The sequence below is a fragment of the Schistocerca piceifrons genome, chromosome 4 (assembly GCF_021461385.2).
Source record: "Schistocerca piceifrons isolate TAMUIC-IGC-003096 chromosome 4, iqSchPice1.1, whole genome shotgun sequence".
Taxonomy (NCBI): Eukaryota; Metazoa; Arthropoda; class Insecta; order Orthoptera; family Acrididae; genus Schistocerca; species Schistocerca piceifrons.
In genome coordinates this window covers 801,239,508-801,383,686 of record NC_060141.1, presented here as the reverse complement: position 1 = coordinate 801,383,686, position 144,179 = coordinate 801,239,508, and positions in this window count along the sequence as shown.

Here is a 144,179-nt window from a genome sequence, read left to right as displayed (position 1 = left end):
AAGATTCCTGCGAAATACGTATAAATAATTATGATTTTTAAATTAAATTCACATAATACAAGGATACTAGCATTACACATAAAATTAAAAAACGTATTCAAAAAATGTCAACTATGCAACAAAATGGTGGCCCGACTATAAACAGTTAATTAATTAAACCTGCGGCGTCACTCTGTCCCTGCAACTAGATCACAACTGGACTTGAACATGACTTCAACAAATATTAAGTAAAAAACATTACAATTCATACATTTCCGCAAGTTATTCTGCTGTCATATAGACGAGATACGGTGAAGCTGTACAAAGGCTTCCCACATGTAAAACCGAAGCAACAGTAGTACTTTACTGATTAGTCACAATCACAAGCCTGTTCCATATAAATCATGTTTAGAAAATTGGGAAATTTGTGTAAGGTCTTACGGGACCAAACTGCTGAGGTCATCGGTCCCTAAGCCTACTTAATCTAACTACTTAATCTAACTTAAATTAACGTACGCTACTGGAGAACACACACACCTATGCCCGACGGAGGACTCGAACCTCCGACGGGGGGATCCGCATGGACCATGACAAGGCGCCCAAGACCGCGCGGCTATCCCGCGTGGCAGTCACGTTAAGACTTAAATAAACTACCGGGCCCCTAAAACATAATTATAATGATAATGAAAAACCCTTAATTGATTTAAGAAAACAAGAAACTCAGAGCTCAGTTTGCCCAAAGCCTTAATCGCACACCCACAAGGGCCTTAAATAACAAAAAATTGAGTCAGTTACTTCCCAGTCCGGCGACACCCCCGCCGTGACACTAAGAATTACAACAACGAACTACTCAACTTGAGGCTGGAGCTGAAGAACCGCAGAACCGCGTGTGACCTGCAAACGCTTAGGCCTCGTGCGATGGCGGGAAAGCCGCCGAAACAGAAGGAAAATTCGTCACTGCTCAGGATCAGCAGAACAGGAACGCGTCAACCGCTGCCGGTAAAAAACTAATAACATATATCAAAGAGCAAACAGCAAAGAAGTTTGATAGAAATTAACGTACTCAGCTATACTTAAACGGGAAATTTAAAATTTAGCTATTAAACTTCAGTGTGGGAAAACCCATTGGTAACATTGGAAGTTCACCTTGCTAGCAATAATACGAAGGAGTGTACGAGGTCATTTAAAACAATGCTTATGTAATAATTCAAATAAGACTTAAAAAATTAAGGTGTATCTTTACTGGGTAAACCATATACCTATAACCCGAAGGGCTACTCAACACGGAGTAAGAGAGTGCGCAAATACAAGCACACACACACAGACACATGACCCACACGTGCATACCTTTAGGCTGAGGAGGGCCGTGAGGTCCACAACAAACAGAAATTACAAACAGTACTATCAAATACTCAACAATAACAAACTATGATTTCAAGTACCAAATTGACATTGCAAAATACTAGCTTTGCGCATATGGAAACCTGGAGATTGAGACACACTGCACCAAAGGGGTCAACGACAGGCACAAATAAAATTCAATTCGTGCCCAGCTCACACCGGCAAGAATTACCATTCTTTGAATGCGGTAGTTGCTGAACTGTGTTCATAGATAGTTTCAAACAAACGCCAAGGACAGCAGTCGCTTCGGGACTCAGGTAGGCACTGGATTATGCTGTCCTGCTGCTCGTGGCTGTTAACAAGTTGTTCCGTGTATTTCGGCGTATTTAGCACACCACGATTGCCTGATGCACGCCGTAACCAGGTCGCATGCGACGAGAACCGCTCCTTGCCCACTAAATTCGCCGGTAGCAATGGTCAACGCTGCAGGAAAACGCGGGCCCCTACAGCACAACGGTCAACGGTGTTAACTCTCTGAAATCGCCAGGAGGCCGAATACGCAAGCAGACCGGTGTACCTCAGTGTCCGACACTACATTCGCTGCCACACATGACCAAGCAAAGACGATACGAGGAGGGCTAGAGTCAATGGAATGCGCTAACAGAACCATCGATAGGATCACGCGCACGCTCTCGAGGAAGCCGCCACGGCTCAGTAATATTATGCAGACAGCCCTTAGGGACTATGGAGAAGTGATCGCCCTTGCGTCGGATTGCAGGTTACGCCGTGCTCTGACCACCGTGGGATTTGATGGCGCATTTGATAAAGTGAATCATTCTTTCGTCGCTGTCGTGACGGATGGCCTTTACATGTGCATTCTCGGCTGCCTCGTCAAGAGTGATGATTAATAATAGGGTGGGAGGTCACCCTCACCTCACGCTCGTTCCGAAAAGGCTGTCCTCTCTCAATTACGAAAGATAACAGCCATACAATGACGGTGAACTATAATCGCTTTATGCAATGGTTACAGAACCGCTTCCATGGGGGCTGAAACATCTTTTGGGGATTACACTGAGAGAACACAAATTTCAATGCCGCACGGCACTAGGATGGGTCCAGCGGTGTGGGAATGCGGCAGGTGGTAACAAGAAAATGTTCGAGTCATGTGCCACTGAAACCGGCAGAGGGCTCAGGGCAGGGAGTGTGGCCCCACTACGGACGACGTATATACTTTAGTGTTTGGATATCGCATTTACGAAAGATTACAGCTACACAATGGCGCTGACCTATGATCGATTTATACAAGCTTTACACATAGGCGTCCGATGCCACTCCTCTGAGTTTTAGATATGGTCCAAAGAGCCGTCTTTACTGAAACCCGTATGGCGTCATGGATACGTCATTTGACCTAGATCCTACCGATGACTCCAGTGAAGACACAGGGGATTCTCTTTTGCCACTTTGTTAGTAAAGGATTTCTCTTCATGATACTATACGATGCCCTCACTCTCTCTCACTCACACCGAAGATTGGTACATAAAGTTCGAGAGCTTGCGACGGCCCTTCAGATCGACACCCTGCTTAGGATGTAGACACAGTTTCACTGGTCTCCTCATTAATGAACTGGCGCCTCTGTCCTGTCAACGTCCTTCCTCAATTACCCCTATGTGCCCACCTTCCTCCCCCTTCCCCCACCCCCCTGTACCAGGGTACCTACGAAGCGTGATCTGTACTGCCAGATGGTCACGCATAACCCTCGGAATGTGGTTGAAAGACTCCAGCCAAGAGTAGCAGGTCCTGCGGTGTGGCGAGCAATCCACGAAAACAAATTTACTACGGAGATCCGCACCACTTGGTACATCGTCGTCAACGAAACGTTGCTCTAGCTGAATCCCCAATGTGCATTCAGTATCGCGCGATAGACACAGAGGACATCGCCTGCAACGTGGACGTCTGGCTTCTAATTCAGAAGATGCTTGCATTCTATCTGCGAGTGGCGCCCCACACGATCGAGCACGAACTGCTCCGTCGCTCGATTAAAGTGTACTTTCCCCAATCAAAGGAACATGAGATTAAGTGGACCAAAGGACTAGCTTTTCCGGGGTGCTCTGAAAGAGGTGCTCGACTTTTGGAGTTCTTTTTCAGACCAACACGATCAACTGCAGTACATTTCCAGACATCGTCAGACCTTCTCCAATTAGTTAAGGAATGTATTCAAGGATCCCCCGCCCCCCTCCTTCAGCCAGGTAGTGACAAGGATCTCCCCCCCCCCCCCAAATGGCTCTGAGCACTATGGGACTTAACATCTGAGGTCATCAGTCCCCTAGAACTTAGAACTACTTAAATCTAACCAACCTAATGACACCACACACATCCATGCCCGAGGCAAGATTCGAACCTGCGACCGTAGCGGTCGCCAATTTCCAGACTGAAGCGCCTAAAACCACTCGGCCACACCGGCTGGTAAGGATACCCCTGCCCCCCACCCCCCGCCACAGTTAGGTGGTACCGGTGAAGAGAAATTGATTCTGGATGATACTGATTTGAACCTCAGAATGGACGATTGAACAACACTGTATTCCGAGAAGACGTACCTGAGTCCCAGCTGTGGAGAGTTGCCACCAGACAATGTGGTCGTCCTCCTTATATTGTACTGCAGGAAGCGAATCCTCAGTTTGGTTGTATTCTGTTTTGTATTGTTTGCTAACAAAACGCAAAATTGTCACACAGATTTCATTTGGTATTGTAGTTTCCTTATGTACACTATTGGTGGGTCCATGTGAATCCACTAACAGAAAACGAAACAACAGAGAAAATCTCCGTAATCGGGGGCTCGCTAGATCGAGTCCTGTTCTTCTCTTTTTAATATATATATAAATACATCTGCCTAGTGCAGGAGATCACAAGTTCGAATTCTGATCCTGGACACGTTTTCATTTGGCATCGCTGACTCCTCATAAAGTCCCGATGCAGTTGATATCGTGTCCTTTTCCTTTTTCTTTCCTTCCTTTCCCCCACCTCCCCCACGTCACTTTCAACTTACACAGCCAGATATGTATCTAATCATTAGATTTTGTTACACATTGTTAACTATCGTTATTTTCATTTAACACACGAAGACCTTCGCCTCTGACGTTTAGAAATGTTCAAAATGAACTTATCATTCATTGCCCGTGACGATGGTCGACAAAAAATTGCATCAGTCTCGTAACCAATTCGCCGCCGATGGTCCTTCGTTGCTCTTCTTGGTCTTCCGTTAGGCGGCGTCGGAAACAGCGGGTACACATCTTCCAGTACCTCAACTGGTGGACGAGTATGTCAGCACTATCAACGGAGACGTCTAGTTGAGGTTTTGATTGCGATTCGTCTACCACCCCGAATGATACTGTACCCATGTTCCAACTCTGAAGGGACAGGGGATGGGACAGGCTTGCGCAGTCTTGTGCGATGATGACACCTCGCCAACGATTCTCCGTGCTTTTGTTCACTGTCTGGTCTGCGTAGACATTCTGCAAGCGCCTATGAATGTTCTAGTTTCCCGCCAGCTCTCTGCTTTGGTCGTACTTCCGTTGCAGATGCAGTTTTGAAGGCCACGTATAACGCCCCAATTGTGTGAACTTCATGGAATTATAAGAGCTGAAGTGGGAATATTCGACATGACCCCACAACAAATTCTGCATTGTATCAACTGAAATTGGTCGAGAAAAAATATGTGTTGCATTACTTATTCAACGACTTTTTATCATCTTAAGCTAACAACATCCACGTGATTTAAATTACGAAAATCAGGAGTAAGGGACAGAAAACCGCCTGTTTAGGAATTTGTCTGCCTTAACACATTTGGTCTTTGTTGAAAACTGTGCAGTTAGCTGTGTGAGCCCTCTCACAAAGTTTCACTCTACGAAAACATTCTATCAATCTGATCTTATTTTCAGGAAATAGTGGTGATGATTGGTTTAGATGAACACACGGTACAGGTACACCGCCGATCATTAAAATTACAACATCGGGAAGCACCGGACACAACTAAATTTAAGTTGTACGGGAAAAGTGTAATAAGAAGAATGCACGCTTAAATTTGTTGTCAGCATACAGTTTGCAAAATTTGGTACACATGGGGCTAACAACGGCTCTAATCTGGCTGGACATTGAGGGTAGCTGAGCTTGGATTACAGAGTATAGGTACCTCATCCGTGGTGATTCGAACCTATCTCTTTAATCAATCGTAGTGGCTAACAGGAGATGGAGTGCTAGTTTCTCGGCACCCTACGTCCATATGTTTTCAATGGGTGGGAGACCTGGAAAACTGTCTGAACAGAGCATAACTAAAACATCCTATGCGTCGAGATAGGTCAGTCAGGCAGCAGCAGCCGGCCGAGACACTAGCAGTAAACGATTTTGTGATATTTTACGAGTTTTTAACCAAGAGCGAATTGTATAGTTTCGTCTGTGTGCTTTGGCAATTAGTTTCCTGAATTTCTGCGTGTCAATTTGATATTTAATAGACACAGTTCTCGCGTATGCGTTTGTGTCGGTTTGTCTGACAAACACATTCGAGGTGCTGTCTGTGACTGACACTGTCCGTACTACAGATTGCAGTCGCTTGTCCTGCTTTACAGGAAACCTCTCAGCCAGCAAGATACGGGCAATCACAGAGGGATTACTGGTAGATGGGAACTCAGATGTTAGGCGCGTCATGAGGACCCTTAGGGACAGGGCTGCTAAAGCTGGGCGGGGGGGAGGGGAAGAAAGCCAATTTGCAGTTCTTGTGCATACCAGGTGGAGTCGTTCCAGATGTGGACCAAGTCCTTCTGGATGCAGTGAAGAGCAAAGGGTGCAGGCAACTGCTGGTGGTGGGTCATGTCGGTACCGCTGATGAGTGTCGCTTTCGGTCTGAAGGTATTCTCTCTGGTTTCGAGCGGCTATCAGAAGCGATAAATGCGGCACGTCTTGCTTGCAGGATGAAAGTAGAGCTCACCATTTACTGCATACTCGACCGATTGCGGACGGCTCAGATGGTTCTACGACCATGTAGGCTGCAGATTGCGTGGACGGGGCAATGTTTTAAGTTAGAGGGTATCGGGGAAATTAGGAGCTGAGTCTCGAAGGATGCAAGTCGAACACAGGAAGAATCGAGGTAGCATCGGTATAACAACTTTGTTGGGAAAGTACCAGAGCTCCAAGCGCTAGTAGTAATCACTGATGCTCAAATCGTTATACGCATTGAAACCTGGCTAAGTTCATCTGAAATTTTTTGGAAGGACTGAACGGTGTTTCAGAAAGGATAGGTTAAACACACTTGCCGGTGGTGTGTTTGTTGCTGTTAGAAGTAATTTATCTTGTAGCGAAATTGAAGCAGATAGTTCCTGTGAGTTAATATGGATAGGTGTCATTCTTGACAACCGGAATAAAATAATAACTGCATTCTTTTACTGAACTCCCAACTCATATGCTACAATTGGTGAAAGGTTCAAAGAAAACTCGAGACTCATTTCAAATGCGTACCTGACTCATACAATTACAGTTGATCCTGACTTCAATTTACCATCGATGTGTTAGCGAAAATATGTTTAAATCCGGAGGTACGCATAAAGCATCATCCGACATTGTGATGAACTACTCTTCTGAAGAGTATTTCGAGCCGTTAGTTTATGGGCGCACTCGAGTAGTAAACGCTTGCGAAAACACACTTGATCTCTTAGCAATAAATAATTCTGAGCTAATAACGAGCGTCAAAACGGATACAGGGATTAGTGAACACAGGGTTGTCGCCGCAAGACTGAATACCATAATTCCCAAATCCCCCAAAAGTAAATGATAAATATAAATATTCAAGAAAGCAGATAAAATTTCGCCTGAGAAACAATCTCCACTCCTCTGAAATTAGCAATATAGTTGTAGACCCGACGTGGTTTGTATTCAGAGAAGTAGTATCGACAGATATTTAGATATTTACACAAAATAAATTAACAAAAGACAGAATTGACACTCCTTGGTACGCAGAACGGGTCACAATACTGTTACGGAAACAACGATAAAAGCCTGCCAAATTTAAACGAAATCAAAATCTCCAAGATTGGCGATATTGAACAGAAGCTCGAAATTTAGCGCCGACTTAAATACGAAATACTTATAATAGTTTCCACAACGAAACTTTGTCTCGAAACCTGTCAGAAAATCCAAGAAGATCCTGATCGCATGTGAAGTATGCAAGCGGCAAGACGCAATACATGCCTTGTTGGGCGATAGTAATGGAAATTCTGTCGATAACAATGCTGTTAAAGCAGGCTTACTAAACATAGCGTTCCGACATTCTTTCACCAAAGAGACGAAGTAAAAATTCCAGAATTCGAATCAAGAACAGCTGCCAACAAGTGTAACTTAGAATTACATACCTTCGGAGTAGTCAAGCAACTTAAATGACCTAGTAACAGCAAATCTTCCTGTACAGGCTGTATATTAATTAGGTTCTTTTCAGAGTACGGTGATGCAAAATCTCCCTACGAAACACACAGCCGCTTGCTCGTGGAAAGATTTGTACCCAGGAACCGGCAATAGGAGTAGGCCACTAAATTACAATCCATATCTTTAACGTCGATATGCAGCAGGAATGCGGAACATATATTGTGTTCTAACATTGTGAACTACCTCGAAGAAGACGGTCTGTTGACGTATAGTGAACATGAATTTAGAAAACATCGTTATTGCGACACACAAGTAGCTCTTTACACACACGAAGTGTTGAGTCATACTGACAAGGTATTTCAAATTGATTTCGTGTTTCTAGATTTCTAGAAGGCTTTTGACACTGTACCACACGATCAGCCTGTAATGAAATTGCATGCTTTTGGTCTATCGTCTCAGTTATGCGACTGTCTTCGTGATTTGCTGTCAGACAGGACACAGTTTCTAGTAACTGATAGAAAGTCATGGAGAAATACAGAAGTGATTTCTGGTATTCCCCAAGGTACTGTTATAGGCCCACTGCTGTTCCTTATTTATATAAACGATTTAGGAGACAATCTGAGCAGTCGTCTTAGGTAGTTTGCAGATGACGCTGTTGTTTACCTTCTAGTAAAGTCTTCAGAAAACCAAAATAAATTGCAAAACGATTGATATAAGATATTTGTATATTGCGAAAATTGGCAATTGACGCTAAATAATGAAAAGTATGAAGTCATCCACATGTGCTAAAAGGAACGCGGAAAACTTGGATTACTCGCTATAGCAATCAGATCTGAAGGCGATGGATTTAACTAAATACCTAGGAATTACAATTAAGAACAACTTCCAGTTTGAACGAACACAGAAAATGTTTTGGGGAAGGCGAAACAAAGACTGCGATTCATTGGCAGAACACTTAGAAAACGCAAGAGATCTACTCTTAAGTAGACTACCTATACTAGGCTTGTCTGTCCTCTTTTTGAATACTGATGTGCGGTGTGGGTTCCCCTTACCAGATAGAATTAACGGAGTACAGCGAGAAAGTTCAACGACAAGCAGCACGTTTTGTGTTATCGAGAAATAGGGGGGGGGGGGGGGGAAGTGTCACGGATATGATACATTGATACATGATTTGGTGTGAACGTCTATAAAACAAAAGCATATGTCATTGCCCCGGGTTCTTCTCACGAAATTTCGACCACCAGCTTTCACCTCAGAATGTGAAAATATTTTGCTAACGCCTAGCTCCGTAGGGAGGACCGATCAACGTGATAATGGAAACCAGAGCTCGCACGGAAAGGTACAGGTGTTCGAGTTTTCTGAGCGCTGTTAGAGAGTGAAATAATAAAAAATGATTCAAGTGGCTCTGAGCACTATGGGACTGTGGTCATCAGTCCCCTAGAATTTTTTTGTTTTTGGTCATCAGTGTACTGACTGGTTTGATGCGGCCCGCCACGAATTCCTTTCCTGTGCTAACCTCTTCATCTCAGAGTAGCACTTGCAACCTACGTCCTCGATTATTTGCTTCAAGTATTCTAATCTCTGTCTTCCTCTACAGTTTTTGCCCTCTACAGCTCCCTCTAGTACCATGGAAGTCATTCCCTCATGTCTTAGCAGATGTCCTATCATCCTGTCTCTTCTCCTTATCAGTGTTTTCCACATATTCCTTTCCTCTCCGATTCTGCGTAGAACCTCCTCATTCCTTACCTTATCAGTCCACCTAATTTTCAACATTCGTCTGTAGCATCACATCTCAAATGCTTCGATTCTCTTCTGTTCCGGTTTTCTCACAGTCCATGTTTCACTACCACTCAACGCTGTACTCCAGACGTACATCCTCAGAAATTTCTTCTTCAAATTAAGGCCGGTATTTGATATTAGTAGACTTCTCTTGGCCAGAAATGCCTTTTTGCCATAGCGAGTCTGCTTTTGATGTCCTCGTTGCTCCGTCCGTCATTGGTTATTTTACTGTCTAGGTGGCAGAACTCAGAACTACCTAAACCTAACTAACCTAAGGACATCACACTCATCCATGCCCGAGGCAGGATTCGAACCTGCGACCGTAGCGGTCACGCGGTTCCAGACTGAAGCGCCAGAACCGCAGGGCCACACCGGCCGGCTAGTGAAATAATAGAAATGTATTGTAAAAGTGGGTCTGAGAACCCTATGCCAGACACTTAGGTGCTATTTGCAGAGTATCCATGTAGATATGGCCGATATCTTGCTGAACGATAACGAAGATTTAAAAAAATATGGCACAGCCCCCAGACTTATCACGTCAGAAATGTGATGGGTACCGTGCAGATTTGTCTGATATGGGAATTAATGGTGATTGTACTGTGCACTCAGTGGATGCCATGCCATAATTACGGGTGATGGGCCGTTAACATGATGACGAATGTAATGTTGCAAATTTCGTTCTTTTGTCGCTACCGGTTGGTGTAATTAAAGTGCAGCTACTCACGGAGATCCATGTGGGCTGTAATTAGCATATGGCAACGAAACTTTGTAGGTATGCTGATGCGTTAATGCGGAACCCAATTACTCTGGGACAAATTAGTCCCAGTTTCGGTCAACAGGTGCAAATCTCGCCCTGTACATCTTAATATGACGGTATGACGTTGGCGCTGTCATATACAAACAAACAAGTCGTGTAACTAGGGCCTCCCGTCGGGCAGACCGTTCACCTGGTGCAAGTCTTTCCATTTGACGCCGCTTCGGAGACTTGCGCGCCGATGGGGATGAAATGATGATGATTAGGACAACACAACACGCAGTCCCTGAGCGGAGAAAATCTCCAACCCAGCCGGGAATCGAACCCGGGCCCTGAGGATTGACATTCCGTCACGCTGACCACTCAGCTACCGGGGGCGGACGACGCTGTCATATGACAAGCCATAATGTGAGTGAACAGTTAGACTGTTTTATGTGAGCGGCAGCAATTACAAATGGTTCAAATGGCTCTGCGCACTATGGGACTCAACATCTGAGGTCATCAGTCCCATAGAACTTAGAACTCCTTAAACCTAACTAACCTAAGGACATCACACACATCCATGCCCGAAGCAGGATTCGAACTTGCGACCGTAGCGGTCACGCGGTTCCAGAATGTAGCGCCTAGAACCGCTCGGCCAAACCGGCCGGCGCAGCAATTTCTGTACTCCGCTGAAAGAGTATGGTTGACGGAAAGTTCTGAGGAGAGACCCGCTGTCTTTAAATGGTTTAAAGAAGATAATAATGAAATTCGAAAACACCAGTGAGCTTGGTGTCGCACCTGTAAGAGAAGGCTTCCTATCCCGGAGGAGTTATTGACGAGGTTGCTGTTACTGTAACTGACCATGAAGCACGTGTCCCGGACAGTGCTGTTGGTCGTGGAGTGTCACGGGATTTGTCCATCCCATGGTCAACATTACAGAAAGTTTGGGGGTGTGCGTTACAGTCATACTCGTACAAGATCCAGGTGGTGCAACAACAGAATCCGCATGATCCGCAGGAATGTTCTTAATTTGCTATTCGGTTTCTACTCGGGATCGAAGTTTCTGACAAGTAACCTAGTAATTTCCTATGAAGCGACGAGGCACATTTTACACTACAGGATACTTCGGATACATAGAACTGACGAATATGGATTACTGTAAACCGCGTATTGTGACCGAAGAGCCAATACAATCGCAGAATGCAAATCTGCAGTGTGGATTAACAGGCGCCTTTGTTCTCGATCCTTTTGTCTTTGAAGAGAATACCCTCAGATGGCCTATCAGGTGTACTGTTACGTCGGCGCATTATGGAGACCTCTCTATACAGCGTGTGATTCCCACTTTTGCAAGAGTGCAGCTGTGTCAAAATCACTGTTTCCATGCAACATGGAGCAAAATTTCAAGTCGCCCAGTGAAAGATCTGCTCATTGCAACATTCTACGAACATGCTGTTTCGAGAGGTTTCCCAGATGTATGGCCTGCAAGATCTCCCAATTGTAATACATGGCCGTGGGAATATCTAAATGCGCACGTTTATCATGGACACGTTTGGTTTCTACCTGATCTAAAGGCCTGTGTACAGGACCGCATTGCATATATTCCACTTGAACTGCTGCGAGTAAGTGTTGGTCACGTTCCTTTACAGATGTAGCAACTCATTGACGTCTCTGGTGCTCATCTTAAACAAACTGTGTAAGAGTCAGTTAGTAATAAAATTAATATTATGCCTCTATCACTTGTGTGATATTTTCTGCGTTACATATGGAAACAATTTTGTATGTGTTTCTTGCATCACAGCTCCAGATTTGCACTTGGCGGCCAAGCCTGGTACTAATTTTTTCAGTGTGAATATGTTCTCCATTAATGCATTAGCGTATCTACCAACTTACGCTGCTATACGATAATTACAGCCCATACTGAACCTGGTTAATGGTTGCACTTTAGTTACAACAAATCGTTATATCGAGAACCGAGACACGTCTGACAGTCTGATGTCAATGCGGGACCCAACATTGCCACCACCACCGCCCCCGCAAATTTTCACCATTGCAGGGTACAAGGACATGGCTGAGGTCAACAATCGTGGGGGATTGACTTAGTGGCTTAGCTCTGTTGAACACTCACCCTGACATTTTTTTCCTATTGACGATGTAATTAACAAATTTCCCAGAAAGAATAAGCCCATAGAATTCATCATTTAAGGAAGAAAACCACAATTGTACCTTTTTTTATATCGTAAGATGGTTTTTTTTTTGGATATGTGTATAGCCAATTGAAATAAGACTTTCTTAAACTTTGCATGTGACTTGATCATTAAGCCGTGCTCACTCCGAACTGTGCATTTCCTTGTTCTTGGCTGTCTATCTGTGATTGGTTTCCCGCCATTGTTACGGTTATGCCGTGGTTCTTCCTCCTTCTATGTGCGGCAGCAGTGATGTGTAACGATATTTGCACCGTGTACCATCTTTGGTGTTTTGCATATAGTTTCCAGCTAGGGTGTTTGCGGGCAGTAGGTCGGTTGGTGTGGACCAGGGAGGCTATCTCCATGCGGCACGGTCGGATGGGTCTGCTGGCGGTCCATGTGCAGTGTTGAAGCGTGTGTGTAGCTGTTCGATTGCTACGAGCTTCTCGGTTCACCGACCCAGGACGTCAAAGTTGAGTGGTGACGTAAGTACCCAAGCCACGTCGGTTCATGATGTGTCGTTCGTTTCGGTGGTTCGATGTTGGAGAGCTTCTCCCGTGAGCAGCAACGAGTGGTTGTAGTGGTGAAATCGAGCAGCCGTGCGGTGGAATTAACTATATTGGTTCACTACAATTCAAGTGCACCAGCGGAATTTTCTGCCGTTAGTGTTCTGGTTACCTGCCCTTGCCACTGACGTAAATTCAGGCAGTGTTCTTTTGGTGGAGTTAACTATATTCCGTTATTTCAAATTCAAGTGTACCAGATGAATTTTCTGCCTTGTGGCCGTTAGTGTTCCAGTTACCTGTGCTCACTGTGCAAGACGGTGTGTAGTTTTGACAACTTAATACATATGTCGTTGTGGATAATCATGTCCGTAATATTTTGGTCTTTGTGTTTTCCTGTACTGATTGGTGGTTAGCAAGTCGTTTGGTCGGTCGGTCTGTGACTGTCTCTTGGTTGGATTACCGACGGATCAAGTGTAGTAGGGCCCAACACCTGTCTCACCTAAGTGAACGTTAATGTTTTGACGGCAGGCGCACACCCCCTGGAGGAGTCTTAGTGCCGTTGTCTATATTCTCCTTTTCATGGTGTTTAATGGTCTGTTGCTAATTATTATAGCCAAAGCTTTCAAAATAATTTTTTATTGTGTTTCATGTAGATCAAGGGCCTTCAGCCCGTGTAAGTAACTTTCAATTCTAGCAAGTGGATATTTTGCTGAAAGTTACTGTTGTTGTGCTATCTTTTCATTTAGTGCGCTGTAAGCCACTTAAAGGTTGAAGGTATTTTGAATTTTTGGAGAATCAATTGTGGGCCCTCAGCCGCTTAAAACCTTATTCTTAAAATTTTCCCTTAAGCGAAAACATTGCGGCCTTCTGCCTTAAAAAATCATGGTAATATATTTTAAAATTTTGAAACTTAATTGTGGCATTTAGCCGTTTGTATTGCATGTTGTTTATGTTTGTTCTATCCACTTTTGCCTTGATGCTTCCAGCCTAGCTGTGATATAGTTATATATTTTACTCACTTTATTTGCAATTTTAACTGCCTGTTTTCAGTCACTTGAAATTCATCTTGTTGATTTTTAAGATTTCTTGTTTGGAGGCCTTCAGCTGTGAAAGAACTGGATTTTGAAATTCGTAGTTGTAAAGGTTGGGCTGTGTCCAGTTTTGGTCGAAATGTGTTATTAAACACCAATAACTTACGATTTCGAAGTGAAACTGACCGTCATCTTATTTGGCGCTTTCCACAATCCTAATCACCTGTTTGTTCTGCCCTGCGGGTTTAGCGGGCGTTTCAATCATTATTACGGTAAAAGTAAAGGTACCTCAAGATATCTTTGGCGCCCCCTCCTTGAGGTTTTTCTGTATCCGCCACAGATGACGTGGTGGTATCCCTACGGTCAGTGTTGTCGTTTGGCGCACCCTTGTCGCCGCTCCTCTCTTTGTTACCGTGTCAAGGAAATCTGCAACAATCATCGAGTGCTAGCAGTCCGTGGTGCTCCACACGCCATCGCAGTGTCCTCGTGGATAAGTGTCTTACTGCAAACGGTATCTTTTCCCGACCCAAGGTACATGATTTGGGTGTAAGATCTTGCTTGGCGTAGCAAAAAATACCGCGTGATCCATGAAGAAAGAAAAGATTTCAGTTGTTTATTACAAAGTAAGAAATAGAAACACACTGCGTGTCACGAGATAGAGGAAGCCTCGAAGTTTTCACGCAATTGACCTATTGTCTGTAGCAACATGGCGACTACATCACAAAAAGATATCATTTTGTATGTTGCAATTTGCACGAAGTCAGTCCGTTGTTTAAGTGTCACGTACGTTGCGCCGTCAATTCAGCAAGAAGTCGCCTCTGCACAAACGTATTTATGACCAGTATTCAAAATTCTTCAGAATTGGTCTGAAAAGCAAAAGCAAAGCACTTGGTGGCCACAAACTTCTGATGAAAATGTCGAGTGTATCGAAATGCTTTCAGACGGAGCCCTCGTAAGTCCACAAGGGGCTCGGGCCAGGAAATTCGACTTCTGCGAACAACGATATCTCGTCTTCTGAAGCGACACATGCATACTAAGCTTACAAATTGCAGTTCCTGCAGCAGTTGCGTCCCGGTGACCATGACGGAAGGTAAGAAATTTACATTTCTGTTCTCCAGTATATGGGAGAGAACACTTTTTCCCAACGACTCATCTTTTCGCACGAATCGACGCCTCATCTGTAAGGTAAAGTAAACCGTCGCTATGTAAGAATAGCGGGTCAACATGAAAATTACTCATCGAACCTGAATGTGTTTTGTGCTGTTTCTGTTCAATGTTTATCGACCTATTTGCAGAGGAGTCTGTGGTAGGAATATCACACCTCACCATATTGCAGAATTGGTTGTTTCCTCAACTTCACGAAGATCCCAGTGATTTCATTTTTACGCATGACGGCACCCCGCCTTTCTTTCACCTTGAGAAGCGGCGTTATCTTATCAACACAATCCTACAGCGTTCCATTGGAAGAGGAGCACAACAAGATGTTTTTCATTGCTTTCATCCTCCCGGGTCACAGGACCACACACATTGCGGTTTTTTCTATCGGGGTACATAAAACACACAGCCTTCGGCCCACTTGTGGCATGTAACTGTATCCAGTGACATGCACAAAGTATTCCTGTCTTTCACAGTTTGTCTCTAATAAACGACTGACGCACGGATTAAGACAGGTGATCTGGACGCTCAGGCTGTAGGGAAATGACGTCTGATAGTTCTAGAATTTCCGAAACGCTGTGCAACAGACATTTCACTGGCTGCGCAGTGTGCAGAGGAGCGCTGTCTCGAATAAAAACGATCGTACCCACTCATCCCCGGTCTTGACTTACGGGAATGACGATGGTGCACGAAAGGCTCTCACAGCGTTTACCAGTGACGGCACAGTTAACGGGACCCGCAGGACTCATCTCATCGAGAAAATACGGCCCTACGATAAAAGATGCCATCAACCCACACAACACAATCACGTTAGCAGAATGAAATTGAACCGTTCGATGTGCGTCCATATTTTTCGGTGCCCAGTCTCTGTAATTCTGCGTACTGACATGTACCTGAAGATGGAAATGGGCTTCATCTGCCCACAGAATTTTCCATGCCCATTCATAACCCCTTCCCTGCAAGCAAGAAATTCCAAAGCGAACGCTTGCCTAGCTGGCAGGTCAGTAGGAATCATGTCCTAAACATGGGTGATCTTGTATCGGTAGCACTGCAGGACGTTTCGTAGGATTTTATGGACTGTGCTCTCAGGCACTTCCAAAGTTCGGACGATTCCCTGCGTACTTCGTTGTTGCACACCACTGTTGACCCATCCTGCTATGTTGTTGACTCATCTTCGACATGTGTAGGATCAACAGCTTTCCTCCCTCTGCCACATCGCGGTTCAAAAGCACGTTTTCTTTTAATTTTGTAATCATTTTCTGTGATCATTTTCTCCAGACCCTTAGCAGACAGACATCGCACCAATGCCTTTTTCCGCGTCACTGAGTATTCGGAACTTCTGCACGGTTAATGGTGCACAGTCGCCATTCTTGCAAAAGAGCTCTACCAGCAGCATACTATCCGTCATGGAGACAGTTATGTTGGGCACCATTTCAGACACAAAATGAGGAAAAGCCAGGTGTCACGTGACCGTTCAAAAATGGTTCAAATAATGGCTCTGAGCACTATAGGACTTAACATCTGAGGTCATCAGTCCCCTAGAACTTAAACCTAACTAACCTAAGCACATCACACACATCCATGCCCTAGGCAGGATTAGAACCTGCGACCGTAGCGGTCGCGCGATTCCGGACTGAAGCGCCTAGAACCGCTCGGTCACACCGATCGTCGTGACTGTTCGTGTGCATATTATGACACTTACACCGCAATCTATTTGTCACACTTTCGTTAAATTTGTTTTGTTCCGTGACGTTTTCTCCAGCGTCAATAATGTGCTACGAAAATTTGACGTCATTTTGAGCACTGATTCCTTTTGTACAGCGTTTTGCAACTGGATCTTTAATCAGGGGCATCCTGTGGCTTTAATCCTACTTCAGACGCTAATCATTAGCATATAGAAGCACATTAATTAGCAGTTGGTTGTACTGCGCCGTTTTAATGGTGTTGCAACTTTAACTGACGAAGTGTAGTTCACCCGCGACTGGCTCTATCGCTTGTAGTCTAACGCCACGGTGGCTGGCGCAGGCAGTGGGTTGGCTCACTGTGTGGCGCGGCTGCGATAAGCCACCACGCGCGCGTTCTCACCTCTCCCAGCCGATAAATCACACTGCATCCGGCCAGCCTCCCGTTTTTTCGGCAGGCCCAGCTGGGTCTGGCCGTGGTCACTGGTAGCCAGACAGCCGCAGAGGTGATGCTCGCGGCAGCGCTCAGCACGCGAGGCCGTTGCGCTGGTGAAGGCCCCCATACACCGGCCTACTAGTCGGCCGACTCCTCTGTCGAGCGGATCTGATCGGACGAGCTCGCCGCTGTGTGGTGGAACTTACAGTGCTCGAACACGTAGTCCGTGTGCGTCGGTTTCCTGGCGGACCTCTACCTGCCCGTAGCGGCCGCCACCCGCCGTCCCACACGCCGTCACTGCAGACAGATGGGCTCATCCATGAAGTCGCAGTGTGCTCATACACATATGGTCGTGAATGGCACACTCTGTCGCGGTGACTCCCACGTATCCTGCTATCTCATTCAAGTTCCGATCCGTCGCGGAACTGTTTGCTCCTTACGAGGCTGATGGTGACAATATTTTGTCAAAAATCATCACAGCCGATGAAACGGGTTCATCACTTCGAAGTGGAAACAAAACGGCCATCTATGGAGAGGAGCCGCACTACCTCCCTTCGGAAGAAAAAGTTCCGAGGCGGTAAAGTCATCGTGTTAAAGTCATGGTGTCGATCTCCTGGGACTTTCATGCCCTCCCTCACAGTCCAACGATCAACTCTCAATGGTACTATGCTGTCCTCAGGAAACTGAAGAAACTACTTCAGCGTGTTCGTTGCCACAAAAATACAAACGAATTTCTCCTTCTCCATGACAACGCAAGGCCTCACACAAGTCTGCAAACCTCAGACGAGATCAGAAAACTTCATTGGATGCTTAAGGGGCTCCGGAACGCCCTATACTTGCAATGTTAAAATAACGCTTATAAATTACATCTTTCCTCACAAAGTATTTGAGGTAGGAAGTTGAACTTTTTACAGATTATTTATTGGAATATGGGCTACAACTTAACACAGGGATTTTACAAAATTTTAGTTCAGTTATTAAAGATGATTTTTTTTCAATTGTAATGAAAATTCACAACATATTTTTGCAATTTTTTATTTATATATTCAAAAATATAGAGTTTCTTGGAAAAAGGCTGTGTTAAATTATGCAGAAGGTACTGTGTAACATTTACTGAAAGTTTGAAACAAATATGTTTCGAAGATCCTTAGAAAACATGTAATTAGTATGAGAAAATAAAAGTTTTGGGAATCGAGCGACAAAGATTGGATTAACTTTTTAGTGCATTCCAGGTCCATAGGATGGATTATCTTCATCCTCTGCAAAACCCTCCTCCAGCTTCCTCTTGTTCCTCCTCCTGTTTACTCTTGCTTGTATTTCTAGACTCTTTACAGCCCTGTCTGCAGCCCGAAGGCGTTCCTTGTCTAAAGCAAGCATCGCTCGTACCATGTTAGAACCTATCTTCATTCCCATATTTCTAAATACCTTGCACCTTACAATGTTGCCATCATTGAAAGTCGCAACAGCATCATACACACCAAAGTGAAGTGTTTCTATTCCAACAAATACAGTCTTGGGGATTCTCGACCATATAACACTATTTACACTTTCATTGGGGTTTTGAGTTTTTCCGTGAATACACTTTTTCAACAGTTCAGGTGCTGCTAAGTCTCTGAAAATAGGTTTTATCACCTCCATTACTGCATGAGGCAGACTATGCTTATGAGTGTACACCTCATCAGTTAGCAATCCTTTGTTATATTTACACCAACTGTCTTCTTCTTTGGGACACAAGCTACGTTGGGGATTTTCATCGGTTGAAGAAGTATGAAAAAAAAGAGCCCAAACAGCCTTCTTCATTTCGTCGACACTTTGTGTATTTTGCCTAATAGCCATTCCATAATAGTTCTGTATTTTGTCAATTACACTGTCAGTTAACCTTCCCTTCCCATCCAACCCTTTACCATCACTAAGTTTTTGTTTTTTGTATGAAGCTTTCAGTCGCCGAAGTCTTGTTCCCATTCGCTTCTGTACGTGTCCAATACACTCAAATTTCTACACTACAACATCATCACCATAGGGCTTCAGTCCTTGAACATGTTTGAAACTTTTAGAATCACCGTCACCAAGGTAATTAACATATCGCACTTTATCACACGCCTCAGAACGCTGGAATATACTGGCAACACCAGCCACTTCCATTCCTCCACTACTGCCACTATAGTTAGCTTTGCAATTATTTTCATGTGTACCTATATATTTTTGTGGACATCTACAATACTTTGATATTACTGCTACATCTAAAACTTTCCCTGTATACATACTGGTGGCAGATACTACACCATGAAGAGATGTGTGTCCCCGTTTATGCCAGGTACCATCGAACGCTGCAGTCAAATCTCTGTTACAATTATTTTCCATTACTGCCTCTTCCACAGCGTTCTTCATAGATTCTATAGAGACATCTCTTACTTTAGACCCTATTAATTTATTATAGGTCGTAAACGTGGTTGGGGGATTTGGAAGATTCATGATGCCACAGAAAATTGCACCTGCAGTAGCACCCTTACCAACTGAACGCAAGGAATAAACAAATCTAATGTTGTGTTCGTAGATTTTGCTACCATCTTCTTTTGTTGCAGTTACTGCAACACTGTTCCAAAAGGTGGTCATGTATGAACACTTATCACATTTCAGTTGTATTTCACTAGCAAGTCTTACATGCTTTATTATGGAGAGTTCCAGACCGGCTTCACTACAATGAATACATCTTACACAGTTTGAAAAAATTCCTTTGAGAACCGACATATCAAATATTTCATTCACATCCGATTCGTCCATAAAACATTCATAGTTTTCACTCATTGAACCAAGCTTCTTCTGTGAAGTATTTTCTTTCCCACTTTGACTGCTATGGGCAGGTGTACTTGAGAGGTTAGGTTCACTCACTTGGTTATCGTCTTTATTGTTTACAGTAATAACACATACCTTTGGCTTTCCAACATTTCTCCTTTTCTTAAAAGCCTTCAGAGGATTTCTAATAACTTTACTTTTACTCATTATTATACTTCAACAAAACAGAAACTCAAGAAACAGAATTAATTACGAATATTTTCGAGATAACGACAGAGTAAATAAACATGAAACAATCGACAATCACACCAGCGATATATATTGAACCATCACAGGTTAGCCACAACACATACTTTATCTCACATCACTAAAATGTACCTGATGAACACGGACGTTAATAATAACACCATTTGACAGCAGTTTAACAGCGCCACAGTGGGTCACGCCCATGTAGAACACATTTCAAAAAAAATTTAAAAATAGTTGTAATCTTCGGAATTGAATAAATTATATATCTATTAAAATGTAATAGTCTGCAGATTCAGAAAACGCAAAAAAGTAAAAATTGAACTTTTCATGATTTTGAGCCTTTCCGGAGCCCCTTAAGGCCGGCACTACAGTGGTACCCACCTGAAGATGGCCAGAAGACTCTGCGCCGAAATATCGTGGCAGGACGTTACTGATGTCCGGCAGTTCTCCCGTGTTTTTATGGAACAATCAGTACGCCGGGAAAGATTTAAACATCACACACCATATTATTGGTTACTAAACCCAATTTTTTAACAAAATCGCCGTTAAATGTGGCGGTCTTAAGCTACCTTACTGGGGAGCCTGTGTGCCTGCATGGTACCACTCCACTGGTCGACTGTCTGAAAAAGAATCATTTGTAGACATCCAAAGTAAATTTAAATATTAGAAATTATTTTTCTTGGTTTATTTGGGATGTTACCTTGCACAGATGTGAAACGTGCACGCTAAACAGTTTATAGACAAGAAAAGAATATGAACTTTTTCAAATAAAGTAGGATACGGCTGAAGATTAAATGCGTTGATCGAGTACCTGATGATGAGATATTGAATTGAACTGGGAAAACAAGAGATATGTGTCACGTTTTTACTAAAAGATATCAGCTATTGAAGGGGCACATTCCGAATTATCAGGACATTGTCAAGTAATAGCGGGACTGGTAAAAATTGAAGTAGGAGATCAAGAATTGACAGTTGTTCGAACGGATGTACGTTTCAGTACTTATGTAGAGATTAAGACGTTCGTACTCGACAGACAAACGTGGAGAACTGCATCAAACCAGACTACGGACTGAAGGCCACAGCGGCAAAGTGTGTGTCATAGAGGACCCGATCTGGTGAGAGGATTGCATACTTCAACATTTCAGATTTCAAACCCCTGATTGCTCCCATTCCGAGAGTACCGGTACTTTAGCGATCGGATACGATAATTACACATGGCAACAGCCGCGCTGAGGTGATTACGTCGCATCCGTTAGATCACCGAGGTTACGCACCGTTGGGCTGGCCAGTACTTGGATGGGTGACAGCCTGAGGAACGCGGCGTACAGGCAGCAAATTATCCTTTGGTTTTTCGACACGGGGAACGGGAGACGAGGGGTCGTAAAGCTCTGATCCAGAGTCTTTGTGCCAATGTCCTGGATTCAGTTTCAAACCTCACCGCAGTACCTCAAGAAATGAGAGCATGCTACACTGTTGACGGTGGTCTGTCCACTGTATGGGGACGGTAAGCTCGGCTGTCCCAACGGCGCACTTCGAGAACAGTGAGCCAGGTTTCACCCTGTCGCTTCTGTCATCAACACAAACATGACACCACACACACACACACACACACACACACACACACACACACACACACACAGGCCCGCCCGCTGCGCACACACGCACACAGGCTACAGTCATCCACGCTTGACAGAAACACTTACACACACATCTCTCATACTTTATGAAGGAGAGGTGCCCGCGTGCTTGAACGTTAGGAAAACTTTTTTTCCAATTAGGCGGCTCAACCTGCCCTTTAGTATTTCTCCGCCGCTCATTCAGTACGTCTTACTGTGACAGAACTTGCCTCTTTTATCTTCCAATAAAGGCATCTTCTCTCGTATGTAAGTCGGCAGACTTTTCTGGTTGCTGTCAGTGAATGTAAAATCTACAGAATCGATAGGCCACACCATATTACTCCTGATACTTCTTCAATGCTCGACGTTTCGATCCTTATGCTGGAATCTTCTTCAGAAGTCCTCTGGTGACCCTTGATGCCTGAACTCTGTCGAAAGACAGGGTCCTTTTACTGATAAAGAGCAACTTTCCGTGAGTTTCGATAGAAGTGGAGTTATTGGGAAGCTTTCGGCTGCCGTTGGTGAGCCGTCGTCATTGGGTAATCCATACATTGGAAGAGGAGGTCACCTCGGTTCTTTTCTTGTACACTACTCGCCATTAAAATTGCTACACCAAGAAGACAAATTACTAGAACCGACATGTGATTACATTTTCACGCAATTTGGGTGCATAGATCCTGAGAAATCAGTACCCGGAACAACCAGCTCTGGCCGTAATAACGGCCTTGATACGCCTGGGCATTGAGTCAAACAGAGCTTGGATGGCGTGTACAGGTACATCTGCCCATGCAGCTTCAACACGATACCACCGTTCATCAAGAGTAATGACTGACGTATTGTGACGAGCCAGTTGCTCGGCCACCATTGACCACGCGTTTTCAATTGGTGAGAGATCTGGAGAATGTGTTGGCCAGGGCAGCAGTCGAACATTTTCTGTATCCAGAAAGATCCGTACAGGACCTGCAACACGCAGCCGTGCATTGTCCTGCTGAAGTGTATGGTTTCGCAGGGATCGAATGAATGGTAGAGCCACGGGTCGTAACTCATCTGAAATATAACGTCCACTGTTCAAAGTGCCATCAGTGCGAACTAGAGGTGACCGAGACGTGCAACCAATGGCACCCCATACCATCACGCCAGGTGATACGCCAGTATGGCGATGACGAATACACGCTTCCAATGTGCTTTCGCCGCGATGTCGCCAAACACGGATGCCGGCCGGCGTGACCGAGCGGTTCTAGACGCTACAGTCTGGAACCGCGTGACAGCTACGGTCGCAGGTTCGAATCCTGCCTCGGACATTGATGTGTGTGATGTCCCTAGGTTGGTTAGTTTTAAGTAGTTCTAAGTTCTAGGGGACTGATGACCTCAGAAGTTAGGTCCCATAGTGCTCAGAGCCATATGAACCATTTGAACCAAACACGGATACGACCATCATGATGCTTCGAACAGAACCTGGATTAATCCGAAAAAAATGACGTTTCGCCATTCGTGTACCCAGGTTCGTTGTTGAGTACACCATTACAGGCGCTCCTGTATGTGATGCAGCGTCAAGGGTAACCGCAGCCATGGTCTCCGAGCTGACAGTCCATGCTGCTGTAAACGTCATCGAACTCTTCGTGCAGATGGTTGTTGACTCAGGGATCGAGACGTGGCTGCACGATCCGTTACAGCCATGCGGATGAGATGCCTGTCATCTCGACTGCTAGTGATACGAGGCCGTTGGGATCCAGCACGGCGTTCCGTATTACCCTACTGAATCCACCGATTCCATATTCTGCTAACAGTCATTGGATCTCGACCAACGCGAGCAGCAATGTCGCGATACGATAAAATGCAATCGCGATAGGCCACAATCCCACCTTTATCAAAGTCGGAAAGGTGATGGTACGCATTTTTCCTCCTTACACGAGGCATCACAACAACGTTTCACCAGGCAACGCCAGTCAATTGCTGTTTGTGTATGAGAAATCGGTTGGAAAGTTTCCTCATGTCAGCACGTTGTACGTGTCACCACCGGCGCCAACCTTGTGTGAATGCTCTGAAAAGCTAATCATTTGCATATCACAGCATCTTCTTCCTGTCGTTTAAATGTCGCGTCTGTAGCACGTCATCTTCATGGTGTACCAATTATAATGGCCAGTAGTGTACTTGTGTTCGTCTATGTTTATGTTCCTCGCCCGCCATGTCGTCCTTGATGCCAGCTAGCCAGATTCATCTACAGAAAACTGACTATAATCTGTTACACAGAGTTTGTATTAAGGTTACCAACACGGACAGGTCTCGCCTCGCACCATCATACAGTAATGCGTTCTGAAACACTGTCGGCGTGGACATTCAGTATCACTGACTTATGATCACTGCTCTATATCCTGTCCGTGCTCTCCACAAGTACTGTGGCACATAGTGAGTTGCTTATTGTGTGGCCAGTACGTTCGTCTGATCCCTCACCCACCTGAAAGGTCTGGTCGTATGTTGCTAAGCGAATGGCGCACCACCACTTGCTATCCACCAGGATTAGCCAACACTATCATAGAGCTAAAGGAATATGGAAAGGTGAAGCCGTGTCTATCACCCAAGCTCAGTTTGGCTCCTTGTGCAGATGGCTTAGAGTCATGCCTGCTGCCAGGGATGGCAGATCACTGTTTTAAATTTCGTTTCCTTTTACAATGTATTCTCATTATTTGCTGGTATTATCCCGAGTCTTCACGGGTTCCATGTGGGTTTAGTAATGTATCGCAAACCTACACACACTGGTTTACACCTGCAATCTAGCAGCTGTCATCATCCAGCGCAGAAGAACGGAGTTCTGAAGGCAGTGATCCACAGTTCACAAATCTTGTCTGATTGATATACACTCCTGGAAATGGAAAAAAGAACACATTGACACCGGTGTGTCAGACCCACCATACTTGCTCCGGACACTGCGAGAGGGCTGTACAAGCAATGATCACACGCACGGCACAGCGGACACACCAGGAACCGCGGTGTTGGCCGTCGAATGGCGCTAGCTGCGCAGCATTTGTGCACCGCCGCCGTCAGTGTCAGCCAGTTTGCCGTGGCATACGGAGCTCCATCGTAGTCTTTAACACTGGTAGCATGCCGCGACAGCGTGGACGTGAACCGTATGTGCAGTTGACGGACTTTGAGCGAGGGCGTATAGTGGGCATGCGGGAGGCCGGGTGGACGTACCGCCGAATTGCTCAACACGTGGGGCGTGAGGTCTCCACAGTACATCGATGTTGTCGCCAGTGGTCGGCGGAAGGTGCACGTGCCCGTCGACCTGGGACCGGACCGCAGCGACGCACGGATGCACGCCAAGACCGTAGGATCTTACGCAGTGCCGTAGGGGACCGCACCGCCACTTCCCAGCAAATTAGGGACACTGTTGCTCCTGGGGTATCGGCGAGGACCATTCGCAACCGTCTCCATGAAGCTGGGCTACGGTCCCGCACACCGTTAGGCCGTCTTCCGCTCACGCCCCAACATCGTGCAGCCCGCCTCCAGTGGTGTCGCGACAGGCGTGAATGGAGGGACGAATGGAGACGTGCCGTCTTCAGCGATGAGAGTCGCTTCTGCCTTGGTGCCAATGATGGTCGTATGCGTGTTTGGCGCCGTGCAGGTGAGCGCCACAATCAGGACTGCATACGACCGAGGCACACAGGGCCAACACCCGGCATCATGGTGTGGGGAGCGATCTCCTACACTGGCCGTACACCACTGGTGATCGTCTAGGGGACATTGAATAGTGCACGGTACATCCAAACCGTCATCGAACCCATCGTTCTACCATTCCTAGACCGGCAAGGGAACTTGCTGTTCCAACAGGACAATGCACGTCTGCATGTATCCCGTGCCACCCAACGTGCTCTAGAAGGTGTAAGTCAACTACCCTGGCCAGCAAGATCTCCGGATCTGTCCCCCATTGAGCATGTTTGGGACTGGATGAAGCGTCGTCTCACGCGGTCTGCACGTCCAGCACGAACGCTGGTCCAACTGAGGCGCCAGGTGGAAATGGCATGGCAAGCCGTTCCGCAGGACTACATCCAGCATCTCTACGATCGTCTCCATGGGAGAATAGCAGCCTGCATTGCTGCGAAAGGTGGATATACACTGTACTAGTGCCGACATTGTGCATGCTCTGTTGCCTGTGTCTATGTGCCTGTGGTTTCGTCAGTGTGATCATGTGATGTATCTGACCCCAGGAATGTGTCAATAAAGTTTCCCCTTCCTGGGACAATGAATTCACGGTGTTCGTATTTAAATTTCCGGGAGTGTAGTTTGAAGATAGAAGTAATGCATCTACTATCAATGTCCTACAAGAACAGACACACAGTCAAATAGAGTCAAAAGGCCCATCACGCAGCTATTCCGGGCTAGAAGGAAAACAAGATGGAGAAGAGTCTGTTGCATTCCTGCTCTATGCTGGATCTATTTCTGCCAAAACCAGCAGGATTCTTACGAAGCACAACATCAGATATGTGTCCTATCCATATACCGAAATAAGAGAGATACTGAGAAAAGTGAAGGACGACTTGGGACTACGAATACCAGGAATAATATAAAACTTCCAGGAAAATTAAAACTGTGTTCCGGACGGACTCGAACTCGGGACCTTTGCTTTTTTCGGTCAAGTGTTCCACCATCGTCTCCTGCCTTCTACTGGGCTGCAGAGTAAATCTTCCGCTCTGGGAAAATCTCCTACACTGCGGCTAAGCCATGTCTCCAAAATATTCTTTCTTCTAGGAGTGCTAGTCTTTCGCAGGAAAGCTTCTGTGAAGGTAGGAGACGAGATTCTGGCAGAAGCAAATCTATGAGTCATGCTTGGGTAGCTCAGTCAGTAGAGCACTTGCTCGCTGAGGGCAAAGTTCCTGAGTTCGAGTCTCGTCTGGCACTCAGTTTTAATCTGCCACCTAGTTTCATATCAGCCCAGAGTGAAAATTTCATTCTGGTGGAATAATATAGCTTGCCAATGTGCCATGTCATACATTGCATAAACAACTGCGACAGTGGACATCAGATACAAAGCACATGAGAGGCTACACCGGACTAAGAGAGGCAATTATGCAGCCACTGCTGAGGACCGTTTGAAACTCAATCATTCCATGAACTATGGTGAAACGTTTGCCCAAGATACTGCGACAATGTTGGTAAACCTCAAATCGAGGCACTGTATACTAAACTGGAGAATGGAATTCTGCAGTGGAGTTGCTGAAAACTCAACGATGTGAGAGGCAGACATCCTCAAAAAGACGAACTGAGAGTGTAGACATCGGAAACGAACCACAGATAAAGCACAGGGCACACCGTACCTGAGATGGAAAGTCGCAGGGCGCTTGTAGCGGGAGCAGATCGCAAAGCGAACACTTACAACTGCGCCAGACCAGAAACGGAAGGCTAGCGCGGTCTCACCTTTTTTGGAAAGGAATGCCATAGTTCCAGTTTTTCGAAGTACTCGTATGAGCGCCTGTCACTTTTACTTCTGGATCGGCAGTGCTTTATATTTCTATTCGCTTTGGTAGTCATTTCGGTGTAGGAATTTTATTATTTGTTTCTAGCAGAGTTCACCATAGGTTGCTGTTTATAACAGCGTTATCGTGTGTCTTCAGGCTACTGTCGTCATTATTGTTGCCTCAGTACATCTGACCGCCTTATTCCTTGTCGCTAGCGAAGTCTTTATCCCGAAGTGCGAATGGTTTCGTTTTGGGACTGTGCACAATTCCCATAGAATGCCCTAACAGTATCACGGATGCGTTCCTGTAGGCGTTGTAGGTTGGCGAGGTCGTGGAGTTGCCAGGTCAGATAATCCGTTGGCAGATGTAGGGCTTACCGAAACATCCTGTTACATAGACGTTGTAGTGTGTTTATGCTGCTGTTGGCAGAATTTCCCCGGACCACTGCTGCGTATTCAAGTAGCGGACGAACGTGACATCTGTAGGTGATGATGCCTAGATGAGAAGGTAATGAGTTTGCGGTGAGGACTGGGTATAGTTCTCTTAACCTTCCTATGCCATTGCAGCGAATTTCGGCGTTGTGTTGCCACCATAGTAAACAGCTGTCAATTGTGACGCCAAAGTATGTGGCTGTTTGTCGCTATGGAACTGGGCTGTCACGCATTATAGTTGGTGGGAGCGCTTCAAGAACTCGTTAACTGGTGATAATGCTTGCCATTTCTTTACCGATTCAATCAAGGTGTTCGTTGCCGTCTGAAGTCGTCGCCACGTCAGATTTATTCACTTGGCAGACAGCCCCGTATCATCGGCATATAGCTCCATGTTCACCCGAGGGGCCCGTGGTAGGTCCAAAGTGTACAAGTTGTACAATATAGCGCCTAGATCACAGCCCTAAGGGACGCCAGCCCCTATTTGAGGTGCAAACATGGAATGAAAGGCTTGTAGATAGCTGTGTAACTGCTGTATATGCGATGGAAGGATTTCCAACGTGTGCAGTTTACGCAGTAGTCCATGCTGTACGGAGTCGAATGCTCGAGAAACGTCTAACAGGAGGGCTCCTAAATAATCCGTCCTGTCTTGAACTTCCATAGCTTCTTCTACTAGACGCAGAAGTTGATGAGTTTCGAGTGTCCTCGGCGGTTGCTCTTGAGGTAGAATGCCTTCACCGGTTTTATGTTGCAGCAGTCTTCTGAGGTAGAGACGCTCAGACACTTAAGACAATGCTGGGAGAAAGCTAACTGATCGATAATTTGTTACAGGTCGCTGTTCCTTGCCAGGCTTAGTAGCTTCCAGGCTGTAGGGCATTGACGGTGTCTAATATTCTTTCCAGATAACCTGCAGCTACGGGCGGCAGTAGTTTGAGCATGCTGTTTTGCACAAGGTCGGCTCCACTAGCTCTTAGAATATTTAGATGATGTTTTCTAACTTCGTGTCTTTGATAGGCTGGATGTGATCTTTGTCGTCTCTGGCAGCGAGAAAAGTTAGGGTTGGTCACTCGCCAGAGCGTGTGTTGGTCATCAACTGGATCACGGAGAGAGTTTTCAGAGATGTCAGCTAGTACGTCTGGTTTGCCATTTGGGTCACTGGCCACTATATATCCAACTTGTGGTGGTGGCATTCGCAGAGACTTCTTCAACAAGCGTTGGGTTGTATGTCACGCAGAATCATCTTCTGTTTTTGGAACTGTTTTCCCACAATTCTTTATGGTGAACTTCCAGAGCCTACATTCGATTTAGGAGTCGTTTTCTTCTCCGTTTGATTGGTTCTTTGCCTTTCGCGACGGATGTGATTCTTTCCTGTGATGGTGTCTTGGCGGTGTTGTGGTAGCTGACAAACTCACTTCCTCTGTCCGGTTTTGGCAGCTTCACGGATGGTGGACTTCATTTGTTGGAGCGCGTCTTTCGCTCCTGCCTCTTCGGAGTTTGGCAGGTGAAGTACTTCTTTTGTCGTCTGCGTCCTGTAGTTTTACCCGTCTGACCTCTTATTGGTGAGGCCTTGGAGCGGCGTTCATGCTGGGTTCATTTCGAGAAAGAACAAGGTGAGTACGTGATCAGACTCAGCGCGTACATGATGTGAAATCTGCTAATAGATTCATATGTCGATGGTGTCGGGTCGTCCACGGATTGGACAGAGTCCAAGCGCTATTGAGTGGTGATTTCAATGACACATACTAGGCGTTTCCTATTGACTTTGTTTAATCTAGAATTCCAGGCACTATGCTTTCCATTGAAGTCACCTTCCAGGAAACGTTGTCCAGGGTGGACAGCATTACTCTGAAGTCCTGTGCATGCAGTTGTCTTCCTGGAGGACTATATCCAGAGATAACTGTCGTACGCCATTGGGCACTGACAATAGCGATTGACCTGAGACACCCTTTCATTAAAAGTATTAATAATTCCCTCATCCAATAACCGACACCAACAAATATTTCATTTTGATGAAATTTTGTGTCCTTATTAGGATCCACAAGATTCAGCGCTGAAAGGTGCATCTGATGCGGTCTGATGGTGGATGGCAGTTCCTCCTCCAGCCCTTCGACGATGTGTCAGATAACTCAACTAGTTGGCTAGTTTGATGTTGACACAAGGTATTAGTTTGGTCTCCGATGCTAGTGTGTTCATCGGTGAGGAATTGATTGAATTCTTGTTTTGGATGTAGCCCATCAGCTTTACACGTATGTTCATTACTCTCTTCTGTGGCTGGCTGGCTGGCAGTTGTGCATTTCCGTGAACAGCTTGAATGCTTTTCTTCACTGCAGAGCTAATCATCCGCGGGAGGCGATGCATCATGGACATGAGCATTTCCATGAGCTGCTGCAGAGTACTCATTTCAAACAAAGTCGCTGCAAGAGTGGGTTCTGTGTCTGCATTTGGCACTGAGCTCCTAGCTGTTGTAGGTTGAGCGTGTAACACCACAACTCAGACCCTACCTAACTGTTTACTGATTTAATTTTTTTTGCTTTATGTTTATTTAATATTATATCGTTGAGTTTCTGGAAATGTTGTTGATTTGAATCGATAACACAAAACTATATACTTCTTTCTTTGTAAAAACTTTGATGTCTCTATAAAATACTGTGCATTGTATTGTCTTTATTTGTTAAAAACTTTTTCTCATTTGGAGGGAACAAAACTTGTATATAAGTGTAATTTTGTTTAAATAATTTCTTATAGAAATACCAATATGTGCAAACGATATATTTTGTTTAAAGTAAATACTTGCTGTTATGTAAAGACTGAACCTCACTAAGGGCTTTTAGTTGATGTATAATGTAAAACCTGGTGTGGTTCCCCTCCGGAACGGAACTTAGAAGCACGTGCAAATTGTGGTTGGCATAAGCAGAAGAGGTGGATTAAGAGTCAGTCGGAGACGAGCTACTGAACCGTTAACAGCTCATGTAAAGGTTGTGATTTGAGCTGATGCTGAGAGGGCTTTTAGTGCCTTTTTAATACACGTCAGAGCCTCGGATGAATGGAGTAATATGCTGGCAATACTCTGAAATTAATATCTATCTTCGCCACCAAGAAATGACAGAGTCCAGCTTGCCTATCTGCATCTCCATCCAACAATATGCACTCGCCACCACAATGCGCAGTCACTGAAAAGGGACCAGGAAACAGTAGAATTGTACAGTGATGGATCAGCTCATTGGATTTTTCAGTGTGTTCAAATATAAGGTAAACAAAAAGACTATCTACGAAAACTTACCTTGATTTATCCTCTGTCACTTAGTGTCCTTCCCATGTTAAAGTGCTTACCGAGTGTCCTTAATGAAAGAATATTAAAGCCCAGTGTTGTACTAATTAATGCCTCTTGAACACAGTAAAAAGAAAGTTAAAGTTAATGTGGCAAAAGCGTGTGCTAAAGTAAATAATGTTTGACAAAAGTAATTTTGCAACTGAAACTGCTTATTAAAAATTTGTGGGCTTGTTAAAAAACTAAAGTGAAAAATACAATTTAAAGTAGTTCAAACATGTATTAAAATAATTTGCCGTTACTTTGAAAAATTAAAAATTCTTGAAACTGAATCTCATAAAGTTTTGCTTGGTTAACGGTTATAGTGCTGCCTGTTGTAAAGTGCAAAAGGTGAGTCACTAACTCACAAATATGTCAACTTTGTGTCTCATTGCAGTAAAGGTTGAGAAAAATAACTGTGGGAAGTTATATACTCATGCTTGCTAAATGCTTCATCCTCTTATGTACTGAAAGTGCATATTAATAGTGTAACAGGATCCACAGTTTGTACATTGTGCTCATGACAGATAACAGTTAACAGAAAGACTACTTTCTATGAAAACACTCTAACTTCTATTATTCAGAGGACAGTGAGAAATAGTTTTCTAGTGAATTTTTTTTCCCATGTCAGTTAGGAAAGAAATTGGTAAAAGAAAGACTAAACCTATGCCCAGTTTATAATTTTGCAGTGAAATTTATTCACATCTCATGTCAGATAGGAAAGTGTTTGAAAAGTGCCATTAAATTTGTGCTTAATTGTATATTCCTAAAGTGCACCATTCAGTTTGATCAAGCCTTGAAGGCAAAAGTGTATGTCATTATCTGTTGTACTTATACAATTAGCCTTGTTCTCCTATAACTGTTAGCACTTTCTTTAACGTCAACATCTGCTAGTGACAGAGTTCATTGCACTCTCGTTTGATAAAGTGTCTGTCCATTAAAGTTACTCATATCTATTTTCTTGAACAAGAATGTTACTCATTCTTTTGCCTAATTAGGCTGGCGACCGCTTTTTATTGTTATTTTGACAGTGTGGATAGGTAAATTATTATTTGTTTTGTTTAAATATTTACGTAATTCTGACTTTCACTTCCGATAAGCCACCTCCGCTAGGTACATCACGGTCAACATAACAAAATTCCTTTCAGAGGGTAACACTGCACTGTTGCTTTATACTATAATTGATTTAACAAAATAGTTTCATTATACGATCTGCCTCCAACTTAAAGGTTATGGTATATCTGTAGCAGACAGGAGTGTTATAATCGGTATCTGGTTGCTGTTGATGCTGGTTGCCCGCTTGGTTTGTGCGCTAGCTGGTAGAGCCATCTTGCCAGGGAGTGCTTCAGTTCTAACATGTGGGACGTTATTTTTTTACTGCTGACTTCGCTGAGGTGGTATGCGACGATTCGTCGGCTCAGCAAATCTTCTTGTTGTTCATATCCATGCCGTGGTGCAGAATGCGAAGCACTGGCCTGTTCGATAACTGTGTCGAACTGCTTATGGCGCTTGTTAGTTTTGTTTGCCTGAGCATACGTTACTCCACGCCGGACATTCGGTGAGTGTCTGTTTTGCCTTCTAGAGATAGCCAGCAAGGTAGTATGAGCCGCAGTGTGTGCAGTTGGGCTTCTGTATGTGGGATTCGAAGGTGAGGTGACTGTCGTCATGCTTCGCACATTTTGGTGGCATTTCGCAGTGACGTGCGACGTGATCAACGTCTTGATACCTGAATTATTGCGTGTGACAGCAGCGTCGAGCTCCTAGGCATTCCACGGTGAATTTACACGCACACATGTGATCGTCTTGGCAGATTTTTCCTGTTTGATTCAGTATCTGGTACGCTGACTAAGACCAATGGTGTCTCACTGTGCGTTCTGTGTGGTTTAATTCTCGCACCGCGAAACCATTCTTAACGAGTTCATCTTTGACATAACAGAGTTAAAGCCGACATGGAAGTTTCCATATCGCCGCTTCTGAAGTTTTGCTGCGGGCACAGCGTAGTAGTAATGACCAGTAACACTGTTTTTAAGTGTTGCGATGTCAATGGCGTGTTCTTCGGCTGTTGAAGGAAAATTTTGTGTGTCTTCTCCTGCATATTTGACAGAAAAATGGTTTTTTCGATACTCTGGTTAACATGGCGGTAGATTGTCATGTAGTCCCGTCAATTTCTGCTGGTGGCGCATTTTTTCTCGGCTGCACGAAGCCCCGTTCGTCTGGGGTATTGTTTACCTTTTTTGAAACCCATTTTCGTCCCGGCACTTGAGAAGTGTTAAAGACAGTCGTCGAAGGCTTCATCCACAAGTCGTTGTTAACAACGGAAAACAGTCAGCGGACGTCGGTGCGTGTCCTCCCAGATCCAAAACGAGTGGAACGCCGTTCGCAGTTAATCCTGAGTTGCGTGTACGGGAAAGCCGCCCGACCGCAAGTCTGCACTTCTCGGTAACACAGCCAAGGGTCGACTAGGCAGATGAGTACATGCGACCGGACTGAAGAGGGAATGCCTAAGAAAGTGTCTAGTCGGTGTGGACGCACAGAGAAAACCTGGAACTCTAGCGGTCTGGAAACGGAATTCTGGCCCAAAGCTCCGGTCCTGAGGACTCTGCTAGCGGGAACGGAATACAACCGACGATGGAGCGGGAAGAGCATAGTTACAAATAATGCACAAGCGTAAAATGTGAGTAATATTAGCAACATGTTGGATATGATCTTTTAATTTAATTCCTCCCCCTATAAAATACCCAACGTGAAGCTAAATTAAAATTTTTACTTTATTTATATTGAAAAACTTGAACTTGTAAGTTTTGTAAAGCATGAGTAATTGAACTGCACTCATGAAAAGGTATGAAATAAATAAATAAAAACTTGTACACCAATCAGCTGGGCAGATCATATTGCACGCTTTAAAGCAGCCCGCTCCCAACCCTCAAGGAGGAAAGTAAAAAATGCAACAGAATAAAACTCTCGAAGATAATGAGTCACGTTTTCGAAATGTTGTGCAAGAACGACGGTGATATCCGTCAGAATACCCAGCATCTGAAGACGGATTTATTAATGTTAGTGATAAAGGGGGGGGGGGGGGAGTGGAAACCCTTCCTTTTGCCACACCTTCCCTCCGGGAAGGAGTTGGGGCATCCCACCTGAGCAGGTGTTCCCGAATTGCGTAACTGTGGCAGGTCGCGGTACCAGCTCGGTATGCATCTAGCCTAAAAACTACATCCAGCCTGGCCGGCACACACGACCTTGTCGATAATTCTTGGGACGGATTCGATCCCGGGCCGGAGCACCTCACGACATCCCGCAAGTGGCATGCTGATGCGGGTCGTTGTATTGTAAGTGTACAACAAGTAAAGTTTCATTTTTTTACTATTTTTCCTCGTTTCGCAATTTCAGTAACCTCCAGTGTAGATTCTCCTTTTGAGACAAATCAGGCGGAGCGGCATGAGATCTTGTGGCTTAGATGTTCCGTTCCCACACGCACACGTATGAGTATAGTGCGTGTGTGTGTGTGTGTGTGTGTGTGTGTGTGTGTGTGTGCGTGTCTATATACGTATATTGGGTGAGTCACCTGAAAACTTGCACCGCAAAAATGCAAATGGAAAGTGCCACTCATGGGCAGTTTTCACAGAAAGGACTGGTAGTCAGGGGATCAACAGACTGTAAAAATACTTAGAAAGTGTACCTTTTGTGCAAACACACACTTTTCTAGCTGGAACAAAACCGATCAACATTATCAAACTGCAAGTAGAGGAAATAAGATTGAAAATGGTTCAAATGACTCTGAGCACTATGGGACTTAACTTCAGGGGTCATCAGTCCCCTAGAACCTAGGACTACTTAAACCTAAACAACCTAAGGACAACACACACACATCCATGCCCGAGGCAGGATTCCAAGGTGCGACCGTAGCGGTCGCGCGGTTCCAGACTGTAGCGCCTAGAAACGCTCGGCCACTACGGCCGGCGAAATAACAATGTCAGTGGTGTTTTTTGCAGGGCTCTATTCCGAATCTTTTACGAGGTATCGTATTTTGAAACGTTCCCAAGCCGCCATTGGTACAGCACCTGTGGTAATTCACACTAAGCAACAACACAAGTGCATACCCTAGTTACGTGAATTCTGTGCTGTGAACACTTGCTTAGTACAGAAGAGGTGTTTCACAGTAGCGAAGATGGACGAGCTCCTAAGGAATGCATTTTAGAGCCCATGTTTAGTGGGCATTTTTATTTTCTTCTTTTGGTTTTTTCTATCACCAGTGAAAGTTGCGTGCCCTACAGTCTTAGCAACAACAGCACCAGTATGCGTATTCCACGGTCAGAGTTATCAGGACGGTTTTCGCTTGTAACTTGCGACTAGTTCATTTCAGGTATAGCGAGCCTTACCTCAAATTGATATGTTGATCCTTCTCCATCATTCTAGAAAGTTTGTAACATCATCACGGAATCACCCTGTACATACATAAATTTAGAGGCACCGGCACTTGAAGCGCCAAAGAGACTGGTATAGGCATGCATATTCAAATACAGAGATATGTAAACAGGTAGAATACGGCGCTGCGGTCGGCAACGACTATATAAGACGACAAGTGTCTGGCGCAGTTGTTAGATCAGTTACTGCTGCTACAATGGCCTTTTCTCGACTGCACCAGGAATATGAGGAATCTGGTAAAACATCAAATCTCTGACATCGCTGCTGCTGGAAGAGGATCCTGCAAGAACGGGACCAACGACAACTGAAGAGAATCGTTCAACGAGACAGAAGTGCAACCCTCCTGCACATTGCTGCAGATTTCAATGCTGGGCCATCAGCAAGTGTCAGCCTGCGAACTATTCAACGAAACATCATCGATTTGGGAGATCAGAGCAGAAGACCCACTCGTGTAGCCTTCATGACTACACGAGACAAAGTTTTACAGCCCGCCTGAGGTAATCAACACTGACATTTGACTGTTGATGACTGTGTGAGATTGTCCACAATTTGTATCTGTACAGTGTGTGGACTAATTAATGAAAACTTAGCTCACCACTTAGCAATCAAATGGACAAAACATATGAACTGTCTTCTCAAGCCCAGGGTGTTACACATAAATTCTATATGAATATGAACCTGGTCCTATAAGTCAGTTTATATCACTTGGGGATCGTAAAAAACATCATCAGAAATGCTGCTGTCACTTAACTAGAATGCATGAATTAATAAAAGTGAAAGTCTGGGGTCTATTCTAGAAAGACAAACCAGCTATTCCCTTTCTTATTCTATTTATAATTTATCAACTGTTGCTTTCAGAGATCAAGTGATACACAAAAATCATGTTCAATTACTTTCCACACTCCGTAAAAAAATATTTAACTCTTGGACATATGGAACTGAAGATTATTAAAATCGTTATCCCTACATATGAAAAAAATTTTATCACAGGAAAGAATGATTAGAATCTTCATTAACTCATTTACCACTACTATGTCGTAGCTGGTCAACGCACTGAGAATAAATTTACTTTTTGAACCAATGAAGAAACTCTCATGTACTCATGTACGTGTGATTGCTGAACGTGGGCAGCAGCTTTTTCAGTAGTTGCAGGGGCAACAGTCTGGTTTATTGACTGATTTGGCCTTGTAACATTAACCAAAACGGCCTCGTTGTGCTGGTACTGCGAACGGCTGAAAGCAAGGGGAAACTACAGCCGTAATTTTTACCGAGGGCATGCAGCTTTACTGTATGATTAAATGGTGATGGCGTCCTCCTGGGTAAAATATTCCGCAGGTAAAATAGTCCCTCATTCGGAACTTCAGGTGGGGACTACTTAGGAGATGTCGATATCAGGAGAAACAAAACTGGCGTTCGGCAAAACGGAGTGTGGAATGTCAGATCCCTTATTCGCGCAGGTAGTTTAGAAAATTTAAAAAGGGAAATGCACAGATTAGTTAGATGTAGTAGGAATTAGTGAAGTTCGATGGCCAGAGGAACAAGACTTCTAGTCAGGTGAATACAGGGTTATAAATACAAAATCAAAAAGGGTAATGCAGGAGTACGTTTAATAATGAATAACAAAATAGGAGCGCGAGTAAGCTACTATGAATAGCATAGTGAATGCATCATTGTAGTCAACACAGACACGAAGCCGACACCTACCACATTAGTAGAAGTATACATGGTGCTACAAAAAGCTACGGCCAAACTTTCAGGAAACATTCCTCACACACAAAGAAAGAAAATATGTTATGTGGACATGTGTCCGGAAACGCTTACTTTCCATGTTAGAGCTCATTTTATTACTTCTCTTCAAATCACATTAATCATGGAATGGAAATACACAGCAACAGAATGTACCAGCGTGACTTCAAACACATTGTTACAGGAAATGTTCAAAATGTCCTCCGTTCGCGAGGATACATGCATCCACCCTCCGTCGCATGGAATCCCTGAGGCGCTGATGCAGCCCTGGACAATGGCGTATTGTATCACAGCCGTCCACAATACGAGCACAGAGAGTCTCTACATTTGGTACCGGGGTAGCGTAGACAAGAGCTTTCAAATGCCTCCATAAATGAAAGTCAAGAGGGTTGAGGTCAGGAGAGCGTGGAGGCCATGGAATTGGTCCGCCTCTACCAATCCATCGGTCACCGAATCTGTTGTTGAGAAGCGTACGAACACGTCGACTGAAATTTGCAGGAGCTCCATCGTGCATGAACCACATGTTGTGTCGTACTTGTAAAGGCACATGTTCCAGTAGTACAGATAGCGTATCCCGTATGAAATCATGGCGGTGAATCGAGGAAGTACAGTACATACTGACGAAACTAAAATGAGCTCCAACATGGAAATTAAGCGTTTCCGGACACATGTCCACATAACATCTTTTCTTTATTTGTATGTGAGGAATGTATCCTGAAAGTTTGGCCGTACCTTTTTGTAACACCCTTATATGACAACTAGCTCCACAATGACGAAGAGACTGAAGAAAAGTATGATGAAACAAAAGAAATTATTCAGATAGGGAAGGGAGACGAAAATGTAATAGTCATGGGGAACTGAAAAAGGAAGAGAAGGAAAAGTAGTAGGTGAATATTGAATGGGGGTAAAGAATGAAAGAGGAAGCCGCCTGGTAGAATCTTGCACAGAGCATAACTTAATCATAGCTAACACTTGGTTTAAGAATCATGAAAGAAAGCTGTATACGAGTAAGAGGCCTGGAGACACTCGAAGGTCTCATTTAGACTGTGTAATGGTGAGACAGAAATTTAGGAACCAGATATTGTAAGACATTTCCAGGGGCAGATGTGGACTCTGACCACAGTCTATTGGTTATGAACTGTAGATTAAAACTGAAGAAACTGCAAAATGGGCGGGAATTTAAGACGATGGAACCTGGATAAATAGAATGAGCCAGAGGTTTTAGAGAGTTTCAGACAGAGCATTAGGGAACGATTGACAAGAACGGAGGAAAGAAATACAGTAGAAGAACAACGGGGAGCTTTGAGAGATGAAATAGTTAAGGCAGCAGAGGACCAAGTAGGTAAAAAGACGGGGCTAGTAGAAGTTCTTTGATAACAGAAGAGATCTGTATTTGATGAAAGTAGTATAAAAATTCAGTAAATGAAGCAGGCAAAGAGGAATACAAGCGTCTCAAAAATGATATCGACAGGAAGTACAAAATGGCTAAGCAGGGATGACCAGAGGACAAATGTAAGGATGTAGAGGCATATATCACTAGGGGTAAGATAGATACAGCCTCCAAGAAAATTAAAGAGACCTTTGGAGAAAAGAGAACCACTTGTATGAATATCAAGAACTCAGATGGAGAACCAGTACTAAGCAATGAAGGGAAAGCAGAAAGGTGGAAGGGGTATATAGAGGGTCTATACAAGGGCGATGTTCTTGAGGGCAATAATGTGGCGATGGAAGAAGACGTAGATGAAGATGAAATGTTAGATATGATACTGCTTGAAGAGTTTGACAGAGCACTGAAAGACCTAAGTCGAAAGAAGGCATTGAGAGTGGACATTTCATTAGAACTACCGATAGCCTTTGGAGAGACAGCCACGACAAAACTCTACCATATGGTGAGCAAGATGTATGAGACATGTGAAATACCCTCAGACTTCAAGAAGAATGTAATTACTCCAGTCGCAAAGAAAGCAGGTGTTGACAGGTGTGAAAATTACCGAACTATCAGTTTAATAAGTCCCGGGTGCAAAATACTAACACGAATTCTTTACAGACGAATGGAAAAAGTGCTATAATCCGATCTTGGGGAAGACCAGTTTGGATACGGTAGAAATGCTGGATCTCGTGAGGCAATACTGGCCCTACGACTTATCTTAGAAGAAAGATTAAGGAAAGGCAAACCTACGTTTCTAGCATTTGTAGACTTGGAGAAAGCTTTTGACAATGATGATTGGAATACTCTCTTTCAAATTCTGAAGGTGGCAGGGGTAAAATACAGGGACCGAAAGGCTACTTAGAATTTGTACAGAAACCAGATGGTGGTCATAAGAGCCGAGGGGCATGAAAGGGAAGCAGTGGTTGGGAAGGGCGTGAGACATGGTTGTAGTCTAACCGCGATGTTAAACAAGCGGTAAAGTGAACAAAAGAAAATGTTGGTGTAGGAATCAAAACCCATGGAGAAGAAATAAAAACTTTGAAGTTTGCGGATGAGATGGTAATTCTGTGAGAGACAGCGAAGGATTTGGAAGAGCAGTTGAACGGAATGGACAGTGTCTAGAAAGGAAGATATAAGATGAACATCAAGAAAAGCAAAATGAGGATAATGGAATGTAGTCGATTTAAATCGGGAGATGCTAAGGGAATTAGACTGAGAAATGAGACACTTAAAGTAGTAAATGAGTTTTGCTCTTTGTGGAGCAAAATAAATGATGGTCGAAGTAGAGAGTATATAAAATGGAGACTGGCAAATGGCAAGGAAAACGTTTCTGAAGAAGAGAAGTTAATGAACATCGAGTATAGATTTAAGTGTCAGGAACTGGTTTTTGAAAGTATTTGTATGGAGTGTAGCCATGTATGGAAGTGAAACATGGACGATATATAGTTACAAGACGAGAATAGAAGCTTTCGAAATGTGGTGCTACAGAAGAATGCTGGAGATTAGATGGGTAGATCACATAAATAATGAGCAGGTATTGAATAGAATTTGGGAGAAGAGGCACAACTTGGCTAGAAGAAGGGATCGGTTGGTAGGATATGTTCTGAGGCATCAAGGGATCACCAATTTAGTAATGGAGGGCATTGTGGAGGGTAAGAATCGTAGAGGGAGTCCAAGAGATGAATACACTGAGAAGATTTAAAAGGATGTAGGTTGCAGTGGGTACTTGGAGATAAAGAAGCTTGCACAGGATAGAGTAGCAAGGATAGCTGCATCAAACGAGTCTCTAGACTGAAGACCACAACAACAACAACAACAACCACTTTCTTCAGACATTCAGTGTAACTTTGCCTCTATGAAACGTGATCGACTGAGTCACATCTGCTACCGCTATAAAAGTGTAACATGAGTTGTTAAACGCCCTTGATATACGTATATAAGCTAATTAACAGGAGGCTGCACAGCCAAATAGCTGTGGAAATCTGTACACAATGGAAAATTAGTGTCGAGCAGAATGAAGCTTGCCAGCAGGGCGTGTACGGCACTGCATAATTCGTGGGAGTGGCGTAGCAGTGTAAGCGGAGCGTGCCGGCTATTACGGTGGGTCGGCCTCCCCCAGGCAAGCTGGACTGTGTGCCGCTATCGGCGCAGACGTCCTCCGGCCCCGCCTCATATTCTGCCCCGCGGGCCACTAATGCCGCCCGGCGCTTATCTCTCCGCTTGGCGCCCTCCCCTACCTGCTCCCTTACCCCTTCCAACCCTGTCCCGCCACCCTTTCATTATTTTAAACGAGGCGGCAGGCGGGCTGGTCGGCGGGCGCCGGTATCGTTTCGGCCGCCACCCCCTGCGCTGTCATCAGCGCGCTGTGGTCAGCTGCACGCCGCCACAGGTACGAAGCCGGTCCGCTATGGGGGAGGCAGGTCTCCGCATGCTACTGTTGTTCCATCACATGTCGCGCGCCCGCCACAACGGCTTTTGCTGATGGACGGGCGAAATAAAAGCGAACCGCAGCTGATTTTTTATGCTCTTCCGCCTTGTAAAAACGTACTTCTCCCGAAGCCGTGCATACGATTCGGTGTCACGGCGTGGCTTAGCACAGTTACACCACCACTAACATATCAATAGAAATATTCACCTATTTCTAAACCAGAGTGAAAAAGACCCTATCATAGCACAAAAAATGCTTCTATGTCCTGGGCAGAGGTAAGGTTGTGGACGAATTGAACTACCTTTTCGACTTATCTGCCAGCATCCAAGACATTTAAATCAAAATACCCTGAAATATTCACGCTTTTTTTAATTCGAGGTTTTAGTACCCATGTCATGCAACAAAATGCATAGCGTCAGGTAAACACGATACATAATGTTAAGTCGTATAACATGACACATGCCATTATATCATCCAGCATGGCATTTTTCATATCGTTCAATACGACACAATGTGGCATTAAAGTCGAAGATGCATGCATCCCCTTTCTGGTATACTTCCCTCACTCTCCTGTTGTAGAGGCATCCCACTTTCTGTTTGTTCTGACAACTCTCACCCTACCTGTAAACAGGGCTTGATTTGGGGGAGAAATGACCCCTTGGGGACGAAGTCAACCGCACCCCACCAGATACCAAAAAACGTATTTAGCTTCCCCCCAGGAACAAACTTATCACCAGGGATTCTACACCGCCGGAAAAAAACTTCTCTAGCTATAACACGTATGGTCTTCAGGCATGAGATATTAAGTACTGTTTACTGTGGCTGACTAATCTTCCGGATTTTGTGCACAGGATCACGGATATTAGCCTATAAACTGCAAAGTGGTATGCCAACACCTTGCAGCTAAGAGAGCTCCCTATGCTGGGGAAGCACGGTTAACTGGAAAAAAATCTTTAATATGTAAAGATATTTTGATTTAAATGTCTTCGCAGCTGCCATGTAAGTCGATAAGCGAGATCTCTTCTTTTAGATCATTAACTATGCCCAGGAGATATTCGCCTTTTTTGTACCTTGATGGGAGCATTTTTATTCTGGACCCCAACATTTAATCTACCATAATTTGGCATCAGAATGTCATAACTTGGCAACCAATGTAGATTTTTGTTGAACCGGAAGACGACTGATCCGGTATAGATTTATTTATTGTATTTCGTTGCATTTTCCTTATGATTGGCATCGTTAGTCTGGCTCATGTCCAGTATAGCCTACTGTGTCCCCAGACCACATGAAGCCCCACTTCCACGTCGAATTCACATGCCTGCGGGAGATTCTTTCTTTAATTTTCTCATATTTTTCACTTTTTATTTCCTTTATTGTTTTCTTAATTCATTTCACATTTTTATTTTATATATTTTGTGTAATTTCTGTATTTTTTTAAATATTTAGTTTTACAGATCCGAACGTTTTGCACGTAAATGTGTGACATTGTATACGCAAACATGTGAAAAATAACCATAATTACTTAGTACAGTGTACCAAATAACAGCGAACAGAAATATCATAAATATGACACCCAATGAAATGTCAAATACTGGGCCAATTTATGTAAATAGTTTATAATACGTTTATAAACTTATGAAACGACTATTTCCATAGATAAATTTATTTAAAAGCTTACTGTATTGCTAGCTGAACGATTCGCCTAACATTAAGGTTGACAAGCACACAACTGGTTATTATCTCTTATATTAAAATTCTTGTCATTATTTATTTTAAAAATTCAATATTATAAACTAAAAATATTAAACCGCCGCTAGAAAAACTGACGTGTAAAAGTTTGACCTAAAATGTTGCAAGAACGAGCCCGAATTAAGTATGACTATGATTAGCTGAAATAAGCAGAACTGTGAAGAAATGTATGCGCGACAAAATACTATCAACACCAACTCTTAATTTAAGAATATATTTTTATTATTGTCTGTATCGCTTTACACCGTCTCAACAATTGCGATTAGCATAAAACCGGATTTTACCTGCATTTTGTCTGTAACTATAGACCACTCTATCGTACCAACGAAAAAATCTACAACAGTACCATCGTTAATTACGTATATCTGTCTACCTTCTTACATAATTTTAACCGAATAGCATAAGCATGAAACAAAGGAGTGGCGCGCATAAAAAACACAAACGTTTTTTGCAAGTAATATCCTAATGAAGCTAGTGAGTTCTCAATTTTATCGTAAGAATAAATTTTTTTTAATTTTTTGATTCTATTTAAACCATTTCTGCGCATTCAACTCACGCAAGAACATATTCTATGTGCTACGTTTAGTTCCACTATACACCATCGTTTCTCAACAACGGACAATGATTACTAGATTAAAAAGAATACTTTTTGACTTTATCCGTTTGCCCACCATCGTGCTAAGTTTGAACCGATTAGTGCAAGTTTAAAGTATATAAGTGTCGCGCTTCGAAGACCTTCCAGAAAAACATGTTTTTACACGTAAAATGCAGACGAAGTAAGATTTTTTCAAAAGGTTAAGACTTTCTTAGACTAAGGTCCGAGTCTTCGGTGGACAAAATCTGAACCGCCAGTCTCGCTCCAATCTAGAGTTATTTACGGGAGCTAATTTTGTACGTAACATCCAGACGAGGGTGTGTGTTTCTGTTGAGCTTTAATTTCAGCCCAATTCAAATCTTTGGCAAAAGGAGTTAATCGATTCGGACAATTGGACTGAGCGCCAGATCCGATCCCTCATGAAAACCTGCTCATTATATTCTAACGTACCTCCTGTAAGAGGTCGGAACTAAATCATAGACTTTCCACCCGCCAAGTTCCTAGGTCAAACAGGAACTGAACACCAAGAAAACCTCCAAACGGTTATTCTACGCACGGCCTTGTTATTTATATCTCTTACACCGCTTCCACGTTGTGACGATAACGTCTTACCTATATTTATACCGACGCGTAGTTGGTACAGAATATTGTCATTTTTATATAAATGTTTTGTAAACTGTGAAGTATTATATAGTTTACTGCTCCATGCATCGGCCGACAGTTACACCAATAAAGATAGGATAGAAAAGGTTCTGTTTTAGGGAGACAAAAGAGCGCCAATGGAAAAGAGGGAAGGACGAGGAAAGCACGTCAGCAGAGCGCTACATTAGCCATCAGACTGTGCTCATCTTGGTGTGGAAACGAGGCTGAAGTATGTTCATTTCCACGAAATTTGAGCTTGGAACGGAGGTTGGTTCCGCATGTGAAACGTACAGTGTTAGTATTATGGTCCATGGAAAAAGAGCCACGTCTGAGTCATGTAAATGCGGCTATGCCAACGCAATATTCGGCCGAAACCTTTGCAGGACTTCACATCTCCGCCTCTACACAAATCACTGTTATTATTAGTACTGTAAGTACGCATGTGCCAGTGCTTATCGTCATTAGTGGGGAAATAACTTGATTTGACAGTATTACACAGACTTATGACATACGTTTAAATTTTGTTAAACTTTTCATTTCTTTTGAGTGGCAAGAATATATTCATCCACGTGTACTTGTGCCAATGGCGTATCTATGTAAAGGTTTATTTTCATGACAACTTTTGAAGTCAATTTATTTAGAAAAGTCAAAATTGGTTTAGTAACCTTAAGTGGGAAGAAGTGTTTTACTTTTTAATTAGTATCCAATAGTAAGCAGCAAAACTACGAATGCATGCTGAAAAGCAATGTCTCCGAATTTTGTATGTGGAAACTCTTCAAGTTTCTTAAGTAAAACGAATGTCATTAACATTCTAAATCTTTATTCGTAATGTCCACATATTTATTTCTCAGCATAGTCATCCTGGTGACAACCACATTTCCCTCACGAGAGACCACTTTGTTAATACAGTTACTGTAGAATGTTTGACTTTTGTGACGGAACCAGTACTTCATCTGCGCTTGCACCGCCTCATCACCACCGAAATGAAGTCCTCGAATGTGTTCTGTAAGTTCTGAAAACAGACGAAAACCAAATGGAGCCACGTCGGGGCTGTATGGAGGATGATCGATGACAGTGGAACCAAAGCATAGTACTGTTGCAGATGTCGCAGCGCTCTCGTGTGATCTGGAGTTGTCACGCCGAAGGAGAGGGAGTTCTGTGTGTGGACGAACTCTCCGAATTCGAAACTCGGTTACAGTACGCTGTTTCTCACGCACCGACATAGTTACGTTACACACCGCCGTGTTATACGCCGCAATTCTGAGCCATCCAGTGGCAGAGAGCTGCAAATGTTAAGACGTGAGTATATACGTGAGCCGGCCGGAGTGGCCGAGCGGTTCTAGGCGCTACAGTCTGGAGTCGCGCGACTGCTACGGTCGCAGGTTCGAATCCTGCATCGGGCATGGATGTGTGTGATGTCCTTAGGTTGGTTAGGTTTAAGTAGTTCTAAGTTCTAGGGGACCGATGACCTCAGAAGTTAAGCCCCATAGTGCTCAGAGCCATTTCAACCATTTTTTAAAATATGTGAATGTTAATAATGTTTCATTTATTTAAAAATCTTTAGGAGTTTTATCATAAAAAAATCGGAGGCATTACTTTTTAGCACAGCCTCGTAATACAGTTGCGAAGGACTGACCCCATTACATAGGTCTCTCATGAAACTTTTAGGGGAGAAATTTGATTTACTACCTGGACTGGCGACCGTGCAGTTAACCTGGTATTCGTCTGTTTGACCAAAGAAGCATTTGAAAATCGGCGTTTTTCTCTATGCTGATTATGGTGTGATTAGGAGACAAGTAAATGACTTTGAGCACGGTTGTCTCATCAAATCATTAGTAACAGATCACAATCATAGTTATGAAGTGCAAAATGAGTGGTTTATTTTATTTTATTTGACTTTATTTTTAAACGGTGGAGCTGTAAGATCATCAACATTGCCTAGTTTACGGGCTACTGACGAAGTAGGGTACGTGTACTGTTTGACTTGTAACAGCCTTTCCTTGACAGTAGCCAAGCACGAGGCGTTTCCGAAAAAATGAGCGCTGTTCTGTTATTACATAAATTGTATTCGTTAGTAGTTTCCTGTAAAACTACTTCTCTTTTCATGAAACCGCCGTTCACTTCTAAGCAACTTTCGTTATGTTGTTCTTGCTTTTTCAGCCCCTCTGCAAACAAGTTCTCCGGTTGAGAATTTAAGCTGGTGACAGTTTGAGCTCTTCATCGCGTACAAACCGTTGTCCACCACGCCATTATCTGAAGTGGACTTGTAACTGTAATTCATAATTACGAGGCTTCTTCTAATAGTAAAGAAGATCTGTTTCTCCTACATTTCCATTCAAGATAATGGCAGGAAAATTATTTAACGATGTATTTAGACAGCTATTGTTCTACATAATCAGTGTTCGAATTTAAACATTTGTAGGAGAGCTCGGTGACCCCGTTCCTGTGCCTTCTAAGTATTCAGTTTCCGTCAACGTCCTCTTCCATTCGTTGCCATTTCCATTGCGCTTTAAGATCAAATAAGTCCGATTTGCGAGAGAGGTGGTAATCACTCGGTGCCATTCCGGGCTATACGGCGGACGTAAACCCATTTAAACTGCAGAAGCACATCGAACTGTGGATGAATTGGACTCTGCGGCTGGATGTAAACGCTGTTTAATCTGTCGTAAGCCCTTGGAGGTAACAAACAGTTCCAACAATTGCTGGGTTTATAAATAATGGACTTGGGTCTAAGGCCAGATGCCCTGAAAGAAGAGAGGGTCCTGCTGATGTAGACGGACACAGCTCCATACATGATGAATGTGGAGAAATCACTTAATGTATTTTATCCCAACTTTGTGAATGTTATATGTACGGATCAAGCAGTGCAGCAAGTGGCGCAGACAGTGAGACATCCATTCCCAGAAGTAAATCCATTGATGTCAGGAACGAAGAAGATTTTCTTATAATGTCATCGTGGACAACGCTACAAGCAGCAACTATCTGATGTAGCTATGCCTCTGGAGCCAGTGATACCATGGTGGACAATATGAAGTTCCGATTTTCTGCAGTTAGCACTCAGCAGCTATGTGGAGTCAGTGGTGGAAAACTTTTCTTCTGACTTTTCTTCTGATCTATGAGTGAATCCTTGTCAGCATTCAACAATTCTAAAGTGCTCTTTTCCGTTTCAAACATTACAAGTTACATCAGCTGGATTCAAGACAGTATCAAGAGCGTGGAGAGTTCAACTATGCCTCTTGCTATGGGAATAATGGAAGATGTAATTGGAAACGTCGGTGTTGCACATGGTGAAGTGGCTGGTGTAGTTTCCAGTAAACTGCAGTCTGTGCTGAATAAGACCCCGGATACTCAAATCTTGTTATATTGTCTCACTTATTTAACACTGAAATTGTAGAACCACCTGAAAATATTTTTCCTAACACAATTCGTCTGTAGAAATGTACACCATTAACTTCCTGCGAAGCTGAACATTCTTTATTTATACAAACATATTGTCAGACAAAAGGCTTTTCATGGCAACAGCACATTAGGAAAAGTATATTATAATTAACTGTGTACAACCCAGACGAGTTCGCTCGGGTTCAGATATGGCGAGCTGGGGGGACCAGCACAGCAATTTAAACTCGTCGCTGTGTTTCTCGAACCACTCTGCCACACTCCTGGCTTTGTCACACACCACATTATCTAGTTGAAAATTGCCACTGCCATCGGGAAACATGATCGTCATGAAGAAGTGAGTGTACGTGGTCTGCAGGCAGGGTGCTACACTCCTTGGCCGTCTGGTGCCTTGCACGAGCTCCGCTGGTCCCACGGATGACCACGTGAATACTCCCCAGAGTATAATGCAGCCGCCGTCCAGAAGTACAAGTCTCAAGGTGCTGTTCCCCTGGAAGACGACGGATTCGCGCCCTCCCAGCGACATGGTAAAGAAGGCATCGGAATCACCACACCATGCAGTGCTCTGCCATCTGCGCAGACGTGCAGTGCCGATCGTCAGGTGCCGATGTCAGTTGTAGTCGCCGATGTCGTCGTGTTAGCACAACTGGCACCTTAATTGGTCGTCGTCTGCAGAGGCCCATTATTAGGACTGTTCGATGCATTGTGTCTTCAGACACAATGGTACTCTGTCCACTATTAAAGTCTGATGTTAGTTCCGCTACAGTTCGCTGCCTGTCCTGTTCTACAAGTCTGTCCAGCACACGATGTCCGACATCTGGGATGGTAGCCCAACCCCACGACGTCCGGACGTGGTTCCAGCCAGGTGTCGCCACGTGTTGACGACTCTCACCACAACACTCATCCAACACACGAAAAATTGTACATACTCCGAAATGCTCGCGTCCAGCCTCTGGGCCATCACAATCTGTTGTCGGTCAGTCTCAGATAGATAGAGCGCCTTCCCCATTCTACACGAGGGCAGCAAGCTCATTGATACTACATGCACCGTGCATGTATTTGACGAGCAGTCATTTCTCGCCAGATGACACCGCTTTCGCCTGGACAGGTTTGTATCGATAGTGTGTCGGTGTTCATGACGTTTCAGTTGATAGTGTACTTGAAACAATACTTACATGTTAAAATACGTCTCACCTGTCTGTGACATGTCATTTTTAGAAAACGTATTTCTAGTATTATAGAGCAATTGTATTACAGGAAACGAGTATACATGGAAGATACATAAAACGGCTGACATAGTGCACAATGAGAAATCATTAATATACAGTATGGCGTACTTAACAGCCAATATCTTTCTGTGACCTGCATTCATCACTTCTGTTTATCAACATGCGTCAAAACAGTGGCAGAAACCGTAACAAAACGGTACCACTGTGTGAGGCACATGATCTATGCTCTACCAGAAACACTGTCAGCAGAGGAAAGGTGGATATGCTTTTAGCGAAATGCTTAACATAGTCTTGTAACACACTTTCATAACAGCCTCTTACAGATATACACTGTAATAGTACACACTCATAGTGTAAATATAATCATTTCAAATGCACAATAAAATTTTGATCCCACGTGATTGAGTGGTTGCACTGAAGACCCTAAGTAATTGGTACACCTGTCTAATATCGTGTAGGGACCCCGCAAACACGTAGAAGTGGTGCAACATGACGTGGCATCGACTCGAGTAATATCTGAAGTAGTACTGGAGGGAACTGTCACCATGAATCCTGCAGGGCTGTCCATAAATCCGTAACAGTACGACGGGGTGGAGATCTCTTCTGAACAGTACGTTGCAAGGCATCCCAGATATGCTCAATAATGTTCATGTCTGGGGAATTTGGTGGCGAGCGAAAGTGTTTAAACTCAGAAGAATGTTCCCGGAGCAACTCTGTAGCAATTCAGGATGTGTGGGGTGTCGTATTGTCCTGCTGGAACTGCCAAAGTCAGTCGGAATGTGTCACCTGTCAAAGTCGTATCAGGGGTCCTATAACAATCCAGCTGCACACGCCCCACACCATTACAGAGCCTCCGCCAGCTTGAACAGATCCCTACTGACATGCAGGGTCCATGGATTTATGAGGTTTTCTCCATACCCATAACTTCCACTGTCGGTGGTGACGGGCTGAGGCGAGGCGTAAAGCTTTGTGTTGTGCAGTCATCTCTCTGTATTTTGATATACATGCCTATGTCAGTTTCTTTGGCGCTTCAGTATAAAATTCGCGCACACTTACATGGCAGACGCCATACCTGTGCAACAATCTGCACGATCCAGGTCGAGTGACACGACTGTTAAAAATCTCAAAACTGCTCAATGACATTCTCTACACATTACTAAATTACGTAAGTGGTGCCGCTTTGTTAAGTGCTCTGCCACTGTTTTGACATGTGTCAACGTCAGTTGATGAATGCAGTTCACAGGAATATGTTGACTGTTAAGCACGCCATACTGTATATTAATGGTTTCTCATTCTGCACAGCGTCAGGCATATTAGGTATCATCCATATGTAACAGCATCCTGTGATACGACAATTGGTGTATAATACGAGAAATTTGTTTTCCGACGATGACATGACACAAACAGGTCACACATATTTGTATGATATAAGTTATTTTTTCGAATAGGTAATAACGGCTTGTTTCTATGCCCTGCGCTGTATGTCAGTACGTTCCATTAATCTTTAGTTAACATGTACATGAGACTGGTTCCAGAAGCCGAAATCATGACCGTGTAAAATAGATGAAGAATTAGCAAATGGCAGAAACTTCTTTAAAAAATTCTATATGGCTGTGGTCTTCTAGGAAGGAAAGATCACTACATACACACCGTTTTGGGTTTCCACGAAAATCTTTCGTCGGCCTAAGTGCTTAGTAGTGGAACACGTTATTCCATAGAATCTGCATGTTAAACCATAGAAACAGTCAAAGAAAAAAAAAGACGAGAAGCAGGAATTAATAGGTGTGTTATTCATAGTTGTAAAGAGCAAGAGAAGTATAAGATTTACTACAAAAAGATGGAAATAGTTCTCTAATTCACGTCCCTCACACTTCCTTTGCAAAATGTATCTGCAGCACACTCACGTTTGCAAATTTCACAAGCATTAATAATGGATTGGCCAGTAGCTGTTTCCAGAACCGTTACATCGTTTGGTTGATGGAAATAATGCGGTTTACTGTACCAGTGTGGACACGTTCGCACAGTAATTGCTCTTCTTTAATTAACTGCACCAATTACATGAACGACTTCCATACGTTATGGCAGTTACGTTAACATAGCACAGAGCCTCTCTAATTATTTAGTCTTCTCTGAAGCTGAAATCCTAACGTTAATTGCTATTAAATGATTGAGAACGCTTACACCGGCTTAAATAATGAACGCGATGAAATTCGCCAACAGATATGTGATTCATGCTACCCGGTTTCACCGACGTTCGTTTAATAATTGCTGTGGTGCCCACTTCATCTCTCAATGAAAAATAAATAAACATTTTGAAAGACAAAAAAATGCTGACTTTAGCACTTGTTTGCTGCACCTCATGATCTAAAAGTCCTCAGAGACGTAAACAAACAACACTATTAAACATTAGGGTAAAGACACAAAGTACACACTAACAATAAGAACTTGCTGTAGTAAAGCAAGCTTGTTCCAAACTCTTAGAGAATTTTTATGTGCTTCTTCCTTTTCATCTGCAACTTTGTGCTCCAGATTCATTTCTCTATTCCTCTTCAGTCCTTCGTAACTTTGTTCAGTCTTATCACTCACGTTTTCTACTTCATCGTAAAAATTCGTGAGGATTTTTTCTTAGAATGCTCTTAGCCAGCGACCATTTTTATCATCAGGATAGTAAACGAACGAAATAGTCCTATTTGGAAAGCTGTCTGATTTACTTTTGTATGAGTATATATGATGTTAATTTTTTTTTCTTAAGGCTTGCAAACCACCTTTCCTTTCTCTTCGTATTTAATTTCTTATAGTACTACTTCCTTTGAATTTTCTGACCTATATCTACGAATAGATGTTCAGAATTTTTCTTCGTCATGTTGCTACATTGGACACTAGCAATATCTTACTTCATTTGGACAGGCAACATTTAATACATTCAGTACTCGTTACAATAGTACGTATTAAAAAAGTTTCCATCTTATGTCACTTGAAAATATTTATAACAGCACACAGATACGAAAATGAGCCACAATCTAAAACTATATTAATCTTCACGAGCCGCCAGTATGAAAGCTTACGAGAATTTACTGACCAAAGGGATCGTTTTATATTTTAGAGATCAATCGTTAACGTATTCTAAGATCCAAATATAGGTGTCTGCCAACAATAACAATAACTAGAGCGCTATTCGCTCCAAAATTAAATGTTAACATTCTATCCTTACGTTCGAAAATGATATTCAGATGTCATTCGCACTTCATCCCACAAAACGCAAATGAATTCGAGAAATCGAAATTCACAATACAGAAAATATGTTCAGTATGGCTTCTGTTGTTTGTCCCATATTGGGCATCTACGTAATACGGAAGATGCTTCATGGAGTGACGTACTTTTATTGTCTCCAACGTGACAGCTAATTCATGTTGATTACATTTATCGATGAGTAACTAGGCTCTTAGATTTAGCACCAACAGTAACTAAAACAAGCGTATTACGTGGGCAAGCTACAGCGATTGGATTTATATCCAAGAAATTTATTTGTAGCTATAGCTAAATTGACTATAACAAATATTTATAAGATACTTAATAGTATCATGTGAATCAATAAGTTTCCATCATGCTGTTGTTGTGGTCTTCAGTCCAGAGACTGGTTTGATGCAGCTCTCCATGCTACTCAACACTGTGCAAGCTTCTTCATCTCCCAATATCTACTGCATCCTACATCCTTCTGAATCTGCTTAGCCTATTCACCTCTTGGTCTCTCTCTACAACTTCCACCCTCCACGCTGCCCTCCAATACTAAATTGGTGATCCCTTGATGCCTCAGAGCACGTCCTACCAACCGATACTTTCTTCTAGTCAAGTTGTGACACAAATTTCTCTTCTCCCCAGTTCTTTTCAGTACCTCCTCATTAGCTATATGGTCTACCCATCTAATCTTCAGCATTCTTCTGTAGCACCACTTTTCTATATCATCTATTCTCTTCTCGTCCAAACTATTTATCGGCCGTGTTTCACTTCCATACGTGGCTACAGTCAACACAAATACTATCAGAAACGACTTCCTGACAGTTATATCTGTACTCAGTGTTAACAAATTTCTCTTCTTCAGAAACGTTTTCCTTGCCATTGCCAGTCTACGTTTTATATCCTCTCTACTTCGACCATCATCAGGTATTTTGCTCCCCAAATAGCAAATCTCATTTAGTACTTTAAGTGTCTCATTCCCTAATCTAATTCCCTCAGCATCACCCGATTTAATTCGACTACATTCCATTATCCTCGTTTTGCTTTTGTAGATGTTCCTCTTATATCCTCCTTTCAAGACACTGTCCATTCCTTCCACTGCCCTTTTAGGTCCTTTGCTGTCTCTGACAGAATTATAGTGTCTTCGGCGAACGTCAAAGTTTGTATTTCTTCTCCATGGGTTTTAATTCCTACTCCAAAGTTTTGTGTTGTTTCTTTTACTACTTGTCCAATACACAGAATTAATAATATTGAGGAAAGGCTACAACCCTGTCTCACTCCCTTCCCAAGCACTGCTTTCCTTTCATGCCCCTCGACTCATATAACTACCATCTGGTTTCTGTACAAATTGTAAATAGCCTTCGCTCCCTGTATTATACCCCTGCCACCTTCAGAATTTGAAAGAGAGTATTCCAGTCAACATTTTCAAAATCTTTCTCTAAGTCTACAAATGCAAGAGACATAGGTTTGCCTTTCCTTAATCTTTCTTCTAAGATAAGTCATAGGGTCAGTATTGCCTCACGTGTTCCAATATTTCTACGAAATCCAAACTGATCTCCCCCGAGGTCGGCTTCTACCAGTTTTTCCATTCGTCTGTAAAGAATTCGTTTTAGTATTTTGCAGCTGTGACTTATTAAACTGACAATTAAGTAATTTTCACACTTGTCAACACCTGCTTTCTTTGGGATTGGAATTATATTCTTCTTGAAGTCTGAGGGTGTTTCGCCTGCCTCATACATCTTGCCCACCAGAGGGTGGAGTTTTGTCAGAACTGGCTCTCCCAAGGCTGTCAGTAGTTCTAATGGAATGGTGTCCACTCCCAGGACCTTGTTTCGTCTTACATCTTTCAGTGCTCCGGCAAATTCTTCACGCAGTACTGTATCTCCCATTTCATCTTCATCTACATGCTCTTCCATTTCCATCATACATTAGATTAAAGAGAAGACAATAGTGTGCCTGTTCGGTTTATTTCCTGGGGTAGTTGTTACACTGAGGTGAGCAAGACAAACTAAATGGATTTTTAATGGAATTCTTCCGTGCATATCAGAGTGAAATGGCCATGCACCAATTGGGAGTGTCTAACTTTTAATGACATCCGCGCTTTATCCCAGCCAAAAGTATCACCTGCCGGATCTACTTAGATTTGCTGACAACTCAGTTCTTGACCCATCTCCCAGCAGACGTAAATGTGGCTGACACCATGCGTACTAAGTTGGTCCCTCCGTAGAATCTCCTTTCTTCTATAGAAAGCCGCAGAACTCACTGTGGGTGTGTAAATTCACGCCCACATTTTCCAGTGCACTCCTGATAACAATTAGTTCACGATCATCACTATCCGTATACGCGAACTGCAGTCTAATTGAGTCATCAAGTTCAAAGGTCCCGTTTAGCTCCACGCTCCGCCCAGGTGTTATTATCGTTGCATCCATGCTGGACAAAAGAACTGGACGTCTGCCCCGCGATTCAAAAATTGCTTGGAGGTGCTCGCCGGCAACGTCATTGTCTGGTGAGATGCTGTCCCTCGACTTTAAGCCTACTCATGTGCTGAAACACCAAAGTATGCGACATAAGACATACGACTACAGTGGGACTTTTCGAAGCATGATGGAACGCTGCTTAAAGAAAGTACAAATAATTTCTGTCTATAATTAAGGCTAGAGTTTTTTCTTTATTTTGTCATCAGAAACCGCATATGGCAAACTTCCGTGGCCTCAAATGTAGAGCTGCATGCTGGTTTCGGAATTAGCAGCCTTTCGGAAGACAGCCTGGTTCATCTGCATCCATTGTCTGATCAAAGCTGTCCGGACACATATTAGTCGACATGAATAAGGGGTGTGTCCACGTATCATCTTTATGATTGATTCATCTCTGTTTGGGACATTTTTAATGAGGTGTCCCAAGCTCTGTGAAGGAATGGCAGCCCAGAATGCCTCAAGAGCTGAAACCAAAGAAGGTAGTGATAATGGGCGCCTGGATCTGAAGCAAAGTCGAGGTTCTAAGTAGTCTCAAAGGTATTCCATTCGGTTCAGGTCGGGACTATGGGCCGGCAAGTCTATTTGGGGAACGTTATAGTCCACAAACCACTGGCTACGCTGTTTTATGACAAGGTGTACTGTCATGCTGATACAAATAATAATAATCTCTACGAACTGCTCCTCTCATGTACACAGTATACGATGGTGTAAGATGTGATCATATTCCTCCGCCTTAACATTTCCTTAAGCGCAATAATGGAACCGCAAAGTAACCACAAAAAACCCGTCCATACCGTTACACTTAGGACTGTTGATATTTTAAAAAAAAGGTCGAGTCCCCGATATATCGATATTTGTGGAAATATCATTATCAGCTCTCGATTTATAGAAGGAAGCAGCGATGTGCCGATATAAAGTCTGAAAATTGTCGGCGTATCCAACTATAAAAATATCGACTGCACATTGTACATCTACTGCCGATATAGAACTGTATTTAAGTAGTGATTTATTATTAGATATGCTGTACACCAACAAGCTAGCAGGCTGCCTGTCCCCTTCAGAGCAAGAATTGAAGGAAAAACGAAGCACGTTCGCGCTTGGAGATAACCACTTTGCAAACAATGGTGGCTGCATGTAAGTGGCACAATGGAAGGTGTCCGATGGGTCGGTCGTTCGCTTTCGTCACATGTCGGACTTGTCTGGTACACTTTCCTGTTTTCTGATTGCTGCCAACCTAGCAATTGTGTCAAAAGTGTGTGTAAAACTAAACGCTGCAGTTTCCGTTCGTAGCACCGAGCGCCGATTTCGTCAGCATTTCCGCTCACACGACTCCGTCCACCACAAAGACGATTCTTGTCATTTACATTTTTGTTCATAATTTTCAGCAATTGTTTTTGAAGAAATCCGACATGAAGAAATAGCGCACTAGTTGCATTAAAAATTGTTTACTAACGCAGCTGGTGTGTTATTTCTTCACATCTGAAATTTTGTTATTCCATTCACACCGCCAGCCAATTATGTTCTACTACAATTTCAAACGAACAGCTTCAAATATTTACCCAAAATTTTGAAAAAAATATAAAATAAAATATCAGCGGTAGATATTGCCATTCTGATATCTACACATCGGGCGAAAAAGTATCTGGTATATATCGATATTTTATTATCATCTCTAATTACACTACCTCCTCCGTATTACAGAGTTGGCTCTACATATTATGACAGGTAACTTCCTCAAGGCATTCGCCAAACCCACACCCTTCCATCGGATGACGGTCTCCATATCAGTCGTTACCAGTTATCCAATGCGCAGTGGCGTCACTCTCTGGACAGACGCAAGCGTCGCTTAGCATTCACTACAGTAATAAGTGGCTGATTAGGAGCTACGCAGCCATTGTAGTCTAACCTTTTTTACTCCATACCAGATTCATAGTGCTTATTTCAGTGCTGGTAGCACGTTGGGACTTCCGCTTATTTAATAATACATTTTTACGATCCTGGACGGTCCCTGTCCATCACTACACGAGGCCTGCATTGTCTTCAAATGGTTCAAATGGCTCTGAGCACTATGGGACTAAACTTCTGAGGTCATCAGTCCCCTAGAACTTAGAACTACTTAAACCTAACTAACCTAAGGACATCACACACATCCATGCCCAAGGCAGGATTCGAACCTGCGACCGTAGCGGTCGCGCAGTTCCATACTGTAGCGCCTAGAACCGCTCGGCCACAACGGCCGGCATGCATTGTCTTCATTGTCTTAGTTTATCTGTGATTGTTTCTTAGCCTCCCTACACCACAATCTGGTCACCAACAGTCGGAAGTTTTAGAAATGTTGAAATGACCCGAAAGAATTTTTTACTCAAATGATATTCAATGATTAATCAACGTTGGAGGTCACTGAACTCTCTTGACCGAACAGTTCTACCGTTATTGCACCCCTACTGACAACACAGCACTCCCCTCCTCCTTTCGTGTTGCTAGGTCCGCCTCTCGCGGTATCTGGTGATCAGTTCCGCGTTGTACTTCGGTGTCCGGATGAATGTTATCAAGTAGCATACACCAGACGTTTACAAGCCGCTGCTCACTTCTCCCCTTCGACTCTCTTGTGAACCAATCGCCAGCCTCGGCAGTTTTAGGGAACCTACTAATTACACTGGCATTTTATCACTCCGAACATTGTCACCGTTGTGGAAAATTTTAATGTTAGTCAAGCAAAACGTATGAAATCTATGGTCATCTGCCTGATTTGTTTTTAAACTTTGATTATTCTAAGAAACCAGCGGACGATGTAGCAATTCTCGCAGTCACGCTTTTAAACGTGGAGTTACTTATAAACTCACGGGTTCGTGGTCTACGTTCATACGTAGAAAATGGTAAAGGCACCGAAATTTGCTTTGAGTTATAGTAATGGTGTATGGTAGCGTGATTGGTATTGGTTGGTATCGCCATGTAGTAGGAGTAACGTGCTGGGTATCTGTAAAGCTATCGGGATCATGTAGCAGTAAAAATGCTAGGCACTGCAGTCTGGAACTGCGCGCCCGCTACAGTCGCAGGTTCGAATCCTGCCTCTGGCTTGGATGTGTGTGACGTTCTTAGGTTGGTTAGGTTTAAGTAGTTCTAAGTTCTAGGGGACTGATGACCTCAGAAATTAAGTCCCTTAGTGCTCAGAGCCATTTTTGAATGAACAGGAGGAGTAACGGTCAGATGTTGTCGACAGCCACTTTTCGCCTCCTTGTCAAGGAGGACATGTTCAGATCATTCTCGTGTTCTGGGGGTGGAAAACTGCCTGTGAAAGGTGGAAGAATCAGTCGTGTTCTGGGGGTGGAAAACTGGCTGTGAAAGGTGGAAGAATCAGCTGTGATCAATGGCGAGAGAACGCCGAAGGCAATGGAGAGCATTGAATTTAAGATATATTACGCGTATCCGCAGGACATGTGGCGTGTCAATCTGGAGTTGAAAGTGAAGGATTGGCTATTCACAGAAACACTCTATTTCGAAATCACTGCATGAATTCGCGTCTCAGAAAAGAAAAATTGTCAGCTGACCTCAGTCGGCGATTTACCACTTTCCTTTTGTAGTTAAAAATTCTGAACATAATTTCACACTTAACATCGATTCCAGATGGTAGTCGGTTGACAGCTTCACACAGAAATGCTTTTTTCCAGTTTTATTTGGCCATTTTGCTGTCCAAAACAATGATGAATTTCATACAGTGTTGATTGTAACCACATTTGGCGTCTCGTAACTGTTTATTGTCACTACCAGCTCGACTCACAACTGTAATGGATCACTATCGCAGCCGTGGCTTTTCTGGAACTGAAATTTATGTTTTGTCTTGTAGCAGACACTGAGGTGTGTTCAGACTGGTACTTTTATTCGGAAAAGATGAAACGAGATCAGCAGATACATATGACGCCGTGAAGCACGCTAATATTATCCTCTGAGAGGATTTCAAATCAAATGGCTCTAACCACTATGGGACTTAAAATCTGAGGTCATCAGTCCCCTAGAACTTAGAACTACTTAAACCTAACTAACCGAAGCACATCACACATATCCATACCCGAGGGAGGATTCTAACCTCCGACAGTAGCACCAGCGCGGTTCCGGACTGAAGAGCCTAGAACCACTCGGTCACAACGGCAGGCTAGAGGATTTCAAATTTCGACCGTACATGTGTCTAATGGAAAACGGTATCATACCATAATTTCGAATTTTGTGTAGTTAACAGAAAAGCAAAACGGGCCTTAACCTTGGGAGTTAACGGAAGAGGTAAAATCGTAAATGAATGAAAAGAAAAAAAACGAATAGTCGCCAGCCTGATTAGGCACATTAATTTGGAAATATAGATTTGAGAATATTGGGTATTAGTTGTTGAAGTTACTTCTGTTGAGTTTTTCCTTTTGGTAGCAAACAGTATACAAACTGACACCATACACTCTGTAGTGTGTCTAGTAGCAGTTGCCAATAACACACACACACACACACACACACACACACCAGTAAATTATGGGGAGCAAAACTGCACCGAGCTCTCATACTGATGACATCCACACTCAAGAGCATTACTTAATCAAATACTAAAACACCACTGCACGAAGTGCAGAACTACACTCCTGGAAATTGAAATAAGAACACCGTGAATTCATTGTCCCAGGAAGGGGAAACTTTATTGACACATTCCTGGGGTCAGATACATCACATGATCACACTGACAGAACCACAGGCACATAGACACAGGCAACAGAGCATGCACAATGTCGGCACTAGTACAGTGTATATCCACCTTTCGCAGCAATGCAGGCTGCTATTCTCCCATGGAGACGATCGTAGAGATGCTGGATGTAGTCCTGTGGAACGGTTTGCCATGCCATTTCCACCTGGCGCCTCAGTTGGACCAGCGTTCGTGCTGGACGTGCAGACCGCGTGAGACGACGCTTCATCCAGTCCCAAACATGCTCAATGGGGGACAGATCCGGAGATCTTGCTGGCCAGGGTAGTTGACTTACACCTTCTAGAGCACGTAGGGTGGCACGGGATACATAAGGACGTGCATTGTCCTGTTGGAACAGCAAGTTCCCTTGCCGGTCTAGGAATGGTAGAACGATGGGTTCGATGACGGTTTGGATGTACCATGCACTATTCAGTGTCCCCTCGACGATCACCAGTGGTGTACGGCCAGTGTAGGAGATCGCTCCCCACAACATGATGCCGGGTGTTAGCCCTGTGTGCCTCGGTCGTATGCAGTCCTGATTGTGGCGCTCACCTGCACGGCGCCAAACACGCATACGACCATCATTGGCACCAAAGCAGAAGCGACTCTCATCGCTGAAGACGACACGTCTCCATTCGTCCCTCCAATCACGCCTGTCGCGACACCACTGGAGGCGGGTTGCACGATGTTGGGGCGTGAGCGGAAACGACCTAAAGGTGTGCGGGACCGTAGCCCAGCTTCATGGAGACGGTTGCGAATGGTCCTCGCCGATACCCCAGGAGCAACAGTGTCCCTAATTTGCTGGGAAGTGGCGGTGCGGTCCCCTACGGCACTGCGTAGGATCCTACGGTCTTGGCGTGCATCCGTGCGTCGCTGCGGTCCGGTCCCAGGTCGACGAGCACGTGCACCTTCCGCCGACCACTGGCGACAACATCGATGTACTGTGGAGACCTCACGCCCCACGTGTTGAGCAATTCGGCGGTACGTCCACCCGGCCTCCCGCATGCCCACTATACGCCCTCGCTCAAAGTCCGTCAACTGCACATACGGTTCACGTCCACGCTGTCGCGGCATGCTACCAGTGTTAAAGACTGCGATGGAGCTCCGTATGCCACGGCAAACTGGCTGACACTGACGGCGGCGGTGCACAAATGCTGCGCAGCTAGCGCCATTCGACGGCCAACACCGCGGTTCCTGGTGTGTCCGCTGTGCCGTGCGTGTGATCATTGCTTGTACAGCCCTCTCGCAGTGTCCGGAGCAAGTATGGTGGGTCTGACACACCGGTGTCAATGTGTTCTTTTTTCCATTTCCAGGACTGTAATTTTGGAGATGAGGGGCTTCTATCTTTACTGACATGAAAAACACAAATAAAGATGAATAAAAGCTTAAATACACTGTTTAAGCTCCTCTGCATATTGCAGTTTTCCCTAGTAACAGTAATAGTTCAGTTTTTTCTTGATAGGTGGCGAAAACGATGGGGCCCGTAAACTAGTATAGTTTTACAAGCCATGGGCCTTTGATTATTGCAATAGTAAAAGCTAAGTCCAAAAGCTAATCATTCACTTAAATTACTTTGCAAGGTAATAAAATACAACACTGGGCTTAAATAACTCCGAAAGGAACCATTCACGATGGGTACGAAAAGTACACTATCTTTTAAAATGTGCGTAACTTCACTTTCAACAGTTCTACCGTACATGTGTTCGTTAAAGATTCACATGTACTTGAACTTTAATCACATATGAAGCAGGTATTCTTCGCAATATTTGTTACACAATCTTGCACAGTAATCCTACAAAACTAAATTTTAAAATAAATTAAGGACACTTTATCAAAAGCCTATCCAACTTCACTTTTCTGGTTTTAAGTTTTAACTAATTAAAGTTTTCACTTTCCTATTAATTGATCTCGGGACTTTTATACTTAAGCTTCCTACCGTAACAATTTCACTTGAAGTAGTTCATTAATAAAGCATTCAAATGTTTCTTTTTCTTCAACTTTTGCTACTCCTTTTATTTTGCACAAAAAATCATTTTTAAATACATGAATGGAAGAATTGTTCATTTAAATGAGGATACTAGGTTTTAGTAGCACGTAGGTGAGGACCCTGCGTAGGTTCGATATCAGGATTGATGTTATGGTTTCGAACACGAATTGACGTTTTATGTGATTATTATTGAAACGACACAAATTAACTGGTCCATTCCCATATACATTACTTAACTCAATGTATGAAGTCTCTGAAGCAGTGGCGAAGATTATTGGCAGGGGAAATGGTGGCTAACTGTACTCACGGCTCTTGATGTGCGAATGCTCTATAAAATGTCTTCTTGGCGTCCGATTTTCAACATATTAGAGCCATTCCATTACTCCGTGAATACAAAATAATAGCCAGGTCCCCATCCGAGGCAAATGCCTTCTATTGCAGCTTCCAACTGCCTCTCTTAGCACCGCCGAGGTACCGTGCTAAGGCTAGCCACACACTGCGTGCCGTTCACATAAAGGAGCCGATCTGCTCGGCCGCCAAACCCAGCTTTTACATCTCGCCATGCCACTTTCGTGGCGGGGGGACTTCCCTACAGTGTTTACATGTTACAAATACAAGTGTCCTAAGTATGAACCAACTTTTAACAAACATTCTTTTTTCATAGACATATTCATATCATAATAATTCAAAATTTGAACATATTCCTTTGCTTTTTTCATATTTACATTAAAAAACTCTATTTTTCTTGCTATATATCAAGGAGTTCACACGACACAGTATGCACAACTTCATAAATTGCAGATACTACTACTTAAAATAAACCTACTCCTAATCGACAAAAGTGTTACGGTCTCACGGAACGTCACTTACGAAAGAAGAGAAATGTTACACCAGCCAGTTTCTTGATTTGTCTCAAGTTGGCAAAAGAACAAGAAACACATACAACCATTTTTTGCAAGTTTAAAATGAGTATAAGGGAACTGCCGCCATCTGCAAGAAAGGAACTGACTTTATGCACTTCATTCAAGTGCTAATCACGCAGTTGATGACACTGCTCGAACAGTCATGTTGCAATTCTGAGCTCGGTCCCAAACTTGCAGAAAAGAATAATGAATTAATGACGGATCCCCCTGTTTGCAAATTACTCAACTGCTGCTTTGCTTCAAGTACAAAATATATTACAAGACCGATGTGGCATCCTAAGTGCTCATTTTTCTTTTATTTCCCTGAAATACACGAATACATATCACCAGGTTCGGAAATATGTTAAACCGGATCTTGATGTTATTTAAGCTACATGTGTACTGTATCTTTTATTGTTGCATTGTGGCTGTTTTCAATGAAGTGTAGGAAAATGTTTGGGTGCTAAAGCAGAACAGCAGTTATATATTTCCAAAGAGGCGGAACCATCCTTTGTTAATTTTTATTTTAACATCTTACCAAGACAAGACTGCACTTATTCTTAGTTTTATGTACTCCAACATTCGACGAGGCTACGGGAAAGAAAATTCCAGAAGCAGTCATTATTTATAATAACGCCACATTCGGCGTAGATGTGGTAGACTAAATATAATGCAAATGTACCATGAAAGCTTTCTATAACATGGTAGATATGGTTTTGATCAATACCCATACCTTGGCACGCGGACAACTGGCGCTACCACTTGTCAACAGCCTGTTATAACGAAAGCTGTAGAAGAATTAGTTGTACTAGTAAGTGATTCTCACTCTCAGCAACTCCTGGCTCCGCCCTTGTGACTGGCTATAATGAATTCTACTCTGCTTTTGTAAATGATGAAAGTCTATGTGAATGCAGCTTGCCGCTAACTTGGTGTAATGTTTTGTCTGTACAGAAGTGTATCTGTCGCCTTTATCGCTCTTTCCCTCTCACACATAAATCGGTACAATAAAGTCAGGGCTTCGTGTTTTCTAGTTAGGCTGATCCGTGAAAAGACAGAGAAACAATTATGCTAATGGAGGATTCTCTCTCTCTCTCTCTCTCTCTCTCTCTCTCTCTCTGTCCTTTATCTGTGTACAGTTTAAATATATTATTTACGTGAAATCAGCCTAGTAGAATCTCTGGTGGAGCCCTTCGTCTTAATATTCAGCGGCTGGCTTGCTAGAAAAGATCTTTACATTTGTTATTATTATTAAGCGCTGCATTCAGTTGGGAAAATCGATCGTTTGAACAATTCGTTCAGTTTACGACAGATCTAAAATTTCAGATGTGGACGAAGCCTTTTTGGACGATTTCAAAAAAACTCAGAGATTGCAGGCTCTCTTCGTCACAGCTGAAACTTCCCAATTAATTACAGAGCCCAGACAATCATCAATGGTTCGGACAGAGAACTCATTCGTCATTCACTCTAGAATAAAATGGTCACAAACTTTATTTCTGAGGAAAATTGTATATTGAATCCATTTCCGTACATGTTCCGTTTTCTGTTGGTTCCAAGTCTCATGTAATTTTCTTTTACAGGTTTTTCTTTCTCTTTATCTATCACGCTAGCGGCACAAACTTTCCTAGCTCGCTTTAGCGCGAAGAAGAGTAAATAAATCTCCTTTAGCAATCCGACAATCTTCCAACCGATACTTCCGAAGCTGTTTCTCTCTCCCCCTCTATAATAACCATGGAGCATACATTTCTGTACCTCTGTTGTTCCAAAGAATAAACGTACTAGAAAAATACCTTGGCGTCGACGAGCTGTCGGCGCATATATTGCTAGAAAATCTGATCAGATACTTTTCAAACGTAAATAAATGTGGATGATTTGATTGACCATTATTAATTATTGCGTGATAGAGGGTAATTTTCCGTGGGGAGATTACATGGCGAAAGAGAAAAGGGAACAGCTAAGGGTGTTAAACGAAAACCTAGTGAAGCTCGATTGTGGATGAAAGCCAAAACTAGAGACAATTGTTTGACATATAAAATATTCGCATATGGTTCAAGTCTAAGCAAACGGATATGCAGAAATTTCAAACTACATTCTCTACAAAGACTTCTCGACACACATGAGTGTAGTAAAACACCGGTTATTTGTTACAGGATGAAAGTTTTACCGATAGCTATATTACACAAAACTCAAACACTGAACATATAAGCAATTATATTTACCTCTAATAAAGTGTTACGTATCTGTGTATGGTATAACATTAAGACAAAATTTAACAGGTTGAAATAAAAACGTGACCACATAATTATTATACATGAAATATAACAAGGGCGGTGTTAAACACTATAAATACGACATATTGTTACATTTTGTGAAAGAAACGTTAAATGCAACAAAAGCTTAGCGGTGAGTGCTACTTCGAAGCTGTGCATTCTAGTGTTAAAACAAAGAAAAAAATATCTAGTTTGTGCGTGGAAAGAAAGAAAAGTGCCGGAGTTCTCGTTTGTTGAAGGTTTGGTAAAATTCACATGAGTGCGCAAGTTGCGTTGTTGCGGGTTGACGACAAGCACCGGCAAGAAGGTAGAGAACGCAAGAGCCGAGAAGGTGTGAGACGTCGTCAGCTAGCAGTACGCTGACTAGGACCACACCACGACAGGAGCGGCCTCTATAAGAAGAGTGTTCCATATGAACTTGTGTGAATTACTTGAATGGACATTGTATATAGCGAAGGACATTGATTATTTGCATGTCGCCAATTGCTTGCGACCGAAAGTTAAGTATTGTCAATTTACTTTATTGTAATAAAAATCATAAAGGTGGTTTGCTTGAATTGTTGTATAGCTATCAGAGGAAGCAGCACCCTTTAGGCACCCTGTAAGAGACGAGTGGGCAGGACACCACAGTGGTTTACTCCCTCTTGAGTCCGTTTTGGGGATACTTTAAGTCTGCAACTTGGATAACTCACCATTAAAATTCACTGAACTACGTGCATAAACGAAACGATGTTTTCCTGCAGTTTCTCCACAAATATTACAAAATTTCTTTCACAAGGTGCAGCTTCAAACAGAAATCTATGTGGAACTATTACTCCTCGGAAGCTCGGGATCTAATGCCGACTCGCGGAGTAATACAAATAAACACTCCCAAACTAATATCGCCAAACAAAACTAATTTTCTTCATAGTAAATGTATTGAGCAGGTCTCACGAAATTCCTTGTACGTTGTATTATGTGTTCAACAGCGTGGTACCTCCGCAAGACGAAGGCAGGTTCCTTTTCAACATCACATCACGGCATACTGTGCCTCTTCGACTTTACCATGCCATATTCGAACGACAAGTGACCAAGAAAAATGTTGTACCACATTCAAACGAGAAGGATCACTTGTCCCAACACCTGTAAATGATTACTGTTTCTTCATAGCAAACTGGCCAACCAAAGACCGTTATAGTAATCAAGTAAAGACGTTGCTACGGAAGAATCAATAGATTAAATATATGATTACTCCGTCGTTGAACCGTCGTCTCTGATCTACCATAGCTCGAGTCCGTTTTCTGTAATCTGGTTTGCCCATGCACCGAAATCCAGAGGAGTCACATCGATAGACCGAGGAGACCAGGCGATGGAACACCAGCACCCCTTCCCGATCCAACAACTCAGGAAACTTCTCATGGAGAAATGTGATAACACCCCATGATAGTAGAGTGAGGATCTTTCCTGCTGGAAAATGAGGCATCTGTGGAACTGCGTTCGCCGGCGTGTCGAGACACATGCACCTAGCCACTAGCGTGTATGCGTTATGCGCCTCAGCACTGTTCATGAAATGATGAGGACCCCAGCTTGGAGAGGGTTTCTATCGACCGCACATTTGCCCAACAACATAAAATGTCGAGTTCCTTCTTTATAAGAATTCGATTGTGTATACATACCTCTAGCCTGGTTACTTCGTATAAGCATCGAGATTCACGGAAAATCACAAAAGTGCTAAATAAGCAGGGACTATTCAGTATGTAGTGAGGGTTACAACGTATATCCACCTAAAAACATAACAGGTCTCCGCGCTTTCTTCATTTTAAAAATGGTCACAGTGACCTTAAACGTTATTTCTTCGACTACGAGATAAGAATTTATGTCCCATTGAGTCCCTAATTAGTAGTGATGACTGAGCCCACTCGGCTCGTTTTCTCAACTGTTACATCTTTGCTTACTGGCGCAATCCCTTTTCCTGTCACACCACAGGGTGGCGCTTTGGTCCTCTTGTAGGTGGCTCTTTGGTAAGCAATCCCTTTTCCTGTCACACCACAGGGTGGCGCTTTGGTCCTCTTGTAGGTGGCTCTTTGGTAAGCAATCCCTTTTCCTGTCACACCACAGGGTGGCGCTTTGGTCCTCTTGTAGGTGGCTCTTTGGTAAGCAATCCCTTTTCCTGTCACACCACAGGGTGGCGCTTTGGTCCTCTAGTAGGTGGCTCTTTGGTAAGCAATCCCTTTTCCTGTCACACCACAGGGTGGCGCTTTGGTCCTCTTGTAGGTAGAGGGAGTCGGAGGTAGCTTGTTGACGGACGGCAGGGCAGTGAGAGGAGTAATGTGTGAATAACGGTAAGCATGCTATGACAGAGTCTGATCGACGGTTTCTCGTCCAAGTAGGTGACTATTTGTACGGAGCCGTGTTGATGTGAACAGTGGGCTCTACACTGTTGTCCCCGATTGACTGTCCGGAATTGGGAGTGACAGTCTGATGATGTGGGCGTCGTGATCAAATTGATTTTCTCTGGTATCCGGCCGCCCTACCTCGCTATTGGCTAAGGTACTCTTCTGTTTTGGGTTTTTGGCACCTGTGCTCATGCGCTAAGCTTGATCCCGTTAGTCTGGTTTGCCCGCTATTCTCCGCCACTCAGTAGTCAGGCTACTAAATTCACCCCCTCTTTGTGTGGCGATCCATTTGAGTGTATTTTGTGGTGTCACCGCCAGACACCACACTTGCTAGGTGGTAGCTTAAATCGGCCGCGGTCCATTTAGTACATGTCGGACCCGCGTGTCGCCACTGTGTGATCGCAGACCGAGCGCCACCACAAGGCAGGTCTCGAGATACGGACGAGGACTCGCCCCAGTTGTACGGACGACATTGCTAGCGACTATACGGACGAAGCTTTCCTCTCATTTGCCGAGAGACAGTTAGAATAGCCTTCAGCTAAGTCCATGGCTATGACCTAGCAAGGCGCCATTAGCCTTACATAGTTTGAGAGTTATCGTATGAAATGTCTCATCAAGAACGTTGTAAACCAACAAAGAATTAAAGTTAAGTATTCGAGGAGCTGCATACTTTTCTTATTAGAATCAATACTTATCCTGTTCCAGAATTCACGCCAGTCGGCGTGTGTGTACGGGTGCCTTTCTTTCGGCTACCTGTCACTGTGGACTGGCTGCCTTAGCAGTCCACATCATTGGCGACGAGGGAAAAGTGTTCTTTCTGATTGCTTACATTTACTTGTGTCATGGCTTCGCCAGATGTACTGTCCGAATTTTGTCGCTTGCAGAATCAGCAGACGCAGGCGTTATTGGATGCCCTTGGACAGCTCGTCCAGGGTCAACGTGCCATTCAAACCGATGCGGCAGCCGCCGCTTCATCTCTGCCGCCGACACAACATGCAGTTGCACCGCAGTTTCGCCAGTTTGACCAAACCCACGAGACCTGGACTGAGTGGTCCCGCCAGTTTGGATTTCATCTCGCCGCCTACAGAATTCAAGGTAATGAGCGGCAGCCGTTTTTGCTTTCGTGTGTAGGTGTGTCCACCTACCGTGTGATAGTGAAATTATTTCCCCGACGCGACGTAGCAACTCTGTCCTACGAAGAAATTTTGTCTGCTTCAGATGCCTATTTCAAAGAAACAGTTAATGTAGTTGCAAAAAGGTATACGTTCTTTCGTACAAAATGTGCGGCCGGTCAAACTAATAGGGAGTGGGTTGCAACTTTGCAAGGACTTACTAGGGACTGTGCGTTTGAATGTGACTGTGGCCTTCCTTATTCAGATACAATGGTACGTGATGCAATTGCACAGAACGTTTCTGATGTTCGCATACGGGAGCAAATTTTGAAACTAGTAAATCCCTCCCTTCAACAAGTGATAGACATATTGGATAGGCAAGACACACTTGACTGTGCTCAGGAATCTTTTGAAACTTCGCCAGCAGTGTGTAACATTAACCGGCCCGCCGGGCGAGCTGCGCGGCCCGGTCAACTGCCCTCGCGCACTTCGACGCAGCTGCCGCCGCGCTCTAAACCAGGTGTGCCGCGCCAGCACACAAATGCAGTGAAATCATGCCCGCGGTGTGCTACTAGACATTCGCGTGAACATTGCCCGTCACGCCAAGCTATTTGCTTTTTCTGCAATAGGAAAGGACATGTTCAAAGTGTTTGCCAGAAAAAGCTCAGGTCAGACAATCACAACCATTCCAGGCCCTTTGCTTCGCGCCGGAATCGAACCAAGGACACTCAGGCTCGTGGACCTTCGCCCATGGACATTCATGTCGTTACTTCACCCCGTCCAGTGCCACTTCCTCTAACAGTGACTGTGTTCGTCCCACAAAAAGCGTGCGTCGACGTCGCCGGAAATCACGTCACTTAGCAAGTGATTCTGTACCAGTGTCTGTTCGAATTGCACAAAACAGTCGCTCTTGTCGTCCGCAGGACAATAAACTTTTTGTAGATTTGGACTTTAATGGCAAGGTCATACCATTCCAGCTCGATACCGGAGCTGCAGTTTCTTTGCTCAATCATGACACGTACCAACAACTGGGAAAACCTCCGTTGCGTGCCGCAGATGTTCAGTTAAAAAGTTATTCTGGACAGCTCATCCCTGTGTTAGGACAGTGCACTCTTCTTGCAACATACAAGGGACAATCAAAACTTGTGTCATTTTACGTTCTTCGTTCTTCTACTGCAGTGAACTTGTTTGGTTTAGATTTATTTCAATTGTTTAACATGTCCATTGTAAATCAGGTCCTATCAGTGAATCAGACTGTGCCTTCAGACAGTGTATCTCGTCCATGTGAAGAATTTGCAGACATTTTTGCACCGGGCTTAGGTTGCGCTAAAAACTATGAAGCACATTTGGAACTGAAAGTAAACGCGCAACCGAAATTTTTCAGAGCGCGCACTGTTCCCCACGCATTGCGTGATGAGGTCGCAAGAACATTACACGATTTAGAATCACAAGGTGTAATTGAACGTGTGCAGGCTTCTCTCTGGGCCTCACCCTTAGTAATTTTGCCTAAACCTTCCGGAAAATTGAGACTTTGCGTGGACTTCAAGGCCACAGTGAATCCACAACTAGTGACTGCTACTTTTCCTTTGCCCCGCCCGGAAGATCTTTTTGATAAACTGTGCCCGGGAAAATATTTTTCAAAGTTGGACCTAGCCGATGCGTACTTGCAAATACCGGTGGACGACGAATCCCAGCGCGTATTGGTGGTTAACACGCATCTTGGATTGTACAGGTTCAAAAGACAGCCATTCGGGTGTGCATCCGCCCCTGCATTGTTTCAGCAATATTTACAAACTATTTGTGCGTCGGTCCCTACTGCAGCAAACTATCTGGACGATATAGTGATCTCCGGACAGACAGAAGAAGATCATCTTGCGAACCGACGAACGTTATTTCAGGTCTTGCGACAAAATGGTCTTCGCTTGCGGAAGGACAAATGTGTGTTTTTTGCTCGTGACTTACCATACCTGGGACATGTCATCAATGCCCAAGGCATACATCCGAGTCCAGAGCACCTCCGTGCCATACAAGATTTGCCTTCCCCACAAAATGTGAAGCAGCTACAGAGTGTGTTGGGTAAAATTACCTATTATCATCGCTTTCTGCGCAATGCCTCTTCCATTTCAGCTCCGCTTCATCGCTTACGCCGTAAGGGTGTTCCGTTCGTCTGGACGAAGGAATGCGAACGCGCCTTTCGCCAGTTGAAATCGGCGTTGCTTTCTCATACTTGCCTCACGCCTTTCGATCCCCAGAAACCCCTTTTGTTGATGGTAGATGCATCGGATTTCGGGATCGGTGCTGTGCTTGCGCACAAATTTGGCTCGCATGATCGCCCTATTGCCTTTGCGTCAAAGTTGCTCTCGTCTGCGCAAAGAAATTATTCCCAGATAGAGAAAGAAGCTTTGGCTCTCGTCTTTGGTGTTACTAAGTTCCATGATTTCTTGTCTGGTCGTCACTTTACCATCATCACAGACCACAAACCTTTGACGTCGCTTTTTCATCCGAACAAGCCTGTACATCCGCGTACAGCGCAGAAATTCATTCGCGGTCTATTTTCCTCTCGCAGTACCGCTACGATATCTTGTATCGGTCCACTGCTAAGCACGGAAACGCCGATGCGTTGTCCCGTTTGCCTGTTGCTGAGGATAAAGCATTCGATTCTTCCGAACTTGTTTGCATGTTCATTGATTCGGAAACCGATGACGTGGTCGAATCGTTTCCGATTGATTTTCGTCGTGTAGCTACAGCCACAGCTGCTGACCCTGTCCTTGCTACCGTTTTGCATTTTGTTGCTACGCAATGGCCTTTGTCAAAGTCTCGGATCGAGGATCCGTTGGTTCGCCGATTTTTTGCTCACAAGGAGAGACTTTTTGTTCGACGTGGTGTTTTGTTGTTGCGTTCTGATAATGATCAGTCCAGAGTAGTGGTCCCACGTTCGTTGCAGTCCTCTGTTTTACGGCTTCTTCACCAAGGACATTGGGGTATAGTGCGAACGAAACAACTTGCTCGTCAGCACTGTACTTGGTTCGGAATCGATGCTGCGATTACGAATATGTGTTCTTCTTGCATGGCGTGTGCCGAACAACAATCCACACCGCCGCGGATGGCCGAAAGCCACTTCCCCTTGGCAACGCTTGCACATCGATTTTGCAGGTCCATTCTGGAATGCTCGATGGTTGGTTCTGGTCGATGCCTTCAGTAATTTTCCTTTCGTTGTCCGGATGTCTTCCACGACGTCATCTGCCACCATCCAAGCGTTGTCTGCTATCTTTTGCATTGAAGGTCTTCCGCGGACTATTGTTTCCGACAATGGCCCACAATTCATGTCCGCAGAATTTCAGTCATTCTGCAAGGCCAATGGTATTCAACATCTGACATCCGCGCCGTTTTCGCCTCAGTCAAACGGTGCCGCTGAAAGATTGGTCCGGACTTTCAAGTCACAGATGTTGAAGTTGAAAGAGTCGCATTCTCGGGAGGACGCGTTGTTGCTCTTTTTGTCTTCGTATCGCTCTCAGCCCCGAGATGGTCGCTCGCCGGCTGAGTTGCTCCACGGTCGTCCTCATCGAACCTGGATGTCTTTGCTGCATCCGCCGCATCAGGTTCCTATGCAGCGGCAGACTTCTGCTTTTGCTCCAGGCGACGTTGTATTCTTTCGCAATTATCGAGGTTCACGGCGTTGGCTCGCAGGGCGCATTCTTCGCTGCCTCGGCCGCGCGATGTATTTGGTTTTGGGGGCCTCTGGTGAGGTGCGTCGGCATCTCAATCAGCTGCGCCTCTGTCGTCACACGGGTTCTGCCGCTCCCCGTCTGCTTTCAGCGACGGTGCCGTCCGGTCAGCGCCCTGGGGACCGATCTACTGGCTCGCCTCATCCCCAGGTGTTACCGACGATGCCTTCCATTTTGCCCCATGGCGACGCGCCGCCGCAGCCGCCGCCGCCGCCGCCTGTTCTCCAGCCGTCGCCGCCCGCAGTGGACGCTTCGCTGCCGCCGCCAAGCGCCTCCCAGGGTCACGCACCGCCGATCGCTTCCCGTGACCAGCCGTCCTCCGCCGTGGACCTCTTGCCCGCTCCGGACCACATGGCGTCTTCGCGCGTCGGGTACCCCGACGCAATGGTGGTCGACCCTTCGGCCCCTCCTGTCTCTTTACGGGCGCATACACCGCATGTTGACGTGCACCCTGGACTAGGTTTTCAGGCGTTTCCTAGCTCCCCTCGGACCGAATGGCCGGGTGCGGGTGGCACGGCCTCGCCTGTTGTTAGGCTCCCCACCTCATCGCATACGTCAACATGGGGTCCTCCCCACGGCGGGCGGAAGCCTTATAACACGACCGTTCGCCGATTTGCGGGGGAGGAATGTGGTGTCACCGCCAGACACCACACTTGCTAGGTGGTAGCTTAAATCGGCCGCGGTCCATTTAGTACATGTCAGACCCGCGTGTCGCCACTGTGTGATCGCAGACCGAGCGCCACCACAAGGCAGGTCTCGAGATACGGACGAGGACTCGCCCCAGTTGTACGGACGACATTGCTAGCGACTATACGGACGAAGCTTTCCTCTCATTTGCCGAGAGACAGTTAGAATAGCCTTCAGCTAAGTCCATGGCTACGACCTAGCAAGGCGCCATTAGCCTTACATAGTTTGAGAGTTATCGTATGAAATGTCTCATCAAGAACGTTGTAAACCAACAAAGAATTAAAGTTAAGTATTCGAGGAGCTGCATACTTTTCTTATTAGAATCAATACTTATCCTGTTCCAGAATTCACGCCAGTCGGCGTGTGTGTACGTGTGCCTTTCTTTCGGCTACCCGTCACTGTGGACTGGCTGCCTTAGTAGTCCACATCATATTTAAACTGTATTTTCCTTTGCATTGCAATTTTTTCAGCATTTTGGTGATTTTTGTCATTATGTATTGAGTGTGAAATTAATTTGGTTTCAGTGCGTTCCAGGGCATCATTGTGACCACGGAGGTCGATTATGGAACTTGAACTATAAGGTGACAAGTTCTCACTTGCCCGACATGTGCATGAACTGTAGCGTCGGGCATGGGTCATGATAAGCAAACGCTAGCGGCCCGAAAAACGTTGGTTCGCTTTCTGTAATCACATTGGAAGGTCTTGGTGATATCCAGCACTTCTCTTAAAAGACGGAATTTATTGTTTAGTGTTGTATGTTTTATTACTGCTGTGACCTTGTGCTGTGTATTAGCGCTCAAGCAGTTCTCCCTCCTTCTGAAATTTATTTAAGTAAATTTTTTTTTGGGGGGGGGGTCTTGTTAACAGTTGGCTGCCGAATTAATTATTGTGTTTGGTCTTTACTGTTAAAGAATTAACAGGTTAATTATCTTTGTTTTAATTATGCGGTCACTGTGACACTTAGGTACTGATCGCTGTCTGGAGCGGGGTTTGCGTTTCGTATCGTTGGGTCAGACCTTAAGAATTTACTTATTTTTGATGCTCAGTCTTGCATGAATCATATGTCTCTTTGTTTCCCCGCGGCCTGCCGAGTTGCTCGTAGCGTTGGAGCAATTGGCCCCGGCGGGTTATCCACTAGCCGTCTATTCACCGGCCGTTGGCCTGTCCACTTCGGCTGTAAACGTGCGTGCGGCGGGGTTTCCTACCTCCTGTCTTTTGGCAGCCATTGAGGCGGCGCGACCACCTCTGTTGCTGCGGCATCTCTTCGTAAGTTAAATTCTTAGTCTATACGGCGTTCGGACTCAAGTTTAAGTCAAAGTCTCCTCTACCGTAACCCATCCTAGTCAGGCCTTGCTTCCGCAAGCCCGGCCTTGACTTGTTATTGCTGCCTTAAAATTTAGTTTGATTTGAAGATCCTTAAATTCTAGATCCCTTTCTGTTCCAAAATTGTTAGTGTCCAAAGAACGCTCCAAATCTTTTATCCTAATCCACGACCAGTAAATTTTAAAAAATTGTTGTCTTTCATGTTTGAGAAGATGCTTATGGCAGACACTCTCCAGACTGATGAAACACTGAACACGTACATCTTACAAATGTTGTTACCTTTCCTGTTTGAGGAATTGATAATACCTAAGGGGCTTCAGACTGTCAGCTGCTGAACTTATAAAATTTTGAATAATTTTACGTTCCTATTTAAAAACTTGCTAATGTCAAAGAGCTGCTTCAGTTTTGTGAAATGCTGAACCAGTAAATTTCTATAAAAAAGGGACTATCCTTCGGTTCCTAAATTGTTAGCACCAAAAGTTCCCCCACGTTATTTTAATCGTAATCCTGAAATTGTAAAATGTTTCTAAATATGGGCCGGCGTCCTTATTTAAAGTTTATTATCTAATGAGTGGTTCTCAAATTGTTATGGTAATGCCATTTCTGTAATTGTAGAAAGTCACATTTGCCTGGTTGAAATTTTCCGAGTGCCTGAAGTGCTCTCGAGTTGTATTTTGACAACACGATACCATCAGTTTTGGTTTGAAGCGGGCCTTCGCGGAGACGGACGACGCGACCCATTTAGCCTGGCGACAGCGTTGTCAAGATGTACTGTGTTTCTTTTATGATGATATAATGTTACACATAATAATGCACATTACGTTGTGCCATTAAAAAGAAACCCAACCGTCTGTCAAAACATACAGATCGTTCAGTGTACTGTGTGAGAGTGATTACATGTGATGGAATTTAATGAACTGTCTTACGAAACACTCGAAGAAAAACAAAATCAGCTGAGTATATTCATTTTATGACGAAATTCAGTTGTTTTCCCAAACATAAATGGATACGTTTAAATTTAAAAGGAATTTAAAGTAAATACTCATAAAATAATTGAACGGAAATTGTTAGAATTTTGTTGTCTAATGCAAATAGTTGGGTTGGGTTGTTTGAGGAAGGAGACCAGACAGCGAGGTCATCGGTCTCATCGGATTAGGGAAGGATGGGGAAGGAAGTCGGCCATGCCCTTTCAAAGGAACCATCCCGGCATTTGCCTGGAGCGATTTAGGAAATCATAACGCAAATAGCTCATGCAGTTAATCAGAGAAGTTGCTGGCAACTATTTTGACCCGGACTAGTTAAGAAATATTTTTAATACAGAAATTTGGTTTTCATGGGCAGTACACTGAAGCGCTAGAAGAACTGGTACAGGCATGCGTATTCAAATACAGAGATAAATGAACGGACAGAATTCTGCTTTGCGGTCGTTAACGCCTATAGAAGACAAGTGTCGGGCGCTGTTTTTAGATCGGTAACTGCTGCTGCAACGGCAGGTAATCGACATTTAAGTGCGTTTGAACGTGCTGTTATAGTCGGTGCACGAGCGATGGAACACAGCATGACCGAGATAGCGGTGAAGTGGGGATTCTCCCGTAGGACCATTTCACGAGTGTACCGTGAATACCAGGAATCCGGTAAAACATCTAAATTCTTAGATCGCTGAGGCTGGAAAAAGATGCTGCAAGAAAGCGACCAACAACGACTGAAGAGAATCGTTCAGTGTGACAGAAGAGCAACCCTTCCGCAAACTGCTGCAGATTTCAATGCTGGGCCATCAACAAGTGTCAGCGTGCGAACCGTTCAAAGAAACGTCATAGATGTAGGGTTTCGGAGCCGAAGCTTTACGCCTCGCCTGGGCTCTTCAACACCGACATTTGAATGTCAGACGAGTCTCGTCTCAAACTGTATCGAGTGGATGGACGAGTACGGGTATGGAGACAACCTCATGAATCCATGGACCCTTTATGTCAGCAAGGCACTGTTCAAGCTGTTGGAGGCTCTGTAATGGTGTGTTGAGTGTGCAGTTTGTACGATATGGGACCCCTGATATGTCTAGATATCACTCCTACATGTGACACGTACGTAAGCATCTTGTCTAATCACCTGCATTCATTGATATCCATGGTGCGTTCCGACAGACTTCTACACTTCCAGCAGGATAATGCGACACTCAGCGCGTCCAGAATTGCTACAGAGTGCCTCCAGAAGCACTTCCGATGGCCACAAAGCTCCCCAGACGTGAACATTATTGACCATATCTAGAATGCCCTCCAACGTGCTCTTCAGAAGAGATCTGTAACCCCTCGTACTCTTACGGATATATTGACAGCCCTGCAGGATTCATGGAGTCGTTCCCTCCAGCACTACTTTAGACCTTAGTGAAGTCCATGCCACGTCCTGTTGCGTCACTTCTGCGTGCTAGCAAGGGTCCTACACGATATTAGGCAGGTGTACTAGTTTCTCTGCTCTTCAGTTTATGTCTTCTGTACCAGTAACCCAAAGTACATTTCTTTTTTTTTTTTTGCCCCAACGTGACAAGGTATCTGGACCAGATGAGCCTCTATGTCACCAAACAGCATGTACTTCTAAATAATCGACCATATGGAACCGAGTGGACACTTTTCTCACACGAGGTCACGAATCCCATGGATCAAGAGAATCGGGTCGGTGGTACGTATTTATTGACTCCCGTAAAGCATTTGATGATGATGATGTTTGGTATGTGGAGCACTCAACCGTGCGGTTATCAGCGGCAGTACAAATTCCCAACCTTTCCAGTCTCGCCACTTTCAGGAATGATGATGAAATGATGGGGACAGCACAAACACCCAGTCATCTCGAGGCTGGTGAAAATCCCTGACCCCGGAGGGAAATCGAACCCACGACCCCTTGCTCGGGAAGCGAGAGCGCGACCGGGAGACCAGGAGTTGCGGACTACAGCATTTGAGTCAGCACCACAAGTACGCTTAATATCGAAAGTACGATCGTATGTGTAACATTTCTGACTGGTTTAAATGTTTCTTGCTAAGCAAGACGCAGCCTGTTATCTTCCATGGACAGTCATCGAACGATGTAGTCGTAAGTTCAGGTGTGCTAGAGGAAAGTGTGTTGCAATCTTTGCTGTCCGTATTGTTTATGAATCACCTTGCAGACGTCTTCACACTTTGGGTAGATCATGCAGTTATCTGTAATGATGTGCTGTCAGAAAAATGATGCTAATATTTAGTCGGGTATTGACAGTATTTAAAATGTGACAATTTCTTTTAAATGCTCAGAACGACTCCACAAAACGAAAGAAACATAGTATCCTATTGCTATATTATCAACGAGTCCCAAATGGAGTAGGTAAATTCACGTAAATACCTGAGTGTAATAGTTTTTAGGAATATGATTTGGCAGGATCACAGAGGCTCAGTCGTACAGAAACTAAGTGCCATACTTCAAATCATTGGTGGACAACTGGGGAAATGTATGTCTACAGTGTACAAAGGAGATGGCGTGCGAAACACACATGTGGCATCCTAGAGTATTACTCAATCATGTGGGTCCCATACAAAGGAGGATTGACAAGGAATACTGAATGTAAGTAAAGAAGGATAATGTTCATGGTCAAGGTTTGTTTGACCCATGGGAGTGTATATAAGAATATACAGCCTACAGTTGCAGATTAACTTTATCGTTTACCTTGGTTTCAACGTTAGTAATAACGTCTTCTTCAGAACCTGCAAAAAGTTAGTATTATAGTGTGCTAGTAAATTATATTAGATATGGTCATCCTACAGGACGCAACGTGTAGTACTTACATAAAGTATTATTTAAATATTTGCCTAAAAAAAGGCATGTCCTATGTCAACTTTATTAAACTTGATGCATAACCATAAGGTTTTGTCAATTCATTAAACAAGCTGTAGCTAATTCACTTTTGTAGTGTCGGTAGCTGGACCGACACCGTGATGTTGATTGCTGAAAAGGAATGCTAAACTAACGCTGTGGCCGATAGTGCACTCACGGCAGAAAACAGACGGGCGTGAAGTCTGGAACATGAGAACTTATGAATGAATAAGAAGAAAAGTATGTAGATACTTTTTACTTATCTTTTATTGATTCCTTGGAATACATCTCTCTTGAATACTCGTAAGCTATAGGCACTGATACAAATGGCTCCTTGCTAGTTCGTAGCCATTAACGTCTGATGGCTATTCTGTCTCTCGGCTAATGAGAGAGAAAGGCTTCGTACAACTGGGCGGTAGCTAGGTTCGCGTACAACTGGGCGATAGCTAGGTTCGCGTACAACTGGGCGGTAGCTAGGTTCTCGTACAACTGGGGTCGAGTCCACTCTCGTATCACGAGACCTGCCTTGGTGGTGGCGCTAGGTCTGCGATCACAGTGGCGACACGCGGGTCCGACATGTACTACATGGACCGCGGCCGATTTAAACTACCACCTAGCAAGTGTGGTGTCTGGCGGTGACACCACATTCCTCCCCCGCAAATCGGCGAACGGTCGTGTAATAAGGCTTCCGCCCGCCGTGGGGAGGACCACATGTTGACGTATGCGATGAGGTGGGGAGCCTAACAACAGGCGAGGCTGTGCCACCCGCACCCGGCCATCCGGTCCGAGGGGAGCTAGGAAACGCCTGCAAAACTAGTCCAGGGTGCACGTCAACATGCGGTGTATGCGCCCGTAAAGAGACAGGAGGTACTGAAGGGTCGACGTCCATTGCGTCGGGGTAGCCGACGCGCGATGACGTCATGTGGTCCGGAGCGGGCGGGCGTTCCATGGCGGAGGACAGCTGGTCACGGGAAGCGATCGGCGGCGCGTGACCCAGGGAGGCGCTTGGCGGCTGCAACGAAGCGTCGAATGCGGTCGGCGGCGGCGGCGGCTGCTGCTGCTGCTGCTGCGGCGGCGGCGGCGCGTCGCCATGGGGCAAAATGGAAGGCATCGTCGGTAACACCTGGGGATGAGGCGAGCCAGTAGATGGGTCCCCAGGGCGCTGACCGGACGGCACCGTCGCTGAAAGCAGACGGGGAGCGGCAGAACCCGAGCGACGACAGAGGCGCAGCTGATTGAGATGCCGACGCACCTCACCAGAGGCCCCCAAAACCAAATACATCGCGCGGCCGAGGCAGCGAAGAATGCGCCCTGCGAGCCAACGCCGTGAACCTCGATAGTTGCGATAAAAGACAACGTCGCCTGGAGCAAAAGCAGGAGTCTGCCGCTGCGCAGGAACCTGATGCGGCGGATGCAGCAAAGACATCAAGGTGCGATGAGGACGACCGTGGAGCAACTCAGCCGGCGAGCTACCATCTCGGGGCTGAGAGCGATACGAAGACAAAAAGAGCAACAATGCGTCCTCCCGAGAATGCGACTCTTTCAATTTCAACATCTGTGACTTGAAAGTCCGGACCAACCGTTCAGCGGCACCGTTGGACTGAGGCGAAAACGGCGCGGATGTCAGATGTTGAATACCATTGGCCTGGCAGAAAGACTGAAATTCTGCGGACATGAATTGTGGGCCATTGTCGGAAACAATAGTCTGCGGAAGACCTTCAATGCAAAAGATAGCAGACAACGCTTGGATGGTGGCGGAGGACGTCGTGGAAGACATCCGGACAACAAAAGGAAAATTACTGAAGGCGTCGACCAGAACCAACCATCGAGCATTCCAGAACGGACCAGCAAAATCAATGTACAAGCGTTGCCAAGGGGAAGTGGCTTTCGGCCACGCAAAGACTTTCCGCGGCGGTGCGGACTGTTGTTCGGCACACGCCGGGCACGAAGAACACATATTCGTAATCGCAGCATCGATTCCGAACCAAGTACAGTGCTGACGAGCAAATTGTTTCGTTCGCACTATACCCCAATGTCCTTGATGAAGAAGCCGTAAAACAGAGGACTGTAACGAACGTGGGACCACGACTCTGGACTGATCATTATCAGAACGCAACAACAAAACACCACGTCGAACAAAAAGTCTCTCCTTGTGAGCAAAAAATCGGCGAACCAACGGATCCTCGATCCGAGACTTTGACAAAGGCCATTGTGTAGCAACAAAACGTAAAACAGTAGCAAGGACAGGGTCAGCAGCTGTGGCTGTAGCGACACTACGAAAATCAATCGGAAACGATTCGACCACTTCATCGGTTTCCGAATCAATGAACATGCAAGCAAGTTCGGAAGAATCGAATGCTTTATCCTCAGCAACAGGCAAACGGGACAACGCATCGGCGTTTCCGTGCTTAGCAGTGGACCGATACAAGATATCGTAGCGGTACTGCGAGAGGAAAATAGACCAGCGAATGAATTTCTGCGCTGTACGTGGAGGTACAGGCTTGGACGGATGAAAAAGCGATGTCAAAGGTTTGTGGTCTGTGATGATGGTAAAGTGACGACCATACAAAAAATCATGGAACTTAGTAACACCAAACACGAGAGCCAAAGCTTCTTTCTCTATCTGTGAATAATTTCTTTGCGCAGACGAGAGCAATTTGGACGCAAAGGCAATAGGGCGATCATGGGAGCCAACTTTGTGCGCAAGCACAGCACCGATCCCGAAATCCGATGCATCTACCATCAACAAAAGGGGTTTCTGGGGATCGAATGGCGTAAGGCAAGTATTAGAAAGCAACGCCGATTTCAACTGGTGAAAGGCGCGTTCACATTCCGTCGTCCAGACGAACGGAACACCTTTACGGCGTAAGCGATGAAGCGGAGCTGAAATGGAAGAGGCATTGCGCACATATTTATGATAATAGTTAATTTTACCCAACACACTCTGCAGCTGTTTCACATTTTGAGGGGAAGGCAATTCTTGTATGGCACGGAGGTGCTCTGGACTCGGATGTATGCCTTGGGCATTAATGACATGTCCCAGGTATGGTAAGTCACGAGCAAAAAACACACATTTGTCCTTCCTCAAGCGAAGACCATTTTGCCGCAAGACCTGAAATAATGTTCGTAAGTTCGCAAGATGATCTTCTTCTGTCTGTCCGGAGATCACTATATCGTCCAGATAGTTTGCTGCAGTAGGGACCGACGCACAAATAGTTTGTAAATATTGCTGAAACAAGGCAGGGGCGGATGCACACCCGAATGGCAGTCTTTTGAAGCGGTACAATCCAAGATGCGTGTTAACCACCAATACGCGCTGGGATTCGTCGTCCACCGGTATTTGCAAGTACGCATCGGCTAGGTCCAACTTTGAAAAATATTTTCCCGGGCACAGTTTAGCAAAAAGATCTTCCGGGCGGGGCAAAGGAAAAGTAGCAGTCACTAGCTGTGGATTCACTGTGGCCTTGAAGTCCACGCAAAGTCTCAATTTTCCGGAAGGTTTTGGCAAAATTACTAAGGGTGAGGCCCAGAGAGAAGCTTGCACACGTGCAATGACACCCTGTGATTCGAGATCGTGTAACGTTCTTGCGACCTCATCACGCAATGCGTGGGGAACATTGCGCGCCCTGAAAAATTTCGGTTGCGCGTTTACCTTCAGTTCTAAATGTGCTTCATAGTTTTTAGCGCAACCTAAGCCCGGTGCAAAAATGTCTGCAAATTCGTCACACAGCCGAGAAACACTGTCTGGAGGCACAGTCTGATTCACTGAGAGGACCTGATTTACAATAGACATGTTAAACAACTTAAATAAATCTAGACCAAATAAGTTCACTGCAGAAGAAGAACGAAGAACGTAAAATGACACAAGTTTTGTTTGTCCCTTGAATGTTGCAAGAAGGCTGCACTGTCCTAACACAGGAATTGTCTGTCCGGAATATGTAGTTAGCTTAACATTTGCGGCACGCAACGGAGGTGCGCCCAGTTGTTTGTATGTGTCGTGATTGAGCAATGAAACTGCAGCTCCGGTATCGAGCTGGAATGGTATCACTTGGCCTTCAAAGTCTAAGTCCACAAAAAGTTTATGGTCCTGCTGACGACAAGAGCGACTGTTTTGTGCAATTGGAACAGACACTGGTACAGAATCACTTGCTAATTGACGTGATTTCCGGCGACGTCGACGCACAGTTTTTGTGGGACGAACACAGTTACTGTTAGAGAAAGTGTCACTGGACGAAGTGGAATTAACGACATGAATGTCCATAGGCGAAGGTCCACGAGCCTGAGTGTCCTTGGTTCGATTCCGGCGCGAAGCAAAGGGCCTGGAATGATTGTAATTGTCTGATCTGAGCTTTTTCTGGCAAACACTTTGAACATGTCCTTTCTTATTGCAGAAAAAGCAGATAGCTTGGCGTGACGGGCAATGTTCACGCGAATGTCTAGTAGCACACCGCGGGCATGATTTCACTGCATTTGCGGGCTGGCGCGGCACCTCTGGGTTAGCACGCGGCGGTCGCTGTGTCGCCGTGCGCGAGGCCCGGTTACCGGGCCGCGCAGCGCGTCCAGCGGGCCGGTTAATGTTACACACGGCTGGCGAAGTTTCAAAAGATTCCTGAGCACAGTCCAGTGTGTCCTGTCTATCCAATATGTCTATCACTTGTTGAAGGGAGGGATTAACTAGTTTCAAAATTTGCTCCCGTATGCGAACATCAGAAACGTTCTGTGCAATTGCATCACGCACCATTGTATCTGAATAAGAAAGACCACAGTCACATTCAAAGGCACAGTCCCTAGTAAGTCCTTGCAATGTTGCTACCCACTCCCTATTAGTTTGACCGGCCGTACGTTTTGTACGAAAGAACGTATACCGTTTTGCAACCACATTAACTGTTTCTTTGAAATAGGCATCCAATGCAGACAAAATTTCCTCGTATGACAAAGTTGCTACGTCGCGGCGGGGAAACAATTTCACTATCACACGGTATGTGGACACACCGACACAAGAAAGCAAAAACGGCTGCCGCTCATTACCTTGAATTCTGTAGGCAGCCATGTGAAAGGCGAACTGGCGAGACCACTCTTGCCAGGTCTCATCGGCTGCCACGTATGGTCGAAAGGGAGGTGCAACAGCGTTCAGTGGCAGCGGTAGCGAAGAAGCGGCGGCGGCCGCATCGGTGTGCAGCGCACGTTGACCCTGGACGAGCTGTCCAAGGGCATCCAGTAACGCCTGCGTCTGCTGATTCTGCAAGCGATAAAATTCGGACAGTACATCTGGAGATTGTGGCGAAGCCATGACACAATTAAATGTAAGCAATCAGAACACTTGAAATCGGCCAATGGTGCAAATGAATTAATACAAACTCTTTATCTCGTCGCCAATAATTGTAGTGTCGGTAGCTGGACCGACACCGTGATGTTGATTGCTGAAAAGGAATGCTAAACTAACGCTGTGGCCGATAGTGCACTCACGGCAGAAAACAGACGGGCGTGAAGTCTGGAACATGAGAACTTATGAATGAATAAGAAGAAAAGTATGTAGATACTTTTTACTTATCTTTTATTGATTCCTTGGAATACATCTCTCTTGAATACTCGTAAGCTATAGGCACTGATACAAATGGCTCCTTGCTAGTTCGTAGCCATTAACGTCTGATGGCTATTCTGTCTCTCGGCTAATGAGAGAGAAAGGCTTCGTACAACTGGGCGGTAGCTAGGTTCGCGTACAACTGGGCGATAGCTAGGTTCGCGTACAACTGGGCGGTAGCTAGGTTCTCGTACAACTGGGGTCGAGTCCACTCTCGTATCACGAGACCTGCCTTGGTGGTGGCGCTAGGTCTGCGATCACAGTGCCGACACGCGGGTCCGACATGTACTACATGGACCGCGGCCGATTTAAACTACCACCTAGCAAGTGTGGTGTCTGGCGGTGACACCACAACTTTAAGCCCGTTTTATGGGCCTCGTCGTGTAACTAGAGACTGCGGAACGCGAGGGCTTCGCGGTCTGCCTCAAACAGGCAGAGCTATAGCAGTAAGGTTTAAAGAACATCTTCCAATAAGGGGCTTAGGAACACGGGGGTCAGCCTTTGCGGAACATCTGGTGCATATGGCTCATACACCTAAACCTTTACGTGACATAGAGCTACTACATCATGAAGTTAAGGGCTGTAGACTCGACACGCTTGAGGAACTACAAATTTATGAACACATAACTACAGATAGAGGCATTTTACTGTACGATCAACTGTATCTAAAAAATAAGGCATACGTCGAAGGCTTCCAGCCTATATTAGGTTTACAATAATTCAGAATGGATGTGACCATTGCAGTTTCTGTAATAATAGAACGTTTCCTAAAGATGTTCATACCAGGTTTGTTGGACAGTTTATAAGGCTCTGTAGTAGAATGTAAAACATAGTCATGGTGGATACTGTAATTAACGTACAATAGTAAAGTATAAAATTAATTCATAGCAAAAATATTATCTGACGCGTGCGTAATAAGAGTTTGATTCGATACGTTTCGCGCATGCGCGCCGCCCTCTGTGAGGCAGACCGCGAAGCCCTCGCGGCCCGCAGTCTCTAGTCACACGACGAGGCCCACACAACGGGCTTTAAGTGAATTTGCTACAGCTTGTTTAATGAATTGACAAAAATTTATGGTTATGCATCAAGTTTTATAAAGTTGACATAGGACATGGCCTGTTTTAGGCAAATATTTAAATAATATTTTATGTAAGTACTACACGTTGCGTCCTGTTGGATGACCATATCTAATACAATTTACTAGCACATTATAATATTAACTTTTTGCAGGTTCTGAAGAAGACGTTATTACTAACGTTGAAACCTAGGTAAACGATAAAGTTAACCTGTAACTGTAGGCTGTATATCCTTATGTAAACAATATCAGTTGCTGTCGCTGTATAAAATTGTGAAAAACCATTTAAGATGGACGCAAACTACCTACTTAGAAAGAAGACCTGCTTAAAAAGTTTCAAGAATCAGTTTTATGTGATGTCTCTAGGAATATACCGCAACACTATACGAATCGCTGCGATAGTGATCGCAAGGTGAAGGTTACACTACTTACTGTGTGCTCAGTTACGTTTAGGCTATTGTTCTTCCCAAAGCGCAAACGAGAATGGAAAGGGAGTAATTTCCAAGAAGTGTGCTATGTAAGGCACCATATGGCACACACTTCAGGGTGATTTGCAGACTATGGGTGTAGAAATAGAAGTATTGAAGACCTTGCCGGCACGGTATCTCAGCGTGTTTGGTCAGAGGGTTAACTGCCCTCTGTAATAAAAAAAAAACTGAGTCAATGGATCAACGACGAACTGAAAACGGGTGTCTTGCGACGTCCGCCACGAGCAGATACAACGAACTAAAACGAACAAAATGAGATTTCAGTTTTTGTCGTAGGGACAACGTCAGGTTGCTGTGATTCCCAGCAGCATATACCAGTGAGATCCATTACGTCCACAGTCATTGAAACGATCAGATAACGATCACATAACGGTCAGATAACGATATTACTTCTATGAATATAATACGCACACAAAGACGGAATGTTACGGCAATATGCAGAAAAACGGTAGTTGTCATGGTCATGATTGGTGGGATATATACTGCCTTCACACACGTGCCTTCCTATCAATGGTGCATACTACACAAACGTTAGGATATTTGATTTACTTCGTACCCACAATGGGCGGATTATTCTTTAAGAATCAATGGTTTATGGTAGGATATGTGATAAAAAAGTAAACAGATTTTTTTCTTAAAGAATATTTATTCATCAAAATCATATTTGTCCCCTTGAAAGTAGTCCCTCTCAGATATAACACACTTGTGCCAGAGATTTTTCGAATTTTCTAAGCATTTCTAGAACTCACTTTTCGTTATTGTATTCAGCTCCTTCAACAATTCTGTTTTCATCTCAGCAATGGTAGCAAAACTACGGACATGTTTCGCTTCAGCTACCGGAACAGAAAGAAATCGCAGGCTGAGGCAGCATAACGGTTTTGTGTATTACCAAAAATCACGTATAATCATTGAGGTGTGAACGAAAGAGTGGCTTTGCTACACTTCTGGTAGTTTTCTTCGGATTGCTTCATGCAAACGGCGCATAACTTCTAGGTGTATTCCTTATTGATCGTACGACCATAAGGCAGGAACTCATGATGAACTGTCCCACTGTAATTGTTGAAAAACAGTGAGAAGTTGTCTTCGAAATTCTGGCAGTTTTCATTGGGACGATTGGGCATTGGTTTCGACATCATACCCGTATGCCCATGTTTCGTCACCAGTTATAGCGTTCTTTAGAAGTTCTGGTTCCTTGTCTACTTTTTTCAGCAATTCCTGAATTATGTCTGTGCGACGTCATTTTTGGTCGAAATTCAACAGTTTCGAAACAAACTTTGCTGCTCCACATTTCATGCACGAAACATTGGGGAAAATTGCTTAGCATGAGCCAGAGCTTATGCTGACATCATGAAAAAGCTCTCTCATGGTGATTCGGCGATTTTCCAGAACTTCTTTCACATAGTAATATTGAATGCCTGGGCGCCCTGTGTGGTCGTCTACTTCGTCTTCTCGACCCTCCTGGAAACGTTTCTACCACTCGTAAACTCCTGTCTTAGTCATAGCAGATTCACTAAAAGCGGCAGTCAAAGTTTAGAATACGATGTGCACTGTATTCCATTTTTCAAGCAAAATTTAATGAAATTTTTTTTGATCTGTCTTTTTCGACAGTAAAAGTTCGCCGAGCACTCGAGAACACGTATAAGCTATTCGGCTGTCAACCATAAGCTAAATATTCAAAACCACTGAAAACGTAAAAGTGTATCAGGAACTTGTGTACGAAGAAGATAAAAGAAAGTAAAAGCGGATATACAAAGAGAGGAAAACAAAAAATCTGTTACTGTTTGATCATACCTCGTACATGCCTATTTCAAGACATCCAAACTATCGCAATTCCCACTCGATGCGGTTCATTGGCGGTGAAAGACAGCACCAAGATAAAGTTGTGAGCTGGTAAGATGACAGCAGAGGGAAAAGTGGACGGCAGAATGATGGAATGGAGGCAGCAAGGCGCCGCTGCAGTTCGAGGAACTTGGAACTGGGCTGTTGGGTGTACTGCCAGAGAGAAATGGTTTTTCTCAGACCGTGCGTACGGGAGGAGCGGTCCAGAATAAGACAAACTCATTACAGCGGCGGAAATAAATGGAGCGCCGGCTGGGATGAAGCGGGAGAGCCGCGATTTGAGAAGGGGCCGACCCTGCGCTGCCCTGCCCTGCGCGCCTTCCCAGGCCCCCCTAACCTCTGTTATTCCGCACAACCGCTGCCGGAACGCTCTCTTTAGGCAGGGCGGAGCGAGGAGGCGAAATAAGGGGACTGCAGGAAAGTGCGCGAGGCCCGCGGAAAAACCACCTCGGCCTGTGTCCGCATTCAGTGCTATTTCAAAACATATTTCGCAACACAAGAATGTCAGTGCGAAATTCAAGTCCGCCTACTGTGCCAACAACCTGTCACAGTCCACGTTATATGACATCATCAGTGAGTAGGCTTACCTTAATTCAAGTCTTACTCTTTAGATTGTTGGTTTCTGCAGCACCTGCTTTAGATATTGTGTCTCACCTTCGCTTGGGATCGATATAATGAGATTTCTGATCCACCCTTCCGTAGAGTACAAGTCCTCGACAAATCCAACATGCTGGTTTCGTCAGTACTATGTGAAGAATTTGATGGGTATAGTCTATTACAGGTCCCTGGACCCCAAGTCCACATGTGCTGTCACGTTTTGTAACTACATTGCCGGAAAAAAAAATAGTGCACTATTTTAGACGTTTCCAATTCACTCAAGAATTATTGCTGCAACAGCGCATATGGAGTACATGAAATGGTTACTCTTCAATGGCACGAGCGGTTCTGAGGTATCACGTATCGAACCTTGCAGGAGCACCCATTTTAGTACGCGGAGTAGCCTCCATGTGCGGCAGCGTAGGCGCTGACTCTGATATCCAGTCGATCGTACAGATGGCGAATACTGCCTTGGGCTACGTTATGCCACGCCTGCTCGACCTGTTCACGCAGTTCTGTAAGAGATGTTGGCTGACGAGTTGCGCGACTCACTTCTCGTCCCATCAAACCCCACACCTGCTCGACTGGAGGCAAGTCCGGAGATTCTGCTGACCAGGCAAGTTACTGCACTCCGTGAAGAGCACATTGTGGTCCACGGGTAATGCGTGGGCGAGCACTGTCCTGTTCGAACAGCGCAGGTCCACGGGCAGTGTGTGGGTGAGCAGCACAAAAATGGTTCAAATGGCTCTGAGCACTATAGGACTCAACTGCTGAAGTCATTAGTCTCCTAGAACTTAGAACTAGTTAAACCTAACTAACCTAAGGACATCACAAACATCCATGCTCGAGGCAGGATTCGAACCTGCGACCGTAGCGGTCTTGCGGTTCCAGACTGCAGCGCCTTTAACCGCACGGCCACTTCGGCCGACGGTGAGCAGCACATCACCTTCCTGCTGCAAGACCGGCAAAAGAACTGGTCCAACAATATTCTTCAAGCAGGACAGCGATCCGTTCAGAAACACCAAAGGTGAACGAGCGTTGTAGCTTATCGCATCTCAGTCCTTAGGGTTTGGGGGGGGGGGGGAGGGGGGTAGTTTGATTCGGACAAAGGCACTCGACGAGACAGCGCTCATTAGGTGTACGTCGTAAGCCCAAACGACACTCACCTGCGTGCAGGCAGAATCTGGTTTCATCGCTGAAGACCACGGCGCGCCATTCGTTCTTCCAAACGATCCTCCGACGGCGCCAGCCCAGCCGTGCACGTCGACGCTGTGCCGCGAGTGGAAGACGGGCTAGAGGTGTGCGTGGCCGTAGTTCCACAACTAATAACTGTTTCGCAACAGTTCGTGCCAATACGTCTGAGCCATCAAACCTTCGTATCCGTGCTGTGGTAGCTGCAAGATCTGCAACTGTCGCCCTTACAATACGACGGTCCTGGCGGCCGTCTGTGCTGCTTGAACATCCTGAACCTTGTCGACTGTGATGAGAACGTTCACCAGTGATACCAGCATCGTTACACGGCTGCGCAGCAAGTCCAGCTTGTGTGACCTCCTAACGACCACCCCCGCCACAAATGGAGCGTTTTCAAACTTGCTCAGTTGGCTGTAGGAAGCACGAGTGTGTCCCCGTGGCACAGTTGGCTTCTTGCTTCATACGTGTGGACCCCATTGAGCCTCCTGGCTATGAGCATTCCTGGCTATGAGGATAGACACAGCTGGCGTTCAGGTAGTTGCGCTATTTATAGACGTCCCTCTCCCCACCAGTTTAAGGTACGTGGTATCGTAACTGGTGTACAAAAATGTGTTTAAAATAGTACTAAACTTTGTGAAAGTTAGCTCGAATTTCATTTCTGCTAGAATTAACTTAAAGGAGGTGCAGTTGCATACTAAATTTGTTTCATTGTATATCATGTGGTTGTAATCATACGTAAGTCTACTAGTATATCCTCAAGCCTGTCTATTACGTTAGCAAAATAAAACGGGTTAAATATTTATGAAATATATAAGAACTGGCAGTTTATGTATAAAATATCTCTTCTTATGGGGACTACACCCTGCCTATCTAACCCATGTTAATTTAGGCAAGTATTTGACCTATTTCTGAAAAAACTATTTGATGCAAGCCCTTAAAATTTTACTGTACGTTACATGATGCCAATAGAGTAAACTGTACTAAAATCTATCCATTTTATAGTTTTTAAGAAATACTTTTAGAAATTTATTAACAAAAAATATTAAGCTTTTTCCGCAGAAAATATTTTTTGTGGACTTCCTATTGGGGGAATATTAATGAATGTAGTACCAGAGGTGGCTTTTTATGTTATGCCGAGTCTCTGAAAATTTCATTCATTTATCTATGACAGTTTCTGTTATAATGGGGCATATGTATTGAAAATTTTAGTTTGTGGGAAATTGACTTTAAGGGAAAAACTTCAGAAATTTGTTACTTACAGTTACTTAAAACTGTCCTGCTGCATATGATGGCCCTTCTTTGGCCTCTAGCAGGTCTTCCAGTTCCTTTATCACCTTTCTGGATGTTTGTCTTGCTTTCTTGGCCATACTTGATGCAGACCTTTCTGCAACGGCTATCCTCATTTTATAGCAATGTTGCAGCCCAGTGATCATATTATCACCAGGATTAATTCCCAGCTTTTTCAGTACCCAACACTTTCCAATAATACCACAATTGAATGTAATAACAACATCATGAACTCCTAGTTTAATTGTATGCATGCCTACAAATACAGTCTTAGGAAGGCGGTTCCAAATTATGCTGTTGAAACATTCATTTGGGTTTTGTGTCTGGCCATGCAGACAGTTCCTTAGAAGGTCAGGATGAGCCAAGTCTCTCAAAATAGATTTCATTGCTGTAATATCAGCAGCAGGAAGATAATGCTGGTGAGAATAAGATTCTCCAGTTTCCTGAGCTCTATTGTATTTGCACCACGAATTTTCTTCTCATGGACACAATCCATGACATGGCTTATCCTCAGTAGAGGACTTATGGAAGAATATGGCCCAAACATCTCTCTTCATTGCGTCCACATTTTCTTTATTTCTCCTAATTGCCTGCCCATAGTATACGTGCAAGTTTTCTATTTCAGTTTTAGTTAACCGACCCTGTCCGGCCAACAATAATCCATCTTCTAATTTTTTTCCTCTCATATCAACAGTTAGTTTTCTCAGCCTTTTTCCCAAACGTTTTTGAACATGGCCAACACATTCTATTTTGCTAATAATGGCATCTCCATATGGCTTAGAGTTCACCACATTGTTGTATGCCTTACTGTCACAATCGCCCAAATATTTGGTGTACCGTACACCTCTTGTTTCTACAGAGCGATGAAATATTTGTTGTACTCCTTGAACTTCCATACCACCACTTGTTCCTCTAATATTAGCCACACAGTTGTGTTCTTTATGTTCATTACCTTTACAACATTTGCAATATTTATACATTATCTCCACATCTAACATTTTACCGGTGTCTACACTTGTGGCAGTCACTACTCCATTTAGAGAAGTATGTCCTCTTTTCTGACAACTTCGATCAAGGGCAACTGCAGTATCCGAACAGCCATCAATTTCTTCCACTGCTTCCCTAGCAGCCAGTTTCATACTTTCCTCACTGACTTCACATACAGCTTTAACTAATATTTCAGTCAGTTTTTCAAATTTATTTGGCGGTTGATGTAAGTTCATCACTGAATAATGTTCTCCCTGCACCCATGCCTTTGCCAATGGATCGTAAGACATAAACTAATCTAGTACTGATTTCATAAGGGCCACTTGCATCTGGTTTTTAAGAACGAATAAATGAAATCACAGCTGAACATTTAGTGCAAATTAAATCCAAAGCAAATGCTAGGCGCTCTAACAAATTTTCATACTCTGTGACTCACCACACTGTCTACATAGTACAAATTTAGAAATTACATCTTATAACCTTCTCACATTTATAATAATGTTACTGCACCCTTTGCCACTTACAGTATATTCGTTGTAACTCTCTTGAAATGGTGAGAGCTTCTTTCATAATGCACTTGTTGAAGAATTACAACTAGAAACATGGTTGCCAGGCGACATAACCTCTTGTACAGAAAGCTTTCTAAACGTGTTTCCTCCAAATTGTCGTTTCTTGAAAAATCCTTTACGTTTCGTAATCTTCAATAAACACAACAAAACACACGTAAACAGACACTGAAAACGTAAGTATAACAACTACTCGCAATCACACTTGAACAAAACTAACCGCGTATCTGAAAGCGTGTTGTTTAGAAACAGCAGAAGCAAAAGAATACTGACCGTTGCATTCCAAGGATAGTCAACACACTCAGGAGTAAAAAAAAAATCCGTAATGTGCAATGTAGTGGATATAAAGATCTAAAATAAATGCCGAAAAGTGGGTGACAGAAAAGTGGGTGTCTCACATAAACACACGTGGCAGCAAAATGCTCTTTAAATGCTCGAAAAAAATTTTTTCAACAAAATCCTTTTCGGAGTACTTAAATAATACCTTCATCTATCGAAATACGATGAAAACCGGAAACAGACGTTTTTCGACCTGATCCACGGTGTGGTCCCCTTAAAGGAATTTTGTTCTGGTTCCAAAACTGCCCCTAGATTTTTCGTGTCTGCAATATTTTCGAAGTTATGAGGGACTTAATATTCAGAGTAATAGTTTAGTAGCATTAATATAGCAGACGCGTCTGGATTGTAACTGTATGTGTAAATTACATTTTTTTCTCCAGGATCCGCTGAGTATGTTACTTTTCAAACCAGTCTTTTAATTAAAGGTGAATGTTGTGCAACACCTTGCTCTGTTCGTATGTGGCACAATTTTGAAATTTGCCAAACGAACAGGTCCCCCAAGAAACCCATTGTTCCAATGTGGTCTTTAGTTACTACTGATCGTGATCATGGCAGCAACATATGTAGTAATATATTAAAGCGTTTTCAGCATTCGAAAAATGATTTTCTTACAGGAATCCTACGACACAGTTTCTGAAGAATTATATTATGTATTTGTATTAGATAAGCAATTAGCAGTATTGTACGGTGTCCTAAATATGTGTTTCACTAGATTTCAATTTGTGATAATATTCAAAGATTTTCTTGTTAGGTGTCACAGCCGAATTTGTTTCAGTGATGGATCATCACGGACCTAGCTTATAAACAAAACATAAAAATTATACCTTTCTTTTTATTGAACATTACCCACAGTGGTAATTTTTGGCGAACGGACACTCTGAAATAAATGGGAAACTTAATAATAAAACTGATACACTGTGTTTATGCCAGTTTTATTATGTCAGCTTACGTTCAGACCACAGTTTCATCTTCATATAATAACATAAAGAGCTGATGAAGTTATGACTTCGAAACGTACATGGGAATAATAAAATGGTATGTAGACAATAAACTGTTTCTTTTATCCCGTTTTCCATTGTATTTTTTCTGAAGTTTGACATCCCAGCTTTCACGTGATATGCGCCAAGAAGATACGTAGTGTCTCTGCGCATATTTCTGCAACAGACGAGCTACACAGCCTTCTAAATGAGATAAATGATATTAGGAGTTTGGGTGCAGAATATTATTCCATATGTAGCCTGAAAATCGGTAAGCTCTGTTTGCCCTGAAATAGATGAGCAGGAGAACGAAGACAGGAACCAAGAAATTAACTGCTTCAAATTCTACGTACCAAGCGAGGTGGCGCAGCGGTTATCACACTGGACTCGCGTTCGGGAGGTCGACGATTCAAACCACCGTTCGGCCATCCAAACTTGGTTTTCCGTGATTTCCCCAAATCGCTCCAGGCACATGTTGGGACACAATCCGAGCTGGTGCTCCGTCTCTAATGACCTCGATGTGGAAGGGACGTTAAACCCCATCTTCTTTCCTTCCTTCCAAACTATACGCAATGAAGGCCCTGCAAAATTTACCATTATATAAAATAAGATCTGAATTAATCTACTGATGATGGCACAAAGGTACCAAAATATGTTTGGTCTATATAAAGATTTCTTGTTTTTATAACAGGCCGTAATTTAATCTGATAATACGCTTCCTGCAGGAACTTCAAACTAAACAATGATAAAATTAGTTTTATTTTAAATGCAGTGAATTTAGTAATTGAATTTGGACAAAAATCTGTTACTGTGAGGAGATTACGTCACTAGAAAGCAACATTGAAGTAATGGCCAACTGTAGCTCGGATCACATACGACTTGAGAGATGTACAGATCCTTGAGTCGCCTGCTCCATCCACTGACTGGTCACATTAAGTGCAGGTATGGGATACGATGAGGGGACGTATAGTATCACACGAGCCATCATCTATACGTCTCACTTCTTATGTATTTGACTTCTTATGTGTATGACTTCTTAGTATTTCAAGCGTGGCAAGAAATTGCCCAAAATGACATTCGGAGTCTGCTTGCTTGCTGGATGAAATTCGCGCCCATGGGAGTCATTCTTTATACTGATGTTGACGATGGACATATTTTTAAATGGAATGAAAGTTTAATCTACCATCCGTTATCTGATATTGTTGTGGTCTCCAGTCCGAAGACTTGTTTGATGCAGCTCCCAATCCTACTGTATCTATTGCGAGCCTCCTCATTTTCGAGTCATTACAGCAGCTTATATCCTGCTGAATCTGTTAACTGTGTTCTTTTGTTTGTGTTTATTAACTCCAAACTTCCCTCGGATAATAAATTTGTGATCTCTTGATGTCTCCAAATGTGTCCTATCAACCGATCCCTTCTTCTAGTCAGGTTGTGTCAGAAATTTCTTTTCTCCTCAACTGTATTCAGTACAGTCTCATTAGTTACGTGCTCTATCCATCTAACGTTCAACGTTCTTCTGTAGCACCACATTTCAAAATATTCTATTATCTTGTCTAAACTGTTTATTGTCCATGTTTCACTTCAATAGTTGGCTACATTCCATACAAATGCTTTCAGATAAGGCTTCCTCACAGTTAGATCTATTCGTACTTGCCTTGCTTTCGCTGATGTTCATCTTATACTCTCCTTTCAACACACTGTCCATTCCGTTCAGTTGTTCTTCCAAGCCTTTTCCTGTCTCTGACAGAATTACAATGTCACTGTCAAATCTCAACGTTTTTTCATTTCTGTTCCCTGGACTTTAATTCGTACTGCATATGTTTCCCTGGTTTCATTTACTGTTTTTCAATGTACAGACTGAATACACTGGGAATATGATACAATCCTGGCGCACTCTCTCTTCGACCACTACTTCCGTTTCACGCCCTTCGATTCTTTGTAACTGCCGTCTGGTTTCTGTACAAGTTGTAAATAGCAATTCACTCCCTGTGTTTTACCTCTACTACCTTCAGAATTGCGAAGAGAGTATTCCAGTGAATACTGACAGAAGCTTTTTCTGAGCCTACAAATGCTAGAAACGGACGTCGCCTTTCCTTCCTCTGTCTTCTAAGGTTGGTCGTAGGGTCAGTATTGCCTCACCTGTTCCTACATTTCTCCGGAACTATACCAGTTTTTCCATTCTTCTGTTAATAATTCATGTGAACATTTTGCAAGCTTGACTTATTGATGATAGTTCGGTAAAATTCACATTTATCAGCGGTTTCTTTCATGTGAACATTTTGCAAGCTTGACTTATTAATGATAGTTCGGTAAAATTCACACGTATCAGCGCTTTCTTTCCTGTGTGATAACTGACGAATATCTACAAAAAGCGCTTCTTTTCTGTCAGTATGTGCATAACTTGGCAGGGGTCGATTGCGCAAAAATTTTAGCAGTGATGGTGATCTCTGTCATTGTGAGTTGACGGCGCATTAAGTCCGAAAAGGAATCCATCATCATCCGTTTCTTGCTTTTGCTCTCTTTGTTGCGTACAGAGTCACAAGTTCAGCCGCAGGCGAGCTCTGTAGTCTGGGTACTCTTCCGTTCACCGCGAGGACTCTGCAGTTCTTGTGGGAGATGTGGAGCAGCCCCTGCCGCTAACCTGCGGTTGGACGTTTTAACTGTACGAGTGTATTCGATACCACATCGCCGGAGTGCGCCACACGGCAGCATTTCCAGCCTTCAGACAGCAGGTTTATGAGGCAGTCTTCCAATTCATTGCTAACGGTAAGTCTGCCATAACGACGTCCACAATTAGACACATCAACAAAATTAAACTTTGAAAGTTGCTTAATTCATTCACAACTTTCAGTTCTGACTATAATTCGCATGTTCTAATACCGCAGATTCTCTGCAATAAAATTCTTTACCCAATGGTCGACCTCTGGAAACATGGCTGTCTTTGGCACTCTCAGTGGAATACCATGAGGAAACTCTTTGAGGTACCTGTATCGGCGAGCCAGTGAAGAACTAACGCAGCGTGTGGTCTAGTGGAAAACGTTTGATTTTCTTGCACAAAGATTGGTGTAGTTGGACGCTGATGCAAGGCAGGTGCCGGTCTAGTAACAGGCTTTTATACTTGAGTAAGATTTATGTAGAAGTGAAAGGGTAAGTTGTACATTTACAGATACCGTGCTATGTTCATGTTGGAATGCTTGGATTTGTGGTAGTCATGTATTTTCAAAACTTTTGCGAACACGTTCTATGTTGACTACGAAACGTTCCTGGTTTGGCGGTACGAATAACCTTTGAAGCACGGTACAGAATCGGCTTTTATTTTACTCTAACCGAATATTATGGCAATTAAATTCATAGCATTCCGATTTAGTAAAATTTCTTTCAACACATTCTGATGCACATGATCACCTATAGTGATCCTTTCTTCCACTTAGTAAACAGCTACTGCGTCAGGTTGTTTCGGAGGGCAAGGACCAGGCCCAAGTAAGTGTTGAGCATCATCGGTAACCAGTATTATATTTATTGAACGATGTATGCTTAAAAGATCATTAAAACCAGTTAAGAAATAATTTCAACAATTAACATGAACAAAAATGACTCTGAGCGGTATGGGACTTAACATCTCAGATCATCAGTCCCCTAGAACTTAGAACTATTTAAACCTAACTATCCTTAGGATATCACACACATCCATGCCCGAGGCAGGATTCGAACCTGCGACATTGGCGGTCTCGCGGTTCCAGACTGAAGCACGTAGAGCATCAACAAGTCTCAAAATTTCATAAACGTGCACATCCTCGAACATGTGCCCCAGTGTTTTCTTTCTATTCAGTAAGACTTTAATACAATGTCACTCTGACCCACATTGTACTGTTAAAACAATAGAAAACCAAAAAATTGTATATGGCTATGAAAATATCTATGTTTAAGAGCAAGAAATATACTTTGCACTTAGCTATCACACTTATGGAAACAAAGGCTTTCAACATCTCACATCACAATGGTAAAGAAATTTGTTGCTATTCCTTTGAGAGTTACTTACTTATCACTAAGTATCAATCCCTATAATAAGGTACCATGTAATTATTATGAGTCAGATTTTTTTTGTACAAGCTTATGTGCCAGAAGAACGATGCAAAAATTTAATATGCTATCTGTGCTTCAAAACGACACCTATGACAAGAAGAATTCGTGTCCAAACAATTTAGCAATTCGACTTATCGTATTTTCTGATAGCCTGTTTACTGATATACAATTGCTTGGTGTCGCAGAATGTTCCACACTACTACCATCGAAAGGAATGGAACTATACTACAACACTGACCCTGAAATTTACATTCAGTGTCCCCACATGGACACACACACACACATATTTCAAAAAATGCATAATTAAAAAAAAAAAAGAAAAACAAGACGGGTACGATTTTGCGTCAAGTAATTTTCTTGGCCCACCCGAATACTGTTAATCAGAAGGCAGCGAGCTCAGAATGTAGCCGGTTGCATGCAGGTAATTACCAAGCACAAAATGGGATACAGCCGCCTCCTGGATATTCGAGACAATTCTGCGTATGGCGCTAGTAGCTGCTAGTAGCACCTAGCAAGAAAAAGGATATTTAAGTTGAACAAATAATCAAATCATGAACGATCTTAGCCCCTGCGTCATGGGACTAAACACAATATGGATATGCGCGTAATAACACACCTACATAGTAATAAGATGGCGGAAACCAAGCTCTCCAGAATCAATAGCAAAAAAAAAAACAATCAAGCCCTTGTTATTGAACACACTCCAAAAACTCAAGGACATCAAACTACTCGCCCATCACCCGCAGTTCAGTTTAAAAACAACGCCTAAGGGCGTAGCGGTAGCAAAGGATCGCCACACAGGACGGAAAATCATCAAGATTTGAATGCACGCACACGAACTTCGATTGCATTAGCAGACTGTACCTTAAATACGAAGCAATTGGTGCGAATCGTTTTCTACCAGAATTAACATGTTAACTAGCAAGCATCAAAGCCACTAACAGCAATAAATGAGGTAACTTAAACCAAAGTCCACAAAGATATCACGCAAAAGAAGGTAAAAACGATGTATGTGTTAATTACAGATAATCACAAATTTATGCTGTTATACTAAGCTTTTGCTACAAACTCCTGAAGATCTCTTGAACTCACACTGAACGTACTGTTTACAGGGGCTTAAACAAGCATGATGATTGAGTCAATACTTTTAGAGTTCTAATAGCAGTGAGGCGCATAAGTAGATGACGATCCAATGGGAAAGAACATTTTGCGAACATCAAGTTGTCCCAAAATCCACTCAACAGAAGTAATGTACCTCAGTATGCTTCTAAGACAGCAGGCATACTTCTTAACCAAAACACCGAAACCACGGGCCTCCTCAGTAGGAATGGCTTCAGCCCCTCGTGTCCTCTGGAGCCGTCTCTTATTAACGGACGCCCGTCTCCATGTGGAACACTGAAGTCCAGTGCCTGACATAGAAATTGTACAGCTCAAATGACAACACGCCATGTCTGAAGAGTCCTTCCCTCTCTGCCACCAACCGCCGTCCTCACCCTTCCATTCGCTTATGTCAAAATTGCACGATCTTCTCTGGAGGCAAAGACGGCATGTGGAAGACGTACCGTAACCTGTCGAAACGGTGCATCTCAAACTGAAGCCCCAGGCGAGGGGTTACAAAGCTGCAACTATTTCTGACGTCATTTGACTTGACTCAGATGGCCGGCCGGTGTGGCCGATCGGTTCTAGGCGCTTCAGTCTGGAACCGCGCGACCGCTACAGTCGCAGGTTCGAATCCTGCCTCGGGCACGCACGTGTGTGCTGTCCATAGTTAGGTTTAAGTAGTTCTAACTTCTGGGCGACTGATGACCTCAGATGTTAAGTCCCAAATTACTCAGAGCCATTTGAACAAATTTTTGACTAAGTTCTAGGCGACTGATGACCTCAGATGTTAAGTCCCAAAGTGCTCGGAGCCATTCGAACAAATTTTTGACTCAGATGGACTCTCTCTTCGTTTCCATAGTCCTTTTTGACCATGATTGTAAAAGGACTGGGGACTTCCAATACCCTATCCGGTCCCAGAAAATGGGTAGATAACTTACCAGGAACCTTACCATATGAATCCTTACTCCCAATATTGCTGACAAACGTTATATCCCCGACTCCAGTGGTTCCCAGACGACGCCCCTTGTTGTACCGCACCGTTTCCCTACTATGGGCGCGCTGAATATTAGCCTCAGCCCTTTGCAGATATCCTCGATAGACTCGGCAGTGGGGTTGTCTTGCAACAGATTTTGTGTGCACCACAGGTTGGCGAAGGGAGAATTAAGGGGATAAGATAAGGGAAGTGTGATTCATGCCTACTGGTACTGAAGGCGAAATTCAACCAGGGCAAGGTACAGACCCAACTAGTCTGCACGTCAGAGTGGAAGACAATAAGAGAGCATTTCAAGTTACAGTTGACCCATTCTTTGAATGATGGCTAATGACAGCAGGGCTTAGTGGTAACTTAATTTACGAAACTCATTAGAAGTAAAAGCAGAACCATTATCACTAACCAGAACAGTGGTGGCACCGAATCAAGCAAAATTTCTACTTAAATGACTAATACTCTGTGCAGCCGTAATACCCTTAGTACGCAATGGCCATCTAGACCTAGTAACCCCATCAACGACGACAAAAATGTAACGATACCCCTTCTGGGTATGACGCAGAGGACCGACGTAACTGATAAAGAGGCGTTGTATGAGCGTCTCAGCTTGAGTCTTGAGTATTGTAGTCCCCTTCCGTCATCAGGATTCGGTTTAGCCATCTGGCAGTCCTGGCACTTAGCAACCGCCCTCCCAACATCTTGATGCAATGTAGGCCAGGACAGGGAGTCCTGGATTTTACAGATGGTTTTATAAAGACCTATGTGGCCTCCTGCCACTGAAATATGATAGTTCTTAAATACCGCTGTTATCAAGATGGCCGGAAGGCAAATCTTCTCCCTCTGCCCCTGACCGGCACTGCAACACAAGAAATTCCCCCTCGCCTCGTACCCGGGGACTGACTGGACCGACACTAACTGCCCCCTGATGCCCGAACAAATCACCAAAGGTTGTGGGAATATCTATAAGAATAAAATTAACCTCCTGCTCCACTGGCTCGGCGATACATAGAGAGCACTCTTCTTCTTTCTTCTCAAACATGCAACACAAGGCGTCAGTTATGTTATCACACCCGTTTACATGGCTCACGTTGAACCAAAAGGCGCAAATCCTGAATGCCCATCACGCAATGCGTCCTGTTGTACGTGGACCGCCTAGAACCCAACTGAGAGCCTGATCGTCGGTCTCTGGTGTAAACTCTCGATGTTCCACGTAGTATTTAAAACTCTCAAGGGCGAAAAGAACAGCAAGCGCCTCCAATTCGTAGGAATTGTTTTCTCTCTGTCGCCTATAAACATAGTGAAACGTAGGTCAACGGCCTTCGCTCACGTTCTTGCTCCTGAAGAAGAACGGCAGCCACCGTAGAGTTGCAGGTGTCCACCTGAATCACAAACGGCAAATTAAAATCACGTCGGGCCACAACTGTAGCGTTACTTAAGGCACCTTAAGAGGGACAACGCCAGCCTCCTGACTGTCCGTCCATACAAAGGCCTCTCCTTTCTTGCGCAAAAGATCCAGAGGGCCCGCTAATTCGGCGAGCCTGGGTACGAATTTCCGGAAATAGTTGGTTATTCCGATGAACCGCGTCACCCCTTCCTTAGTTTTGGGAGGATGAAATCTATAAATGGCCTGGGTCCTCGACTGTTCTAATACTGACCGCCGAAACTAAAGTGACTTTAGTCACCTTCACAGTGATGCTATCTCCCCTTAAACATTCCAAAACCAAACCCAAGTGCTGAGTATGATGAACAAAGTGGAACTATAAATAACAAGATCGTTCAAATAATTGTGGACACATTTGAACTTGCAATCGCTTAGTACGAAACCTAATTACTTTGATACGACCGCTGCTCTAGTGGACAACGTGGGTGGAACCCGATTAAATTCATACAGGTTCCAATCACTGCAAAAGGCGGTGGCTAGTTTGGATTCCATAGCTGGGGGAATACACCAAGTTAAAGTCAATGGACGAAAAATTACGAGCCCCGAAAACCACGAGGAACACCCATACAAATCGGCAAGGGATACAGACTCTAAGATCACCTTGTGATTAAGAATTCGGTGATTAACAACTGCCTTAGAGCCCTTTCGCTGTTCTTCGGGATCAGAAATCTTAATGTGACATATGGCGATGTGGACGGCCGTGTAACACCTTACGTGAGCTCTTATTGACCAACTCATGCTATATTTTCATTCTAGGAAGCGATCACCGTTAAGGCAAATGCCTAATCGGAACTTGACCAGAAAGAAAAACCATACTGTAAATGATTGGTAACACCCAGTTTGCCGGTTAGAACCTTAGAGAAGTCACGCAACATCTTAAGAAGAGCCTGAGCTCGTGCAGATTCCAAATACCCCACATCGAAATCCCCTTCCTTGATCACAATACTATGATTGCTACGCAACGCCTCTCGCCTAGGGATAACACAAAGAAAACTCCACCTCTGGAAAGAAGCTGAAGTAGAGCCTCTTAGGTACATAATGGAACACAAGCCCCTTTTTCCGACAAAGTCACAACCTGATAAAAGATCAGTATTCAGACCCTTTGTGATCAAAACCTTTAGGGGCTAGGAAAAATCAACAGCACAAAAAAATACACCACAATATAGGAAAGGCTTCACCATTAACAGCTCTGCAAGAAAAACCCACCGAATGCTACTCCGGGAACTTACAAATGTGGTGATACCTAGCGTACCACCGCTGGCTCGTCAAGGAAACACTGCAGTCCGAATTGAGCAAGGCACACAAGGGCCCATTGTTAACTTAAGTACACAAAAAGGGAAGGGGATTGGTGCCTTACGGTGGGTACACACGACAGAAGAAACCCCCCTCCTATCGTCCGCTCGTCTTGCGTTAACTATTCGCGCACGAATAATATCAGCCCGTCACAGTCACCCAAGATGGCCAAGCTGGCTGGAGCGGCACGAATTTCCTCTAATACTACGTTTTATTACTAAAGCAGGCAACCTCCGGACTGGAGTTCACATATGTTACAACCACTGCCCTAGCTCTTCTGTGATCCGCTTGCTTAACTTCTTCCTCAAGCGTAAAACGCGGTAAGTCCTTGGGCGGTTTGCGAACAAAACTATAGACCGGTCTTTCTGCTTAATGCTCCAAGAGAGTGGCAACAATTTCCTGTTCCGCAGTGGCAAATCAAGGCTACAGCAGCAGTTCGCTCCTCCCGGACATAGCCAAACTCTTTTTAGTATCCTCAACACGATAGAAATATTTGTTAACAAGGTCACTTTCAACTCTGGCCTTTAAACGCTCAAGAGTACGCATGTATGCAACTCTTTTACGGGCCCCCTGTTGGCAAGGACCTTCCCTATTATCCCCGCCAATGACCCTTGGAATAATGGGTACGGTAATCAGAAAACACTTTCCCATAGAAGATGGAAAACACTAACTTGTTCCTCTAACTTCACAACAAACCACAAAAAATCAACTAGTTCTTCTTGGATATCGACATGCAGGATCCATGGAATCATAAGGCTGTTCCCATACCCGTCCGCGTCCATCCGCTCGATACAATATGAAACTCGACTCGTCCGACTAGGCAACATGTTTCCACTCATCAACAGTCCAATGTCGGTGTTGGCGGGCCCAGGCGAGGCATAAAGCTTCGTGTCGTGCAGTCATCAAAGATAAACGAGTGCACGCTGACACTTGTTGATGACCAGCGTTCAAATCTGCAGCAATTTGCGGAAGGCTTGCACTTCAGTCACGGTGAACGATTCTCTACAGACATCTTCATCGCTACCTCGGAGATACAGACGAATTATAATAAAAATATGCGTAATTATTGAATACGCATGCCTGTACCAGTTTCTTTGGCGCATCAGTGTATCACTACTGGTGGTGTATGAGAATTAGTTGAACATCAAGAACGCAAGCAGACGCAAAATCCCAATGCCCAACAAAATATTAAGTAAGCAAAGGCATGCAGAGGACATTCGACGAATACTCATAACAAATATAGAGGGGTCACGTTATATAAAAAACCAAAAAATAAAAATAAAAAGATATGACTTGATGTCGCTCACGGCAATTAACAGGTGCGCAGCAACTAGAGCGGAACAAACAAGGACATCAAATTTATGTTAACTAAGTGGTGTCCTCCAAAATCTCACCTGACAATCCCTGGGAATATAACGTCTCATACTATCGCCCTATTTCTAAAATAACGAACCCGTCCAGGTAGAAACCGACACACAGTAAGCTGTATCGCTATAGGTAGTGTCAGGTTGGAACAAGTAACGTAAGCGTACGAAACCAACAAGTCAGCAAAAGATTGGCACCCTCGATAAGAGATGTACTAGCGCAAAAAGTGACAATAGTTGTGAGAGATAAGGAGTTATTGTAGGGCCTCATACTTCAAACCAGCCATGGAATGAAACAATACTAAGTCAAAACATTGTAAATTATGAGCAAAAACAAGGCGATAAAACAAACAATGTAGTTGCAAAAGCCTAGATCTGTCAGGAGTCTTGAGCCACGCACCAAAACTTGTGACCCACGACTGTAGCAAATAACATACTCAAAACCCACAGCTGTCATCATGTCGACATCAATCCAGAACCTAAAAAATCACAAAATACGCATATGTGGTAAGAAAATCATAACATTCCCCATAAGGTGTGTGGTAAAGAAAAGACCACAAAACTAGAACAAAGTTAAACAACGCATGTGATGCCATCGAGAACACCGAATGCCCCACATGCAACCTAGATGATTTCTCGAATGCAATCGGCTAAAAACAGTATGAAAACGAGTTGATTAGGAAACAGCAACAACTTCACCGTCCTAAATATCAAGAAGACATCGGTATCATAAGGAAAATCCCATCATAGACGCGTATAAGCTTACAAATCGCGAAAACATGGACATTAATACAAACTGGCTACATACCAGTAAGATGGAGCGTTACAAAGTGAGATTCACGAAACTGCAAAAGCAAATAAGATTTATGAGATATACAAATACCCATAACAATGGGACCTACCGTACGGCACAGCGAGACAAACGAATGCATTATCATAATAGTAACATAGCAGGTTCATACTAAGAAACGAACACAAGAGACTACAGGTAGAAAAAGTGCAGAATATCGGAACCATAATAGTGAACGACACAAGAACTTCAGTTAATAAGAAAGTACACAAAAATAGGTAAACCAAGATAATCGATATGCGCCAAAGAAAACGCAACGAAATAACGAAATAAAATAAAATGAAACCCACAAATAGCAGGTAATGTCCAGATACTGGACTTGAAATATAGTGTGCCAAATTCATCATGTACTACTCTATTCAAATGAAATCGGTAGTATAATGTCAAGGACAGGAAACGTACAGCGAAATTCCATAGTATAATACATAGCTAATAAACTACATATGCAGCCAGAAACTAGTAATCTAAATAAAAAAGTGAAATTTCCAACTTGGGTTGGTTTTTCATTGTACTGATTAACAGAAGATGCTGACCCATAGCTATTCCCGCATGCTGGAAGTTCGTGACTCTACCAGGGTCAGCTTGCTGTAATGCATAGTATTGGCACATACTAGACGTCAACAAAAATAGTAATGGAGCCCCAAAAAGTGACGGCAAGCCGTGTATTCCCAGCCAAAATAGTAAAGCCGCTGCGTGCTGTCAAAGATCTAGTCAGTCACCCAAACCCATTACATGACAAGCACTTATGTAAAACAAAGTACCCTTAGAATAGTGACAGGAACACCCAACTGACAGAACTATACACTATATAATTTACAGTAAACTCAGTGAGGAAACTATATCAGTAAAAACGCCATTACCCATCTACAATAAAACCGTTGTCACGTAACATTTCAAAATGAAATCTTTTCTGTGCCACTACGTTGTCGTACATCTGACCTTTGTATCTGCACAGTGAGTGTACTAATGTGTGCAAAATTAGCTTAGCAGTTGGCGTGCAAATGGACAAAACCACTGAACTGTCTTCTCAAGCCCATGGTGTCAAGCAGACATTCGAAATAAATATTACCCTGGCCCTGTAAGGCAGCTAATAACAGGAGCGGATCATAACAAAAATCATTATAAATACTGCTGTCAGGTACCTAAAATGAAAGAATTATTAAAAGTAAAAGTTTGGGGTCTATTCTAGAAAGACAGAGCAGCTATTCCCTTTTTTATTCTACATACAATTTATCAACTGTTGCTTTCAGGGGTCAAGCGACAAACAACAATCATGTTCAATTACTTTTGATAATCAATAACAAAATATTTAATTCTTGGACATAATGAAATGACGATTATTAAAATCGTTATCTCTGCACACGAAAATTTTTTATCACAGGAAGGGATGAATATTAAAAATCCTCATCATCATCATCATCATCATCATCATTTAAGACTGATTATGCCTTTCAGCGTTCAGTCTGGAGCATAGCTCCCTTATAAAATTCCTCCACGATCCCCTATTCAGTGCTAACATTGGTGCCTCTTCTGATGTTAAGCCTCTTACTTCAAAATCATTCTTAACCGAATCCAGGTACCTTCTCCTTGGTCTACCCCGACTCCGCCTGCCCTCTACTGGTGAACCCATGAGTCTCTTGGGTAACTTTGCTTCTCCCATGCGTGTAACATGACCCCACCATCTAAGCCTGTTCACCCCGACTGCTACATATATAGAGTTCATTTCCAGTTTTTCTTTGATTTCCTCATTGTGGACACCTTCCTGCCATTGTTCCCATCTACTAGTACCTGCAATCATCCTAGCTACTTTCATATCCGTAACCTCAACCTTATTGATAAGGTAACCTGAATCCACCTAGCTTTCGTTCCCATACAACAAAGTTGGTCGAAAGATTGAACGGTGCGTAGATAACTTAGTCTTGGTACTGACTTACTTCTTGCAGACGAGAGTAGATCGTAGCTGAGCGCTCACTGCATTAGCTTTGCTACACCTCGCTTCCAGTTCCTTCACTATGTTGCCATCCTGTGAGAATATGCATCCTAAGTACTTGAAACCGTCCACTTGTTCTAACTTTTTTCCTCCTATTTGGCACTCAATCCGTTTATATTTCCTTCCCACTGACATTACTTTCGTTTTGGAGATGCTAATCTTCATACCATAGTCCTTACATTTCTGATCTAGCTCTGAAATATTACTTTGCAAATTTTCAATCGAATCTGCCATCACAACTAAGTCATCCGCATATGCAAGACTGCTTATTTTGTGTTCACATATCTTAATCTCACCCAGCCAGTCTATGGTTTTCAACATATGATCCATAAATAATATGAACAACAGTGGAGACAGGTTGCAGCCTTGTCTTACCCCTGAAACTACTCTGAACCATGAACTCAATTTACCGTCAACTCTAACTGCTGTCTGACTATCCATGTAAAGACCTTTAATTGCTTGCAAAAGTTTGCCTCCTATTCCATAATCTTGTAGAACAGACAATAACTTCCTCCTAGGAACCCGGTCATATGCCTTTTCTAGATCTATAAAGCATAGATACAATTCCCTGTTCCACTCATAACACTTCTCCATTATTTGCCGTAAGCTAAAGATCTGGTCCTGACAGCCTCTAAGAGGCCTAAACCCACACTGATTTTCATCCAATTGGTCCTCAACTAATACTCGCACTTTCCTTTCAACAATACCTGAGAAGATTTTGCCCACAACGCTGATTAAAGAGATACCTCTGTAGTTGTTACAATCTTTTCTGTTTCCATGTTTAAAGTTTGGTGTGATTACTGCTTTTGTCCAGTCTGATGGAACTTGTCCCGACTCCCAGGCCATTTCAATTATCCTGTGTAGCCATTTAAGACCTGACATTCCACTGTATTTGATGAGTTCCGACTTAATTTCATCCACCCCAGCTGCTTTATTGCACTGCAATCTATTGACCATTTTTTCCACTTCCTCAAATGTGATCCTATTTCCAACATCATTCCTATCCCATTCTACCTCGAAATCTGAAACATTACTGATCGCATTTTCACCTACATTGAGCAACTCTTCAAAATATTCCCTCCATCTGCCCAAGGCATCCACAAAAATCCTCATCAGCTCATTTAAATCTATGTTGTCATAGCTGGTCAATGCACCAAGTTCGTGGAGAATAAATTTACTTTTAGAACCAATGAAAAACTCTCGTGTGCTCAATGTGAGTGTAGGTTAGTATCCTAACTTTTGATATTCAATGGTCAAGTGTACAGAAGTTAGAGTCAGCGAAATCTAGACTCAACATTTTCTGTGGCCTAATGCACGATGTTACTTTACCAAGCAGCATCTGAAACGGCATTGTATCTATGCTGGATCTGAAACGCTAATTCCCTACTTTGACCTTGACTAAATTCACTCAGTCGCAACTTTCCTGCATTCCGTAGAATGTTAATCTTTTCCTAGGAATATTTAACTACCGCTTTGCTATTGGTCGCCACACTAGGTGAAGCGTATCGTCCTCACTTCGCAGAAACCGAACTCTCAACGCCTTCACTTGTTTCCACACACTTGTGCGGTCCTCCACGAGACGAGAGAGAGAGAGAGAGAGAGAGAGCCTTAATTTTAGGTCTCAAAATGCTTTTATATAATGGGGATCTGTCGTGTCTACATCGCCAAGTACGGCCTCAGCCAATCACCATCTCGCTAGAGGTGAATAAACATTTTTATTTTTCTTTCTGGGTCACGGCCTAGCCCTGTTAATGACATGCAACCACTTACCCTCGGTCCCCGTCTTAGTTATGCTAAAAGGAATAATGTATTGTTCTGACCTTATCCCTTTCTGCACTGAAGATCGCCATTGTCTTGTTAACGGCAGTTTTACGATATCATTAGCCACCTACTGGGCTCGTCGCCAAAATGCGTTTCACTCTAACTTGTTTGTTTCATGCCACTGTCCGTATATTGGTAGAGATTGTGTTGTTGGTTTTTGGGTACATGAGATTACCTGCAATTGCCTTGTGTTGATGTAATGTAATTATTATTTTCTGAGGATCTCGTACTGTATCGTACTGTCGTTATGGATAAAGTTCATGTAAGTACGTCAAAATCCGGACGCCTTACAACATATATGACAATAAGAAATTAAAATATCTTGGCTAAACTACATAACACCAATGGAGAAGTGTAGGTACAAAGTGAATAAAATAACCACACTACACAGTAGGTCAAAGCAACAGCCGCAACACAGCAGTAAACTGGTCACTTATGCACTCCATGTACAGACAGTCAGATGTATCGATAGTGGCAAATTGGAGCCATCAGTATCTGAAATTAGTGAAATTAACAATGAAAACGAAAACAGTCAATCCTAAAGCAACAAGTCAAGAACAACAATGAATCCAAACAAGATAAATGCCGCCATCCCGCTTTTTGAGTTTTTATGTCGACGATTTGAGAGCAAAACTTTAAAAGTCCCATTTCCTACAAAGTTGCCTAGACATACCGTAAAATAAACATTAATATTGGTTCTACCAATAAAAATACACTATTCCAATCATTTACTCCATCTAAAGGCATGACCATTTTTGAGTTCTGGGCTCTACAAAATTAAACACAGTGACTGTGATGCATTATACATCGGGGAAACCGGTAGTATTTTCAAAGAAAGGTTTCGAGAGCACACAGATCTGCATAGCATCAAGCATCTTATGTTTAGGGAAAATCTACGAACGACAAAACATAAGGTCGTTTGTATCAGTGACAAGCTGGAAATATTGCACGTCGTCGATAAACGTGGGATGATGGATGTTCTTCAAGACATGGAAATCTATATTAATTTGGAACACGGGAACTTTTTAAATAAGCAGTAAATAGTTTTTTGAAATTTTTTATAGGTTGCACTGAATTTATTCCTGGAGTCCTGGTTATTTTCTACATTCTCTTCGTCTTTTCAGTGATTTAACATTTCCTTCTTATCTGGTGTTTGGACACTAATTTTGTTCTGTCTCTAAAAGGTTATCATCTTAATGTGTCAATTGTTCCAATTGCCTGATGCACTTTCTCGTTTTTAGCCGTTTACGATGTGTCGATCTATGCTATCGATGGTTATCTTTTATCTGTAGACTCCGCTGTACCATCTTTGACCACGTTTTCAGAATGCAGATGTGCTCAGTTGCTGTCAGGTCGTCGAAGTAAACACTCTAAAAGTGGCATGTTGGCATTTATCTTGTATGGGTTCGATTTCCATCTTAACTTGTTACTTTAGGCTTGCGTGTTTGTGGTTCAAATGGCTCTAAGCACTATGGGACTTAACATCTGAGGTCATCAGTCTCCTAAACGTAGAACTATTTAAACCTAATAACCTAAGGACATCACACACATCTATGCCCGAGGCAGGATTCGAACCTGCGACCATAGCAGCAGCGCGGTTCTGGACTGAAGCGCCTAGAATCGCTCGGCCACAGCGGCCGGCTGCGTGTTTGTGCTTTCGTTGTAGATTTCAAGGAATCTCGCTCTTAAACATAGGGTACAAGATTTTGCCGAGAATCTTTGTGAACAGAGTTGAAGAACAACTGGGGCCGACAATAGGAGAGTACCAGTGTGGCTTTAAAACAGGGAGGAACTGTATAGAATAGGTATTTGGAATGAAACGGATAATAGAACACAGACACAGGAAAGGAAGAAAGATAATAATGGCATTTGTGGACTTCCAAAAGGCCTCCAATTCAGCTGACAGCAGCACTACGTTTGATGTGTTAGGAGATAGAGGACTGGGTGCTACAACACACGCGATAATAAAGGAAACGTTAAGTGACAGCACTACGAGAATCAGGCATCGTAGTACGCTGTCAGACAGCTTCGAAATTAAAAGAGGAGTCCAGTAAGGGGATGGACTGTCACCAGATTTTTAACTTTATTTTGGACGAAGTTGGGGGACAGTGGAGACAACTAAATTGTAACATGAAGATAAAACATGTGCAAATAGGGTACAAAGCACTCCGTCTTCAGGCCACAAGTGGCCCATCGGGACCATCCGACCGTCGTATCATCCTCAGTTGAGGGTGCAGATAGGAGGGGCATGTGGTCAGCACACCGCTCTCCCGGTCGGTATGATGGTTTTCTGTGAGCGGAGCCGCTACTATTCGGTCGAGTAGCTCCTCATTTGGCGTCACGAGGCTGAGTGCACCCCAAAAAATGGCAACAGCGTATGGCAGCTGGATGGTCACCCATCCAAGTGCCGGCGACGCCCGACAGCGCTTAACTTCGGTGAGCTCACGGGAACCAGTGTATCCACTGCGGCAAGGCCATTACCCTGCAAATGGGGTACAACGTCAAACATAATGCAATAGTAGACTGCCTGTCATTCGCAGATGACATGGCTCTCTTAAATGAGACAGAAAAAGAGGCAAAGTGAACACTAAAAAATCTAGCAGGAACTGCGGAAACGGTTGCACTGAACATTGCATATAAGAATACCAAGATATTGAACACTGAGTCTGACTGGAAGATAGATGGCCAAGTGGTTGAGAAAGTCAACAGTTTTCGCTGTTTGGGGGAGAAGATAACTGGTGGCATACAGAGCAACAGTAGCACAGTGGACAGAGCACAACTTTTGCAGAAGCTTCAGTATGCAGTGAAAACAACATATGGCAAGAAAAATCTGTCACGGAATGCCAAACTGCGACATTACACAGCAACTGTCAGAAACGCTGCTCTGTTAGCATCTTACCGAGAGCTTGAATGCCGTTGAAGAAGGAGGTGCGGAAAATTTTGAGATACATATGGGACACCAAAAATATGGGGATATCTAGATACACAGAAGACGACAGGAACTATTTGAAATTATTTAACCCACATCGAGTGAGATACGGAAGAGGAGGTTACGATTAGTTGGGCACATTATGAGGATGGACGAGGAGAGATCGAGTAAGAAGATATGGAATGCAAAGTGTCATATGGGAAACAACTGGGTGAAGGAAGTCACAGGTGACTGGAAGGCTACAGGACAGGGAGAAGTTTAAAGGATTGGTGGATGGTCACAGGTGGCCATCCACCAAAAGCAAGGTTGTCTTAACAGAAGAAGAAAGAAAGAGGAGAAGCGAGAGAATGAAGAGGTGCTGGGAAGAAAGAAGGCTTGCAAGACAAGCCACACCTGACCCTGAAGGGTCCTAACGAGGCAGGAGAAGAAATGTGTACTAACTCACTGTATTTTGGTGCAGTTTTTTTTACAGTTGCAATGAGTTTTTTTTGTTCAGATGAAATTCCTTTTTTTTTTTTTTGCATAAGAGTTCAAATGGCTCTGAGCACTATGGGACTCAACTGCTGAGGTCATTAGTCCCCTAGAACTTAGAACTAGTTAAACCAAACTAACCTAAGGACATCACAAACATCCACGCCCGAGGCAGGATTCGAACCTGCGACCGTAGCGGTCTTGCGGTTCCAGACTGCAGCGCCTTTAACCGCACGGCCACTTCGGCCGGCGCCTAAGAGTTATTTGGCTTACTGCTTCCATCTTATTCTCTGAAAGATTTTGCAGAAACGTCTTAAAAAGCTACAAAATTTACCTTAATTCCGTTTGTTTTGTTTCCCAGAATTATTGTTTCAGTTTCGTGATAATTAAATAAAATTCAGATCGTTACAGTTTCTTTACAGTGCGTTGAAGGCGAAAGGTAATAAGTCGTCCCCCTGTCTAACAACAGTTTATGTTAGATGTCCAGAATACTTCTTCCATACTGTATCATTTGATACCATATTTGTCAGAGTTTCTCGAATTACGTTCGGTGATTTTGCTTTGACACTAAATCATCTATTAATTTTCTCTACCATTTGTCCGTCTATCGAGTCAAATGCTTTCTTGAAGTCAATAAATGACACAGTTGTAGGTTTGCTGAGTAACATTCTGTGGTCATTTATTGATTTTAAGTAGAAAATCTGTCTGGTGCAATATGCTTCCTGTCGAAAACCACCCTCATATTATTCCAGTTGTTTCGCCTAAGGCTTCTTCAACTCTGTTCAGAATGATTTTTGATAATATTTTAAATGCGACTGGATGAAGTGACACGCCTATGTAACTTTTGACATTTGGTTTTTCTCTCTTTCTATGTAGCGGGCTGATAAATACTATTTTCCACTCTTCTGGGATCTTTGCTGTTCTCAAAATGTTATTAAAAAGCAAATATTCACCACTTATTATCTTAGGCCGTGACTAGATCAGTGTTTAAGGCAGCTGAACGCGACCAAGTAATATACGCGAAATAACTGCAGATATCTAAATGTAGGACGCATTTAGAAAACGACTTTTGTCCTAATGAGTTGCTGTCACTGGGAACAACAACGCAGCTAAACTTTTCTTTCGCGAGTGGAGTAATTTGTCAAGTGCTAATTACTATACATCTAAGATTATTATAGTCAGGCGAAACAGGTCGGTTGTAATATCTGCTATTGCAGATTCTTTCCCTGAGTACGAATCCCTTATTCGAAAAATGCGCTACTTTCTAACTTCCGTCCAGATATCTGCGGCAGAAGGTTCAGTATGTATTGGTCTGACAAATTAATTACAACAAAAGAATTCATATAATCCGGTATAATTTCATGAAAGCTTTTGCAGTTTTAATTAAAATTCCTGGCTGATTAAATTTTTTTTTCCTTCACAGATCTTCAGAAAAGAGTTACACAATCGGGAAATATTTAACTCTACCCTGTTTCTCACTACCGCTAAAACAATTTTTCTCACCAGTGTCCAGTCTGCGCATATCGTTGCTTCTGAAACCTAAGCAAATATCCATGAACGATAGGAAAATGTAGTTGCAAGTACTTTTCCACGCTGTGTAATTTTATTCATTACTTACTGTAGGAAATTAAACTTTGAATTGCTTCACAAATCTTGTTATAGGTGAACAACGTACTACAAGAGAAAACGTTCTTGTTTCTGGATTAATTAGTCGTGAGACGGTAGAATAGGTTCGTGACTGCTGGTAAGTAAACAGAATAACTTATCATCTTAAGTGATGGGATTGTACACCATAATCTGTTTGATTTTTCCCATAAAAAGAACAGGACCGATTTCGTTCCCCATCCTTCGTTCTTCGTCTTACATGACCTCCCTATCGACGAGAAGTTTTACCTATCTTTTTTCGTTGCGTATCAGAACAGGTACACGGTTCCCTAGTTATGCGGTTGCCCACAGAACACGTGACACAAATGTGAATGCGAGGAGTGATTTAGAGGAAGGCTCTCCTGTAGATACTTGTAAGAAGGTTTTATGACATGGTGATGTAACACCGTATTGCACATGTCACAAACAATTTAATACGATTGAGTAAAGATAATAACAGTGATTGTATTATTTCTGGAACAGTATTTGGTAAATGCGTCGAAAGCCTGCATCTCCCTGGAAACTGAACCAGTATTTTAATGTGAGATTATGAACCTGGTTTCTTCCCTGAAATGTGTCGCCAGGCACTGGACATTGCCCGTTAATAACGCAATCTGTGATGATGATATGTGGAGCTGGCAAAATTTCCACAAAGCGCGACAAAAAAGCGAGTGGAGGGTGACTCAGTAGTAACACAGACTAAATTTAAATTAGAACACTGGCTGCAAACAACGTACTCAGCTACTTCAAAGTGAATTAAGTTGAGCCCTATGGGTTCAACATTTTCAGGACAAATATATTTCTTAGTTGTGACTTACGCTGCTTAAGAACATGTAAGTCCATGAACTGATGTGCTGGAACATACCATTTTTCACAACACCGTCTCTACCGACCCGGGTCTCGACAATATTGCAGTTACGTGCTCTTACCTGTGGTGCTGCAAACTTCATAGTGAGATAATTTCAGTGCTGCTCCTTTATGCAACGTTATTCCACGATGAACTGCTAAGGAAGCGAATGGAACCCGTTTATACGAAGCAGAATTGACTATCCACACGCTGATATTTGGGACATTTATTGGGATCCGTAAATAAAGGAGGGGATGCAGGATAATAAAGTACAAAATGTGTAACATATTCTTTGAAAGAGAGAACATACATAATGTTTTCCGTTAAACATAAAGTATCGGATCATGCCGTTTAACATCCCCAGCAGACATCATAACATAAACAAAATTCAAAATAATATTAAAAGCTTCAGAATTTTAAGCTTCAGAATTTTAAGCTTCAGAATTTTAAGAATGAGAGAGACTATTTCTAAGTCACTTGCGTTCACGGCTGGTGAAATTTGAAACGGAAAAAATGTTCAAATGTGTGTGAATTCCTAAGGGACCAAACTGCTGAGGTCATCGGTCCCTAGACTTACACACTACTTAAACTAACTTAACGCTAAGGACAACACTCACACCGGGCCGCATGATTAGTGACATGGCGACTCTAACCGCGCGGCCACTCCGCGCGGCTTTGAAACGGATACTGATCAAATGTGTTCTGATGTGATGAACAGATGGAACAAATGTTTAACGTTCTCCACAGTGGTTTAGAATGGAAAATTAAATCCACAACGGAGCTCAGTTCTCCATAGCCTTAAAGCAGGAGTGATTTCCAACAACAGAAAGAAACACCACCCGAATAAGCATCATTTGCTCTGATTTCACCGTAGTCGTGATAGATACCGGTATATTACAGCAATCTCGGAAGCGAGGACATGTGTAAAAATCATGTCAATACAGTGAGTACTTTGTGCATAACTACAGTAGAGGTCCAAGGGGAAATTTTCGCAGCTTGCGCTCTCATTGACTGACACTGGACAATTGCTTCCTGTTAAAATATACCTTGTGGTACCTTGGTCTGGCACACCTCCCTAACAGAGAGAAGGAACTAGCATCTATTTATCTTCGACTTGACAAGTGATTTACGAACTGCGCGATTATGGACGTCCCTCACGAATGTGGACGTGTTTCAACGTCAGCATTATCTTGTATGTGGATAGTACAGCTGGCTGTGTTTTGGCCAATGCATTGCGGCCGGACTTCCGATGACGTTATTGATGGCATAATGTGATGATCCACGTAGTGTTGCCAGATATCTCCACCCACACTTACTCTTCGCCCACTAAAGTCACAGGCCAATTGTCCTATGTATTACATCCAAAATGGTCACTTGTCCTACTGTGTTTCTTCGGCTCTATGATGCCATAATACAACAATAATCTATCCTGTCATGACATAATCATCCAATACGGGCTCAGCCGCTATTACTTTACATACCACTTTCCCATCGCGAAAACCGTAGATTGTCGACCTCAGGATGTGTATTAGCCTCCTTGCTTGCCAGATCACTTTTACCACATGTTTTTTTGTGATCTTACATGGTAGACACATACGTACAACTTCGAGGACAGTTTGACAAGGTTTGAACTCCCTGTTCAGACACGATGCTGCGACAGTGTTGCATTTCGATTCCTGTTAAGACACAGCTGAGGCGGTTACTGCGTCTCGAATGTGCCCAAAACATAATATCCAAATTTGTAAGAGCCATAATATCACAGACCACTTACTTGGTACTTACAGTGAGCACTGAAAGATGTACATTTTGAATCTTTGAAAGTCTTTAAAATAGTACAGTCTTCTGAGATTGAAGATCAGGAGTACCTGTGAAACATGTAGCTAGCTGATGTTGTTGTGGTCTTCAGTCCTGAGACTGGCTTGATACAACTCTCCATGCTACTCTATCCTGTGCAAGCTTCTTCATCTCCCAGTAACTACTGCAACCTACATCCTTCTCAATCTACTTAGTGTATTCATCTCTTGGTCTCCCTCTACGATTTTTACCCTCCACGTTGCCCTCCAGTACTAAATTGGTGATCCCTTGATGCCTCAGAACATGTCCTACCAACCGATCCCTTCTTCTAGTCAAGTTGTGCCACAAATTTCTCTTCTCCCCAATCCTATTCAGTACCTCCTCATTAGTTATGTGATCTACCCATATAATCTTCAGCATTCTTCTGTAGCACCACAATTCAAAAGCTTCTATTCTCTTCTTGTCCATGTTTCACTTCCATACATGGCTACACTCCTTACAAATACTTTCAGAAACGACTTCCTGACATTTAAATCTATACTCGATGTTAACAAATTTCTCTTCTTCAGAAACGCTTTCCTTGCCATTGCCAGTCTACATTTTATATCCTCTCTACTCCGACCATCATCAGTTATTTTGCCCCCCAAATATCATAACTCCTTTACTACTTTAAGTGTCTCATTTCCTAATCTAATTCCCTCAGCATCACATGACTTAATTCGACTACATTCCATTATCCTCGTTTTGCTTTTGTTGATGTTCATCTTATATCCTCCTTTCAAGACACTATCTATTCCATTCAAATGCTCTTCCGAGTCCTTTGCTGTCTCTGACAGAATTACAATGTCATCGGCGAGCCTCAAAGTTTTTATTTCTTCTCCATGGATTTTAAGACCTACTCCGAATTTTCGTTTTGTTTCCTTTATTGCTTGCTCAATATACACATTGAATAACGTCGGGGAGAGACTACATCCCTATCTCACTCCCTTCCCAACCACTGCTTCCCTTTCCTGCCCCTCGACTCTTAAAACTGCCATCTCGTGTTTGTATAAATTGTAAATAGCCTTTCGCTCCCTGTATTTTACCCCTGCCACCTTCAGAATTTGAAAGAGAGTTTTCCAGTCAACATTGTCTGTCTTTATCAACTAGGTGTTTTCACTCATTTGCAAATGCATAACGATATGCCAGACTACCCACGTCTGTGTACGTTAACCTTAGTTTCACGAAGTGCACTACCAACTGCAACTCTGTATCTTTGAAAAAGTTGTATGCTGCCAGAATTTTGGAATGCTTGCTTTGCTAGTCACACATCTTCTTAATAAATTGTGTGGAACCGAAAAGATTGCAGCTGCCGTGGCTAGCGGCATGCCGCCTTCTTTAAGAGACTTCACGGCAAAGAGCATATTCAGTTCCGTGCTTCTTTTACAATTACGGAGCATTCAGTATGTACACATATTATTCATTCACAACTACTGACAGCTATTAAAATGAAAATTAGTAATCAGCAGAACATATTTACAAGACCACTACAACTGCTTTATTAAGAAAAAAATTCGCCGTGTCCGTTTGTCCCCACGAAAATGTGTTCTGTCTGCCCCCGTCGTCCGAGCGCTATTTGAGTTAGTTTTCGTAAAAATCCAAAGATGGCAGCATACTGGCACGTGGAGGGAAGCGAGAGCCCATCAGCACGCCATGGTAGAACCCCCGTGTATTCACTGACATGCAAACAATAATTATTTCGTCTTAGTGTCACTATCCAACTGTACAGGGTCAAAACATGAATATTAAGTTACAAACTTCCTCCCGCTTTAGTAAACAGAAAAAATCGTTTGGTTATTTTTGCATTTGGTTTGGTCTACGGTGGGCCTTAAGGCCCTTATGGAGGCACCATTAGGTTGTGTGTGGTTCCTTAGAAAACCTCAAAGGAGACTTTGTCACCATTTTTTTCTTACCAAAAAACGGCTGCCGATTCCAAGCTGGGTAAGCACAGCAACTGACTCACACTTTTACGTATATTCCTAAGAGCCCGATCTCGAACAATATTGAAAATTTTATTTATGTCCCTATCGGTTTCCGAGGTATGGAGATTAAAAGGAAAATATTGTTTGAGGCGAAATCTGAATAATAAAAAACAGCAGCTAATTCTCAAAGTTTGATATCATATTCTGTAAGCACTTATCTAGAAGTGTCATCTCCCCATTTTCAAAACTCGTTATCGGTTATCGAGCAAGACCGAAACAACATGGCCGAGAAGCAGATACCAAGACGGCAATGGACACCAAATGGGTGTTATATATACGGTATATTCCTTTGATCCCAATCTCGAACAAAGCTGAAAATTTTCTTCATAGTTTTATTTGATTCCAAGATACTGAGGCTCAAAGCTAACCTATTTCTATAGGCTCTATGCAAAATTCGCGAGTTAAATCCGGCGTGAGGCGAAAAAGTAGTTTATTAAGTGACGCAGCACGGATAAATATGCTGTAAAGGGTCTGTTCTGGGAAACTCATGTTGTAGTGAAGCACATGCAAAAGTTTGGAAGTGTAAAATTAGCTTCGCGTTGCTTCATTTCACATCTTTAAACTAACAAAATTTTACTGACGCATGAAGATCTTTTCACATGAGTGACATACCCTGCTACCGTAGGTAAAAGAAGGGAATCAGATGATTGTTCCTCTAATTGGAGCACAGAAAAGTCGAATATGCTCCTGTTAAAAAGTCTCTGGCTAAAAGTGGGGTACGACTGCCACGCTCCACCTTCTTAGCACTCTTAAACACGAAAGCGTTTGGCATGCGAACATATTCGCGCACTTTATTATGAGAGAGAAGGGGACAATGGCAATGGAAATGAGACAGAAAAATAATAAATACTGGAATATAGTAGGCAAGGGTTGTGGTATAGTGAGAGCGAAGAAGACAATGATATAGTGAGAGAAAGGGAGTGACGCCGTGGCAGTGGAACATAGTTGACAGTAACAGGACAGTGCCAGGAAAAAAGTGAAGACAGTGTCAGTGGGAAAGAAATAAAGAGAAGGAGAAAGTGGAAGTGGGTAGCAGTCAGTAAAACTGAGAGAGAGGAAGAAAGTGCAGTGATAGGAAACAGCTGCAGTGGAAGGAATGAATCAGATTGCAACAGTAGTACCGCACACCGTCAGGTGGCTTGCGGAGTGTGGATGTAGATGTAGATGTAGTAGAGGACAAGACAGTGACAGTGGGAGGAAACTATAGTAGTGGGACAGAACGAAGAAGACCGTGGCTGTGCTACAGAAACAGTGACAGAGATACAAAGACATAATATCAATGAGCTGAACTGAATGAGTCAGTGGCAATGGACAAGTAGGAGTTCATTGGTATGAGAAGCTTACAGTGATGGACTAGTGGTGGAGTGAGCTACAGTTAGGTGAATGAGGCATGAGTTGCTGTTAAAAAGAAAGTAAATACGTTTACATGCCAGACTTTTGGGGAAATGTTTAAGTGTGCTGAGGAAGGTAGAATGAGGCATCTGGTATCCCTCTTTTCAGTAAGAGTCTTTTACACAGTACCATATTTCCATTTTTGTGCTACGATGGATGCTTTTTCTTGCTAATAACTAAAGTGCCGAAACGTGTTTAGCCAGTAAACAATATTCCTATGGGCATTGACTGATAACTTTTATTAGCTGAAATATCGATTCGAGAATTTTCGAGGCAAAAAACGACGACGGGCCATTCCGTGGTAAGAAATCCATTCCGCAATTAGGGGTAGATGTGTGGTTCTGTTGTTGTTGTTGTGGTCTTCAGTCCAAAGACTGGTTTGATGCAGCTCTCAATGCTACTCTGTCCTGTGCAAGCTTCTTCATCTACCAGTATCTACTGCAACCTACATCCTTCTGAATCTACTTTGTGTATTCATCTCTTGGTCTCCCTCTGCGATTTTTACCCTCCACGCTGCCCTCCAATACTAAATTGGTGATCCCTTGATGCCTCAGAACATGTCCTACCAACCGATCCCTTCTTCTTGTCAAGTTGTGCCACAAATTTCTCTTCTCCCCAATCCTATTCAGTACCTCCTCATTAGTTATGTGATCTACCCATCTAATCTTCAGCATTCTTCTGTAGCACCACATTTCAAAAGCTTCTATTCTCTTCTTGTCCAAACTATTTATCGTCCATGTTTCACTTCCATACAAGGCTACAGTCCATACAAATTCTTTCAGAAACGACTTCCTGACATTTGAATCTATACTCGATGTTAACAAATTTCTCTTCTTCAGAAACGCTTTCCTTGCCATTGCCAATCTACATTTTATGTCCTCTCTATTTCAATCATCATCAGTAATTTTGCTCCCCAAATAGCAAAACTCCTTTACTACTTTAAGTGTCTCATTTCCTAATCTAATTCCGGCAGCATCACCCGATTTAATTCGACTACATTCCATTAACCTTGTTTTGCTTTTGTTGATGTTCAGCTTATATCCTCCTTAAAAGACACTGTCCATTCCGTTCAACTGCTCTTCCAGTTCCTTTGCTGTCTCTGATATAATTACAATGTCATCGGCGAACCTCAAAGTTTTTATTTCTTCTCCATGGATTTTAATACGTACTCCGTATTTTCTTTTGTTTCCTTTACTGCTTGCTCAATATACAGATTGAATAACATTGGGGAGAGGCTACAATCCTGTCTCACTACCTTCCCAACCGCTTCCTCCCATTCCTGCCCCTCGACTCTTATAACTGCCATCCGGTGTTTGTATAAATTGTAAATAGCCTTTCGCTCCCTGTACTTCACCTTCAGAATTTGAAAGAGAATTTTCCACTCAACTTTGTCAAAAGCTTTCTCTAAGTCTACAAATGCTAGAAACGTGGGTTTCTCTTTCCTCAATCTATTTTCTAAGATAAGTCGTAGGGTCAATATTGCCTCACGTGTTCCAATATTTCTGCATAATCAAAACTGTGTAACACCATGGATCTCATACGTTACTGATTTATTTTGCTTTTATTTAATGTTTCATCGTTGAGCTTCTGTAAATGTGTTTAATTGAATCGATAACACAAAATTGTTTACTACTTTCTTTGTTAAAACTTTGATGTCACGATTTGATTCTATGCAATGTAGTATGTCTGTCATTTAAATTCTTGGTCTCATTTGGAGGGAACAAAACTTACTGTATATAATTTTAATTTCTGTGTGAATAATTTTTGGTAGAAATGTCAATATGTGCAAATGTTCTGTTTTATTGAATGTTTTGTTTACTGTTCTGTTAACTGCTGACCTTCACTTAGGGTTCTTAGTTAGTTTTTATGGTAACGGTATAGTGGTTCCCCTCGGGAACGAACTGTGTAACGCGCGCAAATTGTGGTTGGCATAGGTAGATAAGGTGAAGCCAAGAGTCAGTCGGGGACGAGCTACCCAACTGTGCACTGCCATGTAAATTGCATATTGTGCTGGTTCCGAGAGAGGCTTTTTCTGCTACTTTCCAATGTCTCGGATGGATGGATAAATAGCTGGAACGATTCTGGAACTGGTATTCATCATCGCCACCAAGAAGGGCCAGAGTCCAGCAATTCTGTCTGCAAATACACCTACCAACACGCAGTTGCCACCACATTGCGCAATCACTGTAAAGGAGTACTATAATAATGTACAGTGAAGGATCAGCTTATTGGATGATTTAGTGTGCACAAATATAAGGTAACTTATAATTGAATTCATGTACCTACCTTGATTTTTCCCTATCACAACACCTTTCAGGTTCCTCTCCTTTTAAACTATGATTACCGAGTGTCCTAGTTTGTGGAAAAAATGAAAGCCTCAAAGTTGATTACATAATATATATAATAATAATATAATAATAATATAATAATAATAATAAATAATATTGATTATATAATATTGTTTGACGCTTGATGAGAAAGGAATATTCAGATTTATTGTGGATTTAGTGAAAATGTGGGAGGCAGCAAATTTAAAGTTTTGTGGAGTTTCAAAGCCTCCTATTTAAATCATTTACTTGCAAGTAGAAGACTGTGGTAATGAAGACAACTTGCAGTTTCTTTTAAAGATTAAAAGCTCTTAAAATTGAGGCTTATAAAGTTTTGCTTAGTTAACGATCATAGTGCTACCTGTAGTAAATTTTAAAAGGTGAGTCAGTTTCTTGTAAATTTGTCAACATTGTGTCTCACTGTAGTAAAAGTCGTGAACTGCATTTATGGATAGTTATATACTCATGCTTGCTAAGCACTTGTTTCTTTTGGGTATTGAAAGTGCATATTAATAGTATAATAAATTCCACAGGTAATCCTTTACCACTATTTATGAAAACAATAATTTCTTTATTCAAAAGACAGTGAGAAGTAACCTGTTAGTGAATTCCATTTAACTTTCATTCTAAACAGAATAGTATTTAGTTGAGAGATACTTAACCTGTGACCAGTCCATAATTTTGCAGTGAACTACATTTATAATTTCATGCCAGCTAGGAAAATGTTTGAACAATAATACTGAACCTATGTCCAATTAATGATTCTGCAGTGAATGTTAATAGTAATGTTATGAAGACCATTCAGTTTGAACAAGCCCTGAAAGTAATAGTGTGTTTCGGTATCTGTTCTATTTTTGCAAATAGTTTGTGCTGCTCTAGCTATTAGCTTCAATCTCACCGTAAACATATGTATGTGTCAGAGTTCATTGCACTCGCGTGGGGCAACATATAGGCTGTGTTTGTCCGTTGAAGTTACTCATACCTACTTTCTTAAACAAGAACGTTAATCTTTCTCTTGCCTAATTAGACTGGCGACCGTTTTCCTTATTCTTTAAACAGTGTAGCTAGGTAAAACATTGTTTGTACTGTTTAAATATTTACGAAGTTCTGACTTTCATTTCCGATAAGCCACCTCCGTTAGGTACAACACGGTCAACATAACAAAATTCCTCTCAGAGGGTAACACTGCTCTGTTGCTTTATACCATAATTGCTTTAACAACATAGTTTTACTTCACGACCTGTCTCCTACTTTAAGGTTATGGTATAGCAGTAGCATACAGGAGTGTTATACGTGGCTTTTCCGTGACAGGACTATTTGTTCTGTAGGGGCATGGTACGTAATAAACCAAATTTGGTATTTGATTTCACAAGCTACGTAAATGCAGTTGCAGTGTTATAACTAATCTTCCCCGAGGTTGTCTTCTACCAGTTTTTCCATTCGTCTGTAAAGAATTCGTGTTAGGATTTTGCAGCCGTGACTTATTAAACTGATAGTTCGGTAATTTTCACATCTGTCAACACCTACTTTCTTTGGGATTGGAATTATTATATTCTTCTTGAAGTCTGAGGCTATTCACCTTTCACATACATCTTGCTCAACAGATGGTAGACTTTTGTCAGGACTGGCTCTCCTAAGGCCGTCAGTAGTTCTAATGGAATGTTGTCTACTCCCGGGGCCTTGTTTCGACTCAGGTCTTTCAGTGCTCTGTCAAACTCTTCACGCAGTATCGTATCTCCCATTTCATCTTCATTTACATTCTCTTCCATTTCCATAATATTGTCATCAAGTACATCGCCCTGGTATAAACCCTCTATATACTCCTTCCACCTTTCTGCTTTCCCTTCTCTGCTTAGAACTGGGTTTCCATCTGAGCTCTTGATATTCATAGAAGTGGTTCTCTTTTCTCGAAAGGTCTCTTTATTTTCCTGTAGGCAGTATCTATCTTACCCCTCGTGAGATAAGCCTCTACATCCTTACATATGTCCTCTAGACATGCCTGCTTAGCCATTTAGCTCTTCCTGTCGATCTCATTTTTGAGACGTTTATATTCCTTTTTGCCTGCTTCATTTACTGAATTTTTGTATTTTCTCCTTTCATAAATTAAATTCAATATTTCTTCTGTTACCCAAGGATTTCTACTAGCCCTCGTCTTTTTACCTATTTGATCCTCCGCTGCCTTCACTACTTCATCCGTCAGAGCTACCCATTCTTCTTCTACTGTATTTCTTTCCCCCATTCCTGTCAATTGTTCCCTTATGCTCTCCCTGAAACTCTCTACAACCTCTGATTCTTTCAGTTTATCCAGGTCCCATCTCCTTAAATTCCCACCTTTTTGCAGTTTCTTCACTTTTAATCTACAGTTCATAGCCAATAGATTGTGGTCAGAGTCCACATCTGCCCCTGGAAATGTCCTACAATTTAAAACCTGGTTCCTGAATCTCTGTCTTACCATTATATAATCTATCTGAAACTCTTTTAGTATCTCCACGCTCCTTCGATATATACAACCTTCCTTCATGATTCTTGAACCAAGTGTTAGCTATGATTAAGTTACTCTCTGTGCAAAAGTTCTACCGGGCCTCTTCCTCTTTCATTTCTTACCCCCAATTCATATTCACCTACTACGTTTCCTTCTCTCCTTTCTCCTACTATCCAATTCCAGTCACCCATGACTATTAAATTTTCGTCTCCCCTCACTATCTGAATAATTTCTTTTATCTCATCATACATTTCATCAATTTCTTCGTTATCTGCAGAGCTAGTTGGGATATAAACTTGTACCGCTGTAGTAGGCGTGGGATTCGTGTCTATCTTGGGCACAATAATGCGTCGACTTAAAGGGGTACATGTTCAATCTGGCGTCCTTCCATCGCAATACACCGTCGATAACGACTTACGACTGAGTGACATGCCAACTTTATTGTTTCCAACAGAATACCATCAGAGGCTTTCTCAATTTGCTCTCTACGATCATCCAGTGTGCGTGGTTTCCCAGCGTAAACTGTCCTCAAATCCAGGTGAAAGTGAGGTGGCCCCGCATGCTGTTGAAAGTAATAATCTTCATTTCCAAACACAACGCTAAGACCAGAAGTTATCTTTTCCAAGTATGAGTCATCCGTGACAGTGTTGTCAAAGAAGTACGGCCCGATTAACTCTCTAGAAGACAGACATCCTGGTAGATTAGCATGACTTTGCTCAGTTACGTATGGATTCTCCCTGGCCTTGTACTCGCAATTATGGCGGTTAATTGTTCCATCAAGTTTAACGTCGCTTCATCTATGAGCCGTGGCGGGACCGGCGCCGGTAGTATCTCTGACATGAGTTCGGTCGATTTCCTGGTACAGAGGTTTGTCTTGGGACTTGGGCCGATTGACTGGCGGACAGAAGCGAAGACGGCGTGCGTAAGCCCGGGCGGCTGTTATCACGTGGTTACACTGGAGGCGGCGGGAGTTGGCTGGCGCCGTGCATTCTCCGGCAACCTCGTGAGCTGTGGATGTGCCCGCTTCCTTGGAGGGACATGCTGTTAAGGTCTTGCGATGTGATGGTCTGACATCTTCGCAAAAATCGCCCCAGCATCAAGACATCCAGTTAAGTATTCTAATTACTAAGAGCGCTTAGTTAACTGTGATTGTGATTGCTCTTGGTACAGTAAGAAGTTACCGGACGCGTGATGTTATGTGTGTTCGATTTCAGTTGATTCCTCTTACTAAGCATGTGCTCTGCTTCCGCTTAATATTGATGTATTTGCGTAATGTTAGTTCATTAGCTATTATTAGCAAGTGTTTAATTTGCTTACAATATCGGTTACTCCACGTCAATATGTCCTCTGAGGGCAATCTGGGTTTTTATTTCTAAAGGTTGCTGTGTTGAGCTTTGCAGGCTCACATAAGGTGGCCAATATGTGTGTCATTAAGTTCTAGTGAGTGTCGGTTCTCGTGAGCCAGTTCATTTCCCACTCTTAGCGTTTGTTTATCAGGTACTGTTTCACTTAAAGAAAGGACTTGCGAGTCAAATTAGTTGCTGTTTAGCCCTGAGTTTATAGTGTTAATTTACTGGTCAATCTTCAGTGTTAAAGTTAAGAAAAGTTTTTTTGGCCTTCTGTTGTCGAGTGTGGTCTGTGTTTCAGTGAGCTGAGGCAGTGGGCAACCGAGATGCAGAACTACCCTTTACATTACAAGTTTGGCTTACGGGTTTTGGACTTCGCCTGAGCTCGTATGTTCGTCTTCGGTAGCGTTTGCTCGGTTCACATTTCGGTGGCTACTCGATGTGAGGCTGCAAACGGAGTCACGTCTTGTTTCGGGGTTAAGTATTACTTCCCTCAGTTGGCTCTACGGTTCGCGGCTAAACTTCGGCCTTAGAAGCTTGGGCCTTACTTCTGTTGTTACACATTTATGACTGCATAAAGTTGTAACTTTTTATGCCCTGCCCGCATCTCGTGGTCGTGCTGTAGCGTTCTCGCTTCCCACGCCCGGGTTCCCGGGTTCGATTCCCGGCGGGGTCAGGGATTTTCTCTGCCTCGTGATGGCTGGGTGTTGTGTGATGTCCTTAGGTTAGTTAGGTTTAAGTAGTTCTAAGTTCTAGGGGACTGATGACCTAAGATGTTAAGTCCCATAGTGCTCAGAGCCATTTGAACCATTTTTATGCCCTAAAAGCCCATCTTACAAGCCAGTAGGCATTTGAATGATTCCGTGGCTCGCTCTGCAAGGTTCTCTAGTCTAGTAATTTTCAAGATTGCCCAAGGTAAGTTTTAATAAAATTGAAGCTGTGTATCCACTGTTATTTTACATATTCTTAAAGTACTGGAATTGAAAGGGTCTTAAGTAACGTGTCTTAACTAGCGTTGTTTTGTTAAAGTTGTGGTCAAATTCGGCCTTAGTGGCGTTTCTCAATGTTTATGGCAGAGCGTTGGATAATGATTTATTAACTTGCTTATGATTTTATGTAATGAGTGTTCCGTAAACCATCTTGCCTGAGTGGCGTCTGTCAGTTTTTATGTGAGGTTGTTTTTGGTAGTTAATAAACACATTGGAATTGAAATATTCACTTTGTTGGGTCAGACCTTCCAGTCCCTTTACATTTAAAGGTTAAAAAAAAAAGCAGGTGTTAAATAAAATCGTTCCAATCTGACCAAAGAATTTGATCTTGGAAACATTGCTGTTCTTCACATCGGTTAATAAACACTCACATAGTCTTTAAGAACATGTAGAAATCTTGGAATGTAAGGCTTAAAGTCCTGAGACCGCAAAATTCTATGAACACTGCTTCTGCATAACCCAGTCTCACGAGAGCATGGCCTCACAGATTCCTTGCCTGGATTACTGCATCGACACTCTCATTGTCTGTTGAACTTCACTGTCGTGCACTATGTCCCTTCTACATATCGTGCACCGTTCCTTCGACTTCATACTTATCACTGATTTTTGTAATTGTTACTCCTGTATGTTGTTGTGTTGCAAATTCAACCCTTCAACGTCGGCGTACCGCACTCACAGTAACACTTTAGCACACATTTCCGTTGTTCAAACAATAACGCCATGTTTGCTGACAATCCTGAAACAAAAGAAAGCATTGTGATGTTTATCGCCCCATTCTAAATTACACTACTGGCCATTAAAATTGCTACACCAAGAAGAAATGCAGATGACAAACAAGTATTCATTGGACAAATATATTATACTAGAACTTACATGTGATTACATTTTGACGCATTTTGGTGCATAGATCCTTAGAAGTCAGTACCCAGAACAACCACCTCTGGCATCAATAACGGCCTTGATACGCCTGGGCATCCAGTCAAACAAAGCTTGGATGGCGTGAACAGGTACAGCTGCCCATGCAGCTTCAACACGATACCATAGTTCTTCAAGAGTAGTGACTGGCGTATTGTGACGATCCAGTTGCTCGGCCACATTTTCAGTTGGTGAGTGATTGGAGAATTTGCTGGCCAGGGCAGCAGTCCACATTTTCTGTATCCAGAAAGGCCCGTACAGGGCCTGCAGCATGCGGTCGTGCATTATCTAGCTGAAATGTAGGGTTTCGCAGGGATCGAATGAAGGGTAGAGCCACGGGTTGTAACACATCTGAAATGTAACGTCCACTGTTCAAAGTGCCGTCAGTGTGAACAAGAGGTGACCGAGACTTGTAACCAGTGGCACCCCATACCATCACGGCGGGTGATACGCCAGTATGACGGTGACGAATACACGCTTCCAATGTGCGTTCACCGCGATGTCGCCAGACACGCATGCAACCATCATGATGCTATAAACAGAACCTGGATTCATCCGAAAAAATGACGTTTTGCCATTCGTGCACCCAGGTTCGTCGTTGAGTACACCATCGCAGGCTCTCCTGTCTGTGACGCAACGTCAAGGGTAACCACAACCATGGTCTCCTGGCTGATAATCCATGCTGCTGCAAACGTCGTCGAAATGTTCGTGCAGATGGTTGTTGTCTTGCAAACGTCCCCATCTGTTGACTCAGGGATCAAGACGTGGCTGATCGATCCGTTACAGCCATGCGGATAACATGCCTGTCATCTCGACTGCTAGTGATACGAGGCCGTTGGGAATCAGCACGGCCTTCCGTTATACCCTCCTGAACCCACCGATTCCATGTTCTGCTAACAGTCATTGGATCTCGACCAACGGGAGCAGCTATGTCGTGATTCGATAAACCGCAATCGCGATAGGCTACAATCCGACCTTTGTCAAAGTCGGAAAATTGATGGTATCCATTTCTCCTCCTTACACGAGGCATCACAACAACGTTTCACCAGGCAACGCCCGTCAACTGCTGTTTATGTATGAGAAATCGGTTGGGAACTTTCCTCATGTCAGCACGTTGTAGGTGTCGCCACCGGCAGCAACCTTGTGTGAATGCTCTGACAAGCTAATCATTTACAGATCACAGCATCTTCGTCCTGTCGGTTAAATGTCGAGTCTGTAGCACGTCATCTTCTTGGTGTAGCAATTTTAATGGCCAGTAGTGTATTACCCATTAAAATAGTGGCACAAATGGCTACAAATGGCTCTGAGCACTATAGGACTTAACATCAGTCCGATACAACTTAGAACTACTTAAACCTAACTAACCTAAGGACATCTCGCATATCCATGCCCGAGGCAGGATTCGAACCTGCGATCGTAGCTGTCGAGGGGATGTGGACTGAAGCGCCTAGATCTGCCCGGCCACCGCGGCTGGCTAACAATTGTGTTTCTGTCTCCTTTAATTAAAGATATATTCGGCTTCATTCTTAATCTTAATCTATGTATTATCACCTGAACGTTCTGTCAGCTGAACACTGTAAATGTTGTCCTTATATAACCGCTGTTGTTGTTGTTGTGGTCTTCAGTCTAGAGACTGGTTTGATGCAGCGCTCCATGCTACTCTATTCTGTGCAATCTTCTTCATCTCCCAGTACCTACTGCAGCCTACATCCTTCTGAATCTGCTTGGTGTATACTTCTCTTGGTCTCCTCCACGCTGCCCTCTAATACTAAATTGGTGATCCCTCGATGTCTCAGAACACGTCCTGTGTTGCCTTCACTATTTCATCCCTCAGAGCTACCCATTCTTCTTCTACTGTATTTCCTTCCCCCATTCCTGTCAATTGTTCCCTTATGCTCTCCCTGAAACTCTGTACAACCTCTGGTTTAGTCAGTTTATCCAGGTCCCATCTCCTCAAATTCCCACCTTTTTGCAGTTTATTCAGTTTTAATCTACAGTTCATAACCAATAGATTGTGGTCAGAGTCCACATCTGCGCCTGTAAATGTCTTACAATTTAAAACCTGGGTCCTAAATCTCTGCCTTACCGTTATATAATCTATTTGATACCTTTCAGTAACCGCTATCGGATGAAAAAATTCACATAAAACCATCCGTACTCTGCGTGACCGCTACGGTCGCAGGTTCGAATCCTGCCTCGGACGTGGATGTGTGTGGTGTGCTTAGGTTAGGTTTCAGTTGTTCCAAGTTCTAGGGTACTGATGACCTTAGAGGTTGAGTCCCATTGTGCTCAGAGCCATTTGAACCATTTGAACCAACCGTAGTTGTGTAGCTGTGTTCCAGTTAACTTACACTAAAAATAATTAGAAAACCTAAAACCGTATACTAAAGAAGCTATGATGGGTAACTCTGTACTGCGCAGTGCAGTGAACCGTTCTGCAATGCCTGACGTCATAGTTCGTGTCTCGCAGTTCTAACGCACGAAAGTAACAGAGTAAATATTCTCAGTAAGATTTCAAACTGAACTTTGAAAGAATAAATATTCATCATGCTGCTCTTAAAATGTTCTGCAAATTTACATACCTAAACTAAGTAAAATTCCGAACATTAAATGACACAGATACTAAGATGTAACACTGTAGTGTAACAATGATGATGTCTGACAAAGAAATGGAACTTGATTTAAACTTTAATTCAAGTGACCCTCATGATAGTTTTGAAATGCAACGCTTCACTGTAAATTATCTTACTGTGCCCTAGCAGCGTTGTTAAACTGGCCCTAACAAACTTTCGAGACTTACATTATGGCAACGTAAGTTCCATACTGGTTTGTTGTGGTGAATGTTAAAATGCAGCGCAACAGCAGACCAGCTGGAGAAAACGTTGCGCAAGTGCAACGCAAGGAAAATCACATCATAGACTGAACATTAAGTATCTGCGTTCCGGTAAGTGCAATACCGTTACACTCCCCCCCTCCCCCCCCCCCAAAAAAAAAATCTTTAGTGGAGGAACGGTAAAGGAAACTGAAGTTATTGAATGATGTAAAGGAGATTAACACTTAAGAACTGTGTTATGAAAATGACTTTTATCAATTAGAACAATGTTTACAAAATTCACTTCTCATTAAAAAGATGTTATACTACCATCTAATCCATCAACGGAATGGCAAAAGAGGATTAATCTAGAGCTCTGAGACCAAGCCATGTGAACAGATGATTTTGCTTAACGTCGTCACAATAGTCGAGCTAACCAAACCGAATGTGAAGTAAATTGGTCAACAAGTTTCCAGATTTCTGATAACAACGTTAAGCAACGATTTCTCTTTATTTAGTGGTATTTATTATAAAGTTTTAAGGTTCTGTAGGGGCTTTCGAGTTAATATAGGTGCATTTGAAAGACTTTGTAGGCGCGTGGTAGAAACTGAGCTGGTAGCATCGCCACTAACAACTTTTCTCTCTTGAAAGACGTAAGCAAGTTGGCCAACGCCAGCGCTTACTTAGTCATCTGTTCCACAATAAAACATACAATTCCCAGTAAGACAGAAAATTTTATAATTGGTATTTCCAATTTATTCTCAGACTTTTTAATTTATATGAAACTTGCATTTCCTTATTGAGTTTATTCTTTTAGGACATTAAAATTTAGGAAATAAAAAGACTTTGTCGCTCTGGGCCTTGGAAGTTTCGCCACCAACTCCCGCCTTACCCTCTCCATATAGCCGGCCCTGCTTAATGGTGGAGGCACAGTACCTGAAAGTAAATGTACAAAAAATACGATTTTATTACATCAGCGTCTATGCTTCGAATATTAATATGTTCCTGTTTTCCAGTCGTAGTAAGACCATAGAAATACATCTCCAGGGATAGAGACACAGAACAACATACACGCAGATCTCACATCCTGTACACGAGAACATCGGAGTGTGAGCAACGTATTACACTGACTGTTCTATTACATGCTTCTTAGAGCATGTAGAGTGGATATAGCAGATAAAATTAGGAACCAGTGTCCGGAAATGTACGGTTTGGATACAAAATAAGTTTAGAGATCGGATCACTTTCACAACAAGAATAAAATCATGAAACGAGTCGTGCTATGCATGGAAAAAACGGACCTGACTAGTGTAAGTTGATTGATTATTGTGGAGGGGATCAATCAGCGGGGTCGGCCGTACCCTTTCGAAGGAACCATCCCCGAATGTGTCTGAGGCGAATTAGGGAAATCACGGAAAACCTAAATCGGGATGTCCGGACGCGGGTTTCAACCGTCGTCCTCCCGAATGCTAGTCCAAGGTGGTAACCACTACACCATCTCGCTCGGTCTAGTGTAAGTAATGTACTTTGTTATTCAAATTCAGTATGTAGTACGATTTCAAACTGTGCCGATTACCGAAATGTCTTTTAGGAATCAAACTTGTTATAGATTAATTGAAAATAAAAATTAGAAATATCAATATTCCAGTACTCCACATACCTGCCGTGTTTTGGTTGTGAAACTAGCAAGTATTTACTAACGGAAATAAAAGTTACCGAACAGCTGAACATCTGCAGATAGATAACTGTGGAAAGAGACGCTGATGTCACGCACACGTGAACTCAAAGTCTCTTTCAGAAAATATGAGTTTATGACGTCACGCGACATAGCGTGACTGCCGACAACATCTCAATCCTCGCTTGTCAGCTTGCTCCCATCCTTAGTCCACAATACCTCCTCTCTTTCTGTGTTTCAGTGTGCGAACCTTCTTTCCCTCTCTCTCTCTCTCTCTCTCTCTGCGGCTCTCTTTCCTGCCTCCACCTTGTTATCGTTCATTCTGCCTCCACCAGCGCATACCGCGGGCAGAGCGCGTGCCAAACTCAGCCGCGCAGCGGGAAATGGAATTTGGTAATTGCGTAGCCGCTGATTAAACAGGCCGCCTGTTATGTTAGAACCTTTGTTCGGCCCACACGCGACAGTTATTTAAAAACTGCGCTGAGAACAATAGCCGCGTCTGCAAGCTAAGTTTCGTTTGGCGTACATTCAGCCTAACAGTTATCTGTCCAAAACTTCAATTTTATTACCTAGAAGGAAAGGCTAATTACTAGACAATACCTGTAACTCACTTACGATACCCACCATATCGATGCTAAATGCATTCGAGCACACTTTGTGGTGATATTATATACGAATCTTGTAAAGAAAAATGCAAACAGTTGTTAGACTGTATCGGCTTTTATCGTGTGTTAATTGGATGACTAAAAACCCGACTGTAAAGCAGGGAACCTGTTTTGCTCTATCTAACTGTTTTATTTCGTATATCAAAGACGAAAATATTGTACTATGAATAATGTATAAGGTAAAAATCATTTCCTCCAGAGACCTAGTTAGCACAGAACTTCAAACTGTTCTTACATTTAAATACGCGACCCGTCCCTCATCTCTCTTTCATCCATCAGCAGTACTAGCAGGTTACACCCTTGCAGACGCTATGAATTAAATATCTCCGACATTTGCGCCATGGGCGCTTCTCGCAGTCAACTCATGAAGGTAAACTTTCTGGCCGCTTTCAAAACTGAAACATAATTTCCAACGTAACGCAAGCCGTCCAATAAACTTCTCACTGATGTTTGGTGCCGCCGGACGGTTCAATATGAAAATTTACAATAGTAGAAAAATATTACAATGCCATTGCTGAATATTTTATTGTTGAAGGATAAGGTCTGTTACTTAAGCTGACTAATATTCTAAGGAATTCGTCCTGTCACGTTCACGTCCCCTTTCCGCGTTGCCTCCACTTCTCTAGGTGGAACAGAGGCGAGTTAGTAGGAAATTAATTTGTTCGTAACAGTTGTACGATTGCTGGGAGGCGTCGCGTTCCGCTAAAACGTTAGACACGCCATGCACGCAGTTCGCCGATATAAGATGTTAAAGCAGCCGTCGCAATAACACCAACCTCAGCGTTGAATATTTTTGGGCGCCCAGTTAAAAATTTATTAGTAGCTGCATAGGCGATGCAACGAACACCCTATCTGCAAGCCATCTTGTTCCTTACACAATGCTCCATTACCCAATAGTGATACTTCGATTTGTCTACCGTCGGTTAATTCATCACCTGCGTTCTTTGAAGGAAGAAAAGAAGATCACAGAGTTCTTTCGGATGTCATGGAAACCAAGAACGAAGATATTAAATCATCTCATGGCTTGCAAAAAATATAGAGAATCAGTATTAATGTTACTTTGATCGTTCTTCGGCAGTTTTCACTACCGATAACTTTTGGCGTCAATCATCTCTCATTGTGTGGTAGTGCTGGCGTCTACAGTGTGTGAGAGTCTTATCTTTCCAGAATTGCTCTGCAGTTGCACAGATCTTACTAACTGCAGTTTTGCCTTGAAAATGAAAGGATAGTCGTCTGTCAAAATATCGTCGGTTATCGATGACGTCACTCAGCTGCATTCCCATGAGTTATTTGAACCAGTATAGATTTTCGCCACATACCCATAACTTTGCAACTTCTGCTTCTATGGCTGATATTTTTATAGCTAAGCCTACATGTGTTTATTAGACCCCATATAATTCCTGAATGTATTATTGATAATTCTTCTTGGTTTCGAATCAGTTACCTATGCTTTACAGGAGACGTACATGGAGTCAGATACAAAAGCATAGGCCTAAATTAGTTCACCCAGCAAGTTTGTAATATCATTTTTGTTGTGACTTGGCGAGACAGCCAAGTCACTAGGAGAGGAAGCCGAAAGGCACGCGTTTAGCTCACGCAGGCTGGCGTGAGGTCTGCAACAGGTCAAGGTCTTATAGTAGCAAAAATAGTACATGATTTCGGGAATACTTAACTTTAATCCATAATTGGTGAACATCGGTCTGACGGTACATGCATCACAAAATAAATAGCAAATGATAATGGCGCCTTGCTAGGTCGTAGCAAATGACGTAGCTGAAGGCTATGCTAACTATCGTCTCGGCAAATGAGAGCGTAATTTGTCAGTGAACCATCGCTAGCAAAGTCGGCTGTACAACTGGGGCAAGTACTAGGAAGTGTCTCTCTAGACCTGCCGTGTGGCGGCGCTCGGTTTGCAATCACTGATAGTGGCGACACGCGGGTCCGACGTATACTAGCGGACCGCGGCCGATTTAAAGGCTACCACCTAGCAAGTGTGGTGTCTGGCGGTGACACCACAATTTTAATCGGCAATATCATCATAAGTTCTAATTTCGATATCAGTATGTAAGTTTCAGCTGTAAAATACCTATAATGGAGAATGAGTTCCGAATCTCGGGACGCGACTAACGTGTATGTGGTATCGCCTGTCATAGAAATTAAGTCAGACTAAAATACTGTGAAAGAAAATAACACGAGATGGAAACCGACTCGTATCGCATATGAACGAAAGGGGACTTTGTAGCCACAGGAAATAATAAGCGTCTGAAGAAATTTAGTAGCGCAATATCATCTATCTGTGGCAGACATGACGACAGGCTATAATGCCGGTGAAAGCACAAATGTTTCAGAGCACGCCATTTGGCGCACACTGACGACCATTATACTCCACAGTAGACAATCCTTTCGCTATCCCGACTGCAGTGGGCTCAGGGTCACTAAGACTGGACCGCCGGTCGATGGGAACGTGTAACCTGGTTTGATGAATCATATTCCTTTTCGCGCCAGATCAATGCCCGTGACTGGGCATCCCGTCATACAGGATCGGACATCCCGTCATCCAGGCGGAGGCCACTGGTTGAATCATGCACGGCGCCTCGGATGCAATCCGATGGGGATGTGGGTGATATGGGGAACATTCATCTGGCTTTCCATGGGATCTGTGCTAATAATGGAAGGCACCTTGTCAACTACAGGATGTACGAAATTTATTACGGACCAGCTACATCCCTTCGTGCTTTATATATCCCGCGATCGCGGTGACATCTTCCAACAGGGTAATTATTATCCATGCTACAGTGAGTGGAGGTGCATGATAATGAAGTCCCTTGATATCTTGGCCCCAAAATTCAGCTGACTTGAACGAAATGGAACGTTTCTGGGACGCTACAGGCAACCTTTCAGCGCCCACACAACACCGGCTCATAATATACGGTAATCGCATATCCTATACCTAGATATCTAGTGCCACGAACCGTCGCAAACCTAATAAAGTGTTGCCGAATGTAGCACACTCAGATGCACTGCTGTACTGAGTTTCAAGGGTCGAGAAACTCATAAGTAACCGGATGGTCATTATGTTTTGCCTCATCAGTGTATAATCTAAAATTAATCTCTGGAACGCTCCATCTAGTTAAATATATTACGTTATATTTGTTTACATTCAGATCTCTCTGAACACTAGGGAGGGAGATGTCTTCCGCAGGATACCAGGGCACACGAATATTAAGGAAAACGGGAGAGCAAAATGGTTCAAATGGCTCTGAGCACTATGGGACTTAACATCTGTGGTCATCAGTCCCCCTAGAACTTAGAACTACTTAAACCTAACTAACCTAAGGACATCACACACATCCATGCCCGAGGCAGGATTCGAACCTGCGACCGTAGCAGTCGCGCGGTTCCGGACTGAGCGCCTAGAACCGCACGACCACCGCGGCCGGCCGGGAGAGCAGATGTGGCAGCCTAGAGGTCAGTTACGATCCTCAGATAGTTCAAGGTGCCAGCCCGCTAAATGCTATGACCTCACTACTGAGGCATGCGACGATGGTAAGAAGAGTTGCTAAGAAGTGACAAACAACAAGCCGTGTCTGCCAAAATCAACGACTTGACCAAGGCGTACCTCCTTCCAGCCACACAGACTGTACGAGGTCCGTTTCACCCGTGTTCTCATCAGACACAGCCCTACTGCGCATGGCTTCCTGCTGTGGCGGGAACACCCTCCCGCACGCAGCGCTCGTGGCCTACAGATCACAACGTGTCACGTTTTAGTAGACCCTGTTTTACATTCAGGCGAGAGGGCAGCAGGTAATTTACTGACAATTTGCCACCTATTTTAATTGGTGGTGAAACGAAAGTCATATGACTTCTGCGGTTCTCTGAAATGCCCGACTTGTACCTAAAGTTTTTGGGAGTTAATCTAACGATACGAAAATACCGCGAATCGTACTATTAATCAGTAAATATTGCAACGGAGACAGCCTTTTATCTGAAAGCGGGGAGAAGTTTGTAATGTGTTATCAAGGTGGTTGGCTCATCCATTTTTATCGTAAACGTCAGCCGGCCACATATCCTACTGTATGTATTTTGGCTTAACACTGTGCTTCTTGTGTTTAAATTGATTATTTTATAACATCTGATCATATTCACACTGTTATGATCCTCGTCGTCAGTTGTTATGATGACAGGTGGCCGATGCTAAATACAAACATATACTGCGGGTTTGGCAGTGAAGTCGGTAAGGAGCTGGCTGCATAGTTTGTATCTGCAACAACTGAAATCATTAGTAGTTGTTGGTAAAAAATAATATTTATTGTACTTGTGTTACAGGCTTCTTCATAAAGGCCATTGCGTAGTGACCTAACGCTAAACAACACTTAATACTGGGCCGTTTTGATGACGTTCCTTACCCTCCTATCACAAAGGAGCTGGACTGGGAGGTGGAACTGGCAGTGGTCACAGGGAAATTTACTCTGGAGCGTATGCCTGGAGCATGAGGATCAGGGGGTGACTGAACCGGCGACAGCATCAGTATGGGCATCGCCGTTGGTTATCTTAATGAAACTATCACGCATATTGCGGCTGTGTGTGGATTTTAAAGCCACCTACAATCCTCAACTTGTTGTTGCAACATTTCCTTTGCCACGTCCAGAACACTTGTTTGACAAATTGTGCCAGGCAAATATTTTTCTGACTTAGATTTGCAAGATGAAAAAAAACTTCAAATGTGTGTGAAATCTTATGGGACTTAATTGCTAAGGTCATCAGTCCCTAAGCTTACACACTACTTAAGGTAAATTATCCTAAGGACGAACACACACACCCATGCCCGAGGGAGGACTCGAACCTCCGCCGGGACTAGCTGCACAGTCCATGACTGCAGCGCCTTAGACCGCTCGGCTAATCCCGGGCGGCTTGCAAGATGACTATCTTCAGATTCCTGTAAATGAAGAATCCCAGAAGATTCTCGTCGTGTATACGCATTTAAGTCTCTACAAATTGAAAGGGCTTTCGTTCGGATGTGCCTCTGCACCAGCACTACTTCGGCAGTACAGACTATTTCTACATCTACATCTACATCTACATCCATACTCCGCAAGCCACCTGACGGTGTGTGGCGGAGGGTACATTGAGTACCTCTATCGGTTCTCCCTTCTATTCCATTCTCGTATTGTTCGTGGAAAGAAGGATTGTCGGTATGCCTCTGTGTGGGCTCTAATCTCTCTGATTTTATCCTCATGGTCTCTTCGCGAGATATACGTAGGAGGGAGCAATATACTGCTTGACTCTTCGGTGAAGGTATGTTCTCGAAACTTTGACAAAAGCCCGTACCGAGCTACTGAGCGTCTCTCCTGCAGAGTCTTCCACTGGAGTTTATCTATCATCTCCGTAACGCTTTCGCGATTACTAAATGATCCTGTAACGAAGCGCGCTGCTCTCCGTTGGATCTTCTCTATATCTTCTATCAACCCTATCTGGTACGGATCCCACACTGCTGAGCAGTATTCAAGCAGTGGGCGAACAAGCGTACTGTAACCTACTTCCTTTGTTTTCGGATTGCATTTCCTTAGGATTCTTCCAATGAATCTCAGTCTGGCATCTGCTTTACCGACGATCAACATTATATGATCATTCCATTTTAAATCACTCCTAATGCGTACTCCCAGATAATTTATGGTATTAACTGCTTCCAGTTGCTGACCTGCTATTTTGTAGCTAAATGATAAAGAATCTATCTTTCTGTGTATTCGCAGCACATTACACTTGTCTAAATTGAGATTGTCTACATTTCTGCATCGATTTCTTCAGTGTGCAATTACCTAGATGACAACGTAGTTACTGGTTCTACGCAGCAAGAACATTTGCAAAATTTGAGACAGTTGTTTGAAGTGCTCCGTGAAAATAGACTTAGACTCAACAAGGACAAGTGTACATTTATTTCGGAACAGTTATCCCACTTGGGACATGTGATAAACTCTCAAGACATCCAACTAAGTCCGGATCATTTAAGAACAATATCAGAGCTACCAGCACCCAAGACGGTTGAAGAATTTGCAATCAGTTCTAGGCAGGCTCAATTATTATCACACATTTATGCCTTACGCATCATCCCTTGCAGCACCATAACGCACACAACCTTAAAGCATTGTAAGGATGACAGTAAGTGATTAACTTTATGTAAGATTTATTGTCACTTGTTTTGTGACTATTTAGAAGTTTTTTTCCACATTCATCTTCAACTTAATGCTCGTACTGGAGCTGATGACCTCGGCGTTTAGTTCCCATAAATAAAAATGACACACACACACACACACACACACACACACACACACACAAGAGCGCGCGCGCACACCGAAAATAGTAACTGTTATAGCTCATTAATGAATTTGGTGAAACACACACAACAGTAAAATGAGCAGTGGTTTTAAATATGCTGCTGCGGTAGTTCCCATTTCATTATGCGATTGGATAGTTCGTGATCACAGAGAGAGAGACAGGATTTACACGGAGGCCCGCTCTCCCGCCACAGCACGGCTGTGGCAGCACGGCCGCCTGAGGAGGTGGACAAGGCAAACGGCGGGTCTGCAGCTGCGCGTGCCACGGCTGCCTGCGCGACACGTACGTCGCCTCTTCTCCAGCGACAACTCTATTGGAATTCTTTCTGCCGGCTCAATAAGTTGAGCGGCATGTCGCCGGAATGCCGTACAACACGACGCTGCGCGGCTGCTGGCTCGCCGTCTCTCGTCACTGTGATCCGCGGGCAGATGTTCCGCGACTTACTCACCGCCCACATACAGGGTGTTACAAAAAGGTACGGCCAAACTTTCAGGAAACATTCCTCACACACAAATAAAGAAAAGATGTTATGTGAACATGTGTCCGGAAACGCTTAATCTCCTTGTTAGAGCTCATTTTAGTTTCGTCAGTATGTACTGTACTTCCTCGATTCACCGCCAGTTGGCCAAATTGAAGGAAGGTAATGCTGACTTCGGTTCTTGTGTTGACATGCGACTCACTGCTCTACAGTACTAGCATCAAGCACATCAGTACGTAGCTTCAACAGGTTAGTGTTCATCACGAACGTGGTTTTGCAGTCAGTGCAATGTTTACAAATGCGGAGTTGGCAGATACCCAAATGATGTATGGATTAGCACGGGGCAATAGCCGTGGCGCGGTACGATTGTATCGAGACAGATTTCCAGAACGAAGGTGTCCCGACAGGAAGACGTTCGAAGCAATTGATCGGCGTCTCAGGGAGCACAGAACATTCCAGCCTATGACTCGCGACTGGGGAAGACCAGGAATGACGAGGACACCTTCAGTGGACGAGGCAATTCTTCGTGCAGTTGACGATAACCCTAATGTCAGCGTCAGAGAAGTTGCTGCTGCACAAGGTAACGTTGACCACGTCACTGTATGGAGAGTGCTACGGGAGAACCAGTTGTTTCTGTACCATGTACAGCGTGTGCAGGCACTATCACAGCTGATTGGCCTCCACGGGTACACTTATGCGAATGGTTCATCCAACAATGTGTCAACCCTAATTTCAGTGCAAATCTTCTCTTTACGGATGGCGCTTCATTCCAACGTGATCAGATTGTAAATTTTCACAATCAACATGTGTGGGCTGACGAGAATCCGCACGCAATTGTGCAATCACGTCATCAACACAGATTTTCTGTGAACGTTTGGGCAGGCATTGTTGGTGATGTCTTGATTGGGCCCCATGTTTTTCCACCTACGCTCAATGGAGCACGTTATCATGATTTCATACGGGATACTCTACCTGTGCTGCTAGAACATGTGCCTTTACAAGTACGACTCAACATGTGGTTCATGCACGATGGAGCTGCTGCACATTTCAGTCGAAGTGTTCGTACACTTCTCAACAACAGATTCGGTGACCGATGGATTGGGAGAGGCGGACCAATTCCATGGCCTCCACGCTCTCCTGACCTCAACGCTCTTGACTTTCATTTATGGGGGCATTTGAAAGCTCTTGTCTACGCAACCCCGGTACCAAATGTAGAAACTCTTCGTGCTCGTATTGTGGACGGCTGTGATACAATACGCCATTCTCCAGGGCTGCGTCAGCACATCAGGAATTCCATGCAACGGAGGGTGGATACATGTATCCTCGCTAACGGAGGACATTTTGAACATTTCCTGTAACAAAGTGTTTGAAGTCACGCTGGTACGTTCTGTTGCTGTGTGTTTCAAAAAAATGGTTCAAATGGCTCTGAGCACTATGGGACTCAACTGCTGAGGTCATTAGTCCCCTAGAACTTAGAACTAGTTAAACCTAACTAACCTAAGGACATCACAAAGATCCATGCCCGAGGCAGGATTCGAACCTGCGACCGGAGCGGTCTTGCGGTTCCAGAGTGCAGCGCCTTTAACCGCACGGCCACTTCGGACGGCGCTGTGTGTTTCCATTCCATGATTAATGTGATTTGAAGAGAAGTAATAAAAAGAGCTCTAACATGGAAAGTAAGCGTTTCCGGACACATGTCCACATATTTTCTTTCTTTGTGTGCGAGGAATGTTTCTTGAAGGTTTGGCCGTACCTTTTTGTAACACCATGTATAAGACAACAAGTGTCTGGCGCAGTTGTTTTTTTATGACTTCCCTGACGTTTGGAAAGCGGCCAAGGTCCTGATGTTCAGGAAGCCAAGGAAAGAACACTCCCTCCCACAAAATTACCCACCCAACAGCCTGCTGTGCTCGCTCAGCAAGATTGTTGAGAAGATAATACTAAAACGCATCACTAGGCACTGCATCGCCAATGACACCCTAAGACCGGAGCAATTCGGCGTTAGGAATCACCACTCGACAACACAACAACTCCTCCGCGTAGTCGAACATATAACACACGGCTACAACATGAACAAAGCCACAGGGGCCGTGTTCCAGCACATCGAAAAGGCTTTCGACCGTCTCTGGCAAAACGGACTCATACGCAAACTAAGCGAAGCTGGTTTTCCTGACGGACTCCTACGTCTCATACACTCATATCTCACGAACAGGCGTTTCAACACTAACGTGCAGGACAAACAATCAACACAACAAGGTATACAAGCTGGAGTACCCCAAGGGAGCATCCTAGGGCCCATATTGTTTAACCTGTACATTAACGACTTCCCAGCAACACAAAACACGATGTTAGCCATCTACGCGGATGACACCGCCATTCTTGTGCAAGATTGGAAACCGTCGAACATCAATTCACGAATATAGACAGCATTCAGAACAGCTGAGTCTTGGTTGGAGCGATGGCGTATTAAAGTAAACTTCGACAAGTATGAAGTAGTTCTGTTCAAACATCAACACTGTAGACCGATAACACTACATACACGCCCAATACGTTTCCGAGAGAAAGTCAGATACCTAGGTGTCTGGCTGGACCGGAAACTCACATGGGGGGACCACATCGAGTACGTTGCCAACAGAATGCACGCGAGGCTCAAACAGCTGTACCCAATGCTCGACAGGGAAAGCACACTGAATAGGAGGGTGTCGAGGTCCATATATATGACACTGATTAGCCCTCTGATGACGTACGCATCTCTACATCTACATCTACATCCATACTCCTCAAGCCACCCGACAGTGTGTGGCAGAGGGTACCTTGAGTACCTCTATCTGTTCTCCCTTCTATTCCAGTCTCGTGTTGTTCGAGGAAAGAAGGATTGTCGGTATGCTTCTGTGTGGGCTCTAATCTCTCTGATTTTATCCTCATGGTCTCTTCGCGAGATATACGTAGGAAGGAGCAATATACTGCTTGACTCCTCGGTGAACGTATGTTCTCGAAACTTTAACAAAAGCCCATACCGAGCTACTGAGCGTCTCTCCTGCAGAGTCTTCCACTGGAGTTTATCTATAAACTCCGTAACGCTTTCGCGATTACTAGATGAACCTGTAACGAAGCGCGCTGCTCTCCGTTGGATCTTCTCTATCTGTTCTATCATCACCACCTGGTACGGATCCCACACTGCTGAGCAGTATTCAAGCAGCGGGCGAACAAGCGTACTGTAACCTACTTCCATCGTTTTCGGATTGCATTTCCTTAGGATTCTTCCAGTGAATCTCAGTCTGGCATCTGCTTTACCGACGATCAACTTTATATGATCATTCCATTTTATATCACTCCTAATGCGTACTCCCAGATAATTTATGGCATTAACTGCTTCCAGTTGCTGACCTGCTATATTGTAACTAAATGATAGGGGATCTCTCTTTCTAGTATTCGCAACACATTGCACTTGTCTACATTGAGATTCAATTGCCATTCCCTGCACCATGCGTCAATTCGCTGCAGATCCTCTTGCATTTCAGTACAATTTTCCATTGTTAAAACGTCTTGATATACCACAGCATCATCCGCAAAAAGCCTCAGTGAACTTCCGATGTCATCCACAAGGTCATTTATGTATATTGTGAATAGCAACGGTCCTACGACACTCATCTGCGGCACACCTGAAATCACTCTTACTTCGGAAGACTTCTCTCCATTGAGAGTGACTGCGTTCTGCCATGTAGGAATTCTTCAATCCAATCACACACTTGGTCTCATAGTCCATATGCTCTTACTTTGTTCATTAAACGACTGTGGGGAACTGTATCGAACGCCTTGCGGAAGTCAAGAAACACGGCATCTACCTGTGAACCCGTGTCTATGGCCCTCTGAGTCTCGTGGACGAATAGCGCGAGCTGGGTTTCACACGACCGTCTTTTTTGAAACCGATGCTGATTCCTACAGAGTATATTTCTAGTCTCCAGAAAAGTCATTATACTCGAACGTAATACGTGTTCCAAAATTCTACAACTGATCGACATTAGAGATATAGGTCTATAGTTCTGCACATCTGTTCGACGTCCCTTCTTGAAAACGCAGCTCCCGTCTGGGGATATGCAGCTTCTACACGACTGCGCCGCCTGCAGATCATACAGAACAAGGAGCTACGAATCATTAGCAACGCTCCACGCTACACACGCACCGTGGACCTTCACCATGAATACCGCCTTGCTACCCTCAAGGAAGTATTCAAAATACACGCCACATGACTATACAGGAAATCGATGCACTCGAACAATCCTTTCATCCTCACTCTGGGAAACTACCATCACAACCACAGGTGGAAGCACAAGCAGCCAAAGACACTACTAGCTAGGGCATAGCCAGCTATGGTAAACTAACATACACAAACAAGCGACAAACGTCGGTAAGCCCCTGCATATCAGCAACACTGACTGGCGACTACCAGCTGCTATTAGAGGCGACCAACAGGCCACAGCAGGGACACCGACGAGCTCGCCCACAGACGCACAAACAAACCGCCAACATTACCTTACACTGTGCATCCGATATATGACCTATCGGACACAAGAACGATAATAAACCTAACTGTTGCAGGTTGCTGTCGCTGAACGACAGCTCTACACCGGCACCCAGCGCCAGCATCCGAGCAACACAACCGCACAACGTCAAAGGTATCGACATGCGTGATACCCACTACTAACAAAGCCTACCCTTGCACGACCTATCGCAGGCAGCAAGACATCCGCTACTGCTGTTACCACACGACCTAACTATCGCAGAGGTTTTTTTCCCTTGGCTCTTGCCTTGGCACTTTTCTTTCCTCTGCCCTTCAAACCGCTACCCTTCGTTCGACTTCGACCCAATCTATCTCCAGATGAGCCCGTATTAATGGTTAACGTTAACCAGACGTACGCAAACATCGCAGTACCCACATCCTGCAACACCTCACTTTAGTGAACACTAACCCTTATGCAGAGATGGCAGTAGACCTTTTGTGTTGGCCATCATGCCGGTGTGGGCATGGAGGGGCTCCACCTCTACTGAAAAAAAAGGCGCAGCTGTTAGATCGGTTACTGCTGCTACAATGGCAGATTACGAACATTTAAGTGAGTCTGAACGTGGTCTTAGCGTCGACGCACGAGCGATGGGACACAGCATCTACTAGGTAGCGATGAACTGGCGATTTTCCCGTACGAACATTTCATGACAGTACCGTGAATATCAGAAATCCTGGAAAACAAATCTGCGACATCGCAGCGGCCGGAAAAAGATCCTTCAAGAACGGGACCAACGACAACTGAAGAGAATCATTCATCGTGACAGCAGCGCAACCCTTCCCCATATTGCAGCAGATTTCAGTGATGAGCCATCAGCAAGTGTCAGCGTACGAACCATTCAACGAAACATCATTGATATGGGCCGTCGGGGCACGAAGGCCCACTGGTGTAGCCTTGATGACTGCACGTGACAAAGCATTACGCCTCACCTGGGCCCACCAACACCGACATTGGACTGTCCATGACTGGAACATGTTGCCTGATCGGACGAGTCTTGTTTCAAATTTTATCGTACGGATGGATATGTACTGGTATGGAGACAACCTTATGAATCCATGGACCCTGTGTGTCAGCAGGGGACTGTTCAAGCTGGTGGAGGCTCTGTAATGGTGTAGGGCGTGTGCAGTTGGAGTGATATGGGACCCCTGAGACGTATAGAGAAGACTCTGACAGGTAACCCGTACGTAAGCATCCTGTCTGATCACCTCCATCCACTCACGTCTGTTGTGCATTCCAACGGACTTCGGCAATTACAGCAGGACAATGCGACACCCCACACTTCCATAA